Source organism: Colias eurytheme, chromosome 29 (assembly GCF_061535395.1).
Source record: "Colias eurytheme isolate Ceu_HAF_F1 chromosome 29, ilColEury1 Martin Lab GWU primary, whole genome shotgun sequence".
Classification (NCBI taxonomy): Eukaryota; Metazoa; Arthropoda; class Insecta; order Lepidoptera; family Pieridae; genus Colias; species Colias eurytheme.
In genome coordinates, this window is record NC_143008.1 from 6,440,454 (window position 1) to 6,584,632 (window position 144,179).

The 144,179-nt window shown below is 35.9% G+C and overlaps 8 protein-coding genes and 1 non-coding gene across 29 annotated transcripts; 2 read left to right on the forward strand and 7 right to left on the reverse strand.

Annotated features, from left to right (window-relative positions):
- Positions 1-5,740: 5,740 nt before the first annotated feature.
- Positions 5,741-15,145, reverse strand: Fer2LCH (ferritin 2 light chain). 2 transcript variants are annotated; one of them, XM_090118290.1, is made up of 5 exons: positions 15,002-15,145; positions 13,970-14,085; positions 8,071-8,304; positions 7,197-7,378; positions 5,741-6,258 (listed from the first exon to the last, which is right to left on the reverse strand). In XM_090118290.1, the coding sequence occupies exons 2-5, from the start codon at positions 14,079-14,081 to the stop codon at positions 6,094-6,096; spliced, it is 693 nt and encodes a 230-aa protein (XP_089974416.1). In that variant the 5' UTR covers positions 14,082-14,085; positions 15,002-15,145; the 3' UTR covers positions 5,741-6,093. The 2 variants fall into 2 exon arrangements, with proteins under 2 accessions (XP_089974416.1, XP_089974417.1); XM_090118291.1 differs by lacking the exon at positions 15,002-15,145 and adding an exon at positions 14,841-14,863.
- Positions 15,077-33,162, forward strand: Fer1HCH (ferritin 1 heavy chain). Of its 2 annotated transcripts, XM_090118293.1 has the most exons (6): positions 15,077-15,216; positions 15,986-16,050; positions 27,837-27,979; positions 31,367-31,501; positions 31,965-32,117; positions 32,583-33,162. In XM_090118293.1, the coding sequence occupies exons 2-6, from the start codon at positions 15,990-15,992 to the stop codon at positions 32,736-32,738; spliced, it is 648 nt and encodes a 215-aa protein (XP_089974419.1). In that variant the 5' UTR covers positions 15,077-15,216; positions 15,986-15,989; the 3' UTR covers positions 32,739-33,162. The 2 variants fall into 2 exon arrangements, with proteins under 2 accessions (XP_089974419.1, XP_089974418.1); XM_090118292.1 differs by lacking the exon at positions 15,077-15,216 and having other exon boundaries at positions 15,810-16,050.
- A 686-nt stretch (positions 33,163-33,848) lies between these two features.
- Positions 33,849-43,911, reverse strand: LOC149896328 (luciferin 4-monooxygenase-like). The gene is made up of 10 exons (XM_090118272.1): positions 43,784-43,911; positions 42,220-42,427; positions 39,603-39,930; positions 38,877-39,030; positions 38,318-38,463; positions 37,310-37,442; positions 36,871-36,952; positions 36,163-36,302; positions 35,415-35,576; positions 33,849-34,013 (listed from the first exon to the last, which is right to left on the reverse strand). The coding sequence occupies exons 1-10, from the start codon at positions 43,898-43,900 to the stop codon at positions 33,912-33,914; spliced, it is 1,572 nt and encodes a 523-aa protein (XP_089974398.1). The 5' UTR covers positions 43,901-43,911; the 3' UTR covers positions 33,849-33,911.
- A 3,349-nt stretch (positions 43,912-47,260) lies between these two features.
- On the reverse strand, positions 47,261-56,597 carry LOC149896329 (uncharacterized). Its single transcript, XM_090118273.1, has 5 exons — positions 56,312-56,597; positions 55,043-55,178; positions 54,157-54,225; positions 50,429-50,506; positions 47,261-48,616 (listed from the first exon to the last, which is right to left on the reverse strand). Exons 1-5 carry the CDS (start codon positions 56,465-56,467, stop codon positions 47,481-47,483), a joined length of 1,575 nt encoding a protein of 524 aa, XP_089974399.1. The 5' UTR covers positions 56,468-56,597; the 3' UTR covers positions 47,261-47,480.
- Positions 56,598-57,163: 566 nt separating this feature from the next.
- On the reverse strand, positions 57,164-58,446 carry LOC149896330 (uncharacterized). Its single transcript, XM_090117898.1, has 3 exons — positions 58,365-58,446; positions 57,844-58,027; positions 57,164-57,368 (listed from the first exon to the last, which is right to left on the reverse strand). The coding sequence occupies exons 1-3, from the start codon at positions 58,444-58,446 to the stop codon at positions 57,164-57,166; spliced, it is 471 nt and encodes a 156-aa protein (XP_089974024.1).
- A 225-nt stretch (positions 58,447-58,671) lies between these two features.
- On the reverse strand, positions 58,672-107,031 carry LOC149896331 (zinc finger Y-chromosomal protein 2-like). 18 transcript variants are annotated; one of them, XM_090117870.1, is made up of 5 exons: positions 106,701-107,031; positions 105,760-105,922; positions 104,820-104,936; positions 103,923-104,114; positions 58,672-59,676 (listed from the first exon to the last, which is right to left on the reverse strand). In XM_090117870.1, exons 1-5 carry the CDS (start codon positions 106,851-106,853, stop codon positions 58,676-58,678), a joined length of 1,626 nt encoding a protein of 541 aa, XP_089973996.1. In that variant the 5' UTR covers positions 106,854-107,031; the 3' UTR covers positions 58,672-58,675. The 18 variants fall into 18 exon arrangements, with proteins under 18 accessions (XP_089973996.1, XP_089973986.1, XP_089973988.1 ...); XM_090117860.1 differs by lacking the exon at positions 58,672-59,676 and adding an exon at positions 68,277-69,426; XM_090117862.1 differs by lacking the exon at positions 58,672-59,676 and adding an exon at positions 69,579-70,731.
- Positions 60,636-60,717, reverse strand: TRNAS-CGA (transfer RNA serine (anticodon CGA)). Its single transcript has one exon. It is a non-coding gene; the product is annotated as a tRNA-Ser (tRNA).
- LOC149896333 (zinc finger and BTB domain-containing protein 41-like) lies at positions 72,260-73,093 on the reverse strand. Its single transcript, XM_090117875.1, has one exon. It carries the CDS (start codon positions 73,029-73,031, stop codon positions 72,459-72,461), a length of 573 nt encoding a protein of 190 aa, XP_089974001.1. The 5' UTR covers positions 73,032-73,093; the 3' UTR covers positions 72,260-72,458.
- Positions 107,032-108,776: 1,745 nt separating the features above from the next.
- On the forward strand, positions 108,777-121,307 carry LOC149896334 (uncharacterized). Of its 2 annotated transcripts, XM_090117803.1 has the most exons (5): positions 108,777-109,049; positions 111,039-111,180; positions 114,879-114,965; positions 118,772-118,936; positions 119,796-121,307. In XM_090117803.1, the coding sequence occupies exons 1-5, from the start codon at positions 108,888-108,890 to the stop codon at positions 120,881-120,883; spliced, it is 1,644 nt and encodes a 547-aa protein (XP_089973929.1). In that variant the 5' UTR covers positions 108,777-108,887; the 3' UTR covers positions 120,884-121,307. The 2 variants fall into 2 exon arrangements, with proteins under 2 accessions (XP_089973929.1, XP_089973930.1); XM_090117804.1 differs by lacking the exon at positions 114,879-114,965.
- Positions 121,308-144,179: the final 22,872 nt, after the last annotated feature.

Below are 144,179 nucleotides of genomic sequence, written 5' to 3' on the forward strand. Positions count from 1 at the left end.
GTAAAATCCAACGGCCCGCGGAAACGGTGCGAGTTGAGTGGGGGGTCCCGGAACTAAAAATGATCACCACCCTGGGACGCTACCAGGGAGCCGTAGTGGGACGCTCGATTTTGGAATTTTTCCATTTTTGGCGCAAACATAAAAACGTAAATTTAGACGAGGTGGCGCAACGGAGAAATACACCAATGATGCATTCATACTCGCCCAGCTCCCAGGATATCCAGAAAAATACGAAATCTTAAACTTTCCCTCATTTCGCGAAGACGGTCAACGGCCCGCGCAAACGGTAGCAGCTACATCTGGGGTGCTCAAACTAAACTTGTAGTAGACCTCGAGCAATTACCACAGATAGTGAAAAAAATTCAAAATGGCGGAAAAAATGGCCGCCGCCATACAAATGCTAAAATGGCCGTCGCTGGTCCGATCGAGCTGAAACTTGGCACAGGAGCTTTAATCGAGCCTCACATTACGTTGGAATACTCATCATCGAGTTTCCATCGCTGGTTTCCGAGTTTCATACAACGCGAAATTCGACGGCTCTCCGAAACGGCGCCAGATAGGTGGGGGGTGTAGAACTAAAAAATGATCAGGAAGATGGGGCGCTACCAGGGCAATGGAGAAATTTCAAATTGGACGCAATTTTTTTTTCAAAAATGGCCAATTTTTCAAAGCAAGATGGTGGCGCCGGTTACTTCATGATCGGTCTGAAAATTGATTTCTGTTCTCTAATCGGCCAGATTTACAAAACTGCATACTCAGAATTTCTCTCCGACCCTCGGTTTCCATTTTCCATACATCACGAAATTCAACGGCTCTCTGAACCGGTGGCAGGTAGGTCGGGGTCGCCGAAGTAAAAAATGCTTCAAAACCTGGTCCGCTTCCAGGCATATAAAAATTTTTGGTAAGAAGCGAAATTTTTTTTTTCGAAAATTTTGTATGGAAATTTCCATAGTAGGAAGGGTAATTGAATAGCAACGGCAAAAGACGGCGCCGCGGGCTGCTTGCTGCCCGCGCACCGCGCAACCTCGAAGGTCGACAGCCTCCCGGAGTAGAAAATATTTATTAACTTTTGAACTACCGCACGAGCCAAGCGAGCGAAGCGAGCGAATCACGGCAGCGGCTGGCTTAAATATTCAAATAGGTAGCGAGGAGCGAAGCGACGAGCGAGTTAGGTTAACTTTTGAACTACCGCACTAGACAAGCGAGCGAAGCGAGCAAGTCACGTCAGCGGCCGGCGTAAATATTCAAAGAAGTAGCGAGGAGCGAAGCGACGAGCGAGTTAGATTAACTTTTGAACTACCGCACTAGCCGAGCGAGCGAAGCGAGCAAGTCACGTCAGCGGCCTGCGTAAATATTCAAAGAAGTAGCGAGGAGCGAAGCGACGAGCGAGTTAGGTTACTTTTGAACTACCGCACTAGCCAAGCGAGCGAAGCGAGCAAGTCACGTCAGCGGCCGGCGTAAATATTCAAAGAAGTAGCGAGGAGCGAAGCGACGAGCCAGTTAGGTTAACTTTTGAACTACCGCACTAGCCAAGCGAGCGAAGCGAGCAAGTCACGTCAGCGGCCGGCGTAAATACTCAAAGAAGTAGCGAGGAGCGAAGCGACGAGCGAGTTAGGTTACTTTTGAACTACCGCACTAGCCAAGCGAGCGAAGCGAGCAAGTCACGTCAGCGGCCGGCGTAAATATTCAAATAGGTAGCGAGGAGCGAAGCGACGAGCGTGTTAAGTAAACTCTTGAGCGTTATTATGAAAAGTCACTGCCCGCTATCGATTAGACACCTCAAAATGATGAAATTCGGGGATCACGTTTCAAGAATTTAACCAATATTTGAATAAGTAATTTATAAACAGTTTCGACTGACTGTAGAATTGCTGTTAGCAGATGTAACAAATGGACAGGAAATTCAAATGCATTTTCAAATGACTGAAGATTTCTGCCCTGGGATGAGCCGCGAGCTGCTTGCAGCTCGCGCACCACGCTCCCTCGAAGGTGGACAGCCTTCCGGAGTGGAAAACACTTGAATGGGGAATTTATAAGCATTACCGACTGACTGTAGAATCGCTGTTAGCAGATGTAAGAAATGGACAGAAAATTCGAATGCATTTTCAAATGACTGCCCTATTGCTTCAACCCAGGGGCAAAAGGGGCTCGCGGGCTGCTTGCAGCCCGCGCACAACGCTCCCTCGAAGGTCGACAGCATTCCAGAATAGAAAATTTATGAATTGGGAATTTATAAGCACTTCCGATTGACTGTGGAATCGCAGTTAGCAGAAAATTATAAATGGACTTGGAATTCTAACACATTTTCTAATGACTGCCCTATTGCTTCAACCCAGGGGCAAAAGGGGCTCGCGGGCTGCTTGCAGCCCGCGCACAACGCACCAGCTAGTTCTTATATATAAAAATGAATCGCAAAATGTGTTGGTAAGCGCATAACTCGAGAACGGCTAAACCGATTTCGATAATTCTTTTTTTATTATATTCCTTGAAGTACGAGGATGGTTCTTATGTAGAGAAAACGTAAACATGTACCGCGGGCGAAGCCGGGGCGGACCGCTAGTGTATAATATAAATAAATGTTGCTGACTCTATTAATCATAAATTTATTTATATTTTCCCAACAAATTTCACCTCCGCCTCCGCCTCCGTTAACCTCCGCATCCGCGGAGGCGAACCTCTTCATCTCCGCATCCGCCTCCGCCTCCGCTAAGTAGGCCTCCGTTACAACCCTAGTTTTAGACAAAGCGGGCGAAGACGCGGGCGGACCCCCTCTCCCCTAAATTTTTATCGTAAGTACGTAGATCGGTTTAATTAAACAGTAGGTACTTAATTAGCATTATTGCACGCCTCATAAGCGAAGCGTTGAGGTGGGTACTACTGTCACTTCGCGCAAAACATCTGATTTTTCAAACTTAAAATGTCTTTATGTATCATACATTGCACTTTTAAGATAATACATACACACACATATTAAGAAAAAACACTATTTTTAACGTTCATGATATTTTTGATGTCATTTTTGTTATTTAAACTAGTTAAAAAACAGTTTAAAAAAGTTCTGTCTTGGACGTCCGTGTGTCTGTATGTGCGGAACCTTTTTCTTGTTAACACGATAGCGACCGAAATACTTTACTAATCGAGTCTTTTTTTTCTCTTACGCTTGAGTATGCTCAGGAATAGAACCCTTTCATTTTTCAGGGTCTGATTCGATGTGGTTTAATTGTTATTAAATAAACAAAAATAATAATTTATAAATATTTATTAAAAAAAATTATGAGGCGTGCACTTTTGGATTTTCCAAATTATTTTATTTTATTCAATAAACTATAAATCATGTAGCGTCGTCGTAGACATGCGTTCAGCAGCTCCCAATAAGCCTTCCTTTATATTTAAGTTTCTGATGCCCCTAAGAATGAAGATCTTGTCTAGATCGTGTCTAGATAGCTAAGTAACACAGATATAATTTAAGCTGTCTTTTATTTATAGATACATATAGAAGGCAATACCCTCTAGCGAACTAAGTTCATGCAAATATGTACAAACTTTTTATCAAATATTTCCAAATGTTGGAAGTTTTTTTCATATATATAATAGAGCTGATCCGGCAGTCATTGTTTTGCCCTATTTGTCCCTTTTCGTGTTTTCTTTCATAAGAATCTTCCTTATTTCGTTAAAAAATTACCAAATTGGTCGAGCCGCTCTCGAGATTTAGATTAATCTATAATATACTAGCGGTCCGCCCCGGCTTCGCCCGTGGTACCTACATGTTTAAAGTTTAAACTATCCTATCTCTCAAGTTGGATCGAACTGCACATTGTGTGCGAATTTTATTATAATTGGTTAAGTGCTTTAGGAGTCCATTGAGGACAAACATTGTGACACGAGATTTGATATTTTTAGTTACCTTAATTTTTACTATGTTGATGATGAACTTGAAATTACGTATTATTTTGGCCGTTTCAATTTTGAATTTAGTGACATATCACACTAGCGGATTGCGAGCGGTTTCAAAGCGGAGCGGGTGCGCAACGAATACGTTGCGGTTGCGCAGCGAATTCGTTGCGGACGCGTGGCAGATGCGCAACGTTTACGTCGCAGTCATGTACACTCATTAACAAAATGGAATCCGTGCTGGTTGTTACTTATAACTTGTGATAGTATAATAATTATGAGATCATTATTTTTTACGAGTTTCATAACATGTTAATGTTTAGGGTATTGTTTTATCTATTAAATCTTGGTCGAAATGCAATCAGATAACTTAATTGCTCATTAAGAAAGTTCATTAGTGAAATAAATGTTAAAGCTCCTTAACTAAAACAGGGCTATCTTATTATTAGATAAATAGCAGTGAATAGAAAATTTTATCAAGCAACCAGCAACTCACTATCACTTTGCTCATAATTAGGTTCACAAAATCTCTTTATAACATACGTTGCTATGGGAGAGATTATACTGGTCAGTCGTTACATACTTTTGGAATGTATGGTACATTCTAAAAGTCCTAGTAATTCAATTTTATAGCACCTTTTTTTAACAACTCCAGTTGTTATTACATCTTTAGTTAACTGTTAAGTAAGTGCATTTCCACAGTACGGTTAAAAAATTGAGTGCTACAGAAACGATGGAAATATTGAATGGAAGTTAGGCAAGGCGGAAGGGCTGGCTTTTGTGCGAGAGTATACAAAATGACGCGTCCGCAACGAATTCGCTGCGCAACCGCGGCGTGTTCGTTGCGCGCCCGCAACGTATTCGTTGCGCACCCGCTCCGCTTTGAAACCGCTCGCAATCCGCTAGTGTGATATGGCACTTACTGTGCAAATGTTTCCATAGATTAGTTTTTAGTTTTTAATTATTATTTAACTTTGTTGATCAGAGTGATGTTTATTTGATGATGATGATAACTGTTTATTGCACGCCTCATAAGCGAAGCGTTGAGGTGGGTACTACTGTCACTTCGCGCAAAACATCTTTATCATCTATAAGGTTCGATACATTGTAGAATTCCTAGGCGAATGTTATTGACCTTCAATAAGATAAAGTCAATGTCAGAATTAGGTATCGGTTATCTCAGTTCTTTCTAAAGATAATTTACGAATTGAATAAAGTACCTACTGAATTTATACTGATGCTAATCTTTGATCACCAAGCGAATATTTTTAGTCACTTCTTTGTTATTTTTATTCTTTGGTGTAAGTATTTTGTATCTGTTTACATTTTTTGATATTTGATATCTTGGATTGTCTGTATTGTCTAACTGTAATTATATTATTAGCCTCAAAAAAAAAGATCGATTTGAAAACCTATTATTGGCGTTTTTCCACGAATAATGTGCGAGGATGTGTAACGAGGTGTGCGTTTGTAAATAACCAATAATGTCGCTTCAAGCTAAATGGAGCGATATGATTGGTTCTTTATAAACACATACCTCGCTATACTCGCACATTATTGGTGGAAAAGCACCCTCTAAATTCACTTACAGGGGTTATTATAAATTTTAACTACACATCCGCCGCCTCTTGTACAAACTGTGCCTAAATTTATTATTGTAACCTTTATGTATATGTTTCTTGCTCAATAAAGTGTTAAAGAAATAAACTATATTTTTGGCTTCGATATCGATATTGCAGACCCGACCAATATTCTTTAAAAAAATTGCAATTCAATATTCAATATGCAGTTTTTACTTTCTTACGATTTTATTGTACATATTATGTATAGATAGCAAATAAAACACGACTGATGGGTTATTTTAATTTATTTCATAATTATTCAAACTAATCTATTGTACAAAAGAAATATAATTTTACACTTGATCTTCAGCCTATTTTGTACGCACTATAAATGTTACCAGATTTAAATTAATTCTACTAAATGAGTGGAGGTTTTAACTGGCAATAAAAAATCACAAATCTTTGCTATAACAAAGAAATATTTAAAAATTTCAATAAAATCAAACAGCCTATAATTTGTACATAATATAATAATGATTAAATATTTCTACCATGTATAGTATGACATGTCTGGTAGTCTATGGTAGTAATTTGACAGTTTATGGTAGAAATTTGACAGTTTATAGTAGAATTTTGACGTTTAAACTGTTTTCTGGAGGTACTCGTCGAAGATATATAAGGCGAGTGAAAGGTCTTGTCCCTCATTGTCAATGATGAACTGCTTGAGGTCGGACGTGTGACCGGCGAGGTTTCTGATAGTTTTGGCGTGGTCTTCGATGAATTCCTCTTCAAGGTATTGGGCGATCTGTGGAGAAAGTTATATTAGAAACTAATATTTTTTTTAGGGGATTTTAAATGCTATATGCTATCTTTTCCGAATATATAATTATTGCGAAAAAACTTTCTTTCAAATTATTTTTAACATTTCCTCTATACATTACTATGAGAAAAAAAGGAAAAACACGCTTATGATAAAAGATAATCTCATGATATTATTGTAGTCACTGATCTTTGATAAGTGTACAAAGTTGAAATGAAATCGGAAAGTTTAGTGGGTCTAAATCGAGTTGTTAATCATACAGTTCAAGCTATAATCATTCTTTTTTTAATTAGAAATTAAACCGCCTTCAATTTTTCAAAGACAGACCACATCTAAATCGTAAGCACTAACTTTCAAATAAAAAGGAATCATCAAAATCAGTCCACCCAGTCAATAGTTCCGACATAACAAAAAAAAAGTACAATTTAATTGAGAACCTTCTGAAGTTACAAATACAAATAATAAATCCATACTATATATTATGTACTATATCCATACTAATATTATAAATGCGAAAGTAACTCGTCTGTCTGTCTGTTACTCAATCACGCCTAAACTACTGAACCAATTTGCATGAAATTTGGTATGGAGATATTTTGATAAACGAGAAAGGACATAGGCTACCTTTTATTGCGAAATATGTACCACGGGCGAAGCCGGGGCGGACCACTAGTAATATTATAAATGCGAAAGTAACTCTGTCTGTCTGTTACTCAATCACGCCTTAACTACTGAACCAATTTGCATGAAATTTGGTATAGAGATATTTTGATACCCGAGAAAGGACATAGGCTACTTTTTTCCCCGGGAAATAGGACAGGTTTTATCCCGGAAATCCCACGGGAACGGGAACTATGCGGGTTTTTCTTTGACTGCGCGGGCGAGCTGCGGGTGGAAAGCTAGTTAATACAATAATTAAATACCTCAGGATCATGCGTCTCCCTGTTATTCCTGGTGGCCTCTTGATGAATATGGAAGGCCCGTTCCGCTATCTCCTTTTGTGTGTCCAAAGCATGAGCGAGTGACTCTAACTCTTGGAGCTCGATGGTCGAGTTCCTTTCGTCTATCTTCTTGGTGCTTCTGCGAGAGAAGTCCATGGTGCCACCTGGTGGGAGATTGATTAATTATTAATTAAAAATATTGCTTTTTTTTTAACAAAAATATTGTTAAGCTATTGCATAGCTTCTATCGCGGGCCTTGAGCGCGGGGACCGAATCCAGAAATTCCGAAACGAAAAACCTCACGCTCCACACTCCGACGGGCGGAGGTGTGGCTTGAAGGCATAGCATGCAATAGCTTTACCGCGGCAGTCCCTGAGTGACACACGTCTTTTTTTTAACTAATTGAACTAATGGAACGGCAAACTTTGTAATAACTAATAACATGTTTGTGAAAAATATTAATTGTTTCGCGCAGCTTCAAAAAAAGTTGTTCATATAAAACATTATGTTTCACACATATTCCAATATTATTATTAGCCAAATCCATTTCGTTCCAAGACAAAAAAAGAAGTGTGTCACTCGGGGACTGCCGCGGTAAAGCTATTGCATGCTATGCCTTCAAGCCACACCTCCGCGCCCGTCGGAGTGTGGAGCGTGAGGTTTTTTCGTTACGGAATTTCTCGATTCGGTCCCCGCGCTCAAGGCCCGCGATAGAAGCTATGCAATAGCTTGCAACTTTCTTATAATTGTTCAATATAAAACAACTCATATTCACGCACACACACACACCAAGTCTCTCACACATGCAAACTACATATATTACTTTATACACACACACACACACACAAAAACTTACCTCTCTTAGTAATATGCTTGATCAGTTCAATCGTCTTATCCCAAGTCTCATCAGACAGTTTCTTAAACAGTTTACTGAAGCCCAGTCTGTTAGTCTGGTAGTTGTTATAGTAAGCCGCAGAGAGAAGATATTCGTAGGATCTGCGTAAGTGTAGGTTGGCGTATGCCTGCATCTCTATTGCCACGTTGCCTAGGCGACCGTAGTTTCCGTACACTGCGTTACAACTGGGGAGGGCTGTAAGGAAATGGGGCACTTAATAAAAAAATGTATGCGTGTACTAGTGTCTAGTGTACACACGTAAGAAGTGAAACTTCTTTATGACCTTAAAAATGTCACGAGTATAGCGTAACGCAAAAATGTCACGCGTACGGCGTAACGCAAAAATGTCACGCGTACGGCGTAACGCAAAAATGTTACACTAAATTTTTGTCCAACCCCGATAAAGAAGTTTCACTTCAATAAAAAATGTGTGCGTGTACTAGTGTACACACGTAAGAAGTGAAACTCCTTTATGACCTTATTTTTCAAATTACTATATGCAACTTTACAGAAATACGTCGAATCACGCGTGGTAGGGATAAGAAAAAGATGGCGTGTAACGGAAAAATGTCACGCGTAACGAAAAATGTTATACTAAATTTTTTTTCAACCCCGATAAAGAAGTTTCACTTCAATAATTAAGGTAAATGGGTATATGCTTTTACAATAGAATCCCTGATAGAATAAGACTTTAATAGTGCTAAATTTAAAACTTATCTATACTAATATTATAAAGCTGAAGAGTTTGTTTGTTTGAACGCGCTAATCTCAGGATGTACTGGTCCGATTTGAAAAATTCTTTCGGTGTTAGATAGCCCATTTATCGAGGAAGGTTATAGGCTATAATATATTATCTCGCTAAGACCAAAAGGACCAGAGCACTGCGGCAAACCGCGAAATGTGGAAATTATATAGGTCGTTTAAGGATGATAAATATACAAAAAACACGATTTGATAAGATAAAATCATGAAATTATTGTATTGATCAATCCATACTAATATTATAAATGCGAAAGTAACTCTGTCTGTCTGTCTGTGACTCAATCACGCCTAAACTACTGAACCAATTTGCATGAAATTTGGTATAGAGATATTTTGATACCCGAGAAAGGACATAGGCTACTTTTTATCCCGGGAAAATGACGCAATCCCGGAAATCCCACGGGAACGGGAACTATGCGGGTTTTTCTTTGACTGCGCGGGCGGAGCCGCGGGCGGAAAGCTAGTTCTCTAGTGTACAAAGTTTCAATTAAAGCTGTCCGCTAAAATTGTGTCCAAAGCGAGTCTAACTGACTTGCTCACATCAAACATAGAAACTTTTAAACATACACATGGAGGAGTGGTAAAAAGGGAATATCAACATCTTCTATCTTCTATATTTCGGAGATTCCTCGCGATTAATTTCAACGTCCGCCATGATCGTAAATAATAAAAAAAAGAATCAGTGCGCACAACTGGCGCGGTTGGCTGTCGGGCGGCAAGTGTCGGTCGAACTGACACCCCCCAACCAGCCAAACTACTGACTCAAGGAAAATGTCATTGTCACTTGTCATTGTCATAAATTCATTCGTTAAAACTTCAAGTCTTACTATGTCAATATTCAAAATACTCACAACTTTACCAGTAGATGGCGTTATTACCAACTGAATAAATCAATACTCCGACACGGCCATTCTGACAAATAGCGCGTTCTCGCGCGATTTCTAAACCTATTTAGCTCTGGTCACAACTTTTCGTCAAGGTTTGTAACGTAGAATCTACATAAAGCGCGAAGCTTCCCATGTAGAGCCAACACATGAAGCGCGGAGCTTCCCATATAGAGTCAACACATGAAGCGCGAAGCTTCCAATGTCGATAGAGCAAAAACATGAAGCGCGGAGCTTCCAATGTAGATAGAGCCAACACATGAAGCGCGGAGCTTCCAATGTAGATAGAGCCAACACATGAAGCGCGAAGCTTCCAATGTAAAGTCAACACACGAAGCGCGAAGCTTCCAATGTAGATAGAGCCAACACATGAAGCGCGAAGCTTCCAATGTAGATAGAACCAACACACGAAGCGCGAAGCTTCCAATGTAGATAGAGCCAACACATGAAGCGCGGAGCTTCCAATGTAGATTCAGCCAACACATGAAGCGCGGAGCTTCCAGCGTAGATAGAGCCAATACATGAAGCGCGGAGCTTCCAATGTAGTTAGAGCAAACACACGAAGCGCGGAGCTTCCAATGTATTTAGAGCAAACACATGAAGCGCGGAGCTTCCAATGTAAAGTCAACACACGAAGCGCGAAGCTTCCAATGTAGATAGAGCCAATACATGAAGCGCGGAGCTTCCAATGTAGTTAGAGCAAACACACGAAGCGCGGAGCTTCCAATGTAGATTCAGCCAACACATGAAGCGCGGAGCTTCCAATGTACATAGAGCCAACACACGAAGCGCGGAGCTTCCAATGTAGTACCAATGTAAATAGAGCCAATACATGAAGCGCAAAGCTTCCAATGTAGTGCCAACACATGAAGCGCGGAGCTTCCAATGTAAGGCCAACACACGAAGCGCGAAGCTTCCAATGTTTAATTTACGCGTGAAGCGCAGGGCTTCCAACGCTAAACTTTCGCATGAAGCGCGGAGCTTCCAATGCTAAATTTACGCCATCAGCTCCTCTTAGGAAAGGAAAAAGAAACAAGCGTCTAGAGATGCGATCCTTTATTAGCATTGATCAACAAAATAAATTGTAAACATTTCTACAAACCAAAACACCAACAACAAAAATAATGGAAAAATCATCATATCGCAACCGTCAACATAATAAATACAATCGTGTATCTCAACAAATGCCGTTTACTTTGGCGACTAATCATTTTATTTTAACATAACTCAATATTGAGTAATTAATTTTTAAAGCCGATTAGAAAAATAAAACTCACTCTTATTACGAATCATCAAATTGATTAGACATTTCTGGTAAACTCATAGGATATTAACTCAGCTTTTCATGACACACATATTGCGCATGGTATTCGAATTCAGCTCACGAAAATCAATACACAACCTGTCAGAGCCATCCTTCTTCTTCACGAGGATCGCCGGGCTTGAAAATGGTGACGTACTCTCGCTGATAATGTTTTTGGACTGGAGGTCAACTATTATGTCAATCATGGCCTTGCGTTCCGCGGGGGCCAGGCGATAAGGTTGACGCTACACTATTTTGTTCGGATCTTATAATCTAATTTCCATCTCACCTGTTGTTACGACCGTCTGAGAGTTCCCCTTTACGAAGTTCTCATTAAAATTTTCAATAATAGCACGTAAACGAGCAATATCTTAGATGTCCGTAAGGTAGGTATCGATTGCTTCTATATCGGCACTTTGCAAAGCACAAACGTGCGCACGAACATCGCGAGAAACGTGAACGTCTTTATTTTTAATTATTAAGTTTACCCCGAGTCGCGTAAAAACATCAAATTTTTTTTTTAAACATCATCGATCTCTATAGGCAAAGTAATACGGGAAAAAGAATGAGTGAAGTGGAGCCAATACCAGTTAAACGCATAAATAAAGAAAAATATCGTACACCGGTCCTAATGTCAGCGATAGGTTTACGAATGAGCGAGCAGTTAGATCCACTCTCTACGAGGGCTTGTAATTTAAATCTACCAACAATAATTTTAACAAGGGTCGATTCTGACTAGACACACACATATTAACGGACTTTGTATCATTGCTTTTTTTTTTTAATTTTTCGTCTCGTTGTTTAGAGAAACACACCTGCTCTGTATGCAGCAATTTGCAACAATAAGTGCACTGAACATTTTTATCGACAGGCGGGGAACATTTTAATTAAAACGTTTCCGAATGTGAAACCTTAGTGTGCGGACGGAATTTACAACTTCGCTTATAGTGCCCCATTTTGCCGCAATTGTGGCACATAACATGGTCATTTGTTTCAATTTAACGCTGCTTAAAGTCACTACAAAAAGAGCTCGAAGTTGAAGGTCGTTTATTATTTTTATTAATTTGAGGGTAGGTAGCAAGGTGTCTAACTAATGTTACAAAGTCCGTGGGGGTATTTTTTAATAAATCTGATCGTACCTGATTGTCAGGGATACCTGACATGACGACTTCGATCTCGTTCGCATCGCTCACGCTGTCTCCAGTCGATCGATCATCGCTAGCTTGTTGGTGGAGTATTCCACGTAGCCAGTTGGTGGAGTATTTGATTCGGCGGGTTGGTTCGCCGATTCTCGGAAATATGTCTCGCTCGTAGTAGCAGGGTGTCGGTTAAATACACTGGAGGAATGATGGTCAGATCCCACCGCTGCTTTCGGAGATTCCTCGCGATTAATTTCAACGTCCGCCATGATCGTAAATAATAAAAAAAAGAATCAGTGCGCACAACTGGCGCGGTTGGCTGTCGGGCGGCAAGTGTCGGTCGAACTGACACCCCCCAACCAGCCAAACTACTGACTCAAGGAAAATGTCATTGTCACTTGTCATTGTCATAAATTCATTCGTTAAAACTTCAAGTCTTACTATGTCAATATTCAAAATACTCACAACTTTACCAGTAGATGGCGTTATTACCAACTGAATAAATCAATACTCCGACATATATATTATAAAGGCGAAAGTTTGTAAGTATGGATGTATGGATGTATGGATGTTTGTTACTCTTTCACGTAAAAACTACTGAAACGATTACAATGAAATTTTGCACACATATAGAGGGTAACTTGGATTAACACATAGGATATGTTTTATCCCGGAAATCCCACGGGAACGGGAACTATGCGGGTTTTCCTTTGAAAACGCGGGCGAAGCCGCGGGCGGAAATCTAGTACTCAATAATAGAAGTTGTTATACATAGTTTACGAGGTTTCATGCACTCTGAACTGTAGAGATAACGATATACAGTGTGTGTGTTGGTATACTAAGCTCAAAAGAGGTTATAGTTTTGCATACGCTGATTTCGTTAAAAATACTTATAAAATTACAGACGCATTTTTTTTTCAAATAGATGAATTCTTAAAACTTTATGTGTACACCCATAACAAGCAACCCAGCTTTGCCACCAGCACGTGAGCTATCGTTTAAGATTATGTTTTCATAGACAAAATGCTCATATCAGCGAAGCGGTATATGCCGGCTGCGCGAAGCTAGAGAAGAAAACGTGGATTTTCAGGAAAAATTTAGCAAACAATTTTTGACGTTATTTTGTTGTTTAAGTATTTTCTTCGTGAGCAGTGTATGCAAAACTACAAGTTCCTTCGCGCTTAGTATACCAATAGACACCCTGTATAGAGACATAATAATTAATGCCCATATGATTCATTCATCATTTACATTGCGCATTTTTTTACCCACTTTTAGCGAGAAGTTTGTTTTTTATTTTTCATTTTGCAGTGCATACATTTGCACTTATTTTTATTTGAAAGAACGAAAACGTTTATTTAATGGCACATAGCCTCACAAGTACATAATGAAAACAATTTCTACAATACAATATTAATTATTATATGTATTTCAATATGTTTGCTATTGTTTCGTAGTACTTGGAATTTATATGCGCTGACAAGCGCTTATAAATTTCCAGCTTTCTCTCTGAATAAGGCCTAAGACTACTTATATGTCTACAATAGACTATTCATGATTTCAAAAGAACTGATTTTTCAAGTGCTATTATTCTGCACAATATGCAAAAAAAATCTTTTTTATCAGTGTTATTGAAACTATTAAACAATTTTAATTATGTTTAGTATTAGTTCTTTATTGTAGTTCTTTTAGATCGATATAAATTTTACAAATCTGTGAAAAAACCACTAAAATCATAAATTTCATACATATTAAAGTATATTATAGCTTACCCAAGCTGTTAGACGCCTGGGCGCAGTCCATAGACACATCATTGTAGCAGGACTCCGCTGACACCGCAGACAGTGCAAGGAGGCTTGTCAAAGCTAGTATTATGGCCTTCATGGTGCTGGAATTAAAAAGTAAATTTAAATTCTCGAATTTTTTTAGTCTGTGCACACTTAACACTGGCACTTGGCAGTCTGTCTTTGCCATTATAAAGAAAAAAAGCTAAGCAATGTGAGTGTGGTGAGTTCTATGTTTTACAATGTCATTTTTATTACAATACAATTACAATAGTGTCCTTCTGACCAAATTTCCTCAACTAACTAAATCTAAAAGAGATAGCAAGATATTATTGTTTTTTTTTTGACGGAACATTAGAAGTTGAATAAACAAAAAAATGTGTATTTTTCGTTCTTTATATTATAATAACTGATTTATTAATAGTAATAAGAAAACCTAACATATATTTTTATGTGCCAATTATACCAATATTTAGAGATAACTGTCACATACATAAATAATTTACTGGATATAAATTTGTCATATATTTGTATGTAGGTATCTCCAAACAATAATTGACTTACAAATCACAAATTACAGATTTAGCACACACTAAAGTGATCAAATATTGTTTAAAATTAACTTATTATGACTTGGAGGTCAATAAAAACAGCACACCATTATTCATATGATATTCAACATCTAATCTATTCAATTACCTATTGACATCAAATTTGAACACGATAAATTATCTATGTCACTGTAAAACGCATCGATTCCTTCTTATTGATTATTGGATTAAAAAGATAATGCGTATTGCCTATAAACACTGATTTATTGAAAAAGATAAGGGGATTACAAGTTATTAAATTATATTACCTCGATAGATAGTGCACCCGAAGAAATTATTTAGGTACAACGAACGACAAAGAAATTATTATCAATAATTTTCTTTCCAAATATGAATTGAAATGAAAAAAAAAATGCATTTGATTTTGACATCTAGAATGACATGTGCACAGTAACAAAAAATAACTTACCCAAAATTTAATGCGTAATTAGAATTTTAGAATAGCGCTGGATATAACGATCCGTTGATAGCGATGCCTTTACACACACTGGTGCAGAAGGCAACTCTACAAAGAATCGGTACGGATCGGTCGTGTCCTACACGAGACAAAACAAAATAATATATAGAGTGACTTATCAATATTTTCCGCGTAGTTATTTGACTGACAGCAAACAAGATACAAAGGTAAAGTTCTGCATTATCAGCTGAAGTTGGTCCGATTTATAGTGTTATTGTTTTATGACGCAATTTTCCCTTTATGTGTGTTAGTTTTGTGTTTCAAGTGTTGTTACAAGTGTGAGTCAATCAGTTTCATAATATTCTTCAACAATCATCTATTTATAGGCTTTTGGAGAGTGTATTTGAAATATTTTAATCGTCAAGTGTATGAGCAGTAATTTCATAATTTGTCATATTTTTGGGCAAATTTACAACAATGGCAACATTTATCGATTCTCCCCTTGTTTTTAATACCCACTTGGAACACAAATGACCGCACAAAGAGCGTCGAGGTTTTGTGTTTCAAGGAATTTCTTCACATTTCATCAACAGCCTTATGCGATAGATTTGTTTTTATTTTACGGGTAAATCGGAATTGGGCAGACGAAATAATTGCAATGAAATAAAAAAGTACCCGTATGTGGGTTCAATCAAGTTTTATATTTGAGGAAATATTCCACGAATCGCTCGGAACACGAAACCTCGACGCCCTCGAATCTTCCATCCCTGTCTAGCATCATGTGTCATTGTATTATGAACCACTTGTCAATACGGTAAACTTTTATCACTGCGTAGATTTTCATGAACAGAGACATAAAAGCGCTATTAGTTTTTGTTTTTACGATTTGATAAGTAGCCTTCTGCGCCAGTGAGTGTAAAGGCACTTCTCAAACAACAGTGCAACCCTCACCTTCGTATTTAATTTTTAAATCGTCAAATATCTGTGATATTATAGGAAGATGAAGACTTTATCCCTGGCTCTTTTCTTGGCTGTCTGCTCAGCTGCATTCGCCACACAATGTAAGTTCTTTTTAATTGCTTTTGATAACAATGACTCGTAATATTTTTATAGGTACTAAATATAAACATTTTGTGAATATGGAAAATCGGAAGTTATTTTTATATCTCAATTACTTAATCATAATTTTGTTTTCTTTTTCCTAGTAGAATTTAAAAACATGTCAAGAACAAGGACACGAGTTTGAATTGACGTTCGAAAAATTAAAATAATCCAAATTCAAATTAATTCATAAACAATAGTTCTTTGTTTTGTGAATATTTAAAATTTCAATATTTTTAATCATTTATATTATTGCTTGTCATGTTTATCACACATCAGACTGAAAAAATATGTGGGATATGACAGATTACATATGAGGGAATTTATCAATTACCTACATCCATACTAATATTATAAATGCGAAAGTAACTCTGTCTGTCTGTCTGTTACTCAATCACACCTTAACTACTGAACCAATTTGCATGAAATTTGGTATAGCGATTTTTTGATACCCGAGAAAAGACATAATAGGATAGGTTTTATCCCGGAAATCCTATGGGAACAGGTTTTTCTTTAAAAACGCAGGCGAAGCCGCGGGCGGAAAGCTAATTCAATATAATTTTTAAATTGATATTATAATATTTTATTTCTAACATCTTTTATGTAGAGATACAGAGATTGTTTTTTATTTGTTGAAAGTTAATATAGTGTAATATCGAACACAACACTATTTTAGGTCTATAATACACAGGTTATATATTATACAAGCTGTGCTCCGCGGTTTTACCCGCATTGCTCTGCTCCTGTTGGTCTAATGGCCTTTTATTTTATATCAAATTTAAGTCTAGTACATACATATTATAATGAAAATGAAAAAAATTACAAGCAAGTTATAATCATTCTGCATACTATCTAAGAATAAAATAAAAACAGAAATGGTAAAAGTTCATATTAAGCTTATGTGGATGATATTTTTATCAAATTTCGAAAATAAAGCATAAATCAAAAACTTTATGGTTTAGGACAATAAATTTTAGTATTTTTGTTAGATAATAAGTCCCTCTACTCCCCATAACCCGTTGGTCCACTACTTACGGGACACCCTGTATACTAATATTATAAAGCTGAAGAGTTTGTTTGTTTGAACACGCTAATCTCAGGTTCGACTTGTCCGATTTGAAAAATTATTTCCGTGTTAGATAGCCCATTTATCGAGGAAGGCTATAGGCTATATATCATCACGCTAAGACCAACAGGAGCAGAGCCACGCGGGTGAAACCGCGCGGAGCAGCTAGTTATGTGTATTTCTTAAACTAAACTGTCATTAAAAATAAATAATAACTAAACGTTGCAAAATATACCCACTATAGTAAAAGTAGCTGTTAACAGTTAAATCACTGCAAATAAATATAAAATTATAATCAAACTAGCGGTCCGCCCCGGCTTCGCCCGTGGTACATATTTCGCAATAAAAGGTAGCCTATGTTCTTTCTCAGGGTCTAAAGATTGTCTGTGCCAAATTTCATCAAAATCAGTTGAGAGGTTTAAGCTGGAAAGCGTAACAGACAGACAGACAGACAGAGTTACTTTCGCATTTATAATATTAGTAGGGATGTAATAAAATAAATGATTAAAAGTTATTATTAGTGTAAAATGACACTATCTCTAAATATGGAATGTGTGCAAAAATAATCTATTTTTATGTGTTAACCTTGTTTATTATTATTATGTTACAACTTACAAAGCCAACAATATCATATTATCAAAACATTGTAGTTTTTTTCCTTTGTTTTCGAAAAGAAAATCTACAGAATTGCCAATTTTAATGGTACCTATTTTTTCCGAACCAGTGATATTTTTCAACACTGCTTTTATTAATTTTTTTTATTTAATGCTAATGTTGTGTTGGAATGTTTTGTCAAATTCGAGTTATGCCATTGGGTGCTTTTATAATTTACCGTGGCACGGCACGGCACGATATTACCGTGGACGAGATAGAAGTTTTGTGGCCGTGGACGGCATGCCGTGCCGTAGGGTGATTTTATAATTCGCCGTTAAATATTGCGCGTCTTCAAAGTGCAGGCATGTTCTCGAAGAGACAGCGACTACTTATACTCTATTTGTTATATTTAAGACGTAAAAAAAGACATATTACTAGAAAGTATTGGCAACATCCGCTTTTAAAAGTAAAATATTTAGAAGGGTCATACTACACGCTATTTGATAAGCTCAAGGAAGACCCAAATAAGTTTTTCAATTATTTTCGGATGTCAACAAAATCGTTTTATTACATACTTTCTCATCTGAGTAATAATTTAAAAGCGCCGCCCTGCCTCCCGAGTCCCGCGCCTAGCCAAGTACGCGTGTCCCTTCGTCCAGCATACTCACCACAACTCACCATGGAATCCTGATATTTCATGAATGTCAAAAAACTGTTCTGAAATAGTGCTAAATAGTGCCCAATGGAAAAAAATAGTGCTCTTGTACTTGCGAAGTTATAGCCATAGTTCGATGAGTATGCTGGACGAAGGTTTCGCCCAGCATACTCACCTCCGTCCGGAGAATCTGTATACGCTTCAAACATAATTCATACTTCAAAAAATAGTTCCCAAATAGTGCCAAACGGTGCCCAAAAAGAAAAAACAGTGCTCGAATAACTTCGGAGTTACAGGCTTCGTTCAGTGAGTATGCTGGGCGTAGGTTCTATGCCCAGCATACTCACCTCAGTGCGCGAATATCGAACGAGCTATAGGAACAATTTACGTCTCAAAAAATTGTGCTTGAAATAGTGCCCAATATCAGTCCAATTTTTGCTTGACTTTTGACCTAGAAAACCATTAAATTTGATTGTAAACTTCTACATACATTACATTGAGTACAGTCGAATACAATATTATTAACTTTCTTTAATAAATAAATAAATAAATATTATAGGACATTATAATATCTTTCTAACAATTTTTGTCTTGTGTAAATTATTTGTTTTGTTATATTGTCTATGTAAGGGAGTATTTACTTTAGAATCGCAATATTATTAATTACACATTATTTTAATAATACTTTATAATAATATGATTAAGCCTTCGCGCGTCGCATGGGACCCCGGTAGCTAGGAACAATGATTTTATATATTTGTCTAGATCACGGCGCTTGAAGGATTAAGATATCAAATGAAGTAAATCATGCATGAAAAATAAAGTTGCTGTTATTAATGCTTACATTACAACTGACAAAATTATTCAAAATAATCATTTTCCGGATCAAGGACGGTACCACAACGTTTACGGAATTGACCTGTATTCCTCATGTGATAAAGTTCAATATAGTGTGGCAGTAATGGATGCACGTACGGTCAATAGGTATGGGGCTTACGACGCGCGGCGCCCGCGACGCTGAACATTTTTTTATATGTATATTATATACAATATTAAAACTACAATTTTTTCTATTTACATTGATTATATTATGAATGTTAACAAAAGCTGTGAACTAGTTAACTAGAATTCTGATTACTTTGGCCCTTTAAATAGTAATAAATAACGTAAGTAATTAAAAATGTTTTTTATTGCTAAACCTTTCATTGATGAAACTATTGGAAAGAGTTTTAAAAATTTGTATAACTATGTCACAGTACTAGTTTTGACTGGTTATAAGTTTTGCCTGCAACATATATACAAAAAGAAACTGTATAATTTCCTTTTTACAATTTTTCAAGATATTAATTTTATTGGCTGCAAATGACTGTTTTTATTCAGACAAACACACAATGCAATGAAGTAATAGACTTCATTTACGCTTAAAGTTTCATTCATTTATTATTATTTATAAAATATATAATAATGCATTTAATCGAAAGTTTTTGACATGTGAGAAAATACCATAATTATTTCCAATAACATGAAGTCTACAATTAGAAAGTTTAATATTTTTGTCCAAAAACATGTGTCGACGACTGTACCCCATTTTACGTTAGTATGTAGAAGTTTACATTAAAATTTAATGGTTTTCTAAGTCAAAAGTCAAGCAAAAATTGGACTGATATTGGGCACTATTTCAAGTACAATTTTTTGAGACGTAAATTATACCTATAGCTCGTTCGATATTCGCGCACTGAGGTGAGTATGCTGGGCGTAGAACCTACGCCCAGCATACTCACTGAACGAAGCCTGTAACTCCGAAGTTATTCGAGCACTGTTTTTTCTTTTTGGGAACCGTTTGGCACTATTTGGGAACTATTTTTTGAAGTATGAATTATGTTTGAAGCGTATACAGATTCTCCGGACGGAGGTGAGTATGCTGGGCGAAACCTTCGTCCAGCATACTCATCGAACTATGGCTATAACTTCGCAAGTACAAGAGCACTATTTTTTTCCTTTGGGCACTATTTAGCACTATTTCAGAACAGTTTTTTGACATTCATGAAATATCAGGATTCCATGGTGAGTTGTGGTGAGTATGCTGGACGAAGGGACACAAGTACGCACGCACACATACAAATTTCTTGTACGCACACACTACACTCTCAACAATGCCGCGACGATTTGATAGGGAGCGCAGTATGCTACGGCAACGGCACGGTAGATCGTTGCCGTTCACGGCGTGCCGTTGCCGTGGACGGTAAATTAAAAGCGTTTGCATACAAATGCATACATTTTGCTTGCTTTAGCACCCATTGGGTGCTTTTATAATTTGCCGTTTCACGGCACGGCACGATATTACCGTGGACGAGATAGAAGTTTTGTGGCCGTGGACGGCATGCCGTGCCGTAGGGTGATTTTATAATTCGCCGTTAAATATTGCGCGTCTTCAAAGTGCAGACATGTTCTCGAAGAGACAGCGACTACTTATACTCTATTTGTTATATTTAAGACGTAAAAAAAGACATATTACTAGAAAGTATTGGCAATATCCGCTTTTAAAAGTAAAATATTTAGAAGGGTCATACTACACGCTATTTGATAAGCTCAAGGAAGACCCAAATAAGTTTTTCAATTATTTTCGGATGTCAACAAAATCGTTTTATTACATACTTTCTCATCTGAGTAATAATTTAAAAGCGCCGCCCTGCCTCCCGCGCCTCTTGGCTACGCACGCACACATACAAATTTCTTGTACGCACACACTACACTCTCAACAATGCCGCGACGATTTGATAGGGAGCGCAGTATGCTACGGCAACGGCACGGTAGATCGTTGCCGTTCACGGCGTGCCGTTGCCGTGGACGGTAAATTAAAAGCGTTTGCATACAAATGCATACATTTTGCTTTCCTAATTTACCGTGACGATAAAAACGTGCGGTACCGTGCCGTGCCACGGTAAATTATAAAAGCACCCATTGGGTGCTTTTATAATTTTCCGTTTCACGGCACGGCACGATATTACCGTGGACGAGATAGAAGTTTTGTGGCCGTGGACGGCATGCCGTGCCGTAGGGTGATTTTATAATTCGCCGTTAAATATTGCGCGTCTTCAAAGTGCAGACATGTTCTCGAAGAGACAGCGACTACTTATATTCTATTTGTTATAATTATTTAAGACGTAAAAAAAGACATATTACTAGAAAGTATCGGCAACATCCGCTTTTAAAAGTAAAATATTTAGAAGGGTCATACTACACGCTATTTGATAAGCTTAAGGAAGACCCAAATAAGTTTTTCAATTATTTTCGGATGTCAACAAAATCGTTTTATTACATACTTTCTCATCTGAGTAATAATTTAAAAGCGCCGCCCTGCCTCCCGCGCCTCTTGGCTACGCACGCACACATACAAATTTCTTGTACGCACACACTACACTCTCAACAATGCCGCGACGATTTGATAGGGAGCGCAGTATGCTACGGCAACGGCACGGTAGATCGTTGCCGTTCACGGCGTGCCGTTGCCGTGGACGGTAAATTAAAAGCGTTTGCATACAAATGCATACATTTTGCTTGCTTTAGCACCCATTGGGTGCTTTTATAATTTTCCGTTTCACGGCACGGCACGATATTACCGTGGACGAGATAGAAGTTTTGTGGCCGTGGACGGCATGCCGTGCCGTAGGGTGATTTTATAATTCGCGGTAAATTATAGATTTTGCTTGCTTTAGCACCCATTGGGTGCTTTTATAATTTTCCGTTTCACGGCACGGCACGATATTACCGTGGACGAGATAGAAGTTTTGTGGCCGTGGACGGCATGCCGTGCCGTAGGGTGATTTTATATTTCACGGTAAATTATAAAAGCACCCAATGGGTGCTTTTATAATTTACCGTGGCACGGCACGGTACCGCACGTTTTTATCGTCACGGTAAATTAGGAAAGCAAAATGTATGCATTTGTATGCAAACGCTTTTAATTTACCGTCCACGGCAACGGCACGCCGTGAACGGCAACGATCTACCGTGCCGTTGCCGTAGCATACTGCGCTCCCTATCAAATCGTCACGGCATTGTTGAGAGTGTAGTGTGTGCGTACAAGAAATTTGTATGTGTGCGTGCGTAGCCAAGAGGCGCGGGAGGCAGGGCGGCGCTTTTAAATTATTACTCAGATTAGAAAGTATGTAATAAAACGATTTTGTTGACATCCGAAAATAATTGAAAAACTTATTTGGGTCTTCCTTGAGCCAAATAGCGTGTAGTATGACCCTTCTAAATATTTTACTTTTAAAAGCGGATGTTGCCAATACTTTCTAGTAATATGTCTTTTTTACGTCTTAAATATAACAATTAATAGAGTATAAGTAGTCGCTGTCTCTTCGAGAACATGTCTGCACTTTGAAGACGCGCAATATTTAACGGCGAATTATAAAATCACCCTACGGCACGGCATGCCGTCCACGGCCACAAAACTTCTATCTCGTCCACGGTAATATCGTGCCGTGCCGTGAAACGGCAAATTATAAAAGCACCCAATGGTTGTTGGTTGGCGCTCTTACCGCGTAAAATTCATAGATAACAAAATGCGTTCGGTAAATCCCTGTGGGATTGTACCTATGCAATGCTGTCAGTTGAGGTCATTTCAACTTATCCCATTTGCATAGAATATTTTTTGGGTTTAGTCTTTGTTGAAAGGGTTGAATTAGAGATGTTTTTATATTTTTATATTGTTGATTTTAATTGTTGTGTGTTTAATAATTACTAGCTGTGCTCCTCGGTTTTACCCGCAGTGCTCCGCTCCTATTGGTCTTAGCGAGATGATATATAGACTACCTATATAGCCTTCCTCAATAAATGGGCTATCTAACACCGGACCAGAAGTTCCCGAGATTAGCGCGTTCAAACAAAAAAACTCTTCAGCTTTATAATATTAGTATAGGTTTAATTCAGTAAACAGAAGTTACAAAGGCTAAAGTACTTTAATTCGAGATGAATCTATTTTATCAGACATGTATATTTTATCACAACGTGACAACTTGAAATAAAGATTAGATATTGTGATAATCTGTGGCTGTCGCGTCCCTTTGTCCATGGTATTAATATTATTATATTTGGCGGGAATTTTTATCGATTGTATCGATTTGAAGAATAAAATAACAAATTTTAATTTTTTGGTTAGTTCGATACCCGGTCAATGCAAGTAAATTTTCGAAAATCTTTGAATTCAGTTCTATTTCTTTTTAAAAATAAATGAATGTTTCCTTTCAGCAAAATTCGTTATCTTCAGTATTTTAAGTACTTTCCCTCCAGGGCCCATCGAAAATTTCCACACTGTAGAACGTAAAACAAATCTAATATCTAATATTCTAATATATATTATAAAGGCGAAAGTTTGTAAGGATGTATGGATGTATGGATGTTTGTTACTCTTTCACGTAAAAACTACTGAACCGATTACAATGAAATTTAGCACACATAGAGAGGGTAACTTGGATTAACACATAGGATAGTTTTTATCCCGGAAATCCCACGGGAACGGGAACTATGCGGGTTTTCCTTTGCAAACGCGGGCGAAGCCGCGGGCGGAAATCTAGTAATAAGATATAGCGCCAATTTCTTCGAACTGCGTTGCCAAGTTTCTACCTGACCTTTGATCCCTCGCGTATCGAACGCCTCATTACTTTGCAAATATATGACGTATGTAAAATAATACTATAATTAGTAATCTGTGGTAAATGTCTTGAAATTTAATGGGACAAAGATTAATCAAGTATTTAATGTGACAATCACTACATAGTATAAAAGAAAGTCGCTTTCTCTGTCCCTGTCTCTCTGTATGCTTAAATCTTTAAAACTACGCAACGGATTTTGATGCGGTTTTTTTATTAGATAGATTCAAGAGGAAGGTTTTAGTATATAATTTATTGGGTTTATGACAAAGCGGGCGTAACTGTACCATAATTTTTTTTCACTCCAGTAAATTACGATGAACATACATACCAGGCATTTTTTGTTATTATCAAAATAATTAACTAATGAAATGTTTATTTTTACGTACACTAGCAAATTGAGGAAATTCTTTGAAGTTATTAAACATTAAGCTATGATGTTCTTTGTTTGTTTAAACGTTATCATTAGGAAAACAAAATCTGAACTGTTAACCCTAATGTGTTGTTAATGGCTGATGCGCATAATGCATTTATACTTTTGATTTTATATTATACTAGCTGTGCCCTGCGGTTTTATCCGCATTCCTCCATCCTCCATCGAAAGAGGAATTCCTGCATCGAAAAAGGGAGTCTCAGTCTACTCGACTGGTAGGCCAGTAGAAATCGACACTAAAAAACCCTAAATTCGCAAAGCACGATGTAGATTTGAATTTTTGGAATGTTGTTTGGATCAGTTAGGGTGATGTAAATCCCAATTTGCAACTTCGAAAAAGTTGTGCTCGCTGCGCACCACGTGATAAACTGCGAAAATTTTGGACTTTTTTCACTTTTTGCTCTAAAAGTCATAAACTATGCGTTTCCGACAAGTATGATTCAGTACATAAATTAAGGTTATTAAATTTGCAACAATTTAAGCCTAACCGCAGCTCTCTAAACCTTATAACGACTAAACTGTGGCCATTCGAAGATGGTTCATTTTTCCCGAAATATTGAAATTTTTAGTTTTGCTCCCGTTTGAAGCAAAATATTGGCAAAAACCGCTCGTTCTATGAGAAGTTCGTATAATAAAGTTGTAGTGTATTTAATTTTCTTTCATAAGAGTATAGAAAAAAGTCTGTGAGACAAATAGTTCACTCACAATATCTGAAAAACAAAAAGAAGGTAGAAATAGATTTTTAAAGAATTGAAACTGAGGGCATATAAAATCATAAAAAGGATAATACTTTTTCATTTGCAGGATAGGTAATTAACAAAATTACAAAGATAATTAAATTTGCAACAATTTAAGCCTAACCGCAGCTCTCTAAACCTTATAACAACTAAGCTGTGGCCTTTCAAAGATAGTCAGTTTTTCCCGAAATTTTCAAATTTTTAGTTTTGCTCCCGTTTGAACCAAAATATTGGCAAAACCGCTCGTTCTATGAGAAGGTCATAAAATAAAGTTGTAGAAAATTTAATTTTGTTAATTACCTATCCTGCAAATGAAAAAGTATTATCCTTTTTATGATTTTATATGCCCTCAGTTTCAATTCTTTAAAAATCTATTTCTACCTTCTTTTTGTTTTTCAGATATTGTGAGTGAACTATTTGTCTCACAGACATTGTTCTATGCTCTAATGAAAGAAAATTAAATGCACTACAACCTTATTATACGACTTTCTCATAGAACGAGCGGTTTTTGCCAATATTTTGGTTCAAACGGGAGCAAAACTAAAAATTTGAAATTTTCGGGAAAAACTGACTATCTTTGAAAGGCCACAGCTTAGTTGTTATAAGGTTTAGAGAGCTGCGGTTTGGCTTAAATTGTTGCAAATTTAATTAGCTTTGTAATTTTGTTAATTTCTTATACTGCAAATGAAAAAGTATTATCCTTTTTATGATTTTATATGCCCTCAGTTTCAATTCTTTAAAAATCTATTTCTACCTTCTTTTTGTTTTTCAGATATTGTGAGTGAACTATTTGTCTCACAGACTTTGTTCTATGCTCTAATGAAAGAAAATTAAATGCACTACAACTTTATTATACGACCTTCTCATAGAACGAGCGGTTTTTGCCAATATTATGCTTCAAACGGGAGCAAAACTAAAAATTTCAATATTTCGGGAAAAATGAACCATCTTCGAATGGCCACAGTTTAGTCGCTATAAGATTTAGAGAGCTTTAATTAGGCTTAAATTGTTGCAAATTTAATAACCTTAATTTATGTACTGAATCATACTTGTCGGAAACGCATATTTTATGACTTTTAGAGCAAAAAGTGAAAAAAGTCCAAAATTGTCGCAGTTTATTATTTGCGTATAATCTTTTTTCCTACTTTCCCAAATTTTGTAATTTTGTTAATTACCTATCCTGCAAATGAAAAAGTATTATTCTTTTTATGATTTTATATGCTCTCAGTTTCAATTCTTTAAAAATCTATTTCTACCTTCTTTTTGTTTTTCAGATATTGTGTGTGAAATATTTGTCTCACAGACTTTGTTCTATGCTCTTATGAAAGAAAATTAAATGCACTACAACTTTATTATATGAACTTCTCATAGAACGAGCGGTTTTTGCCAATATTTTGCTTCAAACGGGAGCAAAACTAAAAATTTCAATATTTCGGGAAAAATGAACCATCTTCGAATGGCCACAGTTTAGTCGTTATAAGGTTTAGAGAGCTGCGGTTAGGCTTAAATTGTTGCAAATTTAATAACCTTAATTTATGTACTGAATCATACTTGTCGGAAACGCATAGTTTATGACTTTTAGAGCAAAAAGTGAAAAAAGTCCAAAATTTTCGCAGTTTATCACGTGGTGCGCAGCGAGCACAACTTTTTCGAAGTTGCAAATTGGGATTTACATCACCCTAACTGATCCAAACAACATACCAAAAATTCAAATCTACATCGTGCTTTGCGAATTTAATGTTAATTTCCACTGGCCTATGGCCGTTAAGGCCCCGATGGATGATGTCGGAAAGTTGTATATATGCTCTGTAGCGAAAACATTTCGCTTGCGCGATTCAGAGCGAGGTGTCGCTACATTGTTTCGCTTCTTTTGGTCTAAGCGTGATGATATATAGCCTATAGCCTTACTCGATGAAAGGGCTATCTAACATTGAAAGATTTTTTCAATTCAGAGAGTATTTCCTAAGATTAGCGCGTTCAAATAAAATAAAAATCTTTTCAGTTCTATAATATTTTATGTAGTATAGCGCATTTTTGACTATTTCGAGAAGAAATATTACACGAGTATGAATGAAAGAAAGGGATACAATGTTAGCAGATACATACCTAAGAAAATTGGCACGGACCAAAACGTTTTGCCAAAAATGACAATTTATTAAAGAGAGTAATAGATGTTATGAAAAATTTGAATTAAAATAAAAAAGGGCAGGTTTAGCTTGTTTCTTTAATATAACTGTCTGTGTCTGCCAGCACGGTAAAATGTATTTATTTATTTTTTCTTCAATTGGCGGCCTTACGGCTTCAAGCACTCAAGCCATCAAGCAAAAGAACAAATAAAAATAATTTATAATTTCCCCAAAAAATCCACTGAAAATGATTTGAAGTGAAACTTCTTTAGACGCGTTGAGGGTATAATTCCAAAGCGACGATTATAGTACATATCTTTTAATCTTGCCAAAGAAGTTTCACTACTGACACGTGTGCTCGGCACAGACGCTCTTTTTTTCTTAGCTGTTGTATTTTCTCTATGTACCAACCAAGTCAAACAATCACAATATTTCCTTATTTTTTTAATTCCTAATTTAATTTATTTGTTTTGTTGCCTAGGTAACGTAAACCCGGTGAACATTCCCAAGCAATGGATCACGATGTCCCGTGGCTGCCGCGACAGCGTGCGTCGGCAAATACAGATGGAGGTATCCGCTTCTATACAGTACTTGGCGATGGGCGCTCATTTCTCTAAGGATTCGGTGAGTTACATCTGATATACAAAAAATATGTGCACGTTACAATCGCAGAATGAAAGAATGTAACTAACTAACTGAAAAAAGATCACGATTTTTTGTGAAAAATTGTATAAAAAATACAATATCTCGGATACAGTGAGTAATGGGGTAGATGAAGTGTAATAAAAGCCAAAAAATCGTGATTTTTTTGTGAAAAAATACTCGTTTCTAGTGTAGATGAAGTTAATACTGCTCATGCTACTACTGCTTATTGTTAGTTAAAACATTTTTTGAAGTGAAACTTCTGTATCGGGGTTGGACAAAAATTTAGTGTAACATTTTTGCGTTACGCCGTACGCGTGACATTTTTGCGTTACGCCATACTCGTGACATTTTTAAGGTCATAAAGAAGTTTTACTTCTTACGTGTGTACTCTAGTACACGCATACATTTCTTTTTACAAATGCATTGTTAAGAAAAAAATATTATTTTTGTAATGAAAATAATAATGCTAAAACAACAATAGCAAATTTTCCTCTTTCATTAAATAGTTGAGGTAAGCTTGTTTGGACCGACCCAACCTAGTCCGTTTTCTTATGGGAAAAGGTATACATTTTTGAGTAAAGCAATGAAATTTGGTTCGAATGTTGTACTCGTCCACCTAAGCCCAAATCGCCTGGTAGCCAGTGTCTACTCCCCTGCAGAATGGAGGGAGGGGGGGTTATAGAACAGAGCGCCCGGCGCTCGGAAAAAAAATTCTGGCGGATTCATTTGGCCCTTTGAGTCGAGTTTGGTGTCGTTATCAGGTAACTAGATGATGTCCGATTCATTCCCCATACCAGTTTTTTAGGGTTCCGTAGCAAAATATGTCACAATCTTTAAAATAATAAACTTTTGGCAGTGGCAAAATCCAAACAAACCAGTATATTTTTATATTTTTGTATGAAACTTGGTTTATAAAAAAATACTGTCTGAAAGGCCATTTCATGCAGATTATAAAAACATTAACATGTAACATATATCTTACCATTTTCAATGTGAAATAAATTATAGAAAGTACAGGAACGTTCGTCAGCGCAGCGTAGGGGACGGCTAATAGACCCGAAAAATAAGCAATAACATAAAACAAAAACCAGTCAAGTGCGAGTCTGACTCGCCCATCGAGTGTTTCGTACTTATTTGTCCTATACCATGTTATCTTGTCTGGTAGGACCCGGTTAACTGATACACACACACTTTCGTCTTTATAATATTAGTGTGATTTTTAATCATCTTTAAATTATAAATGAAGTCAGGTAACATTGTTAAAAATAAAGATAGATAATAATAGAACGTTTTTGTATTAATAATAATGACAACCACCTCCACAATTACATAATTCGGTACATTTGAGCTGGCGTATAAAACACTTCAATCTGGAATTGCAAGATTTCACGCACCGACATCTTATCAATTCAAAGCTTCTCTTTTCTTTTTATTTCAGATGGGCAAGGAATATTTTGATTTTTTTAGGTCCCTTAATATATTATACAGCCTGTAAAACTGCCCTTAAGGTGTGTTGTTTAAGGGCAGCTTCTGTGGGAGGCAAATTTTCGATTTGCCTGTCCGTTTTTGTTAAAAATTTGTTTGCGACCCTCATTTACTGTCACAGCGGGGTACAATGTGAAAAACAAACATGTACTTATAATAATTATAAAAAAATATAAGTTCTGGATAAGAGTATCCTTAAAATATTGTGACCGCCCTTAACTACCATGCATTGTAATCACAAACTTTTCAATTTCACTGTCTGCATATTTGCCACTGTAAAGTGCTTCAAATCCTCGTGAGACATTCGGATATGCCTTCCATACCTCAAATGCAGGTGTACCTATAGTTCTTTTAGACCTTCTAGCTTGGAATACATGATATTCTGTACTAGCCATATCTGTCGACTGTTCTTAACATTATTTTGGCTAGTAGCCATTACACTACTATATCGTATGTTCCAAAGCTAGAAGGTCTAAAAGAACTATAGGTACACCTGCATTTGAGGTATGGAAGGCATATCCGAATGTCTCACGAGGATTTGAAGCACTTTACAGTGGCAAATATGCAGACAGTGAAATTGAAAAGTTTGTGATTACAATGCATGGTAGTTAAGGGCGGTCACAATATTTTAAGGATACTCTTATCCAGAACTTATATTTTTTTATAATTATTATAAGTACATGTTTGTTTTTCACATTGTACCCCGCTGTGACAGTAAATGAGGGTCGCAAACAAATTTTTAACAAAAACGGACAGGCAAATCGAAAATTTGCCTCCCACAGAAGCTGCCCTTAAACAACACACCTTAAGGGCAGTTTTACAGGCTGTATAATATATTAAGGGACCTAAAAAAATCAAAATATTCCTTGCCCATCTGAAATAAAAAGAAAAGAGAAGCTTTGAATTGATAAGATGTCGGTGCGTGAAATCTTGCAATTCCAGATTGAAGTGTTTTATACGCCAGCTCAAATGTACCGAATTATGTAATTGTGGAGGTGGTTGTCATTATTATTAATACAAAAACGTTCTATTATTATCTATCTTTATTTTTAACAATGTTACCTGACTTCATTTATAATTTAAAGATGATTAAAAATCACACTAATATTATAAAGACGAAAGTGTGTGTGTATAAGTTAACCGGGTCCTACCAGACAAGATAACATGGTATAGGACAAATAAGTACGAAACACTCGATGGGCGAGTCAGACTCGCACTTGACTGGTTTTTGTTTTATGTTATTGCTTATTTTTCGGGTCTATTAGCCGTCCCCTACGCTGCGCTGACGAACGTTCCCGTACTTTCTATAATTTATTTCACATTGAAAATGGTAAGATATATGTTACATGTTAATGTTTTTATAATCTGCATGAAATGGCCTTTCAGACAGTATTTTTTTATAAACCAAGTTTGATACAAAAATATAAAAATATACTGGTTTGTTTGGATTTTGCCACTGCCAAAAGTTTATTATTTTAAAGATTGTGACATATTTTGCTACGGAACCCTAAAAAACTGGTATGGGGAATGAATCGGGCATCATCTAGTTACCTGATAACGACACCAAACTCGACTCAAAGGGCCAAATGAATCCGCCAGAATTTTTTTTCCGAGCGCCGGGCGCTCTGTTCTATAACCCCCCCTCCCTCCATTCTGCAGGGGAGTAGACACTGGCTACCAGGCGATTTGGGCTTAGGTGGACGAGTACAACATTCGAACCAAATTTCATTGCTTTACTCAAAAATGTATACCTTTCCATACAAGCATGCCCATAAGAAAACGGACTAACCGTAATAAACAAACAAAAAATATTTCCTCTTCATAACATTAGTACATGTTTGTAAGTTTTTTTTATTTATTTTTAGTTATTTTTTTTCACAGATAAACCGTCCTGGTTTCGCCAATCTATTCTTCGAGGCTAGCAAGGAGGAACGCGAGCATGCGATGAAACTTATCGAGTATCTACTGCTGAGGGGAGAACTCACCAATAATTTGTCATCACTTATCAACGTTCGGGTGAGTTGACAAACAGATGAAAGAAATAAATTTTGTGATGGTTGATGAAAGAGGGAAGTCTATGGAATAGATTTAAGTAATAGAAGAAAAATGAAATGAGCGGAAAAATGTATGAAAGCTGAAAAAAAATATTTAAAAAATCTCAACTCGTGATCGTATTTTTTCTATTCTTTAAAAAAAATATATTTATAAAGCATTTGTATATGGCATATGCTATAAAAAACTTGAACTGAATCTTCTTTAGGCGCGTTGAGAGTATAATTTCAAGATCGTCCATGGCAATACCATCACGTCATGTAGTAAGGCGACGATTTTGGTATCTTAAAATCTTGCCAAAGAAGTTTCACTTCTGACACGTATGTTAGCCACACACGCTCTTTTGAACTGTTTATTGAATTAATTTACATAATATCAAATGCATTGATTAAAAATTCTTGATTTTCTAACAATAATTTGTCTCCAGGCCCCCGAGCGCAAGACCTGGGCAAGCGGTCAGGAAGCCCTCGAAGAAGCCCTAAAGATGGAGACCGAAGTCACTAAAGCCATCAGAACTGTTATCGTGAACTGTGAAGACGATAGGCAAGCGGCTGCAGGACAAGATAACAATGATTACCATGTATGTATTATATTAACTAGCTGTGCCCCGCGGTTTTACCCCCTTTGCTCCGCTCCTGTTGGTCTTAGCGAGATGATATATAGCCTACTAGCTTTCTGCCCGCGACTTCGCCCGCATTTTCAAAGAAAAACCCGTTCCCGTAGGATTTCCGGGATAAAACCTATCCTTTGTCCTTTCTCGGGTATCAAAATATCTCTATACCAAATTTCATACAAATTGGTTCAGTAGTTAAGGCGTGATTGAGTAACAGACAGACAGACAGAGTTACTTTCGCATTTATAATATTAATATGGATAGCCTTCCACGATAAATGGGCTATCTAACACCGAAAGAATTTTTCAAATCGGACCAGTAGTTCCTCAGATTAGTGCGTTCAAACAAACAAACTCTTCAGCTTTATAATATTAGTATAGATTTTTTATTGCCTAAAATTCTTGATTAACTAACATTTACAATAATTTCTAGCTTGTCGACTATCTAACTGGAGAATTCTTGGAAGAACAATACAAGGGACAACGCGATCTCGCCGGCAAAGCGTCCACACTCAAGAAGATGATGGACCGCCATTCCGCCCTTGGAGAGTTCATCTTTGACAAGAAACTCCTTGGCATCGACGTTTAAGCCACAATAAAAAAATAAAATTTAAAAATAAACACATGTTTAAATTTAGAACAAATCCCATGACGGGACTTAATAGTTTTTTTTTTATTTAAAAAAAAAATTCAAACGTCATTCAGCCTGGCATAGACAACTTTTTTTTTAACATCTGTCAAATGTCATTTTGATTGTTACCAGTTGAAAATTTTATGAATTAAAAAATATAGGTTGAAATGTTTAGAAATACGAAAGTGTAGTACAAATTAATTCGAATACAGTAAAGACTTTTAAATGACACTCCATAGAAATGCGTAGATTGTTTTTTTACTCCACTATTATTTTTGTTTTAATGTAAGTCGCCTAGAATAGCTATTGTAAAATAGTGCGACGTCAGTAATATAGTTTTGTCAATTGTAATTTTTTAATAATAATTTATACTCCACCAAAATGCCTTTTATTTCTAAAAATAAGCCAAAACCCATAATATTAACTTGTGAGCAAAAAAGAAACGATTATGAACGAACTAAGTATGATTAAAATTTATCATAATAAAAAATTAATGATGAATTATAGACAAAGATTTTGTTCATACCTACAAATAAAATGTCTTTAAATTAGGTAATGAAAGCGAGTTTGAATGGTTAAAACTTGTCCAAAGAAAATAATAATAAATAAAATATTGTTTGTTACTCGGAAAAAATGTTGCTTAATTTTATGGTAAACAAACTTCATACCTATATCGTGATCGAATTTTTTCTCTTCTTTATAAATTTATATTTATAAAGCATTTGAATGCCATAAAACCAAAATATCAATTTCAACAAAAAGGTCGTGTTCCATCGTCACAATATTGTTCATTGAAAAGTGTTTCATATTGGTTTAGATGGTTGTTAATCATCTCAATAGATGGCGCACGGTGTGTCCCATAGACACATAAAACTGAAAGAATAGAATAAATCGATTGTTCTGGCGGTCACGAGTGGCTGAATTGGTCAGGCATCCGCCCCGGATTGGCGCGAAAGGATGCGGGTTCGAGTCCCGCCTCGTGATCGAATTATTTCTCTTCTTTATAAATTTAAACTTCATATAGTTTTTGAGTTGAATTATAAAAAAACGAAGAAAATAAACACAATGTAAATAATTTCTTCCTTTATTAAATCAATTCAAATTACATATTAAGTATATTGATTGTAGTGTTTAAATCATGTTTCTTAATGCTTTTCTGTCCAGTTTTGTCCCGGCTCCTCTGGGTAACTTCTCCACAAATCGGATACCTCCCGACATTGTTACAGATGGCATCTACAAATAATAACTATCGACTATATAGTTCAGGATCCATCGCCCACTTTTGCACTTGATTACTATCAAGCTAATTTTCCGTGAGTAGCTTTATTTTGATGAGACGCCCAATAATTTCCTCGATTTACGAAAGTTGAGAACCATCAAAACATTTTATCCTTGTTACCTCTGTAAGCTACCACAATCGAGAGTTTCGTACAGGAAATTATTGAGCGTCTCATCAAAATAAAGCTACTCACGGAAAATGAGCTTGATAGTAATCAAGTGCAATTATAATAATAGTTTAAAAAAACTAAAAAACACGCTTTTTATAGAAAACCGAACTAAAAAATAGAAAATTTTTATCAAATTAGTGTATTGTCATCGGTCCTCAATAAATCTACAAAGTTTGAACGAAATCTGACCGTTTATACTAATACAAAGCGTGTAAAAATGGGCGATGGATCCTGAACTAATAGTTTTGTTAGTTTAATAAACATTGTTCATTTCTCTCATATAGAAGAAATTAAATTAATGCAAGAAACCATTGAGATAATATTACTACGTATGGAGGAGACACCACGAACAAAATCTGTGCGCCATTTTTTTGCTGTAACTAAGTTTTAAAAATTATTATCTAGTTAGTTACTTAACGATGAAAGTTATTCCTTTGCACTTTTCCGTATTATTTGTATTATTTGTGCAATATCGTAACACACACGAAGGCATGTTTGATGCGTTTCACTTTAAAACCATTAAAAAATACCGCTCAACATACGTCACATGACGTATGTTGAGTGGAACATAAGTGATGTAGGCGGTGTCGTCTCCATATTAATATTATCTCAATGCAAGAAACAAACATGTGGCTTCGAGGGATTATTTCAAAATTTTAGTAAAATGTATAACAAAGACTTGATGAGGAAGGTTTTTTAAGGTAATATTCTACTGAAAGGACACTTACAATCAGTTGGTAGTAATTCCATTGTAATTATTTCAAGAATGTACAAAAATAAATATGTAGATATAACATTACAAATAACTAGTGGTCACTAGTTATTTATAAAACATATTTAGTATCCTATGTCCTTCTCCTGGCTCTAAACTACCCTGCCAATTTTCAGCTAAATTGGTTCAGCCGTTCTTGATTTATAAGTGGAGTAACTAACACGACTTTTTTTATATATTTTAATGTATATGGATAAACCCCTTCAAAAGGCAAAATAATAAAAAGAATATGGCCACTGGCTCCCCAACTCGCCGAACGAAACACCAGTATGTATTCGCATGCTACTTTTTACCTCCGATCTTACGAGTATATTTATAGGTACCTACGCCTACCCCGGATCAAGCTGGGATGGTAATTATCCAAGTATACTCCCTCATGAAAAACTTACTAATTTAGTAGGTATTTATACTTACTTTAGAACTCAAGTACTCAGCAACTTGTTTTTCATTTATTTCGCAATTCGTTTGTCGAACTATAAATGCTATAGGGGCTTCGCTAAAGGGTAGAGATGTGACACCAACATCTCGTATGGATGGATGTTTTAGTAACACATTCTCTATTTCTGATGGTGATAGCTGTAAGTATGAATATATAGATAATTAATTCAATATTATTACGTACCTACATAGTTGAGCAGTTGTTTCATGCCTCAGTCAAAAATTTTAGGTTAAAAATATAATATACGTAGTTAGGTATGTACATTTTTTTTGAAGTGAATCTTTTTTGGATGCGTTTGAGACGTCAGTCATGGTAATACCGTCACGTCATGGAGTAAGGCCGAAGGCGACAATTTTGGTATCTATGAATTTTGCTAAAAAGTTTCACTTCTGACACGTGTGCTCCGCACACACGCTCTTTTATGTATCCAATTACTACTTAAAAATAATAAAAAAATAGGATGGTCATGAAATTATTCTATTGTCACCGATCTAATCCTCCTTGAAAAGTATATAAAATTTGAATTAAATCTGTCCGTTTTAAGTGAGTCAAAATCGAGTCTTTGTTTTTTATATATTTTACTGCGTCGCCCATACGCACCAGCAATGCCGGGGATATTGTCAGTGCGTTGCCGGCCTTGTAAGGTAGGAAAAAAGGAGTCGGTTACATACAAACATACAGGTGAAGCTAATTAAAGCGTGTTTAAAAACTTTTGCGACTAACCGAACATCCTTTATACTTGATCATCTCCTTAATCCTGTCCACTATGTAGAAATGCTTGTCATCATCATAGTACCCCACATCACCGGATTTGTAGAACCCTTCATCATCCAAATAAGCGCGTTCTTCATCACCGATGTAGCCTATAAGTATTAAAAATTTAGAAAAGCTCTTACAGAATAGAATATTATACAGGGTGTCCCACTATTGGTATACTAAGCGCGAAGGGACTAAAAGTTTTGCATACACTGACCACGTAAAAATACTTAAACAACAAAATTACGCCAAAAAATTTTTGCTTAATTTTTCCTTGAAATCCATGTTTTCCTCTCTAGCTTCGCGCAGCCAGCTTCCGCTTCGTTTAATGTAGGCATTTTGTCTATGAAAACATAATCTTAAACGATACCTCACGTGCGGGTGTCAAAGTTGAGCGGATTGCTTGTTATGGATGTACACATAGAGTTTTAAGAATTTATCTATTTGTCAAAAAATTCGTTTGGAATTTTATAACTATTTTTAACGTACTCAGCGTATGCAAAACTATAATCTCCTTGGGGCTTAGAATACCGTTGCTGGGACAGCCTGTCACAATGTGTCGTTTCCATACTCCTCCGAAACGGCAATTCAAATCGGACCAGTAGTTGCTGAGATAAGCGCGTTCAAACAAACAAACTCTTCAGCTTTATAATATTAAAAGTATAGATAACTCACCAGACATTAAAGATAAGGACTTGAAGCGTATTTCTCCATGTTTGTACGGACCTACGGGTTGCTGTGTCTCGAGGTCAACCACCTGAAATGACAAACTCAAATCCATACTCAAACTTTCAGTAGAGAAAATTTATTTGACTGACCGGTTGGCTTGGTTGGTAGTGGCCCTGCCTTCCAAGCTAGGGGCTCGATTCCCACCCGGGGCAAATATTTGTGTGATGAACATAGATGTTTGCTGTGTGTCTGGGTGTTAATTATCTATATACATATTTAGTTAAGTATTTACTTATAAATATTATATATGTAGGTATGTTTATCAGCCATCTGGTTTCCATAACACAAGCAAAAAGCTTAGTATGGGACCAGATTGTGCCGTGTGTGAAAATTGTCCTGAAATATTTATTTATTTATATCTTTCAATCAAACTCAAGTTAGATACCTTAAAAACTGTCCCCGCGCAGGCAACACCAACACTGCCTAGTTTATTTTTCTCAGTGTCGCCATCCTCTTTGACGATACAGCCCACCTCTGTCAGACCATATATTTGGGTCAACTTTTTCAAACTCTTGAATCTATATTGAAATAAAATATTATATATTTTATATAGGTATTAATGACTAGATTGCATTTTGAACGAAAGAAAGAAACATTTTTTTTAACAAAGGCCAAACTCAAACTCAAACATTTATCTACACATTAGACTTTTTCTAGAAGTATTAAATGGGTCTTTTTGGTTTACACTAAAATCCTGTATACTCACACTTTTAAATTACCATAAACGTACGTAGAACGTAACGAGTAAATAAACATATTTGATGTGATTTCCTCTTATGTCTTATGAGCACATATGTCAGAAGTGAAACTTCTTTGGCAAGATTCCAAGATACCACTTACTTAAACTACTTACTCTATTACGTGACGGTATTGCCATGACGCGACCTTGAAATTTTACTCTCAACCCGCTGAAAGAAGTTTCACTTCAAAAACTGTTCCGTAAATCAAACAAAATCCGTTCCGTAGTTTTAAAGATCGAAGCATACATACAGTAGTCAGAAGCGGGAAGCGACTTCGCTTTATGATTAAACTAGCTTACCGCCCGCGGCTTCGCCCGCTTTGTCTAAAACCTAATAAATGATATACTAACACCTTCCTCTTGAATCACTGTATCTATTAAAAAAAATTGGTTGTTTGTAAAGTAGGTTTACGATCGAGATGTTTACGTGATAACGTCTTATTGGTGGCAGCGCTCGAGATGAGACGGGAGATCGGTCCGTCTCTCTCTCGTTATACCTACCTGCGATCGCGCTCGTGAGGTTTTGGTGTGACACAAGTTTCTGAACATGTCACCCGACTAAAACGATTTTAAAAACGTTATCACGTTAAAAATCGCATCAAAATCCGACAGAGAAAGCGACTTTGTTTTATACTATGTAGTGATACTACTTACTTATCTTTCGCACTAGCTAATAGTTCAGAACTGATAGGCATGCTCGTACAGAACATAACTTGTAGAGAAGAAACATCGTATTTATGCAATTCTGGGTATTTGATGAGATCCGTAATAGTTGTTGGCACTATTTGTATGTTATCTACCTGAAAATTGAAATGGGGGGGGGGGGGAAATATAGTCTCTAAAAAGAATTAACAGTTAAAAAAGTGTCGAGAACACGTGTCAGAAGTGAAACTTCTTTGGCAAGATTCAAAGATACCAAAATCATCGCCTGAATCCATGACATGACGGTATTTCCATGACCTTGAAATTTTACTCTCAACGCGCCTAAAGTTTCACTTTAAAAATATGCTTTATCAGTCCAACTATAATATACTATCCAACGGTGAAAGTTTTTTTTTAATCGGTCCAATAGTTCCTGAGATTAGCGCGTTCAAACATACAAACAAATCTTGCAGGTTTACATTTCTACATAAATAGAGAAGAGAAGTACAGATTAACAGTTTAACAAAACCTCCTTTGAAGAAGTAGGTTCATTTCAATTTTATAACCTTACCTTATATTTTTCAATGGCTTCCAAATAATCTTTCGTGTCGTTTTTCAAAGTGAACACGATTGTATATCCCCAAGAGAGAGAAGCCAGGGTATGGTACAGACCAAAGCTGTAGTACCATTCCCGTGTGGACAGCATAGTATAATGTTCGTTATCTCTGGAAGTTATTATTTATTAAGATAGAGAAGATGGTTTATCCTAAAGTCCTAAAGTCGTTTTTCATGAAGTACCTAGTATAAAGGAAAAACAAAAACTAAAGTAAAATTAATATTAATGGAAATGGTATTTCTCCTAAAGTCAATAGTCCTAAAGTCATTTTTCCTAAAGTAGTAGGTACGCAAGAAATGCAAAAACCAAAGTAAAATGGATGGTTTTTAAATTTTAATCCTTAGTGTTATGGCATAAAATACAATTTAGATAAATATGAAACACTAGCGGTCCGCCCCGGCTTCGCCCGTGGTACATGTTTACGTTTTCTCTACATAAAAACCATCCTCGTACTTCAAGGAATATAATAAAAAAAGAATTATCGAAATCGGTTCAGCCGTTCTCGAGTTATGCGCTTACCAACACATTATGCGATTCATTTTTATATATAAGAAGATGGGTGGCCTAACTAGTAGGGTTTTGATCCTGCCTTCATTTTATCTGTATAGGTACTTTAAAAATAAATAAAGATAGATCTTTTAGCTTATACAGCACATGCCACAAAGCTTTTATAATACCTACCTTGGATCATACAAAACATTTCTATTAGTCATCATAAAACTTCTATGCGTATATTTAGCAGCTTTTGGCATCCCACTCGTGCCTGACGAGAACTGTATTATAGCTATCTCTTTCCAACCTTCAACTGGAGTCGGTTCGAAGTTTTCTATTGGTGCGTGCTCTGTGAGGAACTGTTTAAAACTCATAGGTCCTATGTGCTCATCTGTGTATACGATTATGTGCTTTATGTAAGTTGCTGAGCGTAATGTTGCCTGGTGCTTTTCGTATGCATCTTTTGATAGGAATAGTACTTTTGGTTTTGTTACGTTCAGACGGTAGAGAATTTGTTCTGGAATTAATAATTGGTGATAGAATTCATCAACTATACAGGGTGTCCCACCTTCGGTATACTAAGCTCAAAGGAGGTAATAGTTTTGCATACGCTTTGCACGTAAAAATACTTATAAAAATCCAGACGCATTCTTTTTTCAAGTAGATAGATGAATTCTTAAAACTCTATGTGTACACTGTACACTCCTAACATGCAAACCGCCCAATTTTGCCAGCCGCAACCGCCGTTATGTTTTCATAGACTGAGACAAAATTCTAACATTAGCGAAGCGGTATATGCCGGCTATCTAGAGAATCTAGAGAAGAAAACATGGATTTTAAGGAAAAATTTAGAAAATAATTTTTGACTTGTGTTGTTTAAGTATTTTTTACGTGATCAGAGTATGCAAAACAACAAGTCCCTTCGCGCTTAGTATACCGATAGTGGGACACCCTGTATAAACATTAAATGATGTGATACATAAGATAAATAATTTTTTACTTATTTTGTTATTTTTGCTCTTTTTTTGTAAGTACATTTTTTATAGGTAACTAGTTAAGTAAGGTAACGGCACCAGTGGTGGACAAGCATCCAGTAATGGACAAAATAAATATTAAATTTAAATATTAAGGCCAAAATTAACGTTATATAATTTGGCAATACTTAAAATAAAAGTTTGGTTCATAAGCTATCAGAATACGACACTTCATCTTATTCGACCAAAATGTTTGAAGATGGCAGAACGTTATGTTTAGTTGCTGCGACTCGTTTCGAAGAAATCCATTTGTATAAATGTCAGCAAAATTTGATATTACTTTTATTTATAGTAGTTAAGTGTACGAAATATTACACGATTTAGTATCATGATAGGTTATGTTGTTTAAATAAAATTCTTCAGTGTCCATAACTGGATTTAATTCTATGGATATATCCATTTATGGACATATGTCGAAAATAAACTTTTTTTAAAGTTATTATTTACATGCGCTTCTCTGTATTGTCTTTTCTTTCTGATTAATAATATACCTATCACGACCATTTCAAACAAAGGGTTCCAATATTGTACAACAATTGTCCATGACTGGATTTGCTTTGGTTCCTATAATGGACATTGATATTTTTTGTTAAAATTACACTAATGGGTCCAACAACATAATATCTATCTAAACATGAAGAATATATTTTAGAACAATGGGTCATTATGTGCTGTGCGACTCGTTCTCGGCTTCATTCTCTATCATTGCGTAGAGAAGTCGCATACTTATGCGTATTGTAACGCATCTATCATAGAGAGTTCTCTGATGAACTGTTTGGATCGCTGTCTGCTGCTAAATTCCACCACCATATAGCATACATGCTTAAATTTCATCCACACAATCTTGACAACAGTTTAAAAAAAGCTTTTTGCCTCGTGCTACAATTTGGAATCCATTGTAGCACGAGGGTGCTACAATTTGGAATCCATATCGATGGACCGATCAGATTAAGGCTGCTGGCGGATTCAGATTGGCGATTCACTTCACGAGTGTAGCGGAATGCCAGGAAACAGAGAGATATGGTGGAACATCGTGAAGCGGGTAACATCTACCCCCCCCCCCCCCCCCAAACCTAATGTTGACCACGTTCGCTCTGACTAGAGTGATATAACGAAGAAGAATAAGTCCCAAAATGGATGGAATGGCAGTACTGTTTTAGTTATATTTTTCATCCCTGACTTATTGAGAAAAAAAAACAATATTGGTGTTTCTTAACGGACATAACTCGTATTTAACGATGCATTTGTCCAATTTTTGCCTAGAAAATGGAAATTAAAACTGTTTTAAATATTATAAGTATGCAAAATAATTATTAAGTACTATTTTTCATAAATGCATCCCCGATTTATTGTATTCCAATCATCATTTTCAAGATTCTATTGCTAACTATAAGTCTTCTCCAAGTGTAAATAACTAGAGAAACAACATTAGGTACAGTCCATAAATGGGTGTTCATAACTGGATGTTGTCCAAAACTGGGTGTCCATCATTAGATTTTTCACTGTCCAACACTGGTGCAAAAAAGTGGTTTTTTAATTTATAAATAACTTCTTTATTTATGCATTGTAATCTTTTTTCTAACATTGGTTACGTTAAACTAACATTGAACTAAAGGTATAATTAAACAATATCCAATAAAGTTAAAAAACCTACGAGACATTTGCAGAAAACTTCAATTTTTTCCTTAATCTGTACAAGACTGGTGCCGTTACGTTATGTATATTTAATATTTTTCATACAAACGTATTATTTTATCTTTTAGTAGCTTTACCATCAATAACACCATTATCAGCGGCTGAGAAAGTCGCGCCCGTGCACAGTATCCCCACGACCGTCGGCATGAACTCCGTCCGCTTTTCGCAGCAAATGCTGACCACGTCCCCCACGCTGACATTGAGACGTTTCAGCGAGAGAGCTATGTTGACTGACAACTGGGCTACTTCTTTGTAGGTCATTTTTTGGTTTGTGTCTGCATCTATCTGAAATTGTGTTTTATATTATTATAAATATTAACTAGCTGCGCTTCGTGGTTTCACCCCCATGGCTCCGCTCCTGTTGGTCCTAACTCCTAACGTGATGATATATAGCCTTCCTATCTAACACTGAAAGAATTTTTAAAATCGGAGCAGTAGTTCCTGAGATTAGTGCGTTCAAACAAACTCTTCAGCTCTATAATATTATTGTTTTTTTAATGAAATTTAAATTTGATATTTTCTTTTATCTTTATTATCTTTTATAGCATTGACATGTTTTATCTATACTATCTATACTAATATTATAAAGAGGAAAGGTTTGTATGTATAACATAAACTACTGGACCGATTTTGATGAAATTTGGCACAGACAATCTTTAGACCCTGAGAATGAACATAGGCTACCTTTTATTGCGAAATATGTACCACGGGCGAAGCCGGGGCGGACCGCTAGTAAATATATATTTTGAAAGAATAGAAAAATTACCGGTAAGGCAGAAGATGCGGGTAGGAACCCGCCTCGTGATGGAATTTTTATGTTTTTTTTTAATTCATTCTTTGTTATTTTATCAAATTATTTTTATAACTAGCGGTCCGCCCCGGCTTCGCCCGTGGTACATATTTACGTTTTCTTTACATAAAAACCATCCTCGTACTTCAAGGAATATAATAAAAAAAGAATTATCGAAATCGGTTCAGCCGTTCTCGAGTTATGCGCTTACCAACACATTTTGCGATTCATTTTTATATATAAGATTATTACTTATTCTCTTTCAAGTGTCTCAAATTTAAGGTACACTTTAGGTATACCGCCTCCTTGGTACAGTGGTTGACGCATGTGCGTAGAACCGAGGGGTCCTGGGTTCGATTCCCGGTGGAGACTAAGAAGAAAATGTCTCGGTCTGGCAGGACACAGAAGCCTGATCACCTGCTTGTCCCTAAAAAAAATATATCAGTGAAACTGATTATTGATACAAAAATGCATCTGCCCCTTACCCCACTAGGGGGGACACACTTCACGTTTTTTAGGTATAATATGTATAACTAGCTATCCACCCGCGGCTTCGCTCGCGTTTTCAAAGAAAAACCCGCATATTTCCCGTTCCCGTGGGATTTCCGGGATAAAACATACCCTATGTGTTAATCCAAGTTACTCTCTATATGTGTGCTTAATTTCATTGTAATCCGTTCACTAGTATTTGCGTGAAAGAGTAACAAACACATCCTCACATACTTTCGCATTTATAATATTAGTAGGAAACTCCGTAACTCCCACGGGAACAGGATCTACGCGAGTTTTCTTTTGATTACGCGGGCGAAGCCGCTGGCGGAAAGCTAGTGTTAATTAATAAATTGACTTACCAATGCAATATTGTCGCCAAATTTGATGCACATCTGCAGCAAATATTTGCCAAAATGCAGATCTGCTGGTATATTTGCATCATCAGCTCCATAAATATGCAATGGGTTCCTCAACATTGTATGGAAGAAGCTTCTAGTGTTTTCGAGAACGTATGAAAAGTTTTCTATACTACGAGTTGTAGAAAAGGTAACGTTGTATGAAGGTTGATAAAAATGTATGAAAAAAAGTTGTTAATTGAATTGTATGGAAGGAAAGTATTTCGAATAATCGATAGTTTTATGAAAGAAAATAGGTACAGTTTATATTTGGCGTGATTGTAATAAAATTATTTATATGAAATTTGTATGAAAAGGTTATTTTTGATTTTATGAAGTATATTAAATACAATAATTGGAGAAAGTTGTATGGATGAAAGACAACAAACACTACACTGTTATCCAGGTAATTTTAAAATAGCTTAATTACAAACAAATGGTTGTTTATCGGAATTGGGTTTCTTATTTATAGTTTTTCGATTATCAAAGTTTATAGGATTCCGTAGTCATAGGGTGAAACGACACTCAATTACTAAGGGCGGCCGTACACGGACCGCTTCAAGCAGTTGAGACCGACGGCTTGAAGCCGCGACCGCGCGGTGAAATATAGACATTCATTCACTGCCGTACACGCTGCTCGAGCCGTCGCGACCGCTTCAAGCGGTGCGCGGTTTGTAGCGACAGCTCGAGCAGTCAACGACCGACTGCCCGAGCAGTCCGTGTACGTCACTCAGCCGTTAACTGCTCGAGCTGCCCGTGTACGGCCGTACACGGGCAGCTCGAGCAGTCGCGACCACTTTACTGTCACCAGGCTATATTTCATGAAGCGTGATAGTTGAAATTTTCAGAGATGATTCATGACAAAATTTCAGTATTTCTATTACAAATATTAACAAATCGTATTTCTTCAGTATTTCTATTACAAATATTAACAAATCGAATTGCATGGGCGAACAATTTTTGCATTTGCTCTATAGCTTATGTGTACTGAACCCTTAGTGTTACGAGTGCGACTTGCACTTGACTGGTTTGTATTATTGCATGACTAGCCTCTCGCCGCGGTTACACCCGAGTTTACTTGAAAGTCAACAATTATTTTTGTTTTATACTAGCGGTCCGCCCCGGCTTCGCCCGTGGTACATGTTTACGTTTTGTCTACATAAAAACCATCCTCGTACTTCAAGGAATATAATAAAAAAAGAATTATCGAAATCGGTTCAGCCGTTCTCGAGTTATGCGCTTACCAACACATTTTGCGATTCATTTTTATATATAAGATAATACACATAGTAGATACATAGTATAGAAAATAATCCAAAAATATTGATGCTAAATAATTTTAATACCTACATATATTTAAACTACCTACATTTAATTTAAATTTTCTATTGACTATGTATTTCAAGGTGCTTTCACTACAAAAAAAATCGGTTAAGTTTGTTTTAAATTTATACATCAATAAACAACTTTATGAAAAAACTTTCGAGTTTTATGAATAAATGAAATTTATTCAACTAACAGACACACAAGATTGTTTTATGGATATAGAAAACTTCGTCAGTTTATATATTATGTTAGATATATGTGTATTTGTTCGCCGTTTAATTTACAAAACCGGTTTTAGGTACTGATAAGACAAAATTTCAGAACCCATGAAGCATGCTCGTGTAAATAATAAGTATTTATTTTGTAAAAAAAATTAAGGGTTCCGAACCACGAAATAAAAATGGGACCCTGAAAGATTACTTTGTTGTCCATCTGTCTTTATGTCAATACCATTTTTCTTCTGAACGCGTGGGGGTATCAAGCTAAAATTTATATTGAACTAGCTTACCGCCCGCTTTGTCTAAAACCTAATAAATTATATACTAAAACCTTCCTCTTGAATCACTCGTTCTATTACAAAAAAATGCATCAAAATCCGTTGCGTAGTTTCAAAGATTTAAGCATACATAGGGACATGGGACAGAGAAAGCGACTTTGTTTTATACTATGTAGTGATACTCAAGACTACGGTCCGTTGAAGCTGTTAAAAATCAATTTTATAAGCCAACGCAATCAATAGATACAGTCCTTCTAGCTACAAACTAACGCACATCATTCGCAATGGAATAAAAGCCTACACTCTACAGGGTTGAGGGTACTAATTCCCGTGAACACAGAATTTTGTATTGTAATTGTTTATAACCGAATCTTCTTTTTTGGAAGTCGGTTAAAAAATCTCACTTTGGGAATCGAACCCAGGACCTTTTAAGTTAATTAGTAGCAGATGAAACATTAAATTATTAAATAACTTAAGTACTTTTTATTTACTCTTGTTAGAGGTTAATATTAAAATTTATTTACAAAATATTACAGTCGTAAGCCTCCTTTTTGGAAGTCGGTTATCTCGCTCCGGGAATCGAACCCGGGACTTTAAGTTACTTAGTAGTTAGTATTTGGGAAAAATTAGTCCTAACTCCTAAGCCTCTTTTTTGGAAGTAGGATATCTCGCTCCGGGAATCGAACCCGGGACTTTAAGTTAATTAGTAGTTAGTATTTGGGGGTAAAATAAAACACACTTTAAATATAACTTATTTAATAAAAAGTTTTTACAAATGATAACGTGAAAAAATTTATTGCACTTTTGATAATCCAAAATTCTTGAACCTAATTCTTTAATAAAATTTATTTAATAATAATAACACGTGTCTTATATATAATATGTACAATAATGTATAAAAATGTATGTTTGTTTGTTCACAGTTGGGAACTACTGAACAATGATTGAAGATAATATATTTTGTACATAAATGTAAATAATGCCCTTTTAGAACGGCTAAGGCAACTGAAAATATCATAATTTTTTAACAAAAAAAAAAGTTCTGCCACATTTTCCATTTTGATAACATTTTTTATTTATTAAAAATATAGAAATAAATGAACAATTTCTACGAAAACGTCCATTGTATTAAAAAAAAAACATATTTTTAAAGAAAAATTCCTTTTTTAATTTTATTACGTACATTTTTTGTACAAAAAATACAATCGAAAACACAAGTTCTGTTTATTCTGTGTAATCTAATCTTTTTATTAAAATTCTCTATCTAAGAAATTGCATTACCAATACATATAATATTTAACAAAATAATAATATCATTTTGAGATGTCACGATAAATATTCATGCCTCTAATTCCAACTGAATTTTACATATTTATTCATAATAGTCACCAATTATATGTATATTAAGTTAATAGATGTAGATAGACTACTAGGGAAAGTGGCTAATTGGCCACATTTTACTTGTATTGGCACGTCTAAATGTGGCTAATTAGCCACGTTTACTTCAGTTGTCTCTTTTTCGCTCACGATAGTAGAATCATGCCATCTCACTTTGACGTCTAATTGTGTGTGCGAAGTGTGCCGTTTGAAGATCGGATGTTGTGTTGGTAACATATCTACACCTTTTTACTCGTAATATCATTTTTTGAAGTGAAACTTCTTTAAGCGCGTTGAGTGTAAAATTTCAAGGTCGCATCATGGCAATACCGTCACTACATTTAGTAAAGCGACGATTTAGGTAAATTGAATCTTGCCAAAGAAGTTTCACTTCTGACACGTGTGCTCGACACATATTTTTTTTCACAACAACCGTTCACAACCGCGCCGTGCACAACCAGCCTAATTCAAATTCCGCTCGTGCACTTTCAAGTGTCCTTTCAAAGTGCACTTTTGCGTGAAGGCCCATCCACACACGGGGCATGTGAACCGCTTGTCGTTATTATGTATACGCATGTGCTCCCTTAAAGTTTTCAATCTCTGGTACGATTTATTGCAAACATTACAAACATGGATTCTTTCCCCATCGTGTTTGATCATGTGCATTTTTAGCGAATTTCTCGTATAAAACGCCAAGTCACATTTCGTACATTTATGGTTCCTTTCATTTAAATGATCCCGTCTGACATGACTGGACAAATGCCCTGGCGTTATATAGCTCTGAGTACAAGCTTTGCACTTATATTTCTTCAGTTCCTCATTATGAACTTCCGCTAAATGTTTTTGCCGTGCATAAAAAGACGATAGCGATATATTACACTTTTTGCACACATATCTGATGCCAGATTTGTGTTCTTTCGACACGTGGTTCTCCCGTTTCGTGACTTTATCGAATACGATATCGCAGAAACGACACGGGAACGATCCGATCTCGTGCGTTCTCAAGTGGCCTCTGAGACGGGATCGGGAAGCGAAAGCTTTTCCGCAACTATCGCAAGTATGGTTTGGGTAATGTTCGTTCATATGTGTGTTCAGTGTCACGAAGTTTAGGAACGTCTTCTTGCAAATGGGACAATCGAGTTGATCTTTTTCTAGTTTAAAGGGAAGTTTGTTGACACGACATCCATTTCTACAGACTTCTATATGATGCTTCATTTCGTCATAGTTATGCACGTCTGTTGCGCAATTCTTGCACCTTAATACTTTGCCATTCTTTTGGAATTTCTGCGAGTTGGAATGCTCCATTTTCTTGATCGCGGACGCCATGTTTGACGTACTGTGTTGGCTAATGTGTGTCTTCAAGTCATCCAGGTTGGTACACTTTTCGGGGCATATTGTGCATGAAAATGTGTTGTCTCTGTTTATTTTGAAGGGAAAAAGCCCAGCAGTTATAAGAGCCTCTGTATCTTCCAAATCTGCTACTTTTTTACACACGCTAGAATAGGTCATTTTCTTCTTGGTTGAGGGAAGTTTTCGCCGCGTTTTCCTCGGAGGTCTGTACTCGTCCGGTTCGTTCTTAAGTGCCATACCGTTTAATACTGTAAAAAATGTAGGTTTTAATACATTACGGATAAAAAAAAATACAGTTGCCGAGAATTTAAAGTTCGGTAAAATTAATGAAAATTCGAAATGAGTGATAATAAGCTAAATTCTTGTGTATAATTTGATTTTTTCATTTTAAAGGTATCACAAAAGTTTCAGATAATCTTGTTTCTCAAAGATCTTTGAGGTCAGTTATAGTATTTTTTTTTGCAATGGTCTTTATTTTAATTGCTGCAATTACCTATATTATATTCTCTTTGAGTAGAATTTTCTATCTACAGTATTAATTCCCTCCACCGTGATGTTTTAAAGCAGTCCAGTGTAGGAAAGCGATGGCGTTAGACGATCTATGTATATAAAAAATTGGTTTTTTTTTACATTTAAACAAGTTTTCATCTTGGATTTGAGGTAAGTTCCATATAACGCTGTCATTTTTCCACACTGGAAAAAATACTGGTTAAATAAAGTCATGGTACAGGCTGCTATCCTATCCTACTAATATTATAAATGCGAAAGTTTGTGAGGATGGATGTATGTATATGTGTATGTATGTTTGTTACTCTTTCATGCAAATACTACTGAACCGATAACAATGAAATTTAGCACACATTTAGAGGGTAACTTGAATTAACACATAGGATAGGTTTTATCCCGGAAATCCCACGGGAACGGGAACTATGCGGGTTTTTCTTTGAAAACGTGGGCGAAGTCGCGTGCGGAAAGCTTGTCACAAAATTCTACCCTGTATATTAGTTAAAAAATATTTTATTAACGATTTCAATTTAAATTGTGACAAATGTATGCACAACTTCTGATAACGATAAAAATTAAAATACATAAAGTTTATTATTCGTATATTAAACAAGTTTCTTGAATAAGTTAATATATAAATTTAGTTACATGATAAAATAAGGTTTTTACGCGAAAGAATAATCATCCATCCATCGTCACAAACTTTCGCATTTATAATATACTAGCTTTCCGCCCGCGGCTTCGCCCATGTAGTTTCTGTTCTCGGGATAAAACCTATCCTATGTGTTAATCCAAGTTACCCTCTATATTTGTGCTAAATTTCATTGTAATAAGTTCTGTTGTATTTGCGTGAAAGAGTAACAAACATCACACACACATCCTCACAAACTTTCGCATTTATAATATTACTAGCTTTCCGCCCGCGGCTTCGCCCGCGTTTTCAAAGAAAAACCCGTTCCCGTAGGATTTCCGGGATAAAACCTATCCTATGTCCTTTCTCCGGTATCAAAATATCTCTATACCAAATTTCATGCAAATTGGTTCAGTAGTTAAGGCGTGATTGAGTAACAGACAGACAAACAGAGTTACTTTCGCATTTATAATATTAGTATGGATTAGGACTAGTGGGATAGGATAGGATAGGATGGGATAAGGATAGGATAGGACACAGGGAGGTTTACGTAGAGACGAGCATACTATAGTTATGCTCGCTGCAAGTAAACCGGCCCTCCCTGCGATGGAAGGCGGATAGCCCGATAATAGGGCGACGTTATCATTACACGATACCGTCGCCTATTGTCATGTATGGGCTTGGACGAGTCGCCAAGTTGCGGCAATCACCATGTAGGCGGTGGGGGTACAAGGCCTAGCCTAGCTAGCCCAAGGCGAACGGTGGCCACCGTTGGGTTTTAGTATAGCTTTTGCGAGTCCCACATACCCCCTCATACAGAAAAACTGTAGAGGGGGATGCGTAAGTGCATTTCCCAACGTAAAAAAAGGACATAGGATAAGATAGGATGTATAAAATGAACAGAATGTATCTAGTTTACACTCACTGTCTTCGTTCATTTCATCATCAATGTAATCACTGTTCGACTCTTGCTTGAAATGGCTGAGGAGGATTTCATCATCATCTGTAAATAAAAAAAGTTAAGGTTTTTAATAAAAAAAATAAATACAACGGTTGTTTTACTGGCTTAATAATTGATATAGTTCACTATTTTAGAGATTAAGTTTACGTCAAAATCAAATGTAAATAAAAGAATTAAATCGGATTCGGAAAGGCTATAATAACATTTTAGATTTTTTATAACATCACTAGTTGCATGGCTCCCCTCCTGTTGGTCTTAGCGTGATGATATATACATATATATCATCACGCTAAGGCCTATAGCCTTCCTCGATAAATGGGCTATCTAAAACCAAAAGAATTTTTCAAATCGGACCAGTAGTTCCAGAGATTAGCGCGATCAAACAAACAAACAAACTCTTCGGCTTTATAATATTAGTATAGATGATATACCTACCTCATTTTAGCAAAAAAGATAGCAATGACATTTTACAAAATTAAAAAAAAATAAGATAAACAAGAAACAATTTATTTCTTTTGAGTTGTTTATGTTACAGTCAAAACAAGATAACTGGTCAAAACCACTTTTGACTGCAAAAACCGGTCAAAAGTGCATTTGCAGTAACGTACTTCAAAAATGGTTGGATCAAGTAGAGCAAAAACACCATATACCTATGTAGTTTTTAGTGATATAATTTAAATTACTTTTCAGTAATTAAAACGTATTTTGATGCAAAAAGTAGTTTTAACCTTATTTACTTTTATTACCACCGATATCAACTAGATTAATTGTACTACAAAAAAATATATTCAACAGCATAGAAAGCTCATTAAGAGGAGGCTCCCTAACATAATTTCTGGCACTGAGAGACCGGTTAGACAGCTATGGTGCTAGACGCTAACACAGCCGTAATAAGGTGGAATATCGCGTGCGCTCTTCGATCGCGTTCGAGCTCGAAACTAAATCTCGTAAGTCTCAATTCTTATTTCGTTTATAACTAAAGTAATAAATTGATCTAGAGAAAAAATATCTTGGGATTGGATAGTAAGTAAACTATATTTTCTAACTGTTAACATTTATTTTAGACATATATTCCTAGTAAATCTTAAAAAAATGTAATAATCCTTAAATAAAAGCATAATTTTTGAATAAAAAATGAATCGAGCGAAAATGTTACAATTACGTAACTGTCTTGTACCTACATGGAAAGAAAAAGACCCAATAAATCATATACATACTACAGTTACATATTAATTGTATGTGTGACTGTTTCCGAATATTAATGCAAATTCACATAACATTTAGGGAGCCTCCAAGTGAAAAAAAATATGATTGTTAGAGCGGCCGTACACGGACCGCTTCAAGCAGTTGAGACCGACGGCTTGAAGCCGCGACCGCGCGGTGAACTATATACATTCATTCACTGCCGTACACGGACTGCTCGAGCAGTCGCGACCGCTTTAAGCCGTCATCTAGGTACGCAGCTTGTAGCGACAGCTCGAGCAGTCCGTATACGTCGCTCAGCCGTGAACTGCTCGAGCCGCCCGGGTACGGCCGCTCTAACAATCATATTTTTTTTCTTATACTTGAAATAAAATTAACAGATGTAGAAAATTCTATTCTTTGAATCACATATTTTAAACTTTTTAAATCGATTTTTTTATATGATGTAATAATAAATTTAAATATCCAGAAGCTTGTTACATATCGTTGTGTAATCTATACTAATATAATAAAGCTGAAGAGTTTGTTTGTTTGTTTGTTTGAACGCGCTAATCTCGGGAACTACTGGGAACTATTTGAAAAATTCTTTCGGTGTTAGATAGCTCATTTATCGAGGAAGGCTATAGGCTATATATCATCACGCTACGACCAACAGGAGAGGAGCCACGGGGGTGAATCCGCGCGGAGCGGCTAGTTAATAATAAAGGCAAGAATTAATTTAATTCTTATCTCAGTATTTTAATCAATTTTTTAATTAGGTTTTTTAATTCAGCAGACATCGATAATTTATAATAGTAGAGTTTAAAGCGTAATTTTTAAACAGACACATGTAGTAATTACTATTGGATAAAAAATAACATAAAATGTAAATATTTCAGAACATGTTTAACGAAATACCGAAAAATTTTGTATACCCAACCATGTCTTAGAACCTTTTAACCCATTGAGCCCTGAACGGCCAGATCCGGCTGCGACACAATAGATTTTCTATTGTGTCTGTGATTCCGGGGCCTGATGGATTAACAAATAAGTGATTCAAGTAAAAAAATCGCAGATAGGTATACTTAAACACTCTTTTGTCTGTGTAAAAGGTTAAAATTATTATGCAAATGCGACTTACGAAATTTTTAACGAATAGAGAAAAAATTCGATCTCTAAGCAGAATTAAATTTATTCTATTCTTTAAAATTTTCACATTTATAAATTACTAGCGGTCCGCCCCGGCTTCGCCCGTGGTACCTACATGTTTATACTATCCTATCTCTCAAGTTGGATCGAACTGCACATGGTGTGCGAATTTTATTATAATCGGTTAAGTGGTTTAGGAGTCCATTGAGGACAAACATTGTGACACGAGATTTATATATATATTAAGAAGATAAAGAATGTGATTGCTATAAAACTAATAGCGAAAAGAAATAAACTCCTTTCCCTGTGGGACACTATTAGCCCGGCCGTACACGGACGGCTCGAGCGGTCTGTCGTTGACAGCTCAAGGATGACCACGAAGTTGACGGCTTGAAGCGGTCGCGACTGCTCGAGCAGTCCTTGTACGGCAGAGAATGAATGTCTATAGTTCAACGCGCGGTTGCGGCTTCAAACCGTCGGTCTCAACTGCTTGAAGCGGTCCGTGTATAGCCGCCCTTATATTATCTACTTTTTTATTGTTTTTCATTTCCTGTTTTTTGTATGTTTTTATTCTTTTTGATGTCAATTAAGATTAACTGTGTCACACTGTCTCGCTAAATAAAGTTTTTTCTTTCTTTCTTTCATTATGTCTGTATACAGTTCGTGTCCCCTAGTGGGGTAAGGGGCAGATGCATTATGTATACATCTGTTTCACTGATCGATTTTCTCTATCATTATATACGGACAAAATTGAGACACCAAAAACAAGACTAGCTGCGCTTCGCGGTTTCACCTGCATTGCTCCGCTCTTGATGGTCTTAAAGAGATGATATATAGCCTATAGCCTTCCTCGATAAATGGGCTATCTAACACCGAAAGAATTTTTCAAATCGGACCTGTAGTTCCCGAGATTCGCGTTCAAACAAACAACATAATAATATTAAATTAAATGATAATGACGATTTTCTTTTTAAATAAATGGTTTTACCACAAAACGATTTAAACAGAGTCTAACTTTCGACCGCCTCTTTGGTACAGTGGTTGACGCGTGAGCATAGAACCGAGGGGTCCTGGGTTCGATTCCCGGTCGAGACGAAGAAAAAAAAATATCTCGGTCTGGCAGGACACAGAAGGCAGATCACCTACTTGTCCCTAAAGAAAATCGATCAGTGAAACAGATGTATGAATAATGCATCTGCCCCTTACCCCACTACGGGGACACGGGACTTCACTACTAACTTTAAACCAGGGATCTGTCACTTTAATAGTTGTCTATGTGAAATACGACAAAACCAGATTAAAGAGAACCTGCGCTTAAAGTTAAGCCCTGTCTAAAATTTTTTTTTTTTTACTTCACTCACCACTTGCACTATTATTGCCCATGTCTTTTGATATTTCCTCTTTAACTGCCATCGCATTTTCATCGGCTTCTGAAAATGATATGAAAAAAAAAGCTTAACAAGAATTTCAGAGTAAAATATATTTAATTTATTTGAATTGAACAAAACTATAACATTTACAACAATAATCAAATTAAATAATAATATGTACTTTCATAAAAAAAATCGATAATTACGAAAAATAACAAAAAATATAACAGATTCTTCAATTGTACTATCATAAATCACTATAATTACAATGTATAAAAAAAAATAATTTGGAAAATCCAAAAGTGCACGCCTCATAATTTTTTTTTAATAAATATTTATTAATTATTATTTTTGTTTATTTAATAACAATTAAACCACATCGAATCAGACCCTGAAAAATGAAAGGGTTCTATTCCTGAGCATACTCAAGCGTAAGAGAAAAAAAAAGACTCGATTAGTAAAGTATTTCGGTCGCTATTGTGTTAACAAGAAAAAGGATCCGCACATACAGACACACGGACGTCCAAGACAGAACTTTTTTAAACTGTTTTTTAACTATTTTAAATAACAAAAATGACATCAAAAATATCATGAACGTTAAAAATAGTGTTTTTTCTTAATATGTGTGTGTATGTATTATCTTACAAGTGCAATGTATGATACATAAAGACATTTTAAGTTTGAAAAATCAGATGTTTTGCGCGAAGTGACAGTAGTACCCACCTCAACGCTTCGCTTATGAGGCGTGCAATATTTGAATAATTTAATTTAACAAAAGGATCATAATTTAACACTTGACTTGGAAAAAGTAACAAAATTATTTGTGTATATTTTATAACATTAAACACACATATTTGAAAATCTAATATTCACTTACTCTTTAATCTCGCAGCTGCTTCTAAAGACTTCAACGACTCCTCAACTTGTTTCTTAAACTTAAAACATAACATTAGTTGGTCGATACAACTTTCACAAATAAGGCATTTGGTATCTTCCACATCTAGGCTTGCAACCTGCAAATAGACAAAGAACCATATATTTTAACAATAATATTATAAATTATCTATACTATATCTATACTAATATTATAAAGAGGAAAGGTTTGTAATTATGTATGTATGTATGTATGGTTTTCACGCATAAACTACTGGACCAATTTTGATGAAATTTGGCACAGACAATCTTTAGACCCTGAGAAAGAACATAGGCTTTTATTGCGAAATAAGTACCACGGGCGAAGCCGGGGCGGACTGCTAGTAATATTATAAAGCTGAAGATTTTGTTTGTTTGAACGCGCTTATCTCAGGAACTACTGGTCCGATTTAAAAAATCTTTTTGTGAAGATAAGTGTGTAAGATAGCCCATTTATCGTGGAAGGCTATATATCATCACGTTAAAACCAACAGAAGCGGAGCAATGCAGGTAAAACCGCAGGGCGCAGCTAGTGGTAAATTATAATAACAATCTTATAAAACTAGAATGCTCTGTTCCTATTGCTGATGTAATGATGTGATGATATTTTTGATAAATTGACTATTTAAAACTGAAATAATTTTTTGGAACAGATTTTACTTTTCAACTAACTTCATAATAGTTCAGGATCCATCGCCCATTTTTGCAAACGAAACGAAAATCTCGATTGTGGTAGCTTACAGAGGTAACAGGGATAAAATGTTTTGATTAGATTGGTCGTACAGGAAATTATTGGGCGTCTCATCAAATTAAACCTACTCACGGAAAATTAGCTTGATAGTAATCAAGTGCAAAAATGGGCGATGGATCCTGTACTATAACATTTCTTTAATTATTTTTATTTTTTTTAATTAAATTATTATCAATTATAAAACAAGGGAAACCGGCGAATTATAAACATTGCATTGATTTACTTTAGTTTTATGAATAATTTTCAGACAAAATAAGTGCATCTGATACGAGACCACAGAACTTAGTCTACAGAATTTTATCAAAATCGGTTGAGTAATTTTGAAGCACTGTGGGTAAATTTAATATAAAAAGCTATTAATGATAGTTTATTGTGGATACACTAACTCGTCTATTTCTCAGCCAAACCAAAGAAATGTAAGTGCCTAGAACTTCTTTGAGCAAGCATGCTTTTAATGAATGAAAAATATTAAATAATACTTACATTTATAGAAAAACACTTCAATAATATATCTGAGTACGTTTCTGTCTGTTTACAACCAATCTCCGTACTTAACATGCTCTTAACAACATCCAATTTAGTGCATAAACAACAATTGCCAAGTAATGGTAATGTTTCTACCATTATACTGCTTTCCATTGTGAAATTGCGTTTTGATATATCTTATTGGAAACTAATAATACAATTCTTATTTACATAAAATAAATTACTTCCCTTTTTTTGTGAAAATTGAATAACAAAACTACGGAAACAATTCACATTTTGACTTTGACAAGACAATAGCCGTGCAATTGTCATTTGTCAATCAGTTGATCATAAGTTGACACATGATATTTAAGACGCGTTTTCATTTATAAATATTCGATACATTAAATTATAAAATAGGTAGGCACCCTATGTATATTACATAATAAATTAGCAGAATTTTAGGCATGAGAATGTTAAGCCCCGAGGTTAAGCCAATAGTGAGATTTATGCTTAATGGCAAATTTAGACAGATTTAGTAACTAAGTGCTTAGTGTTTATCGCTTATACTTCCTTCGCAATTCCTTGTTCTAAGACGAGAGATAAGTGCTTAGTATTAGTAGAGATAATATAATACATACTACGGTATTAGTATTGGTGAAGAAATCGATCTTATTTACTGGGCGACAAGACCGCGAAGTTTTCGCTTGCTGCCCGTTTAATACAGCTCAAGTTAATTAGTGACAAGTTGTAAGTGAAAATCGAATTGCTTATTACAAAAGGCAATACTTAGGTGATAAATAAAACAACAGTTCAAAATGAAATACATTTATTAAAAAAATTAGTGAACCAAAGCGGCCATATTATAAATTACTTCGATTTTTTCTTCTTTTCCTTCTGCACAACACCCCCGGACTTACCCGTCCCGCGTTTCATCAAAAGCTCTTGAGGTATGGGCATTTGCCCGCGAAAATCTACACCAGGGCCTGGCTTAAGCTTCATACGATGATCGGGGTAACGATATATCGATTCGGAGGGCAAGAATCGAATGCAGCCATTGTGAAAATGGAGGTCTCTGTAATTATATATTTTATCATACAAATTTTTATTTTGTGAACAATTACCGACGAGAATTTTGTCAATAAAAAAAAATTGCTAACTCATGTGTGGAACTTGGAAGGTAAACTAAATTAAGAACAAACGCCTTTTATTATACAATAATCTATGAATTTTTGTGTTTTATTTTTTGTCTTGAAATCTTCTGAGTAACTAGCTGTGCCCCGCAATAATTTATCCCGCATTGATCCGCTCCTATTGGTTTAAGGCTTGTTTAAGCGTGAAGATGTAGCCTACAGCCTTCGATAAAATATGGGCTGTCTAATTCATAATTAATTTGTCAAATGACGTAGTTCCCAAGATTTACGCCTTCAACTTCAAACAAACTCCTCTGTTTATAATATAAAGTATAGCTATAGATAACCACTATACTATAAGTCTGCTATAAGTAGCAAGGTACCTACCTATTGTCAGACTAGTATGAAACCTAGTACCTTATGCATGGAAATTGAAAAGGCGCGAAAACTCTTTCTTCAATGTGTTTTTTATACTCCAACCAGCGACATTTTAAAAGTTCGTTATTTTGAACCGAATAATGCTTCATATACACGTAATCAAACAGTCCCTTTTCGAATGCTGGCAATGTTCTATAATTTGAACCGATTTCTTTTGCAATTTCTGCAACACATCGATGCTATGAAAGTCAGTTAATTTCCGAACTTACTTTGGTCTTCATCACTACAAAGTATTAAACCAAAGTTGTTTCTCGCTGTCTGTCTGTCCCTATGTATTCTAAGATCTTTAAAAATAGGTATAAAATATATTGTTGCGAACAGAGGAATGTTTAAATAGCATACAATTTTATAAGATACAGACAACGCGGACGAATCCGCGGGTGGAAAGCTACTAACTCAATAAAACCCCATTATTAAACCTAGGCCTTAGCGGGGGTTCACTCTGTAAGTTGACTATCAAATCTAATGATTTCTCATTTAATTGAATTTTAAATAAATACCTTCCGTGACAACTACATCTGGCTTAGTCCTTTTTATTAGATCGCACACGGCATACGCATTTTTATTCTCTTTTGCAGCCATAATTTGTTATCTAATTCAATTTTATAAAAATAAACAACAAGTCAGTAAAGCATATTTGACACTGTGATTTGACAAAGCCAACATGTATTTTCCTTAGGCCTCGTACATAATATATTAAAATTTGTTAAAGTAAAGAGGTAATATGAAATTTCACCTTAAATATATCCAGGTCTGTTATCTAAAAAGGGAATAAAGCAAATAAAATAAACACAGTTTCTCGTAAATTAATTTAATTAATAACCGAATGAGTTCTTTTCACGTGACGCCTCAAAGAATCCTTAGTTGCGAAGAGATTATTACAAAAGCTACATACAAAATTCTTCTCCCCCGTATGCGTTACTCTGTGGCGCGAAACGTCAGATTTCGTGTAGAAAAAATTATGACAGATGTCACATTCATGACTTTTTTCCTTCAAGTGAACATATCGCATGTGATTGTTACACAAACTGCGCGTAATAAATACTTTTGAACAGACTGAACACTTATGTTCCGGTTTTTCCATACCGTGTTTTTCAACTAAGTGCATAACCCGAAAATTCTCTTGATAAAACCTTTCATCACAGTACGGACACGGGAAGCGAGATTTTCGTTCTATTTTAATATTATGAATAGCAACATCGTGTTTTCGCTTGTCAAGACGACATTTAAAGTCGAGTTCGCACTGGCCACATCGGAACGTGCGATGATTCCTTGTCTTGTGTAAATTTAAAAAAACTAAATTCGTGAAACCCGCGCCGCAGATATGACACACATGGTTTTGAAAATGCTTATTTACATGTATGTTCAACAGTCTGAACATATTGAAGTTCTGCAAACATATTTGACATTGCAACCCTGAGGTTTCGATTTTAAAAGGCACTAATAAACTATCATTAAAATTAAACGCTATATTGTGTGTTTCTTTCAAATGATTGACTAGTTCATTGATGTTTTCCATCTTTTTGTTGCACTTTTTACAATTTAATACTGATATATCTACTTTTAACAGCTTATTTTGCTGGGATATAATATTTCTCTCTATGTCATGTATACTATGTTCGTTATTTGTATGTGTGCGCAGTTCATTTATGCCCGGAAAAGGTTCTTTGCAACAGAAACATCTGTATCGGCTTTTATTCCATTGAAATATAACCATTGTTGAATTTGCCAGAAGTTTCAGAGAGTTTTCTCGAAGCAGAGGTGCGATGCCACGTCGCTCTACTGTTTTTGCCCATCCGTCGGTTGTTTTATCTGTGAAAAAAAAATACTTTAATATTAATTACTATAGATTTATTACTTCTTAGCTTAGGGCGTATTCAGAAAGAAAGCTTGAAACTTATAAGCGCTTATCGGCGCTTGTCATGTTCATATATTTTCCTGTCAGTGCTGGTAACCCGCGCAGGAAAATATATGAACATGACAAGCGCCGATAAGACAATTCTTTCTGAATACGCCCTTACTTCTTAGTTACTCTTGCCGGTAGAGTAAACTTTAAATGTTTGTTTTTTTTGTAATTAATTTACCCAAAAACTACTTATCCTTTTTTGAGTAAAAGCTACATGATCTCTGAATAATATAAGTTAATATACTTACAATTACTACTACTACTAGCGGTCCGCCCCGGCTTCGCTCGTGGTACATATTTCGCAATAAAAGGTAGCCTATGTTCTTTCTCAGGGTCTAAAGATTATCTGTGCCAAATTTTTTCAAAATCGGTCCAGTAGTTTATGCGTGAAAACCATACATACATAATTACAAACCTTTCCTCTTTATAATATTAGTATAGATTAATAACTATACGATAGCTTATTAAGTAAATCTTTCTAGCCAAGTTAATCTTTAAAAAAATGTAATAATCCTTAAAAAAGGCATAATTTTTGAATAAAAAATGAATCGAGCGAAAATGTTACAATTTACGTAACTGTCTTGTACATCGAAAGAAAAAGACCCAATAAATCATATACTAAAGTTCCATTTTGATTGTATGTGTGCCTGTTTCAGAATATTAATGCAAATTCACATAAAATTTAGGGAGCCTCCCCTTAAACACTGTAACTTGTAAGACAAGTGTACACTGTACAAAGTTTGGATTAAATCTGACTGTGATTCAAAATCGAGTCTAAAGGAGTCGTATACAAATATATATATAGGTAAAGCTAATAAACGCGTGTAAAAAATGAAGCCACAAAAAGCTACTTTTTCAAAAAATCCGCAGCCGGTAGGATTCGAACCTACGCTCCCAGAGGGAATCTGATTTCGAGTCAGACGCCTTAACCACTCGGCCACGACTGCTGTGAAGTTAGTGCTTAAATTTAAGTACCAAATAAGTTATAGCCAAAGACTTATTAAATACCTCTAAATAACAGAGAGAAAAAAAATGTAAAATAAAATAAAACAACCTATTTTTACAGCATAATTCTTGTACATTACACAAACCAATTTAAAATATTATTTAAATTACGAAAACTCATGCTATTTTATTATCAAAGAAAATATCATATTATATAAACTTGTTTAGCCATATAAAATATATATCTATATCTAGTAATGGATAATATTAAATCCAATAAAACAAAATATTAAATAACTTTATCACACACATAAAAATAAATTTTACAACATATAAACACATAAAATAAAACACGATACAAATAGGAAATGTTAGTGCCAATAATATTTCTGATTTACGTCCAAGCCGGTGAGTTATCGAATCTTCGTATATGGGGAGGAAGAGACGCAGAACCAAACGAATTTCCATACGTAGTCGCAATAGAAAACCGCAATAAGAAAGGCAAAGAATCAACAGAAACATTCAGTTCTCATTGTACAGGATCCCTCATAGCTCCATCTTGGACGCTCACCGCCGGTCACTGTGTTGAATTCGCCCCTAGTAGACAAAACAAACTTGTCATAACCTATACGATGGATGGCAAAAAGACACGCTACAATGTGCTTTATATGATAGCCCATCCAAATATGATTCTAAATTTAAAGAATGCTGCAAATGACATTGGACTCATGAAGAATGAGGAAGTAAAACATGTTACTTACGCCAAATTGAGCGCGGTGGATTACACGTCGTTTGTTGGGCTAGAAGCCCTGTCTGTTGGTTATGGGGTGATGAACACAGATAATGGTTTGGAATCAGCGTCGTCGGGTAATAATACTTTGCAGGTAATTTACCATCGTTTTTGGTACAGATAATATGTATGACGAAACTTAACAAGACACAATCACACAATAGGTTACTAGTCGTAACTCTACTTACAGCGGCCTTCACGGGCAGCTCGAGCGGTCGGTCGTTGACTGATCTATGTCTAGTTCACCGCGCGATCGCGGCTTCGGTCCGTATACGGCCGTCCTTAGTAAGCATCTTCGTTGATCGACTCTTTGGTTTATTAGACCTTTTTTCTATAGGTTATGGAAGTGACGTTCATAAGATGCTTCGACCTCAATCTGAATAAGCCAGCAATGTGCACGACGACAAAATGTGGTGTAAACAGCTTCATTTGTTCAGGTGATTCTGGCGGACCAATCATACACAAATCGGGTGTTGTGGCCGTCCATAGTATGGGCCACGACTGTCGAAAAACAAACATATTACCAAGAAAATTAGGCGTATTTGAAATTGCTGGTATTTCTGCACCTGTGAGTCCATATTTCAGTTGGATTTTGGAACAAATGAGACTTGGAAATGTTTAAAAATGGGAGAATGTGGTCTACTCTGTAACTGCAGAATCACAGAATGTTATCATTTATCTTAAAATTTGGTAGACAGACAGATAGGCATAGGCAGACCTACCTGCCTTTGCCCTCGCACATGCGACCTCTCGTTAGTGCCAGAAAAAAGCTTACTAGAAACTTTTCATTGTTTTTTTTTTGTGTTAGCTATATTTAAGAAAATGGTTATGACGATTCAAAAGTGAATGAAGAGAAAATGTTTGAGTCACAGGTTTGGGTTGAGTCAAAGTTGAGTTTTGATTTATTTCCAAGAGTTTCACGCTTTTATTAGATGCACAAATATTTAATGGTACACCTGTATCATTGAAATGAGCAAACATTTCATGAAATGATCAATTCTACGATATGACCACGATGTAACATACAAACATATTCGTTATGTTTGTATGTTACCTCGTTTAATCTTTGTTGAGACCCACATTCAACTGACAGATTCTGTTCAAACTTTTTACATTTATCAAGGATCGGTGACAATACAATAATTACCATTTGGTTAAGTGTTTTTTTTTTACAATATACACTTCCTTGAACTACTTGTTCCGAAGACAACGCGACGGCTTTACATGTTAAGTATACTTTGCTAATAATAATGCTTCGATTTCTAGAATTGTGTACCATTTGTCCAGCTTATTTCCAAATAACATCGTTGAAATAATTTAAAAATAACAGCTCCAGCTAAACTTTACCGTAGCCAATAACATCCCATGTAGTGTAATTTAGTGTTGCTATGTTTTTGAATATTGTTAGTTCCTCAAACATTCTTTTCATGACTTTATAGATAGACTATTGACCGCCTCCTGGGTACAGTGGTTGACGCGTGAGCATAGAATCGAGGGGTCCTGGGTTCGATTCCCGGTGGAGACGAAGAAAAAAAAATGTCTCGGTCTGGCAGGACATAGAAGGCTGATCACCTCCTTGTCCCTAAAGAAAATCGATCAGTGAAACAGATGTATAATTCATCTGCCCCTTACCCCACTTGGGGACATGGGAATTCACATAGATAGACTATACTTACATTGGAACGCAGTTTATAGTTGAACCGTTCTATTTATACAGGGTGTCCCACTATTGGTATACTAAGCGCGAAGGGACTTGTAGATTTGCATACACTGATCACGTAAAAAATACTTAAAACAAAATTACATCAAAAAATGTTTGCTAAATTTTTCCTGAAAATCCATGTTTTCTTCTCTAACTTCGCGCAGCCGGCATATACCGTTTCGCTAAAGTGAGCATTTTGTCTATGAAAACATAATCTTAAACGATAGCTCACGTGTGGGTAGCAAAGTTGGGCGGGTTGCTTGTTATGGGTGTCCACATAGAGTTTTAAGAATTCATCTATTTGAAAAAAAAACTGTATCTGGAATTTTATAAGTATTTTTTACGTACTCAGCGTATGCAAAACTAAAATTTCCATTGAGCTTAGTATACCAACAGTGGGACACCCTGTATAAGTACTATCTTTCCGGGTGAAACCTATCCTATGTGATAATTCAAGTTACCCTCTATATGTGTGCTAAATTTCATTGTAATCGGTTCAGTAGTATTTGCGTAAAGAATCACAAACATACACATATATGTCCATCCTCACAAACTTTCGCATTTATTATATTAGTAGGAAGTAATGCTGCTAATTATAGTTTGTACTGCTTTAAATTAATGTTCTTCATCTAATACAGTAACAGTAAAGATGGAATCCAGTAAAAAGTCAAATTCACTGCCATCCGATTAAACCAAGGATTAAACTAACACAATTTTGACATCGTTAAAATTTTATTTTGGGTAATAAACATAAGTTATTGATACATGTATATATAACAGTCTGCAGTTACAGAGTAGACCACATTCTTCAAGTCTTAAACACTTCCAAGTCTCATTTGTTCCAAAATCCAACTGAAAAACGGACTCACTGGTACAGCAACGCCTAAATTTATTCGAAATTGGCGTGGTGAATAATATGGACTTTGACATTTTGCGCCAGTAGAATGGACGGCAACTACACCCGATTTGTGTATGATTGGTCCGCCAGAATCACCTGGACATACGGAATTCTTTGCGCCACATTTTGGAGTCGTGCACATCGCTGGACTTCTACCATATCGGTCGCGGTCGATGCATTTTGTGAACATCACTTCAAGGATCTGTAGAAAAAAATAACTTCATAAAACCACAGTCTCATAATCCATACAGTTTTTCAACGCAGTTGCTCAGTAAATAGTCCCCTGTATAGTCGTAATTTTTCTCTACTGACCACTGTGTCTAGTCATGTTTCGTCATAACTGTACCAAAAACGATGACAAATTACCTGCAAAGTATTATTACCCGACGACGCTGCTTCCAAACCATTATCTGTGTTCATCATCCCATAACCAACAGACAGGGCTTCTAGCCCAATAAACGTCGTGTAGTCTACCGCGCTCAATTTGGCGTAAGTCACATGTTTTACTTCCTCATTCTTCATAAGCCCTATGTCATTTGCACCATTCTTCATACCTCTCCTCAAACTTTGATGGGCTATCATATAAAGCACATTGTAGCGTGTCTTTTTGCCATCCATCGTATAGGTTATGACGGTTTTGTTTTTTTTACTACGGTTGATGTCGACACAGTGCCCGGCGGTGAGCGTCCAAGATGGAGCTATGAGGGATCCAGTACAATGAGGAATGAATGTTTCAGTGGATTTTTTTCTCTTTATCCGGAATTCTATTGCGACTACGTATGGAAATTCGTTCGGTTCTGCGTCCCTTCCGCCCCATATTCGAAGACTCGATAATTCGGCAGGTTGGACGTAAAATAAAAACATTATTGGCAATAACATTTCGATTTTGTTTTATTTGGTATGTGCTTTTGTAGATTGTTATAGATTTATGTTATATTTTAATGGGTACGATAAAGTAATTTTGTTTTATTGTTTCGATATAGAATATCTTACTATATCTTCTTATATATAAAAATGAATCGCAAAATGTGTTGGTAAGCGCATAACTCGAGAACGGCTGAACCGATTTCGATAATTCTTTTTTTATTATATTCCTTGAAGTACGAGGATGGTTTTTATGTAGAGAAAACGTAAATATGTACCACGGGCGAAGCCGGGGCGGACCGCTAGTCTTCTTATATATAAAAATGAATCGCAAAATGTGTTGGTAAGCGCATAACTCGAGTACGGCTGAACCGATTTCGATAATTCTTTTTTTATTATATTCCTTGAAGTACGAGGATGGTTTTTATGTAGAGAAAACGTAAATATGTACCACGGGCGAAGCCGGGGCGGACCGCTAGTATCCTATATAGATCTCGTGTCACAATGTTTGTCTTCAATGGACTCCTAAACCACTTAACCGATTATAATAAAATTCGCACACCATGTGCAGTTCGATCCAACTTGAGAGATAGGATAGTTTAAACATGTAGGTACCACGGGCGAAGCCGGGGCGGACCGCTAGTTATTACATATTACATGTTTCTAATAATCGAATCATTATTATTATCAGTTTAATATGTAAAGAAATTGACTTCGAAATAAGTAGTTCAAGGATGTGTTCGTAATTTTGTATGTATGTGTAAAAAAATACATCTAACTTTGTTTATAAATCGAACTCAACTAAAAGTGAAACATTTTTTGGTGGTGAATGTTCAAATAGGTCCAGTAGTTTTGGAGCTGATTCATTTCAAACAAACACTATCAAACATTTCCTCTTTATAATATGAGTTATATATTATTGGCATTTAGTTTTCTTTTTGAATATATTGTTCACTCAGTTTGGTTGTTTTTATTTTTGTAAAATCCTATCCTATCCTCCCTACTTCCTACTAATCCTACTATCCTATCCTACTAATATTATAAATGCGAAAGTTTGTGAGGATGGTTGTATGTGTGTATGTTTGTTACTCTTTCACGAAAATACTACTGATCCGATAACAATGAAATTTAGCACACATTTGGAGGGTAACTTGGATTAACACATAGGATAGGTTTTTTCCCGGAAAGATAGTACTTATTTATATAGAACGGCTCAACTATGAGAATGGGAACTATGCTGGTTTTTCTTTGAAAACGCGGGTAATGCCGCAGTCGGAAAGCTAGTCTCGTATATAAATTGATTATTTTGGAACATTCTTCAGCTTTACTACCTACTGTAGCTAAAGACAAGGGATCGATCTTCTATTGATATAATAGATTAATAAAAACAATTCAGCGATTTAATAAATCACAAGAGACTAATAATTCAAGTTCGTTTTGTGTAATAATGTCCTATAATAATATAATATATAATAATATAAGTAAATTAATTTCAGACATAGCAGAATGGATGGATGGAGCAAGGATAACATTAAAACTATCGGAAACTTTATTTAAATAAGTACTTTATTGAGAAAATAAATAATTAAAGCTACATGAGATCAAATAACTATTTGTAGAAAAATACTGACTTGTGACTTCTATTTTCCCCCACTTGAGCTTTCTTACAATGTTCATCTTATATATAAAAATGAATCGCAAAATGTGTTGGTAAGCGCATAACTCGAGAACGGCTGAACCGATTTCGATAATTCTTTTTTTATTATATTGCTTGAAGTACGAGGATGGTTCTTATGGAGAGAAAACGTAAACATGTACCACGGGCGAAGCCGGGGCGGACCGCTAGTTACTAATAATGGTTGTGTGCGTGCGAAACCAAAAGCGTGTTTTTTATTACCTTCCAAACGGATAGGCTGATTATGAGAAAATTTAGCATAGAGATATTTGACATAACAAGAACTTGTGTTGTTAAAGCAATACTTGACAATAGTAAATTTTTCTGAGTATTTCTGGCAACATTTTTAATTTTCCCTTCAAGAAGAAGTAGTATGGATCTGCCAAACTACTTCTTCTTTTTTTTCAAATGGCAACTCCCGATCCCAGTGAGGACGGATTCTGCCAATGTAAAGTTTTGAACAGATGGTCAGTTAGATCCAAACTAATTAAAATCTTGTACATGTACTGCCATATGACGTCTCAAACTCTTCTCTTGCCTATACGCCTTCTGGCAAATACCACAGACGAAATTTCTATCACCAGTATGAGAATCCATATGCCTCTTTAACGTTGTAACACAACTAAAGCTTTTGGTACATATGTGGCATTGAGTTTTATCCGTATGCTGTTTATTTGTGTGCGTAGTCAACGCTCTGCGACTCGAAAATTTAGAATGACACACTTCACATTCAAAGGTAAACGTTATTCCATGCACTTCTTTCAAATGCTTGAGTTTCCGGAAATGCTCAGAAAATCTTTCTTGACAATGAGGACATCTTAGTATTTTTGACTTCACGGAACCCTCATGCATCTTTTCGATGTGGTATTTTAGGTTAGAATGTGTAGTATATGTCTTGCTACATTTTGGACAAGGATAGCCTCCAGGAGAGTGTATTTCTTGATGCTGTATCAATCGCTGGTAGGTCATGAATCCCGCACCGCATGTCTCGCAAACTGCATTGCTAAAGTGAACATTCATATGTCGATTCAGAAGTATGAACGTTTGAAAAGCTTTGAAGCAAATATGGCAAGAGAATTGTCTTTCTTTCAAGCTCAAATTGTAGACGATAAGCCCATTACCTGAAGGAGTAAATACTTTATTGTGTTCTGAAGTTAAATGGATTCTAATTTCGTCTATTTTAGTAAAGGTTGCACTGCATATCTTGCATTTGAGTTCGGATATATCTACTTTCACAGTCTTCTTGCCCTTTGTCAGAAATTTTTTTAGAATAATATCTTTATTCGGAATTTCGTGATCCTTGCTATGATTTAACAGCGCGTGCACTTCCGAGTACCTTTGTTCGCAGAAGAAACACTTGAAGTAATACCTACAGAAAATAAACGGTTTCGCTGTTGTATTCTCCAATAACAACGCTGCATTCTGTCGCTCAGACAGCGTCATCTCCCAAACACTGGAGAGAACAGCTCGACGTCCTTTTCCTTCCAATCCTGAGAAGATAAAATTCCTTTTTGTACTATCTTTTAACTGTAGCATTTCCACAAGCCATGCCAAAGCAAAAACAACTACGCATCTATACATAAACGTTGCATAAACGTGTTTAGTCAATTATTTGTACTATACGACTAGGTGAGGTATTTATTCTATTGGTTCAACACATCAGAGCTAAAGTTCTTCACAATCGCCTTGAACTGCCACTGCGGGTGCCATTGCTTCATGTGCTTGTTAAAATCGTTTCTATTGTGAAACCCGTGCCCACATTCACTACATGTAAATTTCCAAACCGGTCCATGTACACGCATATGCTGTCGGAGAGTTCTTTCATGCATATACGCCTTCTGACAAACTTCGCAAAAGAAGTTCCTTTCACCCGTGTGACCTCGTAAATGCATTTTCAATAGAGACTTCGTTCCAAAGCACTTTCTGCAAATCTTGCATTGAATCTTTTGCGTGTGTTGTTTCGTCGTATGTTCGGTTAAGGCCCGCCGCGTTGGAAAGACCGCTTTACAAGCTTGACAGTCGAACGTGAATGTAATACCATGCACTTCTTTTAGATGCGTCATTTTGCGATAATGTTCCGCAAAGCGCTCTAAGCAATGAGGACATTTTAAGGGTTTGATTCGCTTGGCGTTCGTTACTTCATGCTTTTTAAACAAGTGATACCGAAGCTTCAGTTTCGTAGGGAACACTTCCTGACAATTGCTACATTTGTGAACCCCATTCTGGTGAACTATTCTATGATTTATCAGACGCTGATGGGATATAAACCCGAGACCGCAGGTTTCACAAACCACACTAAAATGCACGTTCATATGCCTGTTTAGGAGGAAGAAAGAATTGAAAGTTTTGCTACATTTATGGCAGGATAGTAGACCATTACTGATTCTTAGATCGTACGGCATGAGTCCATTTCCAGCGGAATTAAACTCCTTTTTGTGGCTGGCAATCAAATGTTTACGTATATCTTCAAGCTCTGTATACTTTTGGTCACAAATCCTGCATTTTAGATTAGACACATCAACTTTTATAACCCGCTTTCCTTTCCGAAGATACTGTTTCAGCAAACTCGATCTATCTGGCAGATTGTGCGTATCTGTATGTTGTAACACAGACGAAACCTCTGGAAAGATTTCTGTGCAATAAAAGCATTTGAAATTCGCTTGCTGATAGTAGAACGGCTTGACCGTAGTGTTTTCTATAAAAGTGGCTGCGTTCAACCTTTCATATATGGTCATTTGCCAAATACTTGAGCGGGCCGTGGGTCGATCGAAATCCTGTGCCGCTGAAAAGAAAATATCAGTCAGAACTATCTCTATATTTCAGATTGCAATCCTACAAAAACCCGTGCAATACTACCAAACAAACTCTTTCAATACAAAATACAATGTGCTTTTTAATCGTGGTCAAGAATATGTACAAATAATATAAACAAAATCAATCTTACGAACGTTTATTTTATCTTTAACACAAACACATTTACAATAAAATCTAGATTCACTAAATCATTTCTTGCACGATTTCGCATGTCTTTCCATATTATCCATCCTTGTATACGGCTTCCCACATGCTGGACATTTGAACTGTTTCTCCCCAGTGTGAGTGAGACCATGCCGCTTTAATCTGTACTGTGTAAAGAAGCTCTTTTGGCAAACTTCACACTCGTATTTTCTTTCTTGCTTGTGCACCGCACGGACATGCCTATCCAACTGAGACTTCAAGTTATACTCCCGTCCACAAGTATCACATTTATGAAGAAACACATTCTGATTATGAACGAATCGTAGGTGGACAATCTTCTTAGAGTTCGAGATGAATCGTTCTGGACACAAAGGACAAATACGAGGGTGCTGTTTTAAGTGAACTCCACGCAAATGAAGACTCCTTTTAGGTGCACTGGTGAACACTTTATCACATTCAGTGCAAGGATACGAGCCAGTTTGATGCACTTCCAAATGACGTTTCAACACATTGAGCGCTATGAATCCAGAGCCACAAGTCTCACAACTGTAGTTATTGTAATGTTTGTTCATGTGTATGATCAAGATGCGTAGTTTTAAAAACTTATCCCCGCATATTTGGCATTCAAAATCTGCACCATCCAATTTGAATGGTATAGCATCTTTCATGTTTACATCGATTTCTTTTCCGTGTTCTTGTAAGTGGAGTTTTAGCGATCCTAAGCTATCAAGGGTCCGTCCACAAATATTACACGTCGCGTTTGATACATCAACCTTGACAATATTATGTTTGACTCGGCTTAACGCGAGGCTTATTTCATTCACTGGGTGACTATTATAATGTTCTCTAAGTGCGTTTGTGTCTAGGAATAGTTTTGAGCAAACGATACACCCATATTTACTTCTGCTATGTATAAACGGGTATACGTTAGAAAACTCTAAAAGGGTAAGTACATTCTGTTTCCAAAGCGCATTTTTATCTTCTTCCTCATCTGAACTTTTTGTTTGCTCTTTTTTAATAACTATTTTTGTATCATAACTTTTATTTTCTCCAAGATTCAATACATTTTGACTCTGTATTCTTACATCATTGCTTCCGTCGTATCCTGAACGTGTTATTGCTTCCAATCCTAGAAAAAGACAAGTGACTAAAGGTTTTTATAAAGAAAGGTATTATTGTTCAGTGACTAAAGGTGTTACTATTGTTTATTAAAAAATTGCTTAAAACTAATAGAGTAAGATCCCAGAGCGATAAGACATAACTTATTTTCTAAAAGATGAAACTTTAAGTCCTCGGTAGTGTCTCATGTACTTTGTATACCTGCGTGTTTGTGAAGTTTGCCCAGTGACACCTGGGCAGGTACCAGGTGAGAAAGGTGACAAAAAATAAGAGTTACTTTACTTAAATTTAGATGGCTGATTTTTAGATATATTTTATAGAATATCATTCTCAAATGGTATCGCAAGTATCAGACACTTTTCATGGACCAAAACTTTTGTCAGACGCTTTAAAGCTCCACCAAAAATAAATAAACTTTACTTAGTTTTTAATGTCTGATTTTTTAATATGTTATCAACATAACTATAACAAAATTATATTTAATCAGTCAGACAAATTGGAATGACCAAAAATCCACTAAACACAAAAAATATTCGGCCGTGAGTACGAACGCGAGAGCATTATGCATGCGTTTCAGAGCGAGTGAGACGTCCATAGTAACCCGGTTCTCCTTCTTTAACTCACACTCTGTTTCAGTCTACTGTGTATGTGCGCGCAATGTATAGTATTATACCGGGAGATATTGACACAAAATTTCGAGTCATTTGTAACAGGATGGCGGTTCTACAGGGGTCTTAGTACGCAATGACAAAAAGAAAAATGATGGTGTGAACGCTGGTACCGGCGGCTTAGTCGCGTGGGCGTTAGTCGAACTCGTCGGAAAAATAGCGAAAAACCTCAAGTATTTCAATATAATCACGACTTGAGTTTCAATTATCATTCCTTAATGAACCAAATACATGGTCTTAAATCGATACCTAATTAGATCATTTAGGACAATGAATACCATCAATTATTTATATTATGCACAGCACAGTTCTTAAAAATAAAATACGAAATAAATAGTAATACTTGAAAACTTAATCATGCGTTCGATGCAGAATAGATTTCTGATATAGGAAAATAGTTTATGCAGCAATAAGGCAAGACAATGGCCAAGTTAATAACTTAATATTAAACTGTATAATTTTAACTGTGCAGAGGACAAAAAATATAAGAAACACTATTTTTTTGTTTTATATTTGAAAAAAAAAAGAGCGTGTGGGCCGAACACACCTGTCAAAAGTGCAACTTCTTTAGCAAGATTCAAAGATACCAAAATCGTCACTGACGTGACGGGAAATTTTACTCTCACCGCGTCTTAAGAAGTTTCACAAAATTTGTTAAGATTGTAACATGAATTTAAACGCTCTTTTGTTAACACGAATACTGCAATTACTATAAGCGCAATGGTACGAAATACCCGAAAATATCGGGGGTGTCCCTTATGTCTTAAGGCAGTATTAACCCATTGACCACCGTAAGGCCCGATCGGGGCGCGACACAATAGATTTTCTATTGTGTCTGTGATTCTGAGGACTGATGGATTAATCCCAGTGTGGAAAAATGACAGAGGTAAATAGCTCTTCTAGCGCCATCACTTTCCCACACTGGAATTAATACTGCTTTAAGACATCATGGTAACCATCTTAGAAGTAGAACTGGAGCAAGTGTCATGTTTATGTCATGGATTATCCAGAATCATGTCTGAAATATCATAATTGTTTTTCTTTCATGACCCATACCAAAAATCCACTCCTACGCCTTCTGACAAACTACGCAAAAGAAGTTCCTTTCACCCGTGTGGCCTCGCAAGTGCATCTTCAACAGAGACTTCGTTCCAAAGCACTTTCTGCAAATCTTGCATTGAATTTTTTGCGTGTGTTGTTTCGTCGTATGCTCGGTTAAGGCCCGTCGCGTTGGAAAAACCGCTTTACAAGCTTGACAGTCGAACGTGAATGTAATACCATGCACTTCTTTTAGATGCGTCATTTTGCGATAATGTTCCGCAAAGCGCTCTAAGCAATGAGGACATTTTAACGGCTTGATTCGCTTGGCATTCGTGACTTCATGCTTTTTAAACAAATGATAACGAAGCTTCAGTTTCGTCGGGAACACTTCCTGACAATTGCTACATTTGTGAACCCCATTCTGGTGAACTATTCTATGATTTATCAGACGCTGATGGGATATAAACCCGAGACCGCAGGTTTCACAAACCACACTAAAATGCACGTTCATATGCCTGTTTAGGAGGAAGAAAGAATTGAAAGTTTTGCTACATTTATGGCAGGATAGTAGACCATTATTGATTCTTAGATCGTACGGCATGAGTCCATTCCCAGCGGAATTAAACTCCTTTTTGTGGCTAGCAATCAAATGTTTGCGTATATCTTCAAGCTCTGTATACTTTTGGTCACAAATCCTGCATTTAAGATTAGACACATCAACTTTTATAACCCGTTTTCCTTTCCGAAGATACTGTTTCAGCAGACTCGATCTGTCTGGCAAATTGTGAGTATACTACCAACAAACCCTTTCAATACAAAGTGCATTTTTGTCGATGTCAAGAATACATACAAAATAATATAAACAAAATCAATGGTAAATCAATCTTTCGAATGTTTATTTTATGGTTAACACAAACACATTTACAATAAAATCTTCATTCACTACATCATTTCTTGCACGATTTCGCATGTATTTCCATATTATCCTTCCTTGCATACGGCTTCCCACACGCTGGACATTTGAACTGTTTCTCCCCAGTGTGAGTGAGACCATGCCGCTTTAATCTGTACTGTGTAAAGAAGCTCTTTTGGCAAACTTCACACTCGTATTTTCTTTCTTGCATATGCACCGCACGGACATGCCTATCCAACTGACACTTCAAGTTATACTCCCGTCCACAAGTGTCACATTTATGAAGAAACACATTCTGATTATGAACGAATCGTAGGTGGACAATCTTCTTATAGTTCGAGATGAATCGTTCTGGACACAAAGGACAAATACGAGGGTGCTGTTTTAAGTGAACTCCACGCAAATGAAGACTCCTTTTAGGCGCACTGGTAAACACTTTATCACATTCAGTGCAAGGATACGAGCCAGTTTGATGCACTTCCATATGACGTTTCAACAAATTGAGCGCTATGAATCCAGAGCCACAAGTCTCACAACTGTAGTTATTGTAATGTTTGTTCATGTGTATGATCAAGATGCGTAGTTTTAAAAACTTATCCCCGCATATTTGGCATTCAAAATCTGCACCATCCAATTTGAATGGTATAGCATCTTTCATGTTTACATCGATTTCTTTTCCGTGTTCTTGTAAGTGGAGTTTTAGCGATCCTAAGCTATCAAGGGTCCGTCCACAAATTTTACACGTCGCGTTTGATACATCAACCTTGACAATATTATGTTTGACTCGGCTTAACGCGAGGCTTATTTCATTCACTGGGTGACCATTATAATGTTCTCTAAGTGCGTTGGTGTCTAGGAATAGTTTTGAGCAAACGATACACCCATATTTACTTCTGCTATGTATAAACGGGTATACGTTAGAAAACTCTAAAAGGGTAAGTACATTCTGTTTCCAAAGCGCATTTTTATCTTCTTCCTCATCTGAACTTTTTGTTTGCTCTTCTTTAATAACTATTTTTGTAACATAACTTTTATTTTCTCCAAGATTCATTACATTTTGACTCTGTATTCTTACATCATTGCTTCCTGCACATCTTGAACGTGTTATTTCTTCCAATCCTAGAAAAAAACAAGTGACTAGGTACAGGTTTTTGCAAAGAAAAACATCATTATTCAGCACATTGTTTATTAAAAAATTGCTTAAAACTAATAGTGGACAGTTAAATGAGATTTTCCCTCCTTAATGTTTGAGGTGTTATATAATCACGAATTTTGAGTCTCAGTTATCATTGCTTAATCATTTAGTACAATGAATACCATCAATTATTTATATTATGCACAGCACAGTCCTTAAAAATAAAATACAAAATAAATAGTAATACTTGAAAACTTAATCATGCGTTCGATGCAGAATGGATTTCTGATATAGGACAATACTACTTTATGCAGCAATAAGGCAAGACATGGGCAAGTTATTTAACTTTAATATAAAACTGTCTGTGCAGAGGGCAAAAAAAATTTAAAAATAATCGATCGTTGAAGTAAAACATCATCACCATCATCATCATCATCACCATCATCATCATAAATCTATCTATCCATCTCACCATCTGATGATAATTAGTATATTTTTAATATTTACTAACATTAGTTAATAAGTCACGTACTAACATTAATGGATCTCTGTAATCTAATTGTTTAAATAAATAAATAAATAAATAAAACTTCTTGCCAAACAAGTTTCACTTCTGACGCGGGGTATGGTACGAAATTCCCGATCCAACTGGGCAGTTCCCATGACGTCTTAAAGCAGTATTCATTCCAGTAAGTGTTGGCGCTAGAATGATAGACGACCTATATAGCGCAGTAATTTTTCCACACTGGACTTAATACTGCTTTAAGGCATCATGGTAACCCTCCCAGAGAAAGAACTAGACTCAAGTTCTTTCTTGCTCTAGTTCCTAAAGCAAATGTTATGTTTAAGGCATGGATTATCCAGAACCCTATATTATTTTGGATTAAAAAAAATCATAAGTTCTTTCATGACCCATATCAAAAATCCACCCTAATCAATTTCTGCAAGCGATTTCTTGCCCCCTTGCAACATTCGAACAAAAACGTTTATCTAACGTTTAATGACTCATAATATTAAAGAAATATCATAATTTTCTTTACAACCAGATGTGATGTAAAAAACTTAAACATAATTATTGTTTTACCATTATAAAATTTTTCATTGACAACACGATTTTTTACTGAGAATACAAATTTAATTTTATCGCAAGTCTCTTCAATCAATAGAGATAGATTTTTAAAACAAAAATTGTAAATCAAAAATAAAAAAAAATATCCTTTTGCATTTTATAACGATTATTTACCATCATCTATCTAACACTGCATTATATCTTGTTCGATACGTACATTTTTTCATTTTTTTTTACATAATTGTATATTGTAACACATGCACATTTGCATTATCTTCTATAATATAAAAATGTTGCTAAACGCAAATCTCGAAAACAGATGAACTGATTTCGTTAATTATTATTTGTTTATAACGTTCCTTGAAGTACGAGGATAGTTCTTATGGAGCAAAAACGTAAACATGTACCACGGGCGAAAACGGGGCGGACTGCTCGTAATTTATAATATCAAAATCGTTCCCAATCTAACCGGTAATTTCAAATCGTTATCTACCCTCAAAACTGATTCCTTTTCTAAATAAGATACTTTAAACCGCTATACAACATCATGCAATCTCAAGTGATCTTTCAAATTTTGCCTCCTCAAAAATGCCAAGCCACAAAAATCACATTTATGATTCTTCTCCCCTGTATGTATAATCATGTGCCGCTTCAACGTTTCCTTATTACAAAACCTTTGCGAACATATTTTACACTGATGATTCCTCTCTTGCAAATGAACCGATCGCGTGTGACAAATCAAATGATACTTCAAGTTAAACGCCCTACCGCATGTTTCGCACTTATGAACTCTAGTCAACTGATTATGAACATCCTGTAGATGGATTGTCCGCCCATAATTCGAATTAAACCGTTCCGGACACATCGGACATCGCCTAGAATACTGTTTTAAATGCACACCCCGTATATGAAGCGATTTTTTGTATGCCGTGCTGAAAACTTTATTACAACGATCGCATGGAAAATTGCCCGTTTCGTGGACTTCTAAATGCTTTTTCAATAAACGCAACGTCATGAAGCCTGAGCCGCAGATTTCGCAGCTGTAGTTATTAAAATGTACGCTCATGTGAATGACAAGGAGACGCACTTTAATAAAACTCTGATCGCAAATCACACATTTGTACGTTTCGTTGAAATCCAGCTTGAACGGTATCATGTTATCTTGTAAATCTGGATCTATGGGCTTATTGTGATCTTCCTTCAAATGAAGCTTGAGTTCCAACAAATCTTTTGGTTTCACTGCGCACAATTTGCACGCTAACTCACTCACATCTACTTTTAAAATATTCTCTCTTCTATTATTAAGTAGCCTTTTCAACGGAGCAAAATTGTGATTCTCGTTCATATGCTGCCTTAATAGTGACGTTTCCAGAAACGGTTGGGAACAGATGAAGCATTTAAACTTATTATTCCCATATATGAATGGATACGCTGTTGAGAACTCGAACACAGTTAGAGCGTTCTGTCTATAATCAGATTGCTTCTTGAAAATTTGCGGCGGTTCTATAGTTACAAGATCTTTGATATCAACTGTAACATCTGGAGTCGTTCTGCCCATTGAAATGGGAGACGGACTTCGCGATATAGCATAGTCGTTAACTGACGGGACATTATTCGGGGTGCTTTTAAGTTGAATTTTGCTGAAGTCCCTCACAGTCCCCAGCGGTTTACATAGAGTCCAATCGTATGCCACTTGAAACAGTGGCGTGATCCGCTTAGTCAGCTCTTGTTTCTCCGAATCCGTGCCTAGAAAACAGAAACAAACTCTTTGAACTTTCCCGTTATGTTCATGCAGTGTATTGGGTGCTCTGTGCTTCTTAGTTCTTTGCTCAGTAAACAATGCAGCGTTATTATAAGTAAAGCTATAAGATTTCTGTGTGGATCATGTTTTCATATTGATATGCATTTAATACCTTCAAAGTTTATCACAATAGTCTCTGATTGTTATTATATACACCGTGGTCCGTGAAGTAGTAGGAATGTTTTAGGATAGTAGTTTTAGGATATAACGCTATGAAACTCGTCAATTTTAACGGTCGGATGGTTAACTTTGACATGATGTTTTAGACTACACTTCTGTACAAACGACCCACCACAATAGCTACAAATAAACCGTCTATCATTCTCATGAATTCGCATATGTTCCCTCAACGTATATTTCCTAGCGTACGCCTTTTTACAAATATTACAATGGAACTTTCTTTCGCCACCGTGTCTAACCATATGTTCTTTTAACTCTGATTTTGAATAAAACTTCCATTCACAAAGATCACAGGCATGCCTTTTCATTTTCAGATGCACCGTCCTAACATGCACTCCTAGCTTCCCACTAGACGTAAACACTTTAGGACAGAGCGTGCATTTAAACTCCTTTAACTTCAAGCCGTGTACAGCTGATATATGTTTATTTCTTTGAAAATAGTTCCTAAACGTTTCCGGACAATGCGGACATCTGTGTCTTCTAACTTGTTTATGTACGTTAGCAAAGTGTTCGTTCTTCGCATTCATAGACCTATATACTTTGTCACAACTCTCACAAGGGAAAGACCCGCTCTCATGTGAAAAGGCGTGAGTACGGAGTCTCTCCGGCGTAATAAACCCAGTACCGCATTGCTCACAAATAAAATTCTGATAGTGTACATTCATATGATGATTCAGCGTTTTATACTCATCGAATTTCTCCTCACAAATCGCGCAGTTAAAATTATCTTTCGTCACTTTAAACGGCAGTACATCATCTGTTATATTCACATCTACATTTTTCTTATGTGCTTTGACCAAATGGCACTTCACATCGTTCAAATCACTTATAAAAACATTGCATAATTTACAACTAACATCTGTTATATCAACTTTGACCAATTCGTGTCTTTTCAATTTGGACATCGCATATTTAATCGTCGTTAGAGAGACTGTATCGTGTTCTATATAATTGTGGTGTCTCAAAATAGCCGGGTCGGCAAATTGTTGGTCACAATAGAAGCAAATGTACAGATTCTTCATCCACCTAAAGGGGCATATTCTCGAATGTTCCAGAAGCATCGAGGCGTTCTTTTTCCTCGCTTTAATGGCGTCTACGTCTTTCATTTTCCTAGCGTTTTCTTTACGCGTTTCTGTGTTCTCATCGACGACGATGTTCTCGCTATCCTCACCTAAAATAATAAAACACGCTTTTGTACTTGGAACTTAAGACATGCAATTCTTCTTAGTTTTCATTTCACCCTTGATACTTTGTAGATGTGACTACGTTACAAAAAAGCTAAATTTATAGAACATTCACCTCCCATGTATAATCTATTTTCAATATTACGTATTTGATTATCTATCAAACAGGGAAATTAATAAAAATAATCCGTTCAATATTTCACATTTATTGCTAAAAGAATACACGATTCATAAAATACAATTCCACGTAACCATACAATTGATTACAGTTAAAACGCATCCTTGGCCTGCATAGGATGATGAACCCTAACATGTTGTTTTAAGCTACATTTTTGAATGAACGACTGTCCACATACAGGACACACAAACCGCCTATCATTATTATGAATCCGCATGTGCTCCCTCAACGTCTTCAACCGCGCATACGACTTCTTACAAACATCACACTGGTATATCCTCGCACCTATATGCTTTATACTGTGTTCTTGCAACTCATAGTTCGTGAAAAACTTCATACCGCAGGAACCACACGCGTGATTACGTTCCTGCAAGTGTTGGGACTTTATATGCGCAGTACGACGACTGCACAGGTCAAAAACTTTGGGACAAGACGGGCACGGGAAGAGCGCTGTCTTTTCCCCGTGAATTGTATTTAAATGTCTCATCCTATACTTGTAGGAGGCGAATTTTTCGTCGCATATAGGACACTTGTAACGCTTATTCGATTTATGGACTCTCGACACGTGCGCGTACAACGCTGCGTATGAAGATAAAGTGTCACCACAATGTTTGCATGGGAAGTCACCCCTCTCATGTGTCTTGGAATGATTGAGCATTCGTTGCGTTGTAGCAAAGCCCTTCCCGCACGTTTCACAGATATAATGCTCATAATGATCGTTCATATGCTTGTGAAGGCTGAGGAACATCTCGTACCGCTTGCCGCAAATCTGACAGCAGTACTCATCTTTGCACAGTTTGTATGGCAAGATACTCTCTCCATACGAACAGTCTATACTATTCCCGTGCTCCCGTATATGCGTTTTCAATTCACTGTAATCCCTAATGTGTTTCCCGCAAAATTTACACACTGTAACAGAAAAGTCCATTTTGAGCGGATCATACTTTTTCGGCTTCAAAATGACATCACTGTGCAATTTTTGCGTGTGCTCCCTCATTTTTTCTGGCTCCAAGAACGTGCACTTACAAAAGAAGCACATGTATGTTCCCTTTCTGTACTTAAAAGGGTAAGCGGTACAGGAGGTCATGATCATGCGTATATTCTTTCTGAAAATAGCCCGACGTGCGTTACCCTGTAACCTTCGTTCAATGATTTCGTCATTAGATGCTACCGCTGTATATTCAGGTACGTTTTCGTTTTCCTCCTCTTTTACTTTAACCTCAGCCGTTTGTCCTAAAAATAGAAAAATATATGTAGGTTCTTCTTATTGGCAACCTTTGATAAAAGCCCCTTAAGCACTACAAACAAAATTTACGCGGCACAAACAATATTAAGATTAAACTATCATTAAAGAGAGTTTTCAGCGTTGGGATGATGGGTGCGTAGATGATTTTTAAGACTGCACTTTTGTACAAATCCGCTATTACAATATTCGCAGACAAAACGTTTGTCGTTGTTATGAATTCTCAAATGTTCTTTTAAAGTCTTCATTCTTGCGTACATCTTTTTACATACTTCGCATTGGAACTTCCTTTCCCCCTCGTGTTTGACCATGTGATTCCTCAACTGAGCCGCAGTACCAAATTTATACGGGCACTGCTCACATAAAAACGGCCTATGCTTTATGTGCACTTGTTTTATATGCCTCGTGCGTTGATTATACATGGAGAATACTGACGAGCAAAAATTACAGGGATATTCTACTTTCTTCCCGTGAGAATTCCTTAAATGTTTTAGTCTTTCCGAATAGGTTTTGAATGCCTCATTACAATATGGGCACCGGTACCTAAATTCAGACGTATGGGTTAAGTAAATATGTCTATTTTTCTGAAGTCTACTCTCGAAAACCTTGTCGCATCTCGTGCACTTATTGTTATCAGTTTCGTGAATAATTTGATGCGCTTTAAGTCTGTGAGCCGCTGAAAATGCCTTGCCACAATGACAGCAAATATTATTTGGATAATGTTGATTCATATGCGTATTGAGTTTGGTAAATTGCAGGAATCTCTCCCCGCAATGCGCGCATAATAGCTCTTTATTCCTCAATAGGAATGGAGTAACACCTAACCCTAAATCTTTTATAATCGGTTTCTCATGATTAGCTATGAGGTGATCTTTTAAAGCTTCTAAATCAGTCATTTTCTCATTGCATATAGTGCATTTAAGGTTTGTTATCTCAACTTTGATGTAGTCGAAAGTGCGAGCGAATTTCAAGGCATCAATTCTATTCGGATGTTGAGAGGAATGCTCTTCAATTGTCTCGAAATCAGCAAATGTACTGGGGCAGTACGCGCACGTGTAACAACCCCGCCTCCATCTAAACGGACACGCGCTAGAACACTCTATTACGATAGCCGCGTTGTCTCTTTGGTCATTAAACTTGCGTCTCTGTTTCCACATAATTTTCTTTGTTGATATATCGACCGGTCCTAAAAAAAGAAAAAAAGTACCGTCAGAAGTGCGCCGGAATATCAACACGTGTTTTAAGTGTACAGAGGTGGCAACATAGATAGCATACATGGCAATTTTTCTAGGTTATTTCATGAATCCCTTCTTTTTCTTGTGCACGACCCGGACGTGTGAATACCGGCTTGTCGCACTGCCAAATGTGGCCGGACACAAGTGGCAAGGGTACTCAGATTTCTGATCGTGTATTTTATGGAGATGCTGTAACCTAGAGTGGTAGGAATCGAAAGGTTCATTGCAAAGCGGACAACGGTACCTTTTCTTTGGCCCGTGTACGATCGCGACATGTCTGTTCTTGAGAACTCGGTTAGAAAATACCATATTACAAATTGGACACGCAAATTGACCGGACTCGTGGCATTTCATATGAGCGCGTAGTTTATGTTTAGCAGAATACGCTTTCCCGCAGGCGTGACAAACATAGGTTTGATAATGCTTATTCATATGTATCGAGAGAGTCATAAAACATTGGAATAATACTCCGCAGTGAACGCATCGCAATTCTTTATCAGTTAACACGAAAGGAATAACCCCATTCTCCGGAGGTATGTTCTTGTCATGTTTATTAGCTAAATGTGTTTCTAAATTGGTTAGTTTTCCAACTGACAGATTGCATATAGTGCATGTTAAATCCGAGATATCTATACGTAAAGGGAACGAGTTTCTTATTTCGGGTTTCGTAACCAAATCCAGTTTATCATGTATTTGTGCGTGTACCCGCAATTCAATCATATTGACGCAAATTACCGGACAGTAAGCACACATTAGCTTTCCACGCAACCACCTAAAAGCCACTGCATTAGAGAATTCTAATATAGCGGCAGCATTTGCTTTCTCTTCTGTTACCCTCGTCTTCTTTTTCCATTTAATCATGACGTTACTTGAAGTACCGTCCAATGCTGCGCTTCCTAAAAATAAAAACGTAGTATCAAATTTCTACGATTACCGATTAGATTTGGTACGTTCACAAAATATGTAATGATAACAAAGAAACGGTGTATTTTCAGATTTTAATACGAAATTTTTATTGGTTAGCTTGCTCAGAATTAACAGGCTGTCTTGGCGGATTACTTAGACCGTAACTTGCATCAAAACCCACTTTCCCATCCTTATGAGCTACACGGATATGAGCTGATCGCTTACAGCTAGTTCCAAAGCATTTACCACAGTAAACGCACTCATAATCCGTCTTTTGCTGTCCGTGCGTTTCGACCAGATGTTTCACTCTCGCATAATATTTGGAAAACACTTCTGGACACCGCGGGCACGTGTATCTAATACCTTTTTGATGCACCTTCGATCTATGACATATACGAGACGCTCTCGTTTCAAGAATGACGTCACAAATACCACATGGGAACGTGCCAACCTCATGAGACTGAACGTGGGTCCTAAACCTCGACTTTGATATAAATGCCTTTCCGCACGTATCGCAAACGTAATTTTTATAGTGACTGTTCATGTGTTCGTTCATTTTAGCGAACGAAACAAAGTATATTGTACATTTGGGGCATTTAAAGTTATTAGGGCTCAGTTTGAAAGGTAGTACGCCGTCACTGTACTCTGAATTTAAGGTCTTTCCGTGCGTTGAAACTAGATGTTCTTTTAACGCCTCTATACTATCTAAACGTATACCACACAACCTACAACACAATTCAGATATCTCGACTTTGACCATATTATTTTCTGTTAATTTGGCGAATATTCGTTTCGTGGGCGCTTGGTGCAAATGATGCAGACGAATATGATCTCTTAGTAACTCTGGTTCCAGAAATCTACCATCACAATAGGAACAATAGAACGCGCTTCGAAACCATCGGAAAGCCCACGCGGTAGAATGTTCCAGAATGGCGATAGCATTCCTTCTCATCATTGTCTTTGCGATGCGTTTCTCCGATTCCTCCGCCAGTTCGTTGTTGGCGCGTCTCCGACGACGCATTTGTCGCGGACCTACATGTTCCTTCAACTTCTTAGGCCTTACTAGCCCTGTATCCGCTAAAGCGGAACCTAAAAAGAAAACGATACTCCGTTACTTAGTAACATTTGGAAGTACTGTAATAGTGGACAGCGTTAAGGTATAACAGTATTATAAAACACATATTCATTATAAAATATTTATTTCAATAGTTCAATTATCACATCTTTAATCATTACCTACAAGTTACATCCAAATTCATCATGTACTTTGAGATGGGACCTAAGCGCTTTGCTCCGTAGAAAACATTTACCGCAAACATTACAAGAAAACTTCCTTTCCCCAGTATGTTTTACCATGTGCCTTTTCAATTCGTACGCAGTTTTGAAATGCCACTCACAATACGTGCAACTGAAGCTACGTTTTTGCGGGAAATGGACCGAACGGACGTGCAACGCGCGTTTACCACTCGTCTTAAACGTTTTTTCACAGTAGGAACAATCGTAAGACACTTCTTTGACTTTATGCGCTTCGTTCAAATGGTTCATTCGTTCGTAATACCCGGAAAACCGCATGTCACATTGAGGGCATTCGTACCTCGGCCCCTTTGCATGCGCATTCGCCTTGTGATAATCCCTAGCTGCTCGCATTGTAAAACTACGTCCACATTTATCGCAAGGAAAGCATCCTTTAATATGAACTTCAGAATGTTTTCTCAAACGCGGCGCTGTCATATAACCTTTGCCGCATGTCGCGCAAATATAATGCTGATAATGCACATTCATATGCTCGTACAATTTTAGAAAGTTATTAAACTTCTCTTCGCAAAGGACACAAGACCAGAAATCCTTATTGAGGCTGAATGGCAGGACACCATCTGGGTAGGATTCGTCGAAGTCAAAATTGTGTTCTTGCACATGTCGCCTCATGTGAGGCACGCCAGAGAAGGGGCATAAGCATATCCTGCACACAGCGTCTGTCACGTCCACGTTTATGAGCGACATCTCTTTGAATTTACTGTATATATCCTGAACGGTATGTAAAGTTGAGCATACAGCTACATGTTCTCTAAGCTCAGTGCAGCCAGTAAAGCTGTTCTCACAATAGGCACATTTAAATCTATTGGTCTTCCATCGAAACGGGGTTAAGACCCAACACTCTAGTATAGCACTAGCGTTCTTTTTCGTCGCAAATCTTGCTTCGGCTCTTGCACTCCTTTGATATTTCGGTTTCTCACTTTTAATTTGAGAGCACGACTCAATATCGTTTAAGTTGTTTTCGTCATTTCCAGATTGTCCTAGAAATAAAAGAAAATCTTGTGAGCTCTCTCTTCTTCGACTTTGCTTTCTGTTTTATAAAATTAAGGTCTTCTGTACACTTAAATATTATGCCGGTTTGTGCAGCTTGAAAAACTCAAAGTTTGTATCTCCAACTTTCACGTTATATACGGCCCGTTTTAAATCATTTTTACAAGTTTTTCTTAATTTCTCATGCTTTCCAGTGAATTGTGGTAGGTATTTTTAAAGCTATTTCTATATTATACTCTTTAATCGTTATTTAGGGCAAGTTAATTGTAAAATCAATGTTGCACATTGTATTTTGTTTCTAGTTTTCGTATGAATTTATACATACTGACGCTTCTAGTATTTAAAATTCTTAGGTTAATTTGCATGTTTATGAGTGTGTTTTTCTTTCAAGCAGAATGTACGTAATTCTCAACAGATTTTTCTGATATTTATGTACTTATGCTCAACCTAGACCCAAGCTACTTTTTACAGCCAGATATACCATAGTAGGCGTTAGTCATTTATATTCCCTATCATCACTACATCGAAAGTCGCTTCCCACTGTCGGTCCCTATGAATGCTAAATTAAGCTTCAAAACTACGCAATGGATGTTGATTTTTTTTATTTATTTATTTATTTAAAAAGGTGCACACCACAGCTGAGAATTTCGACTGATTATACACAAATTTAACCACATGTTGCGGTAAAATGCCAACCAAATTGTATGCACAGTTAAGGGAAAAAAAATTATTAAAAATTACATTATTTAGCACAATTCATAGATCAAGTAAAATATTTTTTTTAATACATGTCATAAAATAGATTGAATCTAAATCATAGTACAGATAAATATCACATTAATATAGCTACTATTAATGGATAGAGTGGTTCTCAATGAAGATTTTACTATATCATTTGTTAAGTTTTAGACGAACAGGGAAAAGCCGCGAGATAGTTCATCATAAAACCAAAACAATACAAATCAATTATTACTTGTTTATTTCCGACATCACATGTAAATGCATTTTTTTTTCAAATAAATACAAGATTTCCTTAATAATAGCAGAATGCAGCAAACATATCCTACAAAATCTAACTTATATACATTTTTTATCATTGCCTATATTCACAACACCGGATTTTTTAGTCTGTCTATATCCTACTACCTCTCTGAATACTATCACTACATAGTATAAAACAAAGTTGCTTTCTCTGTCCCTATGTAGCTTAAATCTTTAAAACTACGCAACGGATTTTGATGCGGTTTTTTTTTAATAGATAGAGTGTTTCAAGAGGAAGGTTTTAGTATATAATTTATTATGTTTTAGACAAAGCGGGCGAAGCCGCGGGCGGAAAGCTAGTAGGCTATATGTACAACAGGCGAAGCCGGAGCGGATTGGTAATTTTATTAAGTCAGTGTGTTATTATGTACACACAAAGAGGTAAGTATACTATAAATACTTAATTATACTGCTAATATAATAACTATAGAATGTTAGAAAAATTGTCTTCTGCGTTCAAGGTACCATATCATCTATAAAGGCCTATCCAGATACCGGTATCCGCTATCAGATACAGAGCGGTATCCGCTACCGTCGTGGGAAGCGGTATCCCGATGGGCACGCGATTAAATCTCTTACGAAGTATATTATAGAGACTCTAATCGCGTACCGATCCGACTACGGTAGCGAATGGCCCATCGGTATACCACTGCCAAGAGGCTTTAATGCAGTTTGATAGTTTCATAAATTATACACTCAATAAAAATCACAACCAAGTTAAATAATATTGTGTTTTGCGGCTTCTATTAGAAATAACTTAACCTTCATAATGTACATAAGATGTAGCATAGTTTTCATTAACGATTATATTTGCTAGCATACAGCAAACTTATCACTATGTTTAGGGCAATATTTAATTCATGGTTTATGAGTATTTTTTCCTGTTGATTTAAGATACAATTTCGACTGGCTACTGATTCATATTCTTAATCTCAATTTGTATTCTAATAGTTTCTTCAATCACATATAATGTTTCTTAGCTATATGTTTATCCAAGGAAAGTTTCGACATAAACGCTCTAGCACAGTGCCCGCACGAAAACCCATAATCTGCGTCCTTTTTAGACCTATGTGACTTAACATTATGGTGGTACTTCTGCGATCTTGTCTTAAACGTCATATGACAGGTGGTACATTCATACGCGTCTGCCCCTGGCTTGAAATTGTGAACTTCAATGAAATGCCGTTTCCTTAATTCCCACGTCGCGAACCGTGGTTTATCTTTACAGTGCATGCACATATAGGGCATAGTTGTATGCTGGGTTTTCATGTGAATACTCCTCTCTTCAAGCGTCGAAAAGGTCGCAACACATCTGCTACAATTGTACTTATTCTCGTGTGGAATTCTCTTGTGAGCTCGTAAGGCCACCTCTGTAACGAAGCCTTCTCCACAAGTATCACATACGTAGTTCTGATAGTGTTCCGAAGTATGTTTCTTGAGGGAAAAGAAATCCATAAATTGTTGCTTGCATATCGCACATTTCCAACTGGTACCATCGTTCAGAGCAAATGGTAACACTCCTGGTTGAGCGTCAAAATTAATGGGCTGTTTGTGATCGTTCTTCAAATGTGTCAAAAGGTCGTCTAACGTATCTATTTTGATGAAACACAATTTACATTGTAAGTTCGTTATGTCGACTTTGAGAAATTCTTTATTCATACGTCTGTTAAATACAGAGTTTATTTCAAAGTTCGCATGTCTGGACGCCATGTGTTGTCTCAATCCATTGGGATTACCAGATTGCACCCTACAGAATATACAGTTAAAATTCTGCCCCCAAATCCGAAACGGTAACGCGGTGGAGCATTTTAAAATGATCTCCGTATTGCTTCTATGTTTCAGCGCCTTTCCGAACCGAGGTGTATATGTAGCCGCGTAGCATTTTAAATTTCTTTCGTGCTGTCGTAAACCATGCTCTGATAGGAAGGTCGCACCGCATTTTTCGCATGTGAAGATTTTAACATGAGACCGTAAATGGCAATTTATTTCCGGAAAGTCGCGGAATACTTTATCACAGTCAAAGCAAATCCAGAGGCCGGTGTCTATTTGTTTAAAAGGCAAGACGCCAAACGGTACATCAAAGTTAACAGGCTTAGCATGTTCATTGGATATATGGTGCATAAAGCCGTCCACATTTTCAAAACTTTGGGTACATAAGTTACATTTAAAATTAGTGATGTCTATTTTCAAATCATCGACTACTTTATAAAAAGCGCTGTTATAATCAGCGTTTTCATGGTTATCTTTCATATGGGTCCTTAATAAGTCCATAGTCTCTAACTCATCGTGGCAATAAGCACAAACGATTCTATTAAATCGGGTTTTGAACGGAATCGCCGTTGAATGTCTAAGTATGAGAACCGCGTTTCGCCTTTGCGGGTTCTGATTAACCGATCTTTCGAATAATCTCTTTGGGTTTTTCCTCTCAATTTCCCTTCTCGGCCCTAAAAAAGAAAAGTGCCACATCATTATTCCATTCCATACATTTCGGATTCAGCGACTACAAATCAGCATCAGAATTCTGCACGTCTAAAAATCACACCATATCTTCATGCGCATATTTTGAATAGTGACACTTATCTTGGCCAAATGTAACGACTATCCTTATCCTATTTAATAAAGTAAACATAAGACAGACCTATTAATAATTTGATTTACATGTATTTTAGCCAACGATCGAAAGAAAACAAACAAAACCAATTAACAAGCTTTATTTCAACTGTATACAAATCAATCTTCAAAAACGATTTCGGGGTGGTGGGACCGCATGTGGCCTTGCAAGCTGACTTTTTGGGCAAACTGTTTTTCGCACATCAAACACGGAAATCGCTTCGTCTCACTGTGAATCCATAGATGCTGCTTCAAACTCCTGCTTCGCGTAAATAGCTTATGACAGACCCCGCACTCATAATGCTTCTCTCCAGTATGTCCCAATCTGTGGTCATCCATTTGTTTCTTGGACACAAACTTTAAGCCACAACACGGACATATATACCCTTCATCCGTGTGATTCAAACGAAAGTGCGAATAAAACAGCCTTCTCGAGTTGAATATTATATCACAATCTTTGCACGCATACGTCAAGCCAGGCCGGCCGTGCACTTGGACGAAATGCTTCTGTTTCAACTCCCACGACTTAAATTTCTCTCCACAGAGCACACAACAGAAACCCCAGCAAGATTTCGACACTTGCAAGTGCTCTTTCCTCTCTTCCGAAGTTGCGAATTCGCCCCAGCACTTGCGGCAAGTGACTTTACCAGAGTGACTGCACCGAATGTGGTATTTTAACGCTTCCACTGTCAAATAGTGCCTTCCGCAGACGTCGCACGTGTATTTCGAATAGTGGGTCGTCGTATGTCTGCAGAGCTTTGTCATCGTCGGTAGTTTTTTATCGCAGAGGAAGCAGTTAAACTGATCATTGTCCACTCTATACGGCTGCAAGCGTATTTCGGCGCTCAGGTCGATGTCGCAATCATGATACTCGCATAGATGTCTGGCTATTTCCTGTATGTCATTGCAGGGTAAGCTACAGATCCTACACTTCAAATTCGTGCAGTCAACCTTCAGGTAGTCCTTGCCTTTCGCACAATGCGCGAACGCAGTAGATATCGTGAAGGTCTTATGGTTTTCGTCCATGTGTTGTCTATATTCGCTCGGCAGAAGGAAATCGTCGCGACAATATACACAGCACATTGTATTCCCCCGGAGTCTGAACGGATAAAGCGTTGAATATTTCAATACCTCCTCGGCGTTTCTTTTCGATTTCTGATTCACTTGATTCACCCCGTTTGACTCTAGAAAAGAAAAAATCCATAGGTCACTGATGTAGATCGGTTATTACCACGGGTCTAATTCGATAGTATGAAAAATATTTTTATCTCGACGAAAACAGATCTCAAATTGTGAATTCTTATGAAATATTGTGTGTAATGTTTATTGTTAACTATTTGTATTGGTAACTATTAAAAAATATTCATTCGGTCATTCTCATTTTAATAGGTATGTAATAATTGCATTGAACACATAATATTGTGCATTTTATGGGCATTCATTTCTAAATAAGTTTTAAAATTATAATCGGTCAATATCCCTATCCACATCCACTTATTTTAGACAAGGCAAGTTAAACACGAAATAAACATAAAATACAAAATAATACTGATATATACTATATTTAGCCTCAATTACAACAGACTCATAAATCGAAATGCTTTCTCGCGACATGTTTATCTAAGAACAGCTGAGTAGTAAAGGCTTTTGGGCAGCTATGGCACGGATAGTTCAATTCAGAGTCCTTCTTCATTCTATGCGTCCTCGCCATGTGATTATACTTCCCCGATCTCGTCTTGAACGTTTTCTGACACGCTGAGCATTCATATTTATCCGCTCCAGTCTTATAATTGTGCACTTCCATCAAGTGCTTTTTACGCAACTCCCAGTTGGCGAAACGAGGCTTATCTTTACAGTACACACACATGTATGGGGTGGATGTGTGCTGAGTTTTTACATGGATATTTCGCTCTTGTAAGGTAGAGAACGTAGCTATACACCGACTGCAGTTGTATTTATTTTCGTGTGGTATTTTCGTGTGCGCTACCATCGCTGATTCAGTGATAAACCCCTCACCACACGTATCACAGACGTAATTCTGAAAATGTTCAGACGTATGTTTCTTGAGAGAAACAAAGTCTTTGAACTCATTCGGACACATTGTACATTTCCATATCGATCCATCGTTCAAACGAAAGGGTAATAGACCTATCTGCGCATCAGTGATAATCGGTTGCTGATGATCATTCTTCAAATGGTACGTCAACGTTTCGAAATTTTCTATGGGCATGAAGCATAGCTTACATTGTAAGTCCGTTATATCGATTTTCAAGTATTCCTTGCCGAGTTTCTTATAAAAAGCTGTTTGTACTTCGTAATTCTCATGTTGAGTGACCACATGAGCTCTCAAACTACTAGGGTTATTCGTTTGTACCCTACAAAATACACAATTGAAATTGCTTTTCCACGTTCTAAACGGACATGCTGTTGAACACTGGAGTATGATCTCAGCATTAGTGCGAGGTTTGAGCATTCTACCATTTCTTGCTTTGTAAGCCGATCTCAAACACTTCACCTGCCTATGATGGTCTTTTAGCGCGTGATCAGAAACGAAAGTCGTTCCGCATTTATCGCAGCTATAATTCATAAAATGAGTTAGTATGTGACGGTTGAAATGGATAAACTCCTTGCTAATTTTCTGACAGTACACACAGATCCATTGATTGCAATCGTTTTGTTTGTAAGGAAGTACGCCAAACCGCGCATTGAACCTAACAGGCTTATTATGCTCTCGCGACAGGTGCCCCATTAGGGTATCAACGTCTTGTATTTCCTGATCGCACAGCGTACACTTCAAACCAGTGATGTCAATCTTAACTAAATTATCCTTAGTCCTATAGAACACGTTTTTAAAGTCGGAATTCAAATGGTCGGCTCTCATGTGAAATCTTAGATTGGCTAACGAGTCATAATCATCGTGACAGTACGCGCAAAGAATTTGACTGAACCTCATTTTAAATGGATATGCCGTCGAGTATTTTAAGATGAGCTCCGCGTTACGACGCTGCGGAGTTTGATATATGAGTATTATTCTCTTAGCGTCATTACGCCCGCGTATTTCCAATTTGGACCCTAAAAACAAAAAACAAATTGGTCAGTCAAACAACCAATGCGGTATTCTACAAACGGTACGGTAACAATCCATGCACGTAACCTATCCTACGATGTTTTTATAAGCTTATTTAATTTTAAACATAATATGGGTAACTATTTTGCTAAGGGTCGACGATCGAAGTTCTTTTGTGGTTGGTTTTATAAATATGTGTACTACATCGAAACGTTTTGAGACGTTTTATAGAATTAATGGTCGAACGAATGTCGTAGGATATTTGAGTGATGAAATGAATAGGGCTGTGTTTAATCTATACTAATATTATAAAGCTGAAGAGTTTGTTTGTTTGTTTGAACGCACTAATCTCGGGAACTACTGGTCCGATTTGAAAAATTATTTCGGTGTTAGATAGCCCATTTATCGAGGAAGGTTATAGGCTATATTTCATCACGCTACGGGCAACAGGAGTGGAGCCACGGGGGTGGAGCCACGGGGGTGAAACCGCGCGGAACAGCTAGTCATACAATATTAATGTGTTTCATTCTTCAGAATGTTCTCAACATAACCTTCCCATAACAAATTCGCAATTATATAGGCATAATTGAAATCCAAGATTTTCAAATTTTCTTTATTTCAGAACAGAACTACAAACAATCTATACTAAGCAATTTGCACATCAGGATGATGAGTTTTCATATGCGACTTATAACTGACCCGCTGATTAAACTTCTTATTGCACGGCTTACACTCAAACCTCTTCACTTCATTATGAATCCACATGTGTTGGCTCAGATTGGCCTTCCGTGGAAACGACTTGAAACACACAGTACAATCGAATAGTTTCACACCAGTATGTACAACCAAATGCTGTTCCAATAAACGCTTGGTACTAAACTTTTTGCCACAAAACGAACAGACGAAGCAAAGCGCTGCGTGAGTAGTTACAAAATGATTCTTGTACGTATATCGCGTATCAAATTTCAGCCCGCATTCTGGGCAAGAATACGTCCTTTTCACTTGGCCATGCACTTTCACCAAATGCTTCTCTTTTTCCGACCATTTCATGAACCGTTGCAAACACATCGAACAGTGGTAGGACCAGCATTTAGAATTCTTCTCGACGTGTTCACGTTTCGCTTCCAAAGAACCAAACGTCTGTTTGCAGCGTCTACATATCCTCGCTGCGGATATATGTGTAAAGTTTATGTGATGTTGCAAGGAAGTTTTAGTCGGGTAGGATTTGCCGCACTCTTCACACGTAAAGTTCTGATAGTGGCTCGACATATGCCTGCTGAGTTGGCGCAAGCACGGAAAATTCTTGTCACACAACCCGCAGAGGAGTTTATCCTTTTCAAACTTGAAGGGCTGCACTCCCAAATGCACATCAAAGTTAATTTTCAAGTCGTGCGCATCGTTCAGATGGTGTGCCGCGTCTACGATCTTGTCGAAAGGCGTATTACATTGTCGGCAGCGTAGTTCTGTACAGTCTACTTTCAAATAGCCTTCGTAAGGACAGTGTGAGAACACCGTTTTCACTTTGATAGTATCGTGTTCCACGTTCATGTGCTTTCTGAATTCCGACGGATCCGTGTAATCCTCGCAACAGAACACGCACATTACCGTGTTCTCTGGCAATCGGAATGGGTAGGCGGTACAATATTTGACGATAATTTCGGCGTTTCGTCTCGCGATCGACAAGGGGACCGGGTTGTCTAGAACACACAGAAATGCCTTGTCATTTGCTGATATTTGAGTCCTAATCTTTTCAATATGGGAGGTGCACTTAAATTAAAGGGTACTAAGTCGTTTTCGATTAATGGTAGAATTACTGTTTGCTTGTATTATAAGTCAGTTATTTGGTAGTATTCAGTTCCTATTATTGAGCTAATATGAGACCAATCTATATAGTATTGCTTGAAATTTTGTATTTTTTTGTAGCATAAAAATGTTGTAAGATTAACTGCATACTAATCACTACATAGTATAAAACAAAGTCACTTTCTCTGTCCCTACATCTCTATGTCGATTTGTATGCTTAAATCTTTAAAACTACTCAACAATTTTGATGCGGTTTTTTTTATAGATATGTATTAGATTCTCTAGGAAGGTTTTAGGTTCATTTATTGGGTTTAGACAAAGCGGGCGAAGCCGCGGGCGGGCCGCTAGTATTTAATATGATCCAGATATAAATTCGACATAATAAGTTATAATGAATCGAAATAAAAGTCTAAAATCGTTCAACACAAATGTATTTATTGAAACGGCAAACTTAATTAACCATAATGAATAACTTAAAAATCGTAATTCTTAATAATAATATGTTATCATAAAGATACAATCTTTATACTCTCATAGTTGGCATTTATACAATTTATCATATTAAAAACAACAAAACTAAAGAAAGATGTTCTGAGAAATTTTATGAACACCACAGAGCCACCGCCTTCTCAACTACACAAATTGTAAGATGTACATCCTACTATTTTATATAAATATAATATATATTTATATTATATATCTTCTTTATATATAAAAATGAATCCCAAAATGTGTTGGTAAGCGCATAACTCGAGAACGGCTGAACCGATTTCGATAATTCTTTTTTTATTATATTCCTTGAAGTACGAGGATGGTTCTTATGTAGAGAAAACGTAAACATGTACCACGGGCGAAGCCGGGGCGGACCGCTTGTAATTATATATAAATATTAAATTAAACAACTAACTTCGAAACATTAACTGTCTTACAACAAAAAACTTTAGACAGGGTTTATCTTTAAGCGCGGGTTCTCTTTAATCTGGTTTTGTCGTATTTCACATAGACATTACTATTAAAGTGACAGATCCCTGGTTTAAAGTTAGACTGTGTTTAAATTGTTTTGTGGTAAGACCATAACTGATTTATTCTTTCACATATAACGTTGTATTTTGGCAGTGAATTTCTCACCCATTTTATAACTTTCGCTCTCTCTCGATGAATCAGAAAGAGATAGATGTTTTACAACTTTTTGGTACATTAATAAATGTCCATTTGTATGGACAAATTTGTAGAAAATTAAATAAAATAGTGGACGCATATTTTATCATTTTTATCCGAAGAAATAATAGTGTGCTTTTAAGCTTTGTGTGTGTGTGTGTGTCTATATGGCTATCTGTAAAATCGTAAATTCCGAACGGGTGATTGAATTTTACTGCGATTTTTTATATCGAAAGTCTCCAATGTTCAGTTCTTAGTTATTTCCGATAGAATCAATTAATCATGTAAAGATAATTGGCGATCAATGATAGTTCCAAGATCTTATATTTCAAATAGAAATTCTAAAACAAATTGCAGGTAATTCAATAAATATTGAGCCGTGATAAATTATTATTAAGATGTTATAATTTAAGAATTGACTCTATTCGCATAATATAGAATGGGATGCAAAATAATGTATCTCCTATCAAGGATTGGAACAAATTCAGATAATTGTATATTTTTCGATCCAACTTCTGAATGCCAATACAAAAATAATCTTTGAATTGCTTATTGAAAACGTATGATAATAAAATGCATTACTTAATCAATTTATTGTTACGAGTTGTGACTCCAAAGAGTCGTCAGTGTTGAATAATAATCATCCCATGATTTTTAGAGCGAGCGCGCACGAGCAACTTTGTCTCCGCAACTATTTTGTCTCTCCCATCAATTTGTATGGGGAGTTGCGTCGCTACGTGCGCGCACTTTCATACTAGCCCATAGGTGGGAGAGACAAAATAGTTGCGGAGACAAAGTTGCTCGTGCGCGCTCGCTCTTACAAAGCATAAGGTGACATTTAACATGCATTCTTTAACTTTTCTTACTTTGCTCATAGTGTCCTCTACTCACACTATCTTCTTATCTTCTTTTCTTATATATAAAAATGAATCGCAAATGTGTTGGTAAGCGCATAACTCGAGAACGGCTGAACCGATTTCGATAATTCTTTTTTTATTATATTCCTTGAAGTACGAGGATGGTTCTTATGTAGAGAAAACGTAAATATTATGTACCACGGGCGAAGCCGGAGCGGACCGCTAGTCATATAATAGAAGTCCTTTGCTAAAAGCAACGTAATTTCAAAATCACATAGATTCTATCAAACATCACTCTTATCAACACTGAGCAGGATCTTAACGTTTTTATTTTGCATATTTTGATAATCCTCAAGATCAGGGTGGTACGACTTCATATGGCTCTTCCAAGTCACCCTTTGATTGAACTGCTTGTTACACAGCGTACAGCCAAACCTCTTGAGTTCACTATGTATCCATAGATGCTGTATCAGATTCTTTTTCCTCGGAAAAGATTTCGAGCACACCGGACAAGGGAACAGTTTCTCTTTAGTGTGCACCACCCTGTGCTCATCTAGATTCTTCTTTGTGTCAAACTTAAGCCCGCAACACGTGCAAATGTATACATCCTCTGTGTGCGTCAGTCTAAAGTGCGTTCTATACTTTTTCCTATCATCAAACACTTCTGGACACTCCGGACATACGTATGTCTTTTTCGACACTCCGTGTACTTCACTCAAGTGTGTTTGCTTGCTTTTCCACGAGACAAATCTCTCGCTGCACATGTTACACATGTTGGTCCAGCACTTTTTCGACGTGTTAATGTGTTCGCGTTTCGCTTCCAGCGTGTCAAAGGTCATCTTGCACTTCCTGCATATTCTGTTCCCCCCACTATGTGAATAGGTTATATGATGTTTTAATGTCGTTATAGTGGAGTAGGATTTCCCACAAGCTTCGCACGTATACTTCGAGAAATGCGACTGTGTGTGTCTGCTCAATTGTCTGAGGCATATCGCCTTACTGGGGCACAGTGCGCACATGAGTTTATCGCCTTCCAACCGGAACGGCTGTATGCCCAAATCCTGAGACACATCTAGCGGTTTCTGGTGCATATCGAATAGATGGCTTGCTGCATTTTCCAGCGTATCAAGCCTCACTTGGCATATGCGACATGAAAGGTCCGTTATATCGGCTTTAAGGAAGCCCTCTGTTACGTGCGCGAAAGCCATGCGCACTTTGAACGTCGCATGTTCGTCAACCATGTGCTTTCTATAGCTGGGGCCGTCGTGAAAGCTCTCACAGCAATACACACAGACCATGGACTCCTCGGGCAGTCGGAACGGGTACAATGTCGTGTATTTCACCAGTATCTCTGCGTTCCGCTTGGCCATTATATACTCATTGCATACTTCTAGAACAAAAAGAAATGCCGGTGGTCATTTAGATGGTCTTTGGCATGTGTCTTCTTCTTCTATGTCTTGTGGTGGCTTGCGTTTAGGATTTATATCTATACGCTTAAAAAGGGCACGGACTATACTATAATCTTTTCCTTTTATGAGAAAAGAATTAGGATGCATTCACGGTATGGTACCAAAGAAAAAGGTATGCTTATAGCGTTTTATTGAGGAATAATTTTCAGTTAAAATCATGTGACGATTTATTTTAATGATATTATATTATTTCAAAACCAATATAATGAATTATGTAGTAAATGATCAAAGGTATTTCAACTAAATATAGAGATCTTTAAACATAATAACTCCTAATTTCAATATATTTTAACCACATTTTCTCAAAATATTTACGAATACAAAACTTAACCTATAAAATGAAAACAACAATAAATTCCTTAATCAATTTGTGCATCATCTTATAACAACATAACAATCTTATATTAATTAATGATATCATACATCTACCCTGAGGCCCGTTTCATCTCCATTTATCCGAAAAAAAAATCAAGAAAAATTTAAAACTTTATAATTAAAATAAAAGGATGTTTTTATAATTACTTATTAGTATATAGTTTATTTATATACTTATATATTTATGTATAGAAAATACAATCAATCGACTTTCAATTTACTTTCGCATCGTACAAAAGTATATAACTATGAACTAAATGTATGACGCTTTTTAAATAAATATAACAAAACAATACGACAATACTTTGCACCTAAATCGAATCGGATGCGAAACGCAAAAACTTATGACGTCATCAATCAAAAATCTACCAATTCTGGGTGATACGATTTCATATGCGTCTTCCAACTGACCCTCTGGTTAAACTGCTTATTGCACATCTTACATTCGAACCGTTTGTATTCACTGTGCACCCAACTATGTTGAATCAAATTCTTCTTCCTAGCAAACGACTTCGAACAGACCGTACAAGTGAACGCCTTCTCTTTAGTATGGGACACTACATGTTCATCCAACGATCTCTTATTATCGAATTGTAGACCGCAAAATGAACACGTAAATATATTATTCGTGTGCGATAGTACAAAGTGCGCTCTATACGGCGTCCACTTATTGAACACCATCGAACATTCTGGACATTTATACTCCTTTGGCCCTTGCCCGTGTACTTCGGCACAATGGGCAAATTTCGCCTTTCTCGTTAAGAATCTCATACCGCAGAACGCACAACTCATCGGCCAGCACTTCTCCGAGCTCAGTATGTGTTGCCTACGCTCTTCCGTGTTTTGAAAAACTTGCTTACATTTCATGCACACTTTGGCATCGCTGTGACCGTACTGAGCGTGTCGCTGCAAGTTCTCCCTATTTATATACGACTTTCCACAAGTCTCGCACGTGTATTTGTGGTAATGGCTACTCGTGTGCCGACTCAGTTCGCGCAGACACGGCACTTTGACGCTACACAACGCGCAAACCCACCTCTCTTGACCCAGTTTGAACATTTGCATACCAATTTCTACGTCTGTATTGATATCTTTTCCATGGGCCACTAGTAAATGCTTCGATATTTCCTCTAGAGTATCCAATTGGACAGAACATATTCTACACTTGAGTTCCGTGCAGTCGACTTTAAGATACTCCGTATAATTGTTTCCAATGTGCGCGAAAGCAGTTTTAACATTGAACTGCGCATGTTCGGTGTTCATGTGATCTCTATACTCTTGTGGGTCGTCATAACTATCGCAGCAGTAGACGCAAACCATCGAATTATTCGGTATCCTAAACGGATACGCAGTCGAGTATTTCAAGACTACCTTAGCGTTGAGACGCGCACCGACTAACCAATCGACTTCTAGAACAAACAAGAAATAAATGCCGTTGACATGTGCTCTACTGGTTAGATAAACATATGGTGTTAGATTGTCTTTAGTCGATAACTTAATGAATTCTCGCTCATATTTTAAAGTTAGTTATTATAAAGTAGGTTTACAAACGCGCAAACATCTTTGTATGTGGATGGTTGGATGGATAACATATTTTTTATTTTGATTCATTTTTTTGTATTTTTTTGTATTAATGGTTAATGGGTATGATATATGTTTATTTGTGTGTATATAATATTATCAGATTGAAACAAAAGAAAAATAAAATATCTCGTTTTAATGTTATCTAATAATTGTTTAATAATTCTTGTTCTTATACAGATTATATATGCGAAATGTTTGATTTTCGTGACAATCTCGCTTCACAAGTTTATGAACATATATAGTTTATATTATTTTCCATGGACAACAGTACAAAAAAGTAAGTAACCATCTTGTATTTAGCATATTATTTATGAGTAACAAAAACATCAAAATATTAAACGTAATAATATTAATTATTACAGCCATATCTTTCTTGTACACGCACTTTCTCACGCAAATTTTAATCAGTCTTGAACAGGTTTTAAAGATGAACTAATTTTCAAGAAACACAATCAACTTCTTTATATTTTAGCTGATAAGAACGACGTCCTAATCTGCTAGTTGTATGAAAAAAGGAATGAGGATTCACAACTACCCGTCAAAATTTACAAAATATCTAACCTAAAAATCTAAATATAAAAAAGAAAACACTATCTATATCTTAAACTAAATCTTTAAAAAAAATTGTCTTTGTAGCCTATCTTCCGACATTCGAACAATTAAAACTCCTACATTAAAAAAATAACCCAAATTAACATAACACATTTATTTACATCTGGTACCACAGTGGGGTTACCAAGACATCTTATAACTATATTATTTCTAGATTGGAAACGCCATAGCGCTAATCGACCTATAAAGCTCTGTCATTTTAACATGCTGGAAATAATACTGCTTTAAAACATCATGGGTTGGTCCGAAACTTGTTTCAGTGTTAGATAGCCCATTTATCGAGGAAGGCTATAGTTTATAATATATCATCACGCTACAACAAATAGGAGCTGAGAAACAACACCCACTTGTCACTAGTCTCACATATGTTTCGTTAGATGGCGCTCCAATCGCGACCGATTAACAAATTTCAACCCACAATGTTTACAAACGAGACAATCGCTCGAATGGTGCAACTTAAAGTGTTCGTAATACGCCGCTCCAGTTGGAAAAGTCATATTACAATCGGCACATCTATTCGCACGCTTCTCATTCCCGTGCTGACTTTGCATATGTTGCAATCTGGCTCTCCAATTATGGAATCTCTCTGGGCACTTCGCACAACTATATCGCATGCACGCTTTATCCGTTCTACAGTGTTTATCTTTCGCTTCCATAGTTGGGAAGATTCTGTCACACCGTTTGCAAACCACTTTGTATTGCTGATGTTTAGAACGAACGTGACGTAACAACCCCGTGGAAGCTACGTAGCTTTTACCGCAAACATGGCACACGTGTGTCAAGAAATGCGTTACTGTGTGCCGGTTTAGATGCAGTAAGGTCGGTACAGTTTTGTAGCAGACCGCGCAAACGAAGCTATCTTTCAGCAATCGGTACGGCATCACGCCAAACTTGGCATTCAAGTCTATCCCCATATTGTGGGCTGCCTTCAAGTGGCTCGCAATGCTCTCTATGTCTTCGAATTTTTCTGGGCATATCCTGCAGTGTAGATTCGTTAAGTCCGCTTTAATGAACTCCATTTTGGGTAAGTTGTGGAAAGCCACTCGTATACTGAAGGTTTCGTGTTCGTCAGTCATGTGCTGTCTGAATTCGTCCGGATTTTCGTACAGATCGTGGCAGTATACGCATAATATGCATTTATCGTTGACCCTAAAGGGGTAAGCAGTCGTGTGCCGGATTATAATCTCCGCGTTATTCCGTACAGGGTCTTCTGTTTCCGCTAAAACAGAAAAAGACCATCTGTACTATTAGGTTATCCAGAACGGGCGTGTTTCTTGCGTTTTTCCCACGTTCAGATTAATTCCAGTCCTAAATAGTGTAGGGATAGGGCCTAATTTTCAATGTTTCCGTAGAACTCTGTTTAATATACATAATACTGTATATGAATACCATGACATGTTTTAGTGGTACAATCGTCGTTATTTTACTGTCATGCAAGGATGATAGATTTTTTGCCTAACTTTCCTTGCCTAATAGTGAAATTACTTAGCAAATGAATCTCCAAAACAAGCCATACTTCTGATAATATTAAAAGTGTGTAAGAGTACTACGTACAGTCAAAAGTTATAGAGGCAAATGAACAATAGTCACATTAACTCCTTCGCATAAGACAGTATTAAAATACCTATCATGATTTGTCGATTGTCATTGGTCAAATGCGAAGTAAATAACGACAATACATCATAAGCCTTTACTTGTGTTGTACGTAGATTCTAACATCAAATATAGGTATAAATTCGGATAATTATATGTATAACATTTTATGTTCAAAGACATACTTCAACTTTTACATATCTATGAGATTTAATTTTGGTCGAAATTGTTAGTTTTTCCGTATATATCCAAGCAGCTGTGTGCTTCATAATTTCAGAATACGCATATTTCATATTTATGGTTGAATATAGTTTATCTATTATCTATGCTCCAGAGATAATATAAATTTCAATTATAGTTATATTTGAGTTAATTCGCTCCAAGTATAGTTTAAATAGTTCATCGATTTATATAATATAGTGTGATGGAAATAAAATATATTAAAAAATCAATAGCGATATGAAATTACGCTTATAAGAAAAATGGTGACGATTTCTGTGTAATAGTAAACTGTTTATTTTATTAATTCAATGTGACCAGATTTAGTTATCATACAATTATAGTATTTCAAAAAGAACATAGTATTTTCCGAGCTTTCAGCACATAGAGAACAAACTAAACATTATTTGAAAATAGTATTCACGTTTGAAGTTACATTCTGTGCTCCGCCAAATCAAGGTTTAAAAATACTTCGAAACTTACACTTTAACGTTTCATTCTAAGAAAAATTATAATACATAAAATAAACGAAAAACTATAGATAGCATTTTCTCGCTAAACCAATTAGGATGAATTTTACTAATTTTTCTCTCAATTCTCTATTCCTCACAAAAATCGTCAACAATTTTTCTCAAACTACAAAAACTTCGTAATTTCATCTCACTATTGGCAAAACACTACGCAGTTTCTTGGACAATATTGTGTATCGATGTTTGATTGATAAAACTAACCAATCAGAATTCATCGATTTTTATAAATTTTAATTTTAATATCGAATATACATTGGGTGTAGTATACTGTATATTTCTTAATATTCATAGAAAAATACACTTATATTATTTTTACGTTCCGCCCGACACTGTGCTCACATATACATATACGTATACTTATATTCATGAAAATTTTCAAACAAACCGGTTCAGCGGTTTTCTAATATTGGATACTAATATTATAAAGCTGAAGAGTTTGTTTGTTTGAACGCGCTAATCAAGGGAACTACTGGTCCGATTTGAAAAATTATTTCGGTGTTAGATAGCCCATTTATCGAGGAAGGCTATTAGGCTGTATATCATCACGCTAAGACCTACAGGAGCGGAGCCACGCGGGTGAAACCGCGGAGCACAGGTCGTATTGGATAACAGACACAAACACAAACTTTTACTATAACATACTGAGTGAGATGTTTGCAAAATGCAGTCTACAGACTTGCCTGTCTTTAAATGGCCTAACAATATCCACCCATGTCTAAATCTCTTAGCAAACAAAAAATTATTTTAAGCTATTGTCCAAAAAAACTCACAAAGTGTGGACACATTTCTCACACACAATATAAAACACTAAAACGGAATTATTCTAAAAATCGAATTGTTTGTGCATTGAAGACTTTTTGAAACAGTTTTAAGTGATAAACAGTGTTCATACCTTGTAAATAATCATGAAATGGTTTTTAAAATGTAAAAATATTTTCCTCTTTGTTTTAGATACTGCCATACTTATTAAATATAAGTCATTCGGAGATTATTTGCAAGATTTTAAAAATCGTATCAAAAGTACTAAGAAAAAATATTTTTACAAGAAGCATTTTTTGTTTTTATAAAAATCATCTACAATTTGAAAAAAAATCGGTCCAGTACATTTCGATTTTCAACAGACAACACTTAAAATTTTAATGTCACGTTGACAGATATAAGACAGATTAAAAAAGTCTATATTATCTATGGTCAAACTTGGAATGTGTCCACACTCAAAGCATACTAAAAAATACACACACTATCATACATTCTGCTTGTATTTATTTGATTATAATAAAATATCGATAAAAAATGTAAATGTAATTAAAATGAACAATTATTATAAAATTTTCCGACTATTTGCTATTTTGCTAATTATTTGGCTTGACCTGCATTGACCAGAGGTTAAAATAACATTACACAGTAAGATGTAGTTTTTAGTCCTAAATAAGTTGTTAAAATCGATGATAATATCTATACTAATATTATAAAGCTGAAGAGTTTGTTTATTTGTTTGAACGCGCTAATCTCGGGAACTACTGTTCCGATTTGAAAAATTCTTTCGGTGTTAGATAGCTCATTTATTGAGAAAGGCTATAAAATCTTATCTCGCTAAGACCAACAGGAGCGGATCACTGCAGGTAAATTACTGTTGATTCCATACAATAACTATACAAAAATGCCTATCCCATTTTCTTATCCTATTAAGCCATTTACAACCCACATTATAAATAAATAATAATAAATAAATATTATAGGACATTATTACACAAATCGACCTAGTCCCAAAGTAAGCTCAATTAAGGCTTGTGTTGTGGGTACTAGGCGACGATAAATATAATATTTAATAAATACATATATAGATAATAACACCCAGACCCAAGAACAAATAATTGAGTTCATCACACAAATATTTGCCCTGACCGGGGATCAAACCCGGGACCGTCGGCTTAGTAGGCAGTTACTTTACCACTGCGCCAACCGCGTCGTCAACATTAAATGTGGTTTATGTATGTACGGTACTTGTATCACTTATTACAAGCAGAATATATGATAATTCTAATAACTTGGTGTAGAAAGTCGTTTGGAATCTATTTATTCAGAGAAATCATAAGTTCTTTTTTTGGAATAAAACTATTTGACATAAAAATTATAATTTTCCATTGTTTTAATGTTTCGTTTTTTGGTAATAATTTCAAAAATTAGTTTTGATGCAGTTATGAAATTTAATAAACAAAAATATAACTATTTAAACATCCTAAAGAATATTTCTATAGCACCAAAAAGGTAACAGGCTATAGGGTACAGGGTATAGGGTATATATCATCACGCTAAGACCAACAGGAGATGAGCAATGCAGGTAAAACCGCTGTGCACAGCTAGTGTTAAAATAAATTCCAAACACACCCTACCAAGTTAAAACAAACAAAAAAACATAATCTCACCTTTTTTCTTCTTCTCCGGCTTAGTTTTACTAACGCTAGGTTTGACTTCCTTCACTTTCCGTTTAGCGGGACTGCTTTTCGTTTTAGACGCTTTCCGTTTAACCGCTTTAGCGTTATCCAATAGGTCCATAACATCGACGGATTCCTTTTTGGGCACTTTCGTCGCTAAATTCATTAGGGGCTGGTCGTCGACTGGAAAATGTATGATTTTTAGTGGTGATTTAAAAATTATGATAATAAATAATCCTTAATACAAAATTAATAATTCAATGAATTCCCTTAGTTGCAAGACATATGCTGTAAATTAAAGACGTTATTAAATTTGTTTTTGTTATAAGTATTTGCCTTCACAAAACAAATATTATTTTTATTTAAGGGCCGATTTTTCAATCCATGGTTAAAACTTATCCGCCCAATAAAGTATTACATGATAATATTAAAATGTCACCCGTAAACTGTCAAAGATGGGCAAAGAATACATTTTTGAAGTGGTAGTTTAATACGTTATTCGACGAATAAATATTAACCAAGGATTGAAAATACATACAATAATAAAGGCCCTTAATAGTCATAATACAGAGGTTTCAAACTTTAAAGTAAAACATAAAATAAATTGTCTCTATCTTCTTTCGAATGATTCAATTTAATGCAAAAAAAGACGGGTTGCACTCCGAGAGTGCCGGCAGAAGTGAAAACTTGATTATTAACGTTGAGCATGTTTGATATTTTGGAATGGTATCCGTCTTACGCTTTTTCGATCAGGTCACGTGTCCTGACGCGAGTTTAAGATTTTATACCCATTACAGAAAAAGTGCTCAACGCCGCTAAAGAAGTTTTCACTTCAAAAATTGTACAAGCTAGTCTGTAAAGAAACTGTTACAAGATAATTGCACTTACGATCATCATCATCATCAAGGAACTCGGGGGCAAAATCATCGTCATCATAACTGTTTTCTTTTTCCTGTTTGACATTCTCCACTTTTACTGAATCTTTGTCCGTTATGTCCATTGGTACTGTAATTAAATACAAAGAATTGTTTTAAATATCTTAATATATATAAATCTCGTGTCACAATGTTTGTCCTCAATGGACTCCTAAACCACTTAACCGATTATAATAAAATTCGCACACCATGTGCAGTTCGATCCAACTTGAGAGATAGGATAGTTTAAACATGTAGGTACCACGGGCGAAGCCGGGGCGGACCGCTAGTTATATTATAATAGTTACTTATGAATAAAGTAACAGGAGGAATTTTGTAACACTATGCTTTGTACTGTCCGTCTGTCTGTAGCTGTGTTAGTATACATACTGAAATCTGTAAAAATATGTGATGAGTTTTGATGCGCTTTTTTCAAAATAGATAAAGTGGATCTCGAGAAAGAACTCAGACTCAAACATTTATTTATTCAATTAGAATTCTTCTAGGAGCACTTTTGAAATGTCATTAGCAGCTTTAGCTTGAGAGAACAAATTTTAATGGTAGAAGTTGGTAACATCCGTGAAGTACCACTGTACCATTAAGTATACTTCCTTACTTAACAGTTTGAAAACCATTCATTTTGCTGTTAAAAATAATTATTTAAACGTACTTATTAATTATTTATATGACCGCCTCCTGGGTACAGCGGTTATCGCGTGAGCGTAGAACATAGGAGTCCTGGGTTCGATTCCCGGTGGAGGCGAAGAAAACATTTTTTCGGTCCGGCAGGACACAGAAGGTTGACCTACTTGTCCCAAAAGAAAATCGATCAGTGAAACCAATGTAATGCATCTACCCATTACCCCACAAGGGACATGGGACTTCACTTCATAGCATGTAGTATCAATACTCACTCTCAATATCCACAGCGCTGGCGGGATTGAAACACTGCAGGAACGTCTGTTCGCACTCCTTGACCTGCCGCTTGAAGTCTGCCGCATCTCGGAGACGAGATATACACGGCTCGCATATCAGCCGACTGTGGCTGTTCGGCGTGCCGGACTGCGCGTAGGATACCTGGGGAAAGATAAAAGATGTTTATTTCCCTGCCTCATGATCAAATTTTTTAAATATGATTGTGTATACATATACATGAATAAACCAAGAATTATTATGAACTAGCTTTCCGCCCGCATTTTCAAAGATAAACCCGCATAGTTCCCGTTCCCGTGGGATTTCCGGGATAAAACCTATCCTATGTGTTAATCCAAGTTACCCTCTATATGTGTGCTAAAATTCATTGTAATTGGTTCAGTAGTTTTTGCGTGAAAGATGTGCAATCCATATAAATTTATCCATAATTAAATATCACACTGCATCTTGAAAAATTCTTTTGGTATTAGATAACCCATTTATCGAGGAAGGTTATAACTTATAAGGCTATATAACATCACGCTAAGACCAACAGGAGCGGAGCAATGCGGGTAAAACCGCGGGACACAGCTAGTCGTAAGTACAATTCAAACAGGCAAAAGAAGGATAGTTTTCGGATATATTATTCAAATCCGAGCTTCTTGACGAAAACCCTGTTTATTTAGATTCTTTTAGATTACTGACTAACCATTTTCTTAAAATACAATCGCTTTCCTCATATTATTATAGACAATAGAAAACAAGTAAGAAATCAAGATTCGAGAAATTTGTATTGATTTTATTATCCAACCAAAGAAATGGCACCTATTGCCCTTTCATCTAACATATACTCAAAACACTTTTCGATTGGTCGGATTATCGCATTCTTTAGAAAATGGACGCTTCGAAGACGCTCTGAATAAATCGATAATACAACACTTACGGTTAAATCGAATGTTTCTAAAAGCATTTCAGCGTAAACTTCTCTCTTTCCCATCCAGAAATATTCAGTGGAAATGTCCTTATAACAACCCTCGGAGAGGCAACATCGGCACACAGTGGGCCCCGGTCGCCACTCATTACTTTTTCCATCCATTTTTTATGTTATTATAAGATTTACTACAATTAACACTATTCACATACTATTTTTAACACCTAACTAAGCATTTTGCAATCACTTTTATCTAATGCTTATCCTATTTCTTGTGTATCTTGATTTTTTCATTTGACTACAAAAACTAGACGCCATTGATGCAATCGTAGACGCCAAACGATTCAGACATCAATGTTGCCCGAACAATTATCTGAAAATTCTTAATGTTCTCAAAAATAAAATACCAACATAATAGGCATGACGAAAGATTTTCAAAACCTCTTCTATAATGTGTGTATACGTTTATTAAACAAGAAAAACCCTATAGTTCGCTCATATAATTAAATTTAACGAAGATAAAAGCCATTTTTCAATAAATATTTATTATCTGTGCCAAAACAGCTCACAGGTGTCATGGCGTAGGCGTGACGTCACTCTTATAGAATCTAAGGGCGTATTCAGAAAGAAAGCTTGAAACTTATAAGCGCTTATCGGCGCTTGTCATGTTCATATATTTTCCTGTCAGTTGACAGGAAAATGACAGGAAAATATATGAACATGACAAGCGCCGATAAGCGCTTATAAGTTTCAAGCTTTCTTTCTGAATACGCCCTAACTTAATTTCAAAGTTTATAAGTGGTGTGCAGTATTGCAATGTGAATCTACATAAAAATAATACCCAAAAAAAGTGTTAGTAATTGTTTAAAGCGAGAAAATAATATGAAAGGAAAAATGATTGTATAAATTTGACGCAGAGAAACCCGAACCACATATTCGTGAATTCGCAATTATATTTCTGTTCTGAGTCGATAAAGCATACGTGAAAAAATAGAAAATAAATAAAAATGCGTATTCTCATTTATCTCAAAATATTCATAACAACAAAATACACCTGACGCGAAGTTGTTTACATAGACGTGACGTCACGCGTGTTTCAGTCAAAATGGCCGAATACAGAATTTCAATGTTTTATTTTATTGATAATCTCATTAATCTTAAAGTTTTTAATACTACTAAGTCACTATTTTTAATTTATTTATTATACATTTTCCCTTAAAAACACTAATTCGATGATTTATGGATACTGTCGTCATGCCTATTTACTTTATTTCGTGTAACTCCCCATCGTCCATCATTTTATAGCTTCTCTAAAAAAAAATACTTATTTAATAAATTATGTGATTCACAGTGAAATTGTAAATATGTTAAAATTGGAAAATCTATTTTATTATCAATATCTGTTTTTCGATAAATTTGACAAATTTCGATACTTCGAAATGTAAATTGTAAACATGAATAATGAAATGATAAGATTGGAGACAGATAAGGAAATTGAAATGAATTAATTTTCCATAAAATAGGCTAAATATTGTACGTTGACAACATTGTATAATCTCTTAATGTCGCCAGTAATCTAAATGCACAGTAGGTAATAATCTGTGGTAATAAGTCACCGAATATAAGTGTATAATAATAATTTATAAAAATACTTTAAAACGACATATTATTAATTTTTATTGAATAATACTATACGGTGACTATACGACTAGACAAATTATAAACTTTAATAAAAAAAAAAATGTTGTGTGGTTTTATGAAACCACGGTAAAAGTGAAACTGTTCGAACGGTTCCGAACACTGCTTTGTGTAGCGCATGTCACGTGACGGTCGGCTGCCGAGTAAGTACGGCCGGGTATGTATAAGTTACTCTATGGGTACGGCAGCCGCGATACACGCGACATGCGCTACAGCCTACACAGACCAAAAAGTTTGAGACGATGTAATAAAAGTTTCACTTTAAAAAATATATGAAACGTATGTTGCACATCTGTGGTTCTATATAATATTATATTATCTATGACTTACGTCCTTTTTTTTAAATTATATCTGTCGACTGTTGTCTGTCGTTTTGATCTTTGGTTTTGATTTTTGAAGTGATTGGATTGGTGAATTGATACCGCAGTTGTTATTTTTGTTTATCTATTATTTAAAATTATTACCGTATTTAGTGTTTAAGTGCATCAAAAATTAAAAACTATGGCTACACAAGTATCTACAAACAAGGGGCCTATCATAGATCCTGCGTTTTGCCGTTGTTGTCGTTCTATAAAAAAATGTCGACTTCTTTCGACTGAATACGATTGGAGAGGCACCAAGGAAGTTTATTCTGATATGTTTATGGATGTATTTGGACTACTCGTAAGTTATATTTAATTTGTTGTTAAGTTATTTTTGGTCATGAAGTCTCTACAAACAAAAAAATATATTTTCATTCAGTCATCAGAAATGTGATATTCCTATTGTATACGAATGAAGTGAAGAAATCTATACTAATATTATAAAGCTGAAGAGTTTGTTCATTTGTTTAAACCTGTTACTGCGTCTCAGGAACTACTGGTCCGATTTGAAAATATTTAAGTATTAAGTTTTAGAAAGCCTATATATTGAGGAAGGCTATTGGCTATATAATATCTTCACGCTAATACCAACAGAAGCGGAGCCACGCGGGTGAAACCGCGGGACGCAGCTAGTGGTCTATATAAGTTATCCTCTATTGTTTATTCTGTTCGTGTGTATATCACACAGAACCTCCTCATCTTATTTTTATTTATTTATAATCTTGATTGCATACAAAACATAAATACAACTTTCACACACACAGACAGGACATTTGATGCAAAGGGCGGCTTTATTGCTTCAAGCAATTTCTTCCAAGCAACCCGAGCAACCAATGTAGTGAAAAAAAAAAAAAATTTTTTTAAGTGGTTTCCAATTAAATAGTTTATGTTTTATAGAAAAATCATGTTTCATTGACTTTAGTTTGTATTGTATAATATTACTAATTAATATGTAAAAACGTAACGTATATAAAAACGTAAATACGTGTTTAATCATTATATTGTGACTTTCTTCAGCAAAGTGTTGTGTTTGAGCCCTAAAAGGTTTCTGAGTTGGTACAACCAATCTTTGACTGTGCAACATTGTGTACACAAGTTACACAATGTTTATTAAATAAAAGTTAATTAAAATTCATGTTAGGATGTACTTTTAGAAATTACACACTGCGATCAGTTCAATATTAGTTTAAATGTAATAAGATTGTACTGCGATTCTACACAACTGCCTAATTGATGTAGTCAGTTGATAACAAATCACAGCAAAAGTGAGGGTAGTTGATCAAACGTCATATAAACAACGTCTGAGTCCCTAGGATCGAAAGCAGCATTTTATAGTATTCAACAGCTAAGCATATTCAGCCAGGAAACAGTGACAACTATACACATGTATAATGATAACTATTCATCCACAAAAATCCATACTAATATTATAAATGCGAAAGTAACTCTGTCTGTCTGTCTGTTACTCAATCACGCCTAAACTACTGAACCAATTTGCATGAAATTTGGTATGGAGATATTTTGATGCCCGAGAAAGGACATAGGCTACCTTTTATTGCGAAATATGTACCACGGGCGAAGCCGGGGCGGAGCACTGGTCTATATATATAAAACTCAAAGGTGACTGATATAGTGATCTATCAACGCACATCCCCAACCGCTGGACGTATCGGGCTGAAATTTGGCATGCAGGTAGATGTCATAACGTAGGCGTCCCCTAAGAAAGGATTTTAGAAAATTCATCCCCTAAAGGGGTAAAATAGGGGATAGAAGTTTGTATGAAACTTTTTATTCCTTGGATGTATTTGCATGAAATTTAGCACACATATAGAGGATAACTTGGATAAACAAATAGCATAGGTTTTATCCCGGAAATCCCACGGGAACGGGAACTATGCGGGTTTTTCTTTGAGAACGCTGGCGAAGCCGCGGGCGGAAAGCTAGTATTAAATCAAATGTTACGTCTAACAGTACATTTCAATTACAATCACTACTAGTAAAACAAAGTCGCTTTCTCTGTCCCTATTTTCCTATGTCCCTTTGTATGCTTAAATCTTTAAAACTACGCAACGGATTTTGATGTGGTTTCTTTTAATAGATAGAGTGATTTAAGGGGAAGGTTTTAGTATTTAATTTATTAGATATTAGACCAAGCGGGCGAAGCCGCGGGCGGTAAGCTAGTAAGCAATAAAACAATAAGCATTCTTGAATGTTTTGCACCAGCAGCATTTTTTTACATGCACAAATTGTTTAAAAAGATATAAAGTAACACATTTAATTCAAATTTCAGATATCCCACCTCGACGGAGAAGCAAAAGACACATGTATATGTGCTACCTGCGTCGGCAGGCTGCGGGAAGCCAGCGCGTTCAGACAGCAAGTGCTGACGTGTGAGGAAATGTTTCTGAACGCTCGCATGCAGAGTAAAGAAGGTATGTATGCTCTGTTCTTTATAGTGGAGTGTCTCTGTCGTGGCCATATCGTAGATTTGCTCATTTCAGGAAATGATTGATCATTTCGTGAAATAGTCGCATTTCATGATGTGGCCAACATAGTTTGACCAGATCGTTAAATCGTCAATGTTTTACGATTTTGTCTTCCACATTTGGCCAGATCGTATAAAATAGAGGGAGTCTATAAAATACAATTTAAAAAATTCAAAATATTTAAAGAAATTGTTTATTGTCATATTGTAAAGTAAAGTACATATATTGTAAAGCATGTTTTTTTCATTTGTTCCCAACGAGTAACACCCTCAAATGTCACACTGTTACTCGATGGGATTTTTTTCTGAAAAAATTCCCAACCGGTCACACTACCAGTCACACTGTTACTCGATGGGAATTTCTTCAGAAAAAAATCCCAACCAGTCACACTGTTTTATATTTTGGAAATAAAGTTATTGTTTATTGTTTATTGTTATTGTTGTTACTCGATGGGAACACACTGTTGAACTTAATGAAAATAAGAATTAAATCGGTTATTTAATTTTTTATTAAAATCAACAAAATAACAACATTGGTAAATACAGTTACTTAATTACGGACGTTACACGTTAACATTCGTCATATTGCTAGTAATTCTCATTTTAATGTTTTAGTCATAGTAACAATATCTAAACACAATCGGCCTTATATAATATAACAGAGTAAATCATCACATTTTACAATAATTAACAGTCCTTATTTCTAATATTAATTTGAACCTTTAAAGAAGAATTTTCTAAATATAATCAGCCTTATGTTTGTACCTATATGCATGTATCACAGTAAATCATCACATTTTACAATAATTAACAGTCCTTATTTCTAATATTAATTTGATCCTTTAAAGAAGAATTTTCTAAATATAATCAGCCTTATGTTTGTACCTATATGTATGTATCACAGTAAATCACCACATTTTACAATAAGTATCAGTTCTTAATTCTAGTGTCGTAAAATCTCCAAAGCATGGCCAACTGAAATAAGACCTTGTGTTAATTCCAGCTGCACTTCCTGAATAAACTCGTCTCTTGATATAGATTTCTTACCCCGTTTTCATTTTGACGGTTTGCCTTGTTGTTTCAGAACATTTCTGACAGTATTCTGAGAAGAATCTTCTTCAATTGTGTGCAAGAAATGCATAATATTCGGGTGTTTTGTTCCAATGGTCTTATTTGGTTTATTATGCCAAGATTCGAGTGCATTTGTTGTGCGATGGGCGTCACCAAAAACGCACCACACTTTTCTTTATTTTGCTATACATAATTTTAATTGTCACAACATACTTATGGCTAATTATATGTATTTGGAAAATTGTTTAACGTTCAAATTAACATTAGAAATTAGAACTGATAATTGAGTATTTGAATTAAATTTTTTTTTGTGATAAATGGAAAGATTATATATTAGTTTTATAACATAACTGTTTTTATTTTTATTTTTGAATCCAGTACCGAAGACACGCCGACAACTCCCGAAGCGTCACCCGATCGCGTGTGACGTCACAATGTTAGTTTTCACTCATTGCAGTTGATAGAAAATTAAATATAGTTTGAAAAACTAAACAGGATAAAAAGATAAATTCATGAAATTATTGTATTGTTACCGGGTTTTTATAAGTATACAAAATTTAAATTAAATCCGTCGGTTTATAGTGGGTCTAAATCGAATCGAAAGGAGAATTGGTTACATACAAACATATGTTTTAAGCTGATCCTGGCGATCCTTATCAGGATAAATTTATGATATTATTGTATTGTCATCGGATCTTGATAAGTGTTCAAAATTTGAACAAAATCCGTCGGTTTTAAGTGGGTCAAAATCGAGTCGAAACTTCGAAAGGAGTCGGTTACATACAAACATACAGGTGAAGCTAATAAAAGCGTGTTAATAATAAATAAATACAGTGTTTTGATCTATTTAATTTTGTTGTCATTATTAAATTACATATTAATTATATTAATTGTTAATTATATTATTTAAATTTATATTAAAAATGGCGAACCTCAAAAGTTATCGTATTGTATCATTATGTACGAATACTACAAAGGCAACTCCTGACAAAAATCGGTGATCATAAATATATCAACATCAAGAATATTATTCGTAACTAACTAATTCGGAACCAACTAATAAATCGTATGTAAACGCTATGTACTGCAGTTAATAATAGCTTTAACATTATGACGTCACAACTGTGTTGACCAGTCATGGCGCGTTTTTAGTCACGTGATTCTAACTTAAATTTCATCAATTTTTAATTGCTTATAATTAACGGGAAAAAATTTTTTTGAAGTTATTTGCATTAAATATCAATATTATTAATAATAAAGTTTCAAAATACATAAAAAAAATCAACAATTTTTTTTTATTCAAATACTCAATTGTTGTAAAATGTGATGACTCTGATGTATTATATTATAAAGCTGATTGTATTTAGGTACCTCCCCCCCCTTATTACGTGGGACTTAAATATAGATGGCGAGATGTGGGTGTAATATTACACCTCTGCCTATCCCTTCGGGGATACAGGCGTGAGTCTATGTATGTATGTATGTATGTATTTAGGTATTGTAATTTTATTTAATTATTTAAGAATAAAACGTTCAAAGGAGAATCACCAGCAATATGAGGAATAAATGTTTTTAAAGTAAAAACCGATTTAATTCTTCTTTTCATTAACTACTGTAATATTGTGACTGGTTGGGAAATTACTAATAAGAAGTTCCCATCGAGTAACAGTGTGACTGGTTGGGAAATTAGTAATAAAAAGTTCCCATCGAGTAACAGTGTGACTGGTTGGGAATTTTTTCTTAAAAACATTCCCATCGAGTAACAGTGTGACATTTGAGGGTGTAACTCGTTGGGAACAAATGGTTTTTTTGCTTTTCACATTGTTATACTGTAGTAGTTACTATTGTTATAAATATGAATATTTGTTTGTTTTTCTTATCACAACAGAGCCATTTCATGGTATGATGTTTGTGTGTGAAGGTTTTTAGGAGACTAGAAAATGGTGTAATTGAAGTCCCATGTCCCCTAGTAGGGTAAGGAGCAGATGCATTATACATCTTTCGACTTTCTTTAGGGACAACTGTTTCACTGATCGATTCTCTTTAAGGACAAGTAGGTGATCAGCCTTCTGTGTCCTGCCATACCGAGACTTTCTTCGTCTCCACCGGGAATCGAACCCAGGACCCCTCGGTGTTACGCTCACGCGTCAACCACTGTACCAAGGAGGCGGTCTAGAAAATGGTACAGGCTATTTATTATTGTATTGTAGTGAGTATGAAATTTGATCATGCCAAGCCCCTGGCAACAGCAACTTAATTCTGTATCTTAGAATTCACATTTAAATGACAAGGAAATAAGATCTACAATGTCAATAAAGTACTTCTACAAAATCAAAATTAAAGTCCTCCTGCTTACATAGTAACAAATACAATCTATATGTATAAAAATGAAACCCGTTTCGTGTTATCACGGCATCACGTGTGAACGGCTGAACCGATTTCGATAATTTTTTATTATTATATTCCTTGAAGTACGTGGATTGTTCTTATGTAGAGAAAACGTAAATATGTACCACGGGCGAAGCCATAATTTCTAAAAACAAGTAAAGTAATATTTTAAAACAAATGTTACAGATGCAGATGGATCAGTAAAAGTGGAGGTTAAAATAGAGCCCAGCAGTGATGGGGAATCTAATGATGATCTACCATTAGTACAGAATGGTGAGATATCCATACTTAAGAGCGCATATTCTATTTAACGCAAGTCAAAAACTCCGCGATCTATTACGATAGATCGCGGCTTGCGCTATCCTTTTACTATGAACAGCATAGGTCCGCAGGAGAGCGCCGAGCAACATGTCCTCTCTCTGGAAAGGCTCGCTGCCGACTGATTTTAATCGGGTCGCGCGCAGTGTTTTATAGTACTTTAAAAAAAATTGTAGAAAAATAATAGAGGTACCTTAGTTGATTTTTTAAATTTTATCTTATAAGTAAGACATTCTTTTATTGCAATATGTATAAATTATATTCAATAAAGTCAAATATCTTGGTGAAAATAATCATTTTGTCGACTATAATTTCTAAAAAAATTCACATTGTTCGGATTTTAATTTCGTAAGTTAGGAGTCCAAAATAAGAAAATCTTTTAACTAACTATTTTCATAAGGATTTTTGCAGTTAGTTAAAAATAATTGTGTGTTAGATCTGTCAGCAATTTCAGATATTTTTAGCTTCGAAATTGACACTAAAAGTGAAATCAAGTAATCATCGGCTCAGTAATAATCATCTTGATGGTAAACTCAAACTCAAACTCAAACATTTATTTATTCAATTAGACTACTTTTAGTAGCACTTTCGAATCGTCATTACATAAGTATTTTTAACATTTACCACCGATTCGGAAAGCAGTATCTATGGAGAAGAACCGGCAAGAAACTCCATAGTTGCTCTTTTAAAATCATATTGTCAATATTACATAATCTGTAACTTAAATCTAACTACATAATATATCATAATATGCCAAAGAACTGTCCTGTGGTTCTTACGCGACAACCCTCCATGGATTTTCATCTTCCATATATTCCTTAATGCTATAATAGGCTCTCTGAACTAATATATTTTTTACATAAGTTTTAAATTTAGCACTACCAAACTCTTTAATATTATGAGGAATTCTATTGTAAAAGCGTATACCTTGACCCATAAATGAATTTTTAACTTTAGCTAATCGGAAAAATGGCATTTCAATTCTATTTCTGTTCCTTGTGCCATAACAGTGTCTATCTCCTACTCTTGTGTGTACGTCGGCATTTTTGTGTACATGCAAAATATTATTAAATATATACTGTGATGGTACAGTAAGGATACCAGTATTCTTAAAGAGATCTCTTAGTGAGTCCCGAGCACGTAAATTATATATAGAGCGAATGGCTCTTTTCTGTAAGATAAATATAGTTTCTATATCTGCTGCCCTGCCCCATAGTAGAATTCCATAGGACATAATACTATGAAAGTAGCTGAAATAAACCAATCTAGCTGTATCTTCATCGGTGAGATGCCTTACCTTTCGGACTGCATATGCTGCTGAACTGAGCTTACCTGCAGCGGTGTTGACATGGGCTCCCCACTGTAGTTTCTCGTCCAATGTTAACCCAAGAAATACAGTCGATTCTGTAGGGTGTAATACCTCCCCGTTCAAGGTAATATTTCTGCTCAACTTTTTAACGTTAGGTAGTAAAAATTCAACACAAGTTGTTTTTTTGGCATTTAATAATAAATTATTAGCAGTAAACCAGTCGGATATGTGTAAAAGAGTACTGTTCACTTCGTCAACATTTGGGTCATGCCTATCCACATTGAATATTAATGAGGTATCATCTGCAAACAGAACTATTTCACACCTATCCTGTAAATAATAAGGTAGATCATTGATATATACCAAGAACAAGAAGGGTCCTAAAATAGATCCTTGTGGAACACCAATGTTAATTGACGCACCGCTAGAACGTTCTCCATTAACAACTACAGTTTGTATCCTATCATGCAGGTATGAGGCTATGAGGTTCTGAGCTTGTCCTTTAATCCCATAGTGATTAAGTTTACGCAATAATGTACAATGTTCAACGCAGTCAAATGCCTTGGAGAGGTCACAAAATATCCCCAAAGCATTTTTTGAGTTTTCCCATGCCTTATATATATGTGTTAGTAGTGCAACTCCAGCATCTGTGGTTGAGCGCCCCTTTGTGAAACCAAACTGTTTGGTGTGCAGCAAATTATTAGAAGCAAAGTGACTAGTCAATTGGTTTAATATTAACTTTTCGAATACCTTACTTAATGTTGGTAAAATCGAGATAGGTCTATAGTTGTTACAGTCTTCTTGATCGCCTTTCTTAAATAGAGGTATAACTTTACTAAGCTTTAGTAAATTAGGAAATGTACCATAGTCACAACACTTATTAAATATGAAAGCTAAATTGTTTGCAATATTTTCTATTATATTATTAACTAAATTTACGGACATTCCCCAAAGATCACAAGTGTTTTTTAAATTAAGTGTCTTAAATGCTGTAACAATATCATTAGCAGTTACGTGACGCAATTGAAATAATGTACTGCACCCCGCAACATGGTCCCTCAAAAAGGTCTCTGCAAGTACTGAAGACGAGTTTAAATTATTAGTAATGCTAGCAGGGACACTACTAAAGAAATCTTCAAAAGCAAGCGCAACATCAGCATTTTTGTCAATAACCATGCCATTATGTACAAGTTTTATGGTATTACTTGATTTGCTTTTACCCATTTCACCATTAATAATAGACCAAACTGTTTTAACTTTATTATCCGAGTCGCGTATTATTCGAGAGGTATTCAGAAATACTGTATTAATTGAAAAAAAACTCTTAACTAACTACATAGACAATAAAATTTCCTAAAATTATTAGTAATTCATATGTTTGTAAGATAAGTGGTTGATGGACAATCTGGTTTGAAAAAATCACATATTTGAGCCAAACAGCGCACGGACTCTGTCTGTCTGTCTGTTACTCAATCACGCCTTAACTACTGAACCAATTTGCATGAAATTTGGTATAGAGATATTTTGATACCCGAGAAAGGACATAGGATAAGTTTTATCCCGGAAATCCTACGGGAACGGGTTTTTCTTTGAAAACGCGGGCGAAGCCGCGGGCGAAAAGCTAGTAATTTATACATATATAACTGACTGACTGAGTGACTGAAAGACTGACTGATTGATTAATTGATTGATTGATTGATTTATGGATTAACGCATAGAATAGGTTTTATCTCGAAAATCCGAGGAGAATTGGAACTATGCGGGTTTTTCGTTAAAATGCGGGCGAAACCTTGGGCGGAAAGCTAGTCATCTATAATAAAACATCATAATCTAGCCATAATATTTTAATATATACTTTTATAGCATTTATATGCTATCCATATATTTTTTTTAAATAATAGAAAAATTACATGACAGAAACCGCGGGAAAGATGCGGGTTCGAATCCCGCTTTCAAATTCAAACATTTATTTATTCAATTAGACTTCTTCTAGAAGCACTTTTGAATCGTCATAAGTCATTTCATATTTTTAACATTTACCACCGATTCGGAAAGCAGTATCTACGGAGATGAACCGACAAGAAACTCCATAGTTGCTCTTTTTAAATCATGTCAATACATATATAATTTGTGATTGAATTTTTCTATTCTTTAAAAATTTCTGATTATCTATACTTCTATACTAATATTATAAAGAGGAAAGGTTTGTATGTATGTATGTATGTATGGTTTTCACGCATAAACTACTGGACCGATTTTGATGAAATTTGGCACAGATAATCTTTAGACCCTGAGGAAGAACATAGGCTACCTTATATTGCGAAATATGTACCACGGGCGAAGCCGGGGCGGACCGCTAGTGTTAAGTATATAGCTTAACTATGTTTTTATCAACTTACTTATTTCATTATGTAAAGTTGCAATAGATTTACTTGATTATTTAAAATTTCAGATGAAAACAGAATATCAGGAGATAAAGAGGAAAAATTGAAAGCACAAGAAACAATTTCCAGTCCGAAGAAAGTGGTTGAAAAAGAAATTAAATCAAAGAAATTATCGCCAAAAGGGAATAAACCACAGAGGCTCTTAAAATTGGATAGAATGTTATCGCAGAAAGGTTAATATCTATACTAATATAAAGCTGAAGAGTTTGTTTGTTTGAATGTGCTAATCTCAAGAACTACTAATCCGATTTGAAAAATTGTTTCATTGTTAGATAGACAATTTATCGAGGAAGGCTATCCATATCCATACTATAATATTATAGATGCAACAAAAGTAACTCTGTCTGTCTGTCTGTTACTCAATCACGCCTTAACTACTGAACCAATTTGCATGAAATTTGGTATAGAGATATTTTGATACCCGAGAAAGGACAAAGGCTACTTTTTACCCCGGGAAATAGGATAGGTTTTATCCCGGAAATCCCACAGGAACGGGAACTATGCGGGTTTATCTTTGACTGCGCGGGCGAAGCGGCGAACGGAAAGCTAGTAGGATATATTATATCATCACGCTAAGACCAACAGGAGCGGAGCAATGCGAGTGAAACCGCGGAGCGCAGCGAGTATACTAATAAAACTGAAGAGTGTTTGTTTGTTTGGTTGATTATGTTAATATCAAGAACTTCTGGTCTTATAAAAAAAAAATTAGGTACTAGATATTAATACATGAATTTGTGAAAATAATATGAATTTTTAGCAATAGCAATTCTTTTCTGAAATAAACTGTTACTACTTAATACCTCAGCTCTAAACTTATAAAATTTTTAACAGCTATTATCAAAATTTGATCAGACATCTGTGCAGACAAGTTGAACAAGCTTAAAATCATTAAAATCCGTTCATCCGTTCTTGAGCTATAGTGGTGTACCTAACACGATTTTCTTTTATATAAAAATACTTAAATTGATGTATCATACATACTAAACAATCTTTTTGTTTTTTTTGTTGTTTAATTTTTATATTTATTTTCAGCTCCCCCAAAGAAGGCGAAAGAAGACAGCGAAGACCGAGACACACAGTACATGGCGTACAAAAACACAATAACTATAGTCAACAATTCGTATGTCTGTCCGTTTCATAACAGAATTAGTATATACTACTGCTATTATTGTAAAGACCAATTCACAAATCCAAATGAACTAAGAGAACACACACTCACACATAACCCTAAAGAATTGTTCAAAATGTCGATAGAAAATAAAAAAATACCGAAAATCGATATCACGCGAATCGATTGTCGACTGTGTACGGAAAAAATCGATGATCTCGATACGTTCAAAGAGCACATCACTAGTGTACACAAATTAATGCTGTTTCCGGTAAAAAATGAGTTTTTAAAATTCCGTTTGACGCAAAATAACTTGTCTTGTACTGAATGTAATAGTGTCTTTCCCTATTTTGACTCTTTAAAGAAACATATGATAGATCATTTCGGGACTTATACATGTGACATGTGCGGAGCCTGTTTCTTAGAAGATGCGTCACTTCGAACGCATATAAAGTCCCATTATAAGGTCGAAATGAATTTTCCCTGCGAAATATGCGGGAAGAACTTAAAATCCAAATATAGTAAGCGTTTGCACGTAGCCACAGTTCACGAAAAAAAAGCTACCGTCAATTGCTACAAATGTGACGCTTGCTTTCTCTCTTACGCGTTGCGAAATCGTCATTTGATCGAAGTACACGGTGACAATCGGACGTTTCCCTGCAAGTTGTGCGATAAAGTGTATAATAGGCGGAAAACGTTGATGGAACACCATCGTCGTAATCATTTAAAAGTTTTTCGGCATCAATGTGACCTGTGCGATCAGAGGTTTTATTTACCGTCTCGGTTGAAAGAACACATGGCAACACATACGGGGGAAAAGAATTTTCGATGCGAATTTTGTGATAAAAGTTACCCCCGGTTGCAGTCGTTGCAAGAACATCTTAGGTCGCATAATACTGATCGTAGGTTTAAATGTGATATTTGTAATTCGACGTTCACGCAAAGTGGTAGCTTGAGGAATCATATGAAAAGCAATCATCAGGGGTTTCAAATGGAGGTCGGGTTCAGCTGAGGGTTTAAAACACGGTCTATAAAGATATAGGTATATTGGGAATGAATACGCTGTTAAGTTCTTGAAGTTCGTCAGAAATGAAACTTCTTTAGGCGCGTTGAGAGTAAAATTTCAAGGTCGTGTTGGCAATATCGTCTCGTCATGGAGTAAGGCGACGATTTTGGTATCTGAATCTTGACAAAGAAGTTTCACTTCTGCCGCGTGTGGCACACACGCTCTTTTTATTCTTTACGTTACCTGTTATTCCATATATTAAAAGTACCTTCAATAAAATTGAATCATGTCGTCTCTCTCACACGCATGGAAAGTGCGTTAAATAGATATATGGCTGTCTCTAACTGATATTCAAAAGTGCTCCATTGAAAAATTAAACTAGCTATGTGCAGTAAATACTATATAATATTAAATCCTACAATTTAAAAACACTTAAGGCTGCAGTCTAGCAAAATTGCGTTTTCAACAGTTATTTGACAATTTTTTCCCGGCTAATGAAATGATAAACTGAATTTTTTTTTCTTGTTTATCAATTAGTGTTATATACGCAATGCGCGTGAATTTTTTCACATTTATAAAGTTACTTTATGTTACCTTAATCAGGCCTTCAAGATAAGTCTCTTTCCCCCAAAATCATTTCGAGCTAAGTTTGTGCACTCACTACGTTGCAACCGATTACAATTTACATAATCTGATCAGCGCATTATTATCCTTATATAGTCGTTATTAAAAACTGCTGAATACAATTGCCGAAAAACTTATGGTTTTCTTAATTAGAGCGTTATAAATTCATTAAATTTCCCATTTTTTGCCGTACAAAATCGATTGATAAATACTGCTAAAAGTTATTTTTTCCATTAATTTATTCGAGTTGGTTGAAGACCAATGAGTATTAATCCTTTAAAAAAAATTTTTTTTGAATTTTGATAATTCTTTAAATATTAAAAAAATATTTAAAATAATAAGGAAAAATCCTAGCGAATTTCTTTAGTCGCGCTCCTTGGGCCGGAGCGTTCTGACGTGTGCTCTACGCTCGATTTTCCTTCATACCGAAGTGAAAGTTGCTCTACTTCATTAAATTTAATATTTTTGTTAATTGATTATTTTTATCTTAGTTTTGTGCAAATATTCGTATTTTTAAACATTTGATTTCGATATGGAAAATAAACGAAAAAAATACGCGTGTAACTACTAGAAAAAAAATTATCATCGAACATAAAGTTAATGAAACCAAATAGATTGCAAAGATTGGCAACAATTTCTTTATTTTACGGGGTGTCAGTCAGTATATTTCTTTAAAACTAAAGTAAGCTCATAAATTTTCTTATAATATAATTTTTTTGAAGTTCCAAAAATGTTTATTTTTCGTTTGAGAAATACGAAATATAATATAAACTTGTATTGAGAACTTGAACTTCCCAAGTTCATCCGGGGAAATCCCCATACGGGGAAAATGATTTGTTTACTCCAAAATTGATCCGAGGTGTTTTAATTTTTTCTTCTAGTCATTTTCAACGTAGCGGCATGTTGTTTGATTATTAATTTTGTAACTTAAATACAGGATGTTGGTTTTATATTCTGATCTTACAGATGCGCTGACAAATTTAGTCCACCATTTCTAGTTTAGTCTAACTACAAAACTACCAAAAAACTCTAAGTACCAATATTAAAACGAATGGATTATCATCACATCATCAAAATTCAGTGGGGTTGAGAACTAAACAAACAGAAGTAACATAGACGCGAAGAATAAAAAAAGAGGACGAAAACGATAATTCGTTGATGCTTTCCCTTTTCGACGTATTGTTAGGGTACATCACCAATCTGCAAAAAACAAAACTGATGATTCCCAATTGCTGATTAAAAATGAAAAACAAATAATCGACAACAGTGGTGAAAATTTGCTGATCACAATGAAACATCCTTCAGTGGTAGCAGATTTACTCATTTAAAATGTATCGGTGAACAGCGTAAAGGAGAGGAGGACAGGAAAACATTATGAATGTGGATGGTGGATTGTATACAGGGTGTAATCGATAAGTATGTGCAGGCGATTATGACGTTATTATTGCAGGTATCAAAAAACTTAAAACTGATATCGAAATTACTTTACCTAATGAGCAAAATGACAATAATAACTTTTTAAAAGTATAACGAGAAATATCTAAAAAAATTACTTTATACACTCCCATATCAAAAAGGGAAAATGGGACTAGTAGAAGTTAAATGTCTAATTCCGGCAAAAGACATGAATGCGGAAGATGCGGTTAAAAAAAATTTAATATTTGAAATACAATCCAAAAAATAACACTTTTGTCATAGATAAGAATCATGACTATTTTTTCCAAATTCAGGGACAACTAAACGTTGCAGAAGCAGAAGTCTGCTTATTTGCTGTTTGGACTGGAGTGAATCATTCGTTAAAAATAGAATATATAAAATAGAATATATAAAAAAGTATGTAACGTTTAGGCAAAATAAAATGATGGACCATTATTGGATTTTACATAAATTGCCTACTGTCAGAATTGATTGATTCGAGACTTCAGCATTCGATGCCCATCAAGGACCCATCCTATATCATTCAAGCGATTGAAAAAAAAGAGATAAATCCAGTGCAACCGATAAAGCATCAGAATGCTAACAAAAGATTTATTAGGTTTATCAATATTAATGTATATATTATACATACATAATATAATAAATCTGTAGAAGACGCGAAGACTGACATCCGCGCGGACGGAGTCGCGGGCGGAAGCTAGTCAGAAATAAATATCTTTTGTTTTCATTTGCGTATTTTTCTATTTTATAATATTTTAACACAAACATTACATTTTTTTTTATCAAATACAAAATTTGTTTATCCGTTTTATTAGTTAAACTGAACAACTTTCACTAAGAAACTTAGGTCCAAAAAAATGTATAGAGTTATGCATTTTGTATGGCAAGCTTATTTTTTTTATATTTCGTCCAAATTTCTTTGTAAAAGTTGATCAGTTATATAAACATGAAGTTGAAGATATCAATAGAAAGTATTCGCAAATTTTGTGTACTGATAAAAAAAATCACCCGGTGTAATTTTCACGAAAATTGTTTCAAATTGTCATTTTTGGTACTTATTACGAATATTAAATTGTACGAATTATTTAATTTTTAAAAATTAAGTGGAGCAACTTTCCCTTAGTACATTTGTATTATTTACATATAGGATGACAGGATGCATTTGTTTGCACTACTAGACCAAGCCCTTAATATCGGGAAAAAAATATTAAAATAAAACAACGTATTAGCATTGACGAATGGTATAAACTGTCTTTTATTTAAAAACTATAGAATAACCGTAAACCGTAACCGCAAAGTACCGACAATGTACGTCAGATGGCAGCACTCGTAACATATTGTATAGATCGGTCGGTCGGTCGGTCTCGAGCGGTCGGTCGTTGACTACTCGAGCTGTCGCTACCAACCGCGCAGTTGACGGCTTGAAGCAGTCGCGACTGCTCGAGCAGTTCGCGTACGGCAGTGAATGAATGTCTATAGTTCACCGCGCGGTCAAGCCGTCGGTCTCAACTGCTTGAAGCTGTCCGTGTACGGCCGCCCTTAGACTTAACGACCACCACTATAACAACAATCTTAATATATATAAATCTCGTGTCACAATGTTTGTCTTCAATGGACTCCTAAACCATTTAACCGATTATAATAAAATTCGCACACCATGTGCAGTTCGATCCAACTTGAGAGATAGGATAGTTTAAACATGTAGGTACCACGGGCGAAGCCGGGGCGGACCGCTAGTATGGATATACAAAAATATTAGGGTTGCGTACCCAAAGGGTAAAACGGGAACACTATTAATAAGCCTTAGTCGTGGATCAAAGGGAATATTGTTTTCTAACAACCATATTTTTATTCCATCAACCTTGTTGGCTGATGTTTGATATTTTTTTAAGCTATTTCATAGCTTCTATCGCGGGCCTTGAGCGCGGGGACCCAATCCAGAAATTTAGTAACGAAAAACCTCACGCTCCCCACTCCAACGGGCGCGGAGGTGTGGCTTGAAGGCATAGCATGCAATAGCTTTACCGCGGCAATCCCCGAGTGCCACACGTCTTTTTTTTTACCACCGAGTGATAAAGGGCATTGTCCATAACAATGTTTAATGGTTCTCTAATATATTTACGTTGTTGTAGAAGTTATGTTAATACAGGAAGGACAACACCAGTGCCTGCCCGATTCCTTGTACTGAGTAGTATACTATGCAGCACTCATGTTAAGACACAAACTCAAACACAATGGAAAAATACTGCTTAGCTGTTGTCTTATAAACTAGTTTAAATCTAGCTTAGAGATAGATTGTCAATACTTAACCTAGGTTGATGTATATAATTACTACTACATAAAATTATAGTAAATCGATGGTCTGATACCGAATATGTACCAGACTGGTTACTATTGTATGCTATTAACATAGCAAGTTCTCGCAATATCTAGATGGCAGATACAGTGTATTCTTTGTCAAAGTAAAAGATTTAATACATAACATACATACATTAAATAATATTGCTCCCTGCATTTCTGGCAGAGCAGTGCATTTTGGTTAATGTGATATTATGTATGAAGTTGGAAGTATGATGCAATATTCACTGTACAGTACCTTTAGATAAAACTGTGGCGGGCTTAACTATTCAATGTTGTATCAGAAACAATTGTATTATTAGTTACTTTGATGTTTAAACATAAACTGCGGTAAATATTAAGCAGAACAAAATTTTACGGAGCACTTAAAAAACGTACGTAGAGAGGGCATCGCTACTGCACTATTTGTAACACGAGTTAGAGCCAAGCGTCTCAAACATCGCTTATATCAATGACTAACTAGCCGCCCCACGCGCGATTGTCGCACATATTTTGTTCGTGGTGTCCTCTCTATACGTAGTAATAATACCTCGATGGTGTTAACGGAAAAAGTCAGAACTACCCCCACACACAGTTTGTGCGGTTCATCTCAGAGTGATAATCTTCTTGTTTATTTACACCGCTAAAGATTAAAAGAGCATAAGGCACAAAGCCATTTTCATTTCCATCATGTACTAAAATCCATTTCTTTCCTTTAGAAATTTCTGTAGTCAATTTATAGCTTGAATGTATATAATTTTCATCCAAGTAAATGATTTCCTTCTGAATTTATTCTGGCAAATTTCTATATCTTATAGCTTGCAGATACATCTCTCTTTTGTGTGCGTATAATGGGTTTTTCAAGTAGAACCTGCCTATTTGGTGTACGGTTTCCACATTTTATTTTTTAGTTTTTTATTTTTGCTGTGAATTACTCGAAAAATGCAATTTGCACAAGCTTTGGAATATTGTCAATGCTTTGCCTGGGTTCATTATATCATATATGCCAATTATTGAAAGCAATTTTCAACTTTGATTTAAATGGTCCAAAGACTCCCACATCAAGTGGTTGTAGGCGATGAGAGGTATGTGGTGGAAAAGATAGGTAAATTATGCCATTTTCTTTGGCGTAGTTAATGGCTTCGAGAGAAACATGGCTTTCGTGGTTGTCACACGACAATAATATGGGGTTATCTTTTGTACAGAGTGTGTGCTTCTGGATATGTTTTAAAACAGAGACGAATATATCGCTATTTATCCAGCCACTTTTATTTGCAGCGCCGTGACTTCCTTCGGGTGCTCCTCGAGAAAATTATCTTTGTAATGAACGCGTGGAAACACGAAAAGTGGAGGAATGGAATTTCCACTGGCAGATATAATGCCACCAAAAGTAAGGATGCCAACATTAGAAAGTCGAATATCTTGATCTACTCCTATTATCTTCTGACTATGCGTAGACATTTTTGACTTCTTCTTCGAGTACTGAGTTTCGCTCTCCAAACTTCTCTTTCTCGACGACTAGTTGTTTATTAGGCCTCGGGCTAAACTCAGTCGGAAATGGAGATGCGATAGTGGGTTTTGCACCCTCTTGTTGGCGGTGTATAACAAAAAAGAATTTACAATGCATAGGTCTACGCAAAAATAAAACAAACGGAGCCACAATTTCTTGCTTCGTCTGCCAACTTCATATGAATTTCTGAGGTGGTCAAACCGATCAACCCCGCCCATTCGTTCCGTATATTGCAGTACCGTCAATGGACATTGAAACGCCTTCTTTGTGCCGTCTTTTTTCCGGTCACAAAAGGTCTTATTCAGTCTCGGGTGGAATGCTGTACTCAAAAACGAAACGAGTTTAGTATCTTGCCACGAAACAAAAGCAACATTTTTCTTCGTACGCCACTTCATTTGTCCCCGATCGAGCTTCAACTTTTTGCCTTTATTGTTGTTTTTATAAACATGAGGAAATTAGTAATATAAAAAATATAAAATTAGGAATTATATATATTAGTAGAGGAGGAGGTGGTAATTTGGAACCCCACTTTGTTTTTTGAGTATTTTAAGAAACCTATTTGACTAATCATCACAAAACTGTCTTTATATATTTAAAAACTTATTGGCTTTTATATTAGAAACTAATTTATATTAAAAAATACACGTAATACGAAATAATTTGCTTTATTAGAAAAAATAACAAAAATGTGTTCGGAGCTCTGGTGCTGGTATTATGGAACCCGGGTTCCAAATTACATGTATGGAATAAACTTGCAAAAATCACATATATAATACTCCGCGTCGCATCCTGAGCATTCAATATGCGCCCACAACCTACATGTTATTAATCGATTCAAGGCGATTACGCAGAGGTTCGTAAGTTAAACCCGCACTACTAAATAATTGTTTGCTAGGAACACTGCCCGGTGGAGAGGATATAAATCTTCGTACTATCGGCGATAATACCTTAAATTCCTCTCGATGAACAATCCACCAATTTAGAGGATTTTCACCCACATTTATTCTTTTTTAGTGCGGTAAGCAATTCCTTTTTAAGTACAGCCTCAATGCTACCTAATTCTGGCATTTCTGTATTCTCGTTTTGTCTCATGATTATTGTAGCGATAATAATAATGGCAAAGATAAGCATAACTATGATGTTTAGCTTATCATGAGTTATCTCATGTAGTAGATTGGAGGTGGCTTGATTGCCTTGCCCGTTTTGGGCAATGATGACTTCTTCCCTGCTCTGTGATTTGCCCATCTCAATGTTAGAAGCTACAAGGTTGTCGTCAGATGTACGAATGAATAATTACGCAGACATAAAACGCACTGTTTGCTTAGACGCCCGTATCGGGTTCGGATCTGATTGTTATTGTAACTGTCGTTATGCGCCTTGTTATTTGTTTTTGAATCCATTGACTTATTAGGCGAGGCGTCTTGTATTACTGAGTCGTTTTTAATGAGAAATGCGGGTTTTAGTCTGTCTATTGAAACAGTTTTAATATTATCTCCGAGCTTAATTTTGAAACATTTATCTTGTCTTTCTACAATTAAAAAATACAGGCAAATTGGTGACCCCGACGTGATTCTGCCCGACGTGATTCTGGGCAGAATCACGTCTTTATTTGTTTGCAGGGAACCTATCGGAAAATGCCAGATAATTTTGAAGCTCGTGTGGTATTCGGGAGATTATTTTTCCGTCCCAAATGTCGGCCAATAGAATTGCACCATGAGACGAAATGTACAGTTAACAAATAAGAATTTCATAATGAATAAAACAACATTTAATTAAGATTCAGGCAAGTGCAATTAAAAATACAATTGTTGTAAGTGTCACCAGTAATATTAATAATAAATTTGTCCATTTCTATATCGAGTAGCCTGTCGGAATAAAAATATTGGTCTTCTATTTTTTCGACATGTAGACACACATTAACCCATTCTTCTGTGGTTATTGTGCTGAACGCCTCCTCAGTAATCGACGCTATTTCGCTAGGCGCTTGATTCACATTTTTTTCTGCAATGAGCCTCTTTACGATTGCCCAAATCTTCTCAATCGGATTTAAATCACAGTATAAACGGAATCTCACCGGTATAATCTGCTGTACGTTTGTAAACGTTTTCCAAATCAGTCAGTAACTTTCCAGCTTGGACTTCTGGCAACCGAATGAAAACTACATTGTAGGTTCTTGACGTAGTGTGTCTCGAATGTATCATGCATCGTATTAAAAATCAAAAATATTTATTCAGTAACAAATATGTTTACAATTATATCAGTCATTGAGACATCCTTTTAAGCATTTATAGCTTACTAGCTTTCCACCCGCGGCTTCGCCCGCGCAGTCAAAGAAAAACCCGCATAGTTCCCGTTCCCGTGGGATTTCCGGGATAAAACCTATCCTATGTCCCGGGGTAAAAAGTAGCCTATGTCCTTTCTCGGGTATCAAAATATCTCTATACCAAATTTCATGCAAATTGGTTCAGTAGTTAAGGCGTGATTGAGTAACAGACAGTCAGACAGAGTTACTTTCGCATTTATAATATTAGTATGGATGTTAGAACATCTCGCTCTTCCTAGAGTACATTACCATTTATTGTTACACGAATAACATTTTCTTCAATAAAGTAAAATGATATAAAGATAAATATGTAAAAACTATTCAGATATATTATAAGGAACAGAACAGGCTTCATTAAAATCAACTCTCAGTATGCCTGTACAGTGTACACTTCTATTGAGTACTTGTTACTCTGATATGTTCGCTGCAGTACGATCGATCTAGTATTACGTGGTGTGTACCGATGGCAAAAATGAGCAGCTCATCAAATGTCATCCTTGGAAAATCTACAACATCTGTTGCCTTCGTCCTGATAAAGGTAATATTCCTTTGTGCGTTCAAACGGGTTTAATCGTCATATTCGGCCAGTTGTTTATGTCTATTTATGTTTCTATCGATCATTTCTATGAAGTTCGCGGTCAGGGGCCTTAGACAAAGTAACAATTAAAAAACGATAACGAAGTTAGAAAAGGCAAAAATGTATGGGATTGACATACGCCGCGTTAGATCACGTGGTCTATCTAATGTCAATCCCATACATTTTTCCTTTTCTAACTTCGTTATCGTTTTTTAATTGTTACTTTGTCTGAGGCCCCTGGTGACTTTCGCCATTCTTGCGTTGCGTTAACAAGCGCTGCAGCTATTCTATTGTCGGTTATTGCCGTGGCTAAAGCGTTATTAAAATATTTAGAAATAAATTACTGTATATATGTCTCTATGTCTCTCTCTCTTATGTCTCTACCACCTATCGAACCAGCGTCACTAGTCTGGATGTATTAGCTTCAGTGCTCAGCTGACATTCATGTCTGCTTAATGTCTGTGACGTGTAGACCGTGAATCCACATTCCTCTGCATCTGGTAGAGCGTGTCGAAACCCCCTATCTAAAACCATGACGTCGTCGGGATAAAAAAACGGGATACAGTAATATGAGCCAATTAAGATTACAAAACAAGGTACTTACAGCTAGATACTTTGCGATAAATGAGTTACATTTATATGACATATCAGGAAGGAGTGAATTCCATTCCATAATTTTCGACAATAATAAAGCTGTCTCACCAGCTCAGAAGGTATTTGTAACACAGCTTGTAAATTGAAAGTTATACAGCCAAACTCTATCTTTTTCTGCTCGTTCTTTGTCCTTTGCCTTTTCCAGGTAACAAGACTCTTTCCTTTCTATATGATCATCATATTCCTCAACATTACTTTTTCTTCATCATTAGCCTTGTTGAAATTAGAGCATGCTAGACATTGATCCTTTTTTGTAACAAAAAAATTGAAATTGTATTGGTTACAAAAGATTCTTATGTACGTTATTTCCGATCCATGTTATTTTCAGTGCACTTTTGTTTATAAAATTGATGCATTTTTGTGATCGATAATGAAGCATCAAGATAATTTCAAATTCAAATAATTTATTGTTTAACAATAATAATAACATATATTTTATTCTGAATCTGATGAAATCGCCTCTAATTCAGAATCAGAACTGCAACTGCTGTCGCCTACGTTTATTAATAGCAGTTGATCTACAATGGTGTCGTATTGCATATCTCGATCCCAATCATCGTAGCAAAGTTTTTTAGTTTTTTCTACAACTTTCCTCCAATTATTCGGAGTGACTTCACTGCAAGCTTTTTCCAATAATGTCAGCATTTTATTGGCTGTGAATGGCGGAGTGGTATTAAGCCTGGCTACACAACCTGAAACAATATTTATTAAGATTGAGTAAGACTGAAGTAAAAGTGTATAATTTTACATTAATTTAAAATAAATACAAATTACCCACCTTTGATTTGCGCCCTTATAGTCTCAATGGCATTATATTAGCATTGGTTGGGCGGTAGCCGAATCACTGTGTGACCTTTGTATTTTGCCATTTCATCCAAATAATATGTCCGCTTTTAAAAACCAACTCCTTTTTTAAAAGTTGACTGTCAGCCATCACACCATTGCGTTGCAACCACTCCTAGTCCAGTCCAAAAGCCTCATATCGACGTGCTGTTCGGTTGTGCAACAAGATACTCCGAAAAAGTTTTCAATTTGTTCACAAATATTTTGAAGCTGGACCATCCCCAAAGTCCACGATGCTATTGTGCTCTCCGTAATTCCCCGTCCCTGAGTTAGTCCTCCCGTTTTCTTCATGGATCGCATTAAGAGTCTGCTCTATCGTCATGTCTGACATAATTCCAGACCAAAATTTGTCCATGCGACGAATCGTAAAATATCCACGACGAGTGAACTTGATGTAATATGAATATTATTACTAAGAGACACTAGATTAATAAGAAAATGAAACACATTAAGAAGTTTTCATTATAATATATTTACACTGAAAACATAATATCCAAACCATATGATGACTATTTATTTTATTTAATTATAAACATGACTTGGTGTAGGTATAGGCATTTTTTCAGGCAAAGCTCGCATATCCTGTAGGTATAAGTGAGCAGACTTTGCATATAGGAAGTGACCGCTTACGTGAAAATACGGAAGCATATTACCCGATCGTTCTGCCTCCAGAAAGTTTTTCACCAGAGAAACCATTCGGTGGTACTGTACCCAGAGTTTCGCTGTGGGGCCTCGGTTTTCGATAGCATTCAATGCTTGCGCAAATTTCTCGTACACATTTTTCACTCCATTGTTTTCTGCAGCTGTCAGGATGGTCGGTCGATTAAAAATATCTTCCGCGTAGTCATCGAGTTCGTCACGTTCCTCTTCGTCGAATTCAAGCGAGTCCAACACAATTTTTGTGAACGCAGTGTGAGCCAAAATGTGAGCACGGACAGCTCGTGCATATGCATGACCGGAGAGTATTTTGTCGACACAATTTTCGGCGTAGATTTGAGAAAATCTTCGATTCCACTACCCGACATGATCGCACCAATCGATCCCATAAACGACATCAGCAGATGAAATCCAGCGAGTCTTACAACAACGTGTTTTAACTCCGATGTCGCGGCTCCCACGATGTCCCGAGCTTTCCAGTACAGCTGCTGATCGAATGTGATGATGGTAGTTTTTTAATTACAGCGTTTGCTGTTCCGTGCAGCTTCTTGAAGCGAGGTAAAGATCGTTTCGTAATCGGATGGCGGTGCGTTGATAAACGGAATAATATAAAATCAAAACACAATAACATAATCAGTCTCTTATAATCGTCATAATCAGTCGAATACTTATTTTAAAAAACTTGAAATAGTAGGAACAGTTGTACGTTTTTCAAACGCTAGGAACAATCTCAATCTTATCATTAATTATACATATACTTTTATCTATACAACTCTATCAAATAAAGTGCCTTTCACAACCAGATTGTAGGAACTTAAAATCCTCTTAGTACCATGACTAGTATCAAGGAAAAAAATCTACTCATGAAATTCTTTGTAGCAATTTCTTTGTTTGTTTGCATGCATGCATGCATTTGGTCCTAGATTTGTTGTAGTGGCAATACGGCATCGTGATTGTTTTGTTTCATGTAGAGGCATATGTTTTGAGCTTTTCTGACGGCGTTTCTTCGATGGAACTTCAGTAGAAGGTATTCTGATTCCTCTTCGTTGATTGAATCAGTGCTGTCTTCTTCTGTATTCTGCTCAATAATTTTTTCGCCTAATTCCTTTTTAAAATTGCGCAGTTGCTGTATATTCTTATACTTGAACAGAATAATTTTGAACAGAAAATAATACTTGAAAATAATAGCACCAAACCTTGGCTGTACCAGCGTGGCAGATAATCAAACGCTGTCCCTTGGCTTTGGTACAGGATTTCTGTATCGTCTGTCCACGTTTTGGAAACTGTGTGATTAGCGTTAAGCCACATCAACGATATATCCTTACGCTCCATTAATACTTTCCTTTTGTCACTTCCCATACCGAAATACGCATTTTTTTTGACTACTCTGAGGGAAGTCATACCGCCATTAAATATTTCCGCTGATCTCAGCGACGTTAATAACTTTTTATAACGCTGTGGTTCAAGATGTTGTGTTACGAGGTGAACGAGCTCTTCGAATCATTTCGATTCTGGATACTCCGGCGAACACAAATCGCACATTAGTGAATATGTTGTATCTCCAAAATAATATTCTCATGCCCCCGTACGTTTAAAAACATTAAAAACTTACAATTTTTTTTACAACTATAATATCATTTATTTAAATTGAAATTAAAAACAAAGAGTTCCATACAGATATTTGTAGATATTTTTGTTTTACGGATCTAATAAGAGAAGATATAGTACGACATAAAAGAGATGAAATTAATTATTTTGGAACTAATTCGTTTTTCATTACCTGGCAACCCTGAATTGGCAATGTAGCTGTCAAGTTGAATAAAAATTTGTTGTTTTTTTCGTGAAGTGGAGAATTATTGAGATAAAATTGTTATTTAGAACAAGAAATTTAAATAAAAAAGGAGACATCATGAAAAAGGTTAAACGTAGCGGTGTCCGTGATGTGGTGTATAAAGTTTTTATTCGGTGTTTGTCCGAATTTCAAGCTGGAAATTTATTGACTGATTTGGAAAACGTTTACAAACGTACAGCAGAATATACCGATGAGATTCCATTTATTTTTGCTCAGTACTACGTAAAATAGAATATTCCATTAGTGACGAGTGTTTAATGTATGTATGTATGGCGATTATTACGTTTTCGCAATTTAATTTGAGGTTATTTGTATGTAAACAAAAACTAGTTTTTATAGTGCGACCAGCACAATTTGAGTCAAGAAGTTATATCCAATCCAACCAGCCTCAAATAAAGTACCTAGTTTAGATTTTACTACATAGTATAGTGATAACTGTTTTCATACAGGTATTAATCAATCAAACCATAAGAAAAAAAATCATATTTACTGTATCATATTTACAGATGTACTGAAGATGCCCCGTACCCTCTTGCCAGTACTTCGAAACAGAGTGATGATCAGTCCTTTGAAGGAGTAGAATATTTAGATTTTGATGAATTACATTAATGTACAAAATTTATCTACAAAAAAAATAAAAATATGTGGTTTTCAAATCGCCTTGTTTTTTTCTACCCGACGGACCCAGAAAGAGGGTAATGTGTTTGAGCTGCATGTATGCTTGTTTGTTTGTATGTTTGATTCTATGTGCGCCTCTGCAGTCTAAACACTTGACCGATTTTTATAAAATAACTAATTCCAAATACATTTAATTTATTTATTTTTTTATTTTTTACATACATAGATTCCTTACAGCTATTTGTATTACAATTTTTATAATTAACTTTAACAAAACAATACGCCAATAAAAAGGAATACCAATAATAAGACAATTAATGTGACAGTAGTTTAACATTAATTATAACAATGACAAAGTGGAAAAAATTAATATATATATATATATTTTTTTTTTTTTTTTTTGGACATGGTATACAAAAAAGAGGAAAACGTACCCATTATAGAATGTTTGGTATGGATGTGTGAGTGTGTGTACTGTGTGTGTAGTGTATAATGGTGTAGTGTGGTGAGATTGTGTATGGTAAACTAAGAAATTATTGAATTTTTTAAGTAAAATTTGACCTAGGTCAATTAAAATACTAATGTATTTTTGTCTTAAATTTACACTATTGCTACAATGAAACAATTATAACGGTTTAAATCGCGGTATTTATTTTAGATTATAATTTATATTATATAGATTTTTGGATTTTTATTCTATAGTATCAAGATCGCTTGCGTCGCAGTATCAGTGTTGCTATATGAGCGACGGTGGCGCCCTCATTTATTTTCATCTCTTTTGTGTCGCACTGTATGTGTATCTAGTATCTACACTTGAAAACCATTAATTACTATCACATTTAGGTAAATGTGCTAGATTTATTTTAATTATTAAATACTAATGAGATACTTGAGCTTGCATTTTATGTACCAGTATGTCGATTCTGGGTTCAGTCTTTGCTAGAGAAATGGTTAAATCGCTATCGACGGCAAGACGATTTCGCTGTTTAGATTTATTAAAATCAAAGCTGAAAAACCTGTCTCACATAAATATTAAGTGTTCGAAAATGGAATAATTATTCTTAAAGCAAGTGAAACAAGTTTGGGATTAACAAGAAATCGTTTGACCCAAAATTTCTCTAATGTCAAGAGATGGAAGTCATCTTTCATGGTCGAGTCAGCCTTCATTTCTAGAAATTCTTCCTGAACATCTTCAGGCAAATCTGAGACCTTGACAACAAATGGGTTTCTGGTCATGCGCCATATTGGTGACTCGGAATTAACATCTCGATAGTACCGGTGAAATTCGTTTTCCAATGCTTGTAGATGAGTTTCTATTTCAAATTTCAAATCATATCCAGTTTTTGATCATTAATCGCTTCGGATAGCCGTGAAAAAGGAAATGTGTTTTCAGCAGATACCTTATTTTTCCAAAGTTGAAGCTTTAATATGAAGCCTTGAATATGAATATCTTACTAATCAAATTGCCATTTCTGCCTTGAAATTTCAAGTTTAGCTGATTCAGGGCCTCAAAAATATCAGCTAAATAGGCTAGCTTCCACTGAAATTTTTCATCCTTGAATAGTTGCATAAAATTATAATTTTCTTTAAATTCAAGAAAGATGATGACCTCTTCTCTTAATTCATTCAGGCGAGCTAACATGTTGCCTTTTGACAACCAACGCACTTCTGTGTGGAATAGCCTTGTGTATATGTGTATAACCTTGTGATCAGAATCGAGATCCTCGCAAAGCAAAGTGAATAGCCGACCGCGACTGTTCAAAGCACTACTTTTGATGTAGTTTACGATGTTTATGGCAGAGTTTAAAATCTGGCATAAATTATGTGGCAAAGTTTTCGAAACCAAAGCTTCCCGATGAATAACACAATGCGTACTAACTAAGGCGGGGTTATTTTCCTTAAGTTTTTGAGCCAAGCCTGATCGTGAACCTATCATTGCAGGAGCGCCCTCTGTGCATAGTCCAATAAGTTTATTCCAATCCGAGTTGAAAACCCCCAGGCGCTGCACTAATAATAATTTATGATGTGTTAAAAAATCAGCTCCCAATATTAGCTGTTTGACATCTGCTAATATAAACTCCCAACGGTACGGTCACAGACATACATTAAGACTATGTCCGTGGGTACGGTCTTTTTAAATTAAGATTTAAAACAATAGATTTAATGCCATAAGTTGCAATTTCTGTACCGTTAGCAGCGTATAACTTAAGATCGGATCGACGTAATTTATTGTATTTGAATGGATTTCTAGATACGGGTAAAACGGAAACATTGGCACCGGTATCTACTAAAAATGTTAAGTTAGTATTTAAATCTGTTACCATGAGACGGCTGCACGGCGTGATAGTACAGACTGGGGCTCCTCTTCCACGCGCACGGCGGGATACACTTGTGAGCGAGCTGGCGGTGTCTGAAGTGGTAGCTGCACTAGTAGGGTGCGCCGGGACGACTTCGCTTCGAAGATGACCTTGAAGACTCTCGAAAATTACGTGACGGTGTTCTGGGTCGCCGATGTATCACTCGGGATCGCGAGCGCTCGATATTTGAAAGACGCACGTTGATTTTCGCCAATTCCGCCGAAAGGGTGGCTACCTCGACGTTTTCGTGTTTACCATGACGCTATTAAGAGGCTCCCTTAGCTCTACACAGCATTGGAGCATATAAAATTTGGATTTCCAGCGAGTGGCCTCCTGGATTAATCTTTTTGGTGTAGTTCCAGCCTGCTCTTGGTATTTTTTCAGTTTTTGCCATGCTACATTACTCTGTTTATAATGTCTAATAACATTTTTTACTTTGTTTATTATGTAATTTATGTCATCTGTTTTTAAAGCATCATTCACTATTAAATTCAATGTGTGTGTGTGTAGCAAGGGAAATGTTTCCATCCAAGCTCCTTTTCTATGGCATTCTTGACATTACTGCCGTTGTCTGAAACCCCTAGGATAATTTTATCTGACAAATGCCACTCATCACATATCTTATAATATAAAAATGAATCCCAAAATGTGTTGGTAAGCGCATAACTTGAGAACGGCTGAACCGATTTCGATAATTCTTTTTTTATTATATTCCTTGAAGTACGAGGATGGTTCTTACGTAGAGAAAACGTAAATATGTACCACGGGCGAAGCCGGGGCGGACCGCTAGTATCTTATAATTTTGGCTATGTTTTTACCCGTGTGGGACTCTTCCAAAGGAACAGTCTAATAAACAGTAGCGTAACTCTGATGCTTCTTCAATATAATGGCCTGTAATGGCTATCATCGAGTCATTGGCTATTGTCGACCAAATGTCAACAGTTATGCAAACAGACTGGACATTTTTTTGTAGTGAGAGTTCCAGCTCATTTTTCTTTTTTTCATACAAAGACTACTACTTCTAGACGGTATTTATTATATGTATAATTGGGGAATGCGAAATGTACAAGTTCACGAAAACCTCTGTCTTCTACTATACGAAATGGTTTTTCAACCATTCTAACAACATTCATTCAACAGGTCTAAGGTGAAAAGCTGCATAATTCTTTCATCAATATTTTTTTTCTATGTTGCTGCGATGTTTTGGCATAAGTATTAAGTCACCTTCATTTATATAATAATAATAATAGACCGGGTACCGTCCTTCTGGTGGTACCCGAGTATTATGGAGATGAGAAACATAATAATAATAAAATCATCTTTATTTGGTTCTCACAACATTAAAAGGTTACAAAACTCAATTATACTACACAAAGAGAGGATAACGTTGTGAGAAACTGGTGCCTGAAATAGACTAAAAAGAAGTCTGAGGTACAGGTCACCAGCCCCCCTCGCGGATATCATACAAAGTGGGTTAATTAAAGTTTACGTACCTAAATAATGCATAAAAGTATACAAATTTTACCAGAAGACAATTTTTCTGTAAAAAAAAAATAAAATAATAATATATAATACAAGAAAGAATAACCTATTTTAAATTCGTACCAAATCTTATAGATGTGAATGTGTCTGTGCGAGTATATTAATGTGCTTGTATTTGTGATGTGTTGAATGTGTATGTATGTGGGTGAAATTGAAATTGGAAACATTTTGGGTGCAAATGTACATAGTAGTAAAGTCTGGGAGGAAAGTATATAAAACATTACGTCGGTGGAGATAGCAGATTTTCAGTTTCTTCGTATGTTTGGAACTTAAGGTATTAGTGACAGTTTTTAGGGTTCCGTAGCCAAAATGGCAAAAACGGAACCCTTATAGTTTCGTCATGTCCGTCTGTCCGTCTGTCCGTCTGTCCGTCTGTCACAGCCGATTTACTCGGAAACTATAAGTACTACAGTGATGAAATTTGATGGGAATATGTGTTGTATGAACCGCTACAAAAATATGACACTAAATAGTAAAAAAAAGAATTGGGGGTGGGGCCCCCCATACATGTAACTGAGGGATGAAATTTTTTTTTTCGATGTACATACCCGTGTGGGGTATCAATGGAAAGGTCTTTTAAAATGATTCAAAGTTTTCTAAAAAACATTTTTCTTAAAGTGAACGGTTTTTGAGATATCAGCTCTCAAAGTCGTAAAAAGTATGTCCCCCCCCCTCTATTTTTATAACTACGGGGTATAAAATTCTAAAAAAAATAGAGGTGATGCATGCTAATTAACTCTTTCAACGATTTTTGGTTTGATCAAAGTATCTCTTATAGTTTTTGAGATAGGTTGATTTAACTGTAATTTATTATATTTGCTGCTACGGAACCCTTTGTGCGCGAGCCCGACTCGCACTTGGCCGGTTTTATTTACAGTTAGTTTTATTTTGTATATAAATTTTAAATGGATTGTTAAAATTGTTGTATAAAAATGGAACAAGATAGCAGAAGAAGCTATTATTATATTATTATGATATGCGTTTTATTTCATAGACACTATCTTTCTGCACTACTCTCTTCTTCGTGTGAAGATTCATCGAAAAAGTTTCTCAAAAATGTTTGCTTGAGTAGTTTTTAATTTTCCTCTTTTATCTTTCGAATTACAGTAGATGCTTCACCAAAATAGTAATTGGAATGCTTCTTCGACTCTTTAATGCTAAATAACTCTTTTCCTGAATCCTCTTCAAAAAAGTTACTTAGCACTCTATTTTTCGTCAGTTGAAAAAGCCATCTTGGACCAATGTAATTTTATGTCTGAAAGGACTGTAATAGTTTTGTCTGGATTAATACTTGACGATAGATGAATATTTGGTTCTACGCTACTTAAAGGTTTTGGTTCTTGAGCCAGGGTTCTAAATCCCTTTATAAAGTTCCTGTACTATTTAATGCTAAAATTTCATCTGACACGTGCATAGTAGAGTAGAGTCACTGTACTATTAGTGAGAATCGGCTCTGGCAAGTTCATTATTTTTTGATCATTACCATTTTCTAAATAGGTGATGGTAAATTATGGTAATGAAAGGAATGGTAATAATAATAAATCTTTATTTCAGACATCAATATCCATACATAATATAAATACACATACATTTACAGTTTGGCATATATTTGCGACATTTAACTTAACAACATTTAACTTTAACTTATTTTTCAGTATAAAAAACAATTGGACTATTTACGGTTCCTACCTAAATGAACACACAACCAATACCTAAGAATGGGACTGTTCAAGTACTCGGAGAGCGTATTTATGATTTTGTTATTAGAGGAGCGTATACGTGACCAAAAAGATGCTATTCGCAATCTAATAATTGCGAAGAAGTCATTGATGGATAATGGTAATGATATTCTAGCACATTTTTTTGATTTGCTCGTTTAATAAAAGTAAAGTGATTGGAATTAATATTCAAAAGATGCCAAGACTTAAATATTACATAATATGTATATGATCAAACGAACTTCTAGAAGGAAGTTCGATCATTATTATATTTTCATAGCTCCATTCTTCAGATATAGATGTAGATGTTCAGAGAACTGAAGTAATGAATATTATTCTAAAAGTTTTGGTAGGAATCGTATAAAATAAAATAAAACACAGCTTATTGAAACTAAAATGATTTTTATTTCAATAACTTTCAAATCAAAATAACAATCTTTATCTAATAATTTTATACAATTTTCATATAAATTGTTAATATGTAATAAATAATAATAAATCAAACCTAATCGTTTATTTACAAACCTTGCTAGCTCCTGTGAGATAATGGGGCGATTGTAAAATTTAGCAAACGTCTGTGACGAAACCTCTGTTTTCCGTATTGAGTATGCCGATACGCCTGCGGCGTGGACGGCCGATGTTGAGGCGTGACGCGTGCTATGAGCGCTAAATTTCGTCACGTCAATGCCACTCTCTGCTAACATAATTTTAATCCATCGACTGATGATTTGTGACGTCACCGGCTTATGGGGACGTTTGTAAGTTAGAAATAAGTTTGAAGAGTCATTTCTAATATTTTTGGTAATTTCTAAGTAATCTTCTAAACATTTTGCAGGACAAATACTAGGTTTGTCAGTGAAATAGGGTATAACTAAGGTTGGCTGCTCACGATTGATTGCAGAGGTTTTAATTCTCGAAACATCGCGCTTCCACCAGCATTCTTCATTTTATTTTTTTTATGTTTATATTTGTGTCAGGCATCATTGCCCATATATTGTTAGTAGTACTTATTCTAATGTTAGTAAAACTACATATACTTATTTTTAGATTTTAGAGTTACAAGCCATTTTTTGTTGATAAAATTATGTACATTAGTACATTTAAGCACTTGTATCCAAAAATTAACAATCATTAGGAGAAGCAGTTGTTCCGATTATCTCCTCAATTCGCGTAGTGCTTAATAAGCGCCATTGGATACGCTTGGTGCCAAAACTTAAATTTTTTCCATCACCGACATATTAAGTGGTAACCTGTAAACTAATTCTCTTACTAAGCGTACAAGAAAAGCAGCACATCGTTACTTGGGCCTTGTCGGCAGAAACAGTCTTTTTGCATGTAAATCATTGAACTTTTCTCCAAAGTCAATTGAGTCCAGTGGAAGCAGTGAATTTTCAAATTGAGCTCCAGCTTTTTCTAAAGCTCGTCTGACGGATCGTTTGTGAATTTTACTCGCATGTCATCATCTGATTTTCAAACTTTATTGCAAATGATCGCACCTTCCATAGCCAAACATGATACAATATTACGGATCGCTATTAGTCCTAATATCAGACTAGCCATTACATTGAGGTACTTGTCGACTGGAGATTCTTATGCTTCTTTGTCGTACACTTTTCGAGTGTCAAAACTACTAATAGGTAAAATAGTACCAGAAGTTTGTAAAGAACAGATAAAAATTGAAGATATTTGTAAAAGTAAGTTAAAGAAAACGCAAACAATATTATTTATAATTGTTTTTTAATCTTCAGTAAAATAAATTTTAAAGAGTTCAAGATGTATACAGCGATCAACGTAAATTAATTAGTATTAGTGCCACCAATGATATTAGTGCTCGAGGATCCATAGTTGCACGTATATTTTGTATAATATGCTCTTCAGAAGGCTCGGGGCTAATATCACTGGATGCAGTGCTATAGCCCTGTTGAACAACTGGCTTTGATTATTATAACCTGTACGGTATTTTCCTAAGCGTGCATCTAATAAAATATTATTAAAATAATATTTAGCCATAATTACACTGTGTTCGTCATTTAATGCACGTAACTCAGTTCCTATGTACTGTCCATAAACATCGAATTCATCTCGGGACATCATTCTGTTTTTAGCAGTGTATGGGCTGCTGATTTGATATGATATCCCATACAATCCTTTAGCTGATAAATTGATAGTTTGATAGTTTGATGATGTAAAACAAGTTATTGCTTTTGATCACTTTATTGTTGATTGATACTTTAAACTAATGATGATAATATGATATGATTGATATATTGATATATTTGATAGTTGATGAATTGATATAGCGCGTACACCCCGAGCGCTTTACACGAGCCGCGAGCGCAGACTGACTGGGTGAAGATGTTCTTGTCACCATAATGAAATAGGATCGTGTAAAGCGCTGAGTCAGGATGTACGGCTAGCCCGTACAAGCAGCATGCAGAACTTCATAAGCTTCCTCCAATCTATCTTCATTGGGGTGGCTCCTCTTGCGAGTTGGTCGCGACGATGAAGGTGTTGGTGCTGGGGTTGTGGGTAGCTCTGCTTGATCAATGCTAGATTGCGATTCTAGTTGATGAGAAGATGGAAATTTCGGAACGGTAGATTGAGAATGTAGAACGACATCTTCATCCGGAGACGAATTCGTGAAAATCGTGACAAAGCATTGTATAATCTTTCCGGATTTTGGGGAATGTTTAACTCGTCATACAGTTTTTTTACTGCTTGAAAATGCTGTTGCACAATGTGCTTGTTCAATTTCTGAGCACTTGCAGGGTTCATGAACTGTGCTTTGCGAATAGAAATAGGGTTTCTCTTTGTTGAAATAATTGTATATTGAAACACAACTCGTGGATGCTGATAAATTATCTTTATTTTTATAATACTTTATTACAAAGTACATTGTGCGCACACGACATTACACCACGAACCACAGAGACAGGAGGAGGGCAAAGACAATTGCAGTTTACTGTAATACTTTTTCTTGGTCTTTACTTAGTACAGTTTTTCGTGCAATGCTGTTTTCCTCGTTGCCAGATTTTAAATGGTTTCGTAAGTTTTGTGTTTTATAATATGCTTTGACATAGGTTGGACTAAAGCAAAAGGGGCGCAGGACTTTTTGATGGAGTTGGTGTCATTATAACACCTATTTATAAATAAATAAATAAAATAAATAAAATATCCTTTATTGAATTATTATGTACATTAATGGACGACTAAGATCCGTTAGGCAAAAATAAAAATACAAGAGTTACATTACATTACACAGATTGAAATAACACAAAAAAGTATCAATTTAGAAGTTATTTAAATATTAACGCAGAAGCCGGGCATAAAATGCCAAGATGCTGCTACCAAAATTCGTTAAAGCATTTATAATCGAGTTACTAGAAGTAAAAAGAATATTCCTAAATCTAGCAACGCGATGCCTGATCAATGCATCGAGAACCGGCACGCGGGCTTCCGCGAACATGCTAGACGCACTACACCAACGCGGTAGTTTGAATAAAATTCGGAACGAATCATTGTATTGCACCCTAAAAATTCGATAATTTTCTTTTTTATACCTTGTCCACAGTTGTGGAGTATATAGAGCGGTGCAATAAGCTTTGAATAGTAATATTTTTGCATTTCTTTCGCACTTATTAAACTTTCTTCCGATCATGTTCGCGCGCGCAGCCAGAGAACGCCTTTCTCTGTCTATATCGAGGTCATCTGTCAGATCATACGAAACTATATGTCCCAGGTAGCGGAAAGAATTAACAAATTTGAGCGGCTGGTTATACAGGTAAACAGGCAAATGGATATCCTTAGAGGTTGCGCCAAAAAGCATAGCAACCGATTTATCTACGTTATAGACAAGGTGATGCCTTTCAGCATAATTTTCACAGATGGCGAGGAGCTTACGGAGCGCGCCGACCGAGGGGCTCAGCAAGACCATGTCGTCAGCATAGCTGAGGTTATTCATACAAATACCATCGATGTAGCAGCCGACACCGGTCTCGCTGAGCTCCTCGATCAGCTGAAGCTTTATTATTGTTTTATCGTAAAGATAATGCTAATATAAGCATGTATTATAGGAACAACTTTTCTTTAAAATCAAAAATGGCCGAGATATTCGCCCTCAAAGATTGATGGTTTTCAAGGGAGCTGGGACAGAAAAAGAAGGGCTGCACTTCCCGTAGCGTCAGAGCTAAGGAAGGGTCTGACATAATATAAAAAAGACATGAGGAGATAGGGAAAGTCACTAGGTTAGGTTA

Bases quoted from the DNA above. Each gene is read 5' to 3' on its own strand.
- LOC149896333 (XM_090117875.1), bottom strand. From the start codon at position 73,031: ATGCCGTACGATCTAAGAATCAATAATGGTCTACTATCCTGCCATAAA.
- LOC149896328 (XM_090118272.1), bottom strand. From the start codon at position 43,900: ATGTTGAGGAACCCATTGCATATTTATGGAGCTGATGATGCAAATATA. The intron at 42,428-43,783 runs GTAAGTCAATTT...ACACAATTTCAG, and splicing joins TTGGCGACAATATTGCATTG to ATAGATGCAGACACAAACCA. The intron at 37,443-38,317 runs GTAAGTAGTATC...ATTTCAATATAG, and splicing joins TTAGCTAGTGCGAAAGATAA to ATTCAAGAGTTTGAAAAAGT.
- Fer1HCH (XM_090118293.1), top strand. From the start codon at position 15,990: ATGAAGACTTTATCCCTGGCTCTTTTCTTGGCTGTCTGCTCAGCTGCA. The intron at 27,980-31,366 runs GTGAGTTACATC...TTTTTTTCACAG, and splicing joins CTCATTTCTCTAAGGATTCG to ATAAACCGTCCTGGTTTCGC. The intron at 32,118-32,582 runs GTATGTATTATA...AATAATTTCTAG, and splicing joins AAGATAACAATGATTACCAT to CTTGTCGACTATCTAACTGG.
- LOC149896330 (XM_090117898.1), bottom strand. From the start codon at position 58,446: ATGGCTGCAAAAGAGAATAAAAATGCGTATGCCGTGTGCGATCTAATA. The intron at 58,028-58,364 runs GTATTTATTTAA...GATGTGTTGCAG, and splicing joins AGATGTAGTTGTCACGGAAG to AAATTGCAAAAGAAATCGGT. The intron at 57,369-57,843 runs GTACTAGGTTTC...ATATAATTACAG, and splicing joins TTTCAATTTCCATGCATAAG to AGACCTCCATTTTCACAATG.
- LOC149896329 (XM_090118273.1), bottom strand. From the start codon at position 56,467: ATGGAAAGCAGTATAATGGTAGAAACATTACCATTACTTGGCAATTGT. The intron at 54,226-55,042 runs GTAAGTGAATAT...TATCATTTTCAG, and splicing joins AGCAGCTGCGAGATTAAAGA to AAGCCGATGAAAATGCGATG. The intron at 50,507-54,156 runs GTGAGTGAAGTA...TTTTATTTACAG, and splicing joins GGGCAATAATAGTGCAAGTG to ATGATGATGAAATCCTCCTC.
- LOC149896331 (XM_090117854.1), bottom strand. From the start codon at position 106,853: ATGGATGGAAAAAGTAATGAGTGGCGACCGGGGCCCACTGTGTGCCGA. The intron at 105,923-106,700 runs GTAAGTGTTGTA...ATCTTTCCCCAG, and splicing joins TAGAAACATTCGATTTAACC to GTATCCTACGCGCAGTCCGG. The intron at 91,302-103,922 runs GTGAGATTATGT...TTTTGTTTTTAG, and splicing joins GCCGGAGAAGAAGAAAAAAG to GGTCCAAATTGGAAATACGC.
- Fer2LCH (XM_090118290.1), bottom strand. From the start codon at position 14,081: ATGAAGGCCATAATACTAGCTTTGACAAGCCTCCTTGCACTGTCTGCG. The intron at 8,305-13,969 runs GTAAGCTATAAT...ATTTCCTTACAG, and splicing joins CCAGGCGTCTAACAGCTTGG to CCCTCCCCAGTTGTAACGCA. The intron at 6,259-7,196 runs GTATTTAATTAT...CTTTCTCCACAG, and splicing joins GGGAGACGCATGATCCTGAG to ATCGCCCAATACCTTGAAGA.
- LOC149896334 (XM_090117803.1), top strand. From the start codon at position 108,888: ATGGCTACACAAGTATCTACAAACAAGGGGCCTATCATAGATCCTGCG. The intron at 109,050-111,038 runs GTAAGTTATATT...TTCAAATTTCAG, and splicing joins TGGATGTATTTGGACTACTC to ATATCCCACCTCGACGGAGA. The intron at 111,181-114,878 runs GTATGTATGCTC...CAAATGTTACAG, and splicing joins TCGCATGCAGAGTAAAGAAG to ATGCAGATGGATCAGTAAAA.